This window comes from Procambarus clarkii, chromosome 18 (assembly GCF_040958095.1).
Source record: "Procambarus clarkii isolate CNS0578487 chromosome 18, FALCON_Pclarkii_2.0, whole genome shotgun sequence".
Taxonomy (NCBI): domain Eukaryota; kingdom Metazoa; phylum Arthropoda; class Malacostraca; order Decapoda; family Cambaridae; genus Procambarus; species Procambarus clarkii.
The window spans coordinates 28,530,076-28,661,430 of NC_091167.1; the positions used below are offsets into that span (position 1 = coordinate 28,530,076).

Sequence of the window (131,355 nt, forward strand, 5' to 3'; positions counted from 1 at the left end):
TTTTAATATAAAATTCATCAGTAGAATGATTGCGTGCCCACTTCCCTATATACCCTGTCAGGGTATACAGGGAAGTGGGCTAGGAGCGCACTTGTAACTACCAGACAATTGTACTAGTTGAATTCTAACTAGCAGACATTATAATAAGGTGTGCAGGATAGACGTAACTGACAATGTAACATCTCCGTTGAGGTCTGATACATTGTGAACACATTGTGACCTTTGAGCCCATTGTAATCCTTTTTTGCGCTATATGGGGTGCACAATTAGTCATGCAAATCTATACAAAATCTAAATAAAATTGTAAACGCGATCGAGATAGCACAAATGGCAGCATTTCAGGTGATATACATTTTTACACTTTTACACTTAAATATGTGTAATTTAAAAATACACACGATATACACTTTTAAATATACATACCAATGGAATCAGAAATCCTAAGATAATTAGCCAATCGCACTAAATTGTCCAGCAGAATTTACACGAATGCAATTTTTATACTTGTTTGTGGTCAAGAAACTGGATTTGTCATGAGTGAGTGCTAGCCCGAGATTGAGTGAATTACTGAGAGAATCAAATCAAATGTTTATTCAGGTAAAGTACATACATACAATGTGATATACAAACTGATGGATTTATAGATAGAGCTAGTACATACAAAGCTTAAAGCCACTATAACGTCTATAATGATAATGAATGAATTATAGAATGTCTATATGAAAACGGGGATTTCGAATTGGTCCTACTCCCTTTGTTCTCTACATCAATGGGTGTTGGCCACCTACATCACCGTTCAGGAAGGGCCCCACATTGATCAGGTTAGCTACACAGTATAAACCACAAGCCCACGCAATGTAGCGCTCCAGCTTGTATGTGTACGGCTTCCTAGTGACATTACATAAGCACGCTGCGTTAACGCTTGCAAATTGTAAATACTGTATAGTTTTTAATATACTGTTTTTGTATCATATTTAGTCACATACGTCACCTCACATATACGTATACTAATGTCAAGACTTTAAATAGTAGTTTGATAATCTCAATGTACATTTGTCCTTACACTAAACTCAGAACGTATGCTAAACCGTGTGCTATTCTAGGGGGTTAGAAATAACTCTTGAAGATGGTTTTTGAGAAACATTAAGTCAAGTTGTGTAGACATCAGAAGGCGAAGCGCAAAAACTGTCTTGAAGCGCCGGGAACTTCAACGCTTGGGTTCTATAAACTGCAACATACACATGTTGTTATAGATTTAGCTACTCGGAACAAAAAGTTGCAAGTAGCACGGGCTATGGTGAGCCCGTAGTGAACTTACCTGGTACAAGAGCGGGGCTGTGAAAAACACTCACACAAATCGGGTCGCTTCTTATACCACACGTTAAATGCCCTCGCCACCTTTACGTCTCTTAACCCGGGTAGCCAGTAACAAATGTTGAAATAATATGATTATGGTGGTATACAAAGACTCACCAGGTCACGACTAGTTGCCAATCCTTATCTGTTTGCCTCTGTAAACCAATGAAATGGCTGAACGCCTCGCCAATGAAAACAAGTGGATAATGCTATGGGAAGGGGCAGGCTCCGAGCCTGCGAACAGGATTCAGAAGTCGCTGCCTGTTCCTGTACCCACTTTATGTAAAAAAAAATAGTGTCGCTTGCGAAGCTTTGTCTTTGACTGGATCTAGTCACCCGTCTCCGAACCCGTCTTATACCAGCCCTTCCCAAGGTACTGGTTCTTGCCACCACCTCCGACATGCCGCCAACCACCAGCCTCGACCCGCTTCCCTTGCACAACTACACCTGCCATACCGACTGCCACCATTTCTTTACGTTAAAACCCTTGCCTCTTCCATCTTCCTTTCCCACCCGTATAATTAATACCCCAAGCAACCCTCCTTCCCTGCCTCTAGCCACCATTTTCAATACCACCGCCTCTCTTACCACATAAGAGAGGGCTCTACTACCTGCCTCAACATGTTCTTCCCCTCTACAAGAGAAATGCACCTGAAATATCAGACCTCATTTAATGTTTGCATCCCTAGGATCGACCTATTACATACCTGCCCAACACGAGCACAGGCGTATGCATCTACATTTTACAGTAGTGTATGTATGTAGCAATTATGCATTATATTACACACAAAAGTGCAGTGAGTACACATTATGTTTGTAGAAATTGAGTTTCAGTTCTTGGTGTCCCGCCTTTTTCAACCGATTGATTAACCATGTGCGCATTTTCCGTACTATCTAGGGATGGCGAGATTTAGCTCTGGAGCTCCGCCTCGTTGCTTTTTAACCTGTTTACTCCTAACTCCGGACATTCCAGTACTGTCACTGTTGTCTTTGTAGGTGTGAAGTATTAGCGTGGCCGAGATAAGGCAGGGAAAGACAGTCCGCAGGTGTTTTATGGAAATGAAGTCCACGAAGACGGGGAAGTCTGCTAGTATTTATAGACCTGGGGATGGCAGGTGGTGCGTGTCTCCCCTCTCACCTTACCGCACCACCCACGCCTCCCGACCCACACCTACCAACCGACCCACACCCACGCCTCCCGACCCACCCACACCCCACGCCTCCCGACCGACCCACGCCCACGCCTCCCGACCCACGCCCACGCCTCCCGACCCACGCCCACGCCTCCCGACCCACGCCCACGCCTCCCGACCCACGCCCACGCCTCCCAATCCACACCTACCAACCGACCCACGCCTCCCGATCCACACCTACCAACCTACCCACACCCATGCCTCCCGACCACCATCTTCATACCTTTGACTCGCGGTATTAAGCCCAACATTCCACGCTATTGTCTTCCGAGAACAGAACAAGAAGCGTACCTGTGTAATGTTTAACCCTTGTATTCTTACTGCATAGCAAAAAACGGTAGCCTTGGCCTACAGATATTCTTTAAATAGAGCCAACACCTCTTGCACGGCAGCTTGCTTATCTAAGACTTCATTCATCAACAGCCTATTGGCTAACTAAATCGTAGCTCTTATTATGTGCCAAAACCTTTCAGATAAGTGGGCCAGTATGTGAGGCCATGACTGGGTGGTAGAGCGACAACCCCGGGGCTCTACACACAGCTTGGCACTCCGGCTCCTGGCACGCCCTCTCCGTTGCCAGTCACCCAAAATATCTGTGACACAATGTTCTGTCGCATTCTGCCCCGTACGTCACCACCACCGTCAAATCAGTACAATAACGTAGCCTAAGATATGAATGCTATATCTCAAGCTGACAGCTTTATGAAACTCTTGTACTGTAGATTGCTCACCGACTCATCACAATCGTTATCAATTAAACAATTAAATGGTGTACTACGGCTGATATGAGAGCAAGGCCAACTACCTCGTGTCAGTAACTAATTTAATGAGAAGGACGGGGAGGGGGTGGTTGTCGGTGGTATCGATTACAATTATCGTAGGGGTCTGCTAGCACAAATTAACCCAGCGACAAGACAAGTGATGCGGTGTGTCAGCCCGGCGGCCTCCACGCACCAGGATACATAATGCTGGCCACGATGACACCCACCCCACACGCTCCCAGCCCCTCACACACTTAACCCCGTCCATCAACAGCATAGACACCCCGATATGCACAAATAGAGATTCGCCTCCATTCCCTCTCTGTGATGTCACACCAACTGCCCTTCTTCAAACCTTACTAGAGCAGGCAAACTCCATGTCACATGGCGTAGTGTCAATCTTCGGTAACCTCCCACACAAAAATTTCTTCTTTGCACTGTAAAGAATATACAATTTGTGCGTTTTCAGAGCTGCTATTACGGATTCTACTTGGCCGATCAGTTAGCAACCTGCCAACCTACATGAATGTAAACATGTATCGAGCGGTAGACCGCCGCAGACACTGACCACATAAAACACATTCCGTTCTACTCGTGTTTTTATAGTGGATGGGAACGATAAACTGGAGAAGCGTTCCCCACACACCCACGCCACCAAACACTGGAGGCTCTGTGTGCGGCCACCTCACACTACACAACTTTGCTTTAAATGCACCTTTAGGTTCTAAGAATCTGTACAGTTCAGCTGATAATCCTGATCTGTATGCTGAAATTACACAGGAGGGTGTCTGTGGAGCACGTTGCCTCGTGTTGACAATTACCCCGACCGTTGCCAGCACCTGGGACACACTGCCACACCTAAAACAAAAGCCAACATTCAATTTCTTTTCTTTCTTTATTATGCACCCCATACCCATCCCGTGGGCCACCGGTGGTGTAAAGGGTTACAGAGGCACAACAGGTCAACAGAAACGAACAAGTCCACAAGGGCCGTGATGAGGGTTCGAACCTACGTGTAAAAGTCAACAGTTTAAACAAATATTGATGCCATTTGGTTGGTAACGTTACAAAAACAAACAAGGTTCTATATATTTACAAAAACAAACAAGATTCTATATAGTTACTAAAAAATATATTAATATACGTTTCGTAATAAAATACAAATCATAATTCTGGTATTTTTATACTTTAAAAGATTTCGCATAAAAAAATTTGTTCGGCATTTTAATTAGTAACTTTGTAAACCCTGTTGATTTGTGTTGTGTGAAGTAATCAAAATCAGGTAAAACGTAAAATGTTCTAGAAAAAATTGCAAAATTATGTTTGGAGATTTGAATATTACCGCCAAAAATAGCCTTTATTCATATAGCTAACTTGATATATACTTCCCACATTACTTTTATTTAATCTGTGTTTTACTCTTAAAAGTTACTACTTAAACACTTGCCAGAATTGACTTTTTTTGTGGGATGTGGTAGTCGACGGCGACTTGGGGGACAAAATATTAAAATACTTACGAGTTGTCTGATTGCTTCCAAATCAAACTCAAAATGTAACTACAAATCTAGACTTTGTTGTGGTTTTAGAAAACATTGACAAATGTAAAAAAACATGGTTTGGTCGCTTAAAAACTAAGGACAATAGAGACGCTATTAACATATTTGAATTCAAACACCAAAACAAACTGCAGAAATCGCAGTACATATAGGTAAACTTTATTCAGTGACGTCATTAGTCTACTTTAAAACGCTGACACAAAGGCGGGAGTAGAAGTGTATGCGAACACAAAGTAAGGAAGAGGTTGGCGTGTTCATAACATACTTCCAACTGTGGTCAGCATGACCACGTAAGGTTGCCATAGAGGGCAGAACCATCAGTCACTAAAACAGCTCATGATCACACAGCCTAGGCTATGGGTTAAACAAGGCATGTCGTGGCTATTTCAAACTATAATCACACAAATCCACTTAGAGGAAAACTCGAAAGTTACAAATTATTTAATAAACCGTTTTTAAAACTCTTGAAAGATTACAACAGATTGAAGGACTTGGCTTGCACTGCAGTCAAAATGTAGTTATTATGAGCATAATTATAGCATATAGTGGCATTCTTATTAGTTATTGTAAAGATACTACTGGGTGTTGGCATGAGGGATCCCAAAGTTTTAATGCTGCAGCAACTGTTGCCGCCCACACAGGGAGGAACTGCGACAGCATGCTGGCTCATGCTTATTTACAGACTCCCAGCACTTTGCCTCTACTTACTGCTACTACTCTCTTCTAACACACACATCACACCTTCACTTATTATACCCGCAGGCAAAACTATATAAACAAGTTGATGCTACAACCGCCTCGCTGGCTTACCTAAGCCTGGAGAGGGTTGCCTGGAGAGGGTTACCTAGTGAAGGTTACATATAAAGGGTTACCCAGAGTTGGTCTACTGCCAATCAACTTGGTTATTTTGTAATTTACGGTTATTTTAATTTGGAGTACAAATCCGTAAGTGTTCATCACATCAATGGAGTGGCGAGATTCTTCCTGTCTTTACCCTAGCAAGACACACGGGGGCATGATGGGGGGTCGATGATACTTTTGCTGATGACGGAGCCTTACAGCCACACAAGGTGGTAAGAGATGGCTCGTGTCAGCTCCCGCACGGACCTTACCATCACGCCACATTTGCCAAAATATCACACTTAACACTTTATATCTTGACGCCTCATGCAATATCTGGAGTGGCATTTAAGTGCCAAGATGATCAACCCAATGGGGGTTTCTTTCTGTTGGTGTTGCACATGCTGCTTGGCGGTATTTTCACTCACAGATGAGTGACTGCCCAATAAACTAGTCCTCTGGGCCAAAATTAAAAAATATACACCAAGAGTGGGTTGTGGCTGTTGCTTGACCCAGGATAACGTAGCACAAACACGACTACATGACTAAAGTAAAGATACACTGGGGAAAAAAATGCAAAATGAAGCTCTCCCAGATTTGGTTGTCCAATAACCACCAAAGTTCTCAGAATGCGGGAAGAACTAAATATACTTATTACCATTCCTGATAGAATATTTGAAATCAATCTTATGATGGGACTAAAGCTTCTGCGTGATAAAGAAAATAACATTGCAGCAGTTGAACTGTCAGAACACATGCGCTGTGGAACTGGTGATTCTAGATGAATTCAAAGAACAGCATTTCCTGTTACCCCACGAGATTTCATTAGACTGCTTCCTTAGATTCTCTTTAAAACAAAACCCGTCATAAAACATCAAATCAACGCATTATAAATTTATAAATAGCCTTGAAACGTTAGGATTTTATCAAAAAAGACAGATAATAGTTTGATTTAGCAAGTGAAGATAGACAATAAAGAGGGCCACGCTCTATTAATTTTAAAAATAACATTTCCATAACCTATATGCGTGGCCTGGGGGAAAGATAGTGTGTATGGGGGAGGGGAGTAGTGTATGTGGGGGTGGATAGAGTAGCGTGGGGGTGGAGAGAGTAGTGTGGGGGGATATAGTGGGGGGGGGGATGGGTAGAATGTAGTGTTGGGGGTGGATAGAGTAGTGTGGGGGGGGGGAGGGAGGGCTTCAGCAAGTGAGGTTTCATCATAACACCAGTTGACACTAGGTTTATTTCTAGAGCACGTAGTGTGGTGAAGGCGTGGTGGTGGTGGCGCCGCACTGCAACATTAGCGTGTATCAACTCTCCGACCTCAGTTATCTTCACAAACTGCCACCCTCGAGGACCTTTCACTCCTCGCCACACGCTCACCCCTCTCCGTGGGCTGTGTTGTTCCGAGGGGGGGGGGGATAGGCTACCAGGATAGCCAAGTGTTCAACTTGCAAGGGGGTTACTGGCTCCTATATTCTTTATAATTGTGCTTCTATCCGGCTCATGAACACTTGACAGCACTTCGGTGTGTATGAGTTGTGTGATTTTTTTTTAGTTCAGTGACTTAAGAGTTGTGCCTCTAACCCTTTCCACTACCGCCCACAAGATGGGTATGGGGTGCATAATAAATGAACTAAACTAAAACTAAGGGAAGAGTTGTCACGAGCTCACATTACAGAGGCCAATATCCAGTTGGTCGTCGACAAGGTCAACCTTCACAATCAAATTGCAATGTTTCAAGCCAAGAGGATAAACGGCTAGAACCACTGTAGGAATAAGCCCAAACGTGTACTGGCCGGCGAGCATGACGTGATAGTGGGCCACTTGAACGGACGCGACCCCTACCGCACTGACCGAGCTGCCGCTTATCCTCGCCGTGAAGGATCAATACGTATCGACTTTACCATTTGCAGTAACATAATCTGGGCTATTTACCTGAGCTCCGCAAACGTCGCAGTGCTCTTGCCATTCCACACCCACCATTACCTGTTTCTTGTCTAAGCTTCGTCAAAACTCTGAACAATTCTTAAAATTCAAATTCAAATGTTTATTCAGGTAAAGTGTGATACACATACAAGGTATGATACAAATATTGATGAATTTATAGATAGAGCTAGTACATACAATGCCTAAAGCCACTATTAGGCATCTTCACTTGTAAGGATTGATAGTTTTTCAAAACTAAGCGGGTCAAAACCATCAGAGTGCGTCCCATAGTGAAGAGTTAAATGTAAAATTCGTGGGCGCGTGAGCCGGGGTGGGTTGTGAGAGGCGCCAGGCAGGCAATGGTGGTGACTCACAGGAAGGGAAAATGACCGCCTCCCCGCCAAACCACTACCTCCACCCTCACCACCCCCTCCCTGGTCTCACCCACCCATCATTTCCACCATCTTTAATTGCATTAACACAACCTGATTCAGTAACGGCATCAGTAATAACCATTTATAAGCTTGGCGACATTTACACTTCTATTGTTGATGTATACGATTAATTAATAGCTTATTTTACATAACTGTATTTGTAATAAAGCCTCATTATCGCATTGCACAAGTAAAAATGTACATCTACCTCAATTTCAGAATAAAATCCAAACTCTTCTAACAGAGGAAAACATCAAGAAGCGCTGTACATAATTAGGGAGTGAAAGTTGTGACCTTCACACTATTTAGTCATCAAGTCTCATATGCTCTTACCGGGTAAGTCTTACATACCGGGTTTATGCAGTATCTGCACACAATAGTACCATCCTTCTAAATATTACGCACACACTTATGGCCATGAAGATGTCTTCAGAAAAAAGTTAAGCAATATTTCCTCTTCTATAAGTTCGTTTCCATGACGCCTCCACATTGTAATGGCCAAATTCACATTTATTCTGATGTACCCCCATAAATTGTACATTTTATCAGTGTCTTAGTTTGTGTAACTACACCTTACAAATGTAGCGCTTCACCTAGTCCTTAAACCATAAAAAATCAGTAAATCCTTCACTCCACATTCGCCTTCCGCTGATTTTCTCTGCTCTTGACAGTAGCAGAGAATCTCATAGTTTTGTTGCCCATCCGGGACAAGTCTCTACCACCATGCCGAACTCTCAGCACACCACCTCTAAACGCCATCCTCCTCAAGCCCAATAAGTTAATATAAAATACCTGGAACACCACCACTGAGGAAGCAGGAGGACAAGGACGAGGGGGAATTGCGGAGGAACAGACACTAACAATTAGACCAGAGTTCCGCCTTCCTTGCAAACTGACAGACATCCTCTCTTGCTGGCCCTTCTTCAAATGCCTACTACACACCATCCTTAACCTAAAATAATCGATCATGGAAAGTTTCAGTTACTCATGAGCCCCATGCCTATGCTGTGGACGATGGTTTAAAACTTGAGGCACACAGCCACCCAACCAAAACGTCTGAAAAGAAAGGAAGTGACACTTTGGCACGTTCTGGAAAGGTGAAAAGATAAGTAAACGGTTAACATAAGAATAATGGACACTGCCGAAGACCTAATGACGAAGAGGTGGTGAAATAAAGAGCAAGGAATAGAACAGAAAGAGCCTAACGGGACAAAGAGCTGTCAGATCACGTTTGCCAAGTTAGACCATTTAACCGTCTCCAGAAAAGCAAGAGTCAACTGCAAGTAAGCCAAGATGAAGGATCATGTTGGGCATGTGTATGAAAGCCGATTCTACAAGATGGTGTTTGTGAAGAAGAGGAAGGAACGATTAATTTGGACAGACTAATCTATAGGATGATTAGTCCCTAACATGACAGAAGAGAGCACTGTTCTTGTCTGCAGATTTTCAGTCAGTTTTGTGACTTACTATCTGCTTAAGTCACAATGGGGGTTCAGCAATTAGAGCCAAATATTCTTATTTTTTAGCAATTTACATTTATGGTGGAACTAGTTATCAATTTTCATCTGTCACCAGCCCTCAAGTAAAGACGGGCCCCGTAAACATTTTCTTCCTGTGTTGGATTTACAATGGACCATGGTGCAGTGTTGCGGCTCAACCAGAGCCCATAAATAGCCCCCTCATACTAAATAAAAAATATTAATATAATTATAGTATGCTATGTATCTTCAAGGCAAGAAAGCAATGGAATAATAGTTTTCTTTCATTATAAAGTTTAATGAAGCACATGTACAGTATTTGATGGTTGACCGTTGTTGTTTTGAATTACATACACGATATGTAGGGATACCATAATCTTTTCAGTACTTAGGGTCTCTAAAGGGTCTTAATCCGGCCGTGTCCATCGTGCATGTCACACCATCTATGGCGGTGGGAAGGTTAGTCACCTGCATGCACCATCTACGGCAGGCAAACTTGGTATATTTAGCTATGATTTCTGGTAGTGAAGGGGAACCGTAAGTGTACATGTACACTGCAGGGCTCTTGTAGTTGGTGATTTTGGAGCTTAGCGTCCCCGCGGTCCGGTCCTCGACCAGGCCACCTTTTTGTTACACATCACCAGGAAGCAGTCCGTAGCAGCTGTCTAACTCCCAGGTACCTATTTACTGCTAGGTGAACAGAGGCATCAGGGTGAAAAACTTTGCCCATTTGTTTCCACCTCCACCGGGGATAGAACTCGAAACCTCAGGACTACGAATCCGAAGTGCTGTCCACTCAGCTGTCAGGTCCCATCAAGTCAGGGGCCTGGGTGTCGGGGTTTCCCAAACTCTAGTCATTACCCCTTTCTCGTATAGCGTGCTTATTACTGGCCCCTACACTCGGTAATGGCCCCCGTCTGGTGTCATAACATGCACACTGCATCAACTTATGGCCCCCCAAATAGCCCTCTCAGTTTGGTAACCAGTGAATTGAACAGTATATTATTTGAGTGTGTGTACTGTGAGCAGAGTATCCATCTGGTTTAAGGACGCGTAGAATTCGGAATGGGTAATCTCTCACGGAGCACGAAAATGCCCTTCTTGTCCCTTTTGATAATGACAGTGAATCTGATTAATAAAACTATAATAATCATTTTTAGGGTCACTAGAACTTTTGTACAATAGTTGGGGTATACTAGCCTAAGCATATTGATACTACTGTAATGTAGCATGAATTATCCTAATGGATTTGAGGCACTAGACTAAGCAGAGGTGCAGTGCAGTCAACTCGAGTCATTACATGCGAGCTATTGTATGTAATTTTAGCAATTCTGGCATTGATGCCATACTACCATAGTTTGTATGACTGCCCAGCCGTTATCAAACTCAGCCTCTATATGGTTACAAGGCTCCACAGTGGGTGGCACCTGTACTGTATTTAAAACAGCGACTATCAAAATATAACACTTGTAAACAAGTAAAATCTAATGACTGTATATATATTATTTTATTGTCGAACACATGGACCATTCTGTCTACTTTAAGAGGGTCAAGTGCGATTGATTTTTTCCATGGTTGCAGCAAGGTCCCCAATTGAAGACTGGCCAACGTACGACCACGCGGGCGGCCTTCCCAACCCTGTGTCCAACACCTAACGATTACTTCGCGGTTAGTAACAAGTCAAACCCACGAATAATTAAATACTAATCAAGACGAGCCACGCACTCAATATTCATATTTACATAGTACAATAGCAACAGTGAAACTGACAGGCGTTCACGTTGCCTGCCGGCTTGGCCACGCCCAGTTTTGGCCAAAGGGCAAGCCTTCACCTTAGGATGGAGGAACGGATATATATGATATATTTATTTTACATCCTTACACAAATGCAAATGTAATAATTTTTGATGATCATCTAACGTTAAGGGCTTTATGGCCCAATATTCGACACTATCAACGGGGTATACTTCTGAACAGGCCAATATCTTTCTTAAACAAGTCTGCATAAACGTTTTCCAACAAACAAATAACTGACGAGAACACAAGAACACAACACTTTTGTAGGCATCATTGCCTATAAATACAAAATTCTCAAGGAAACAATACATGTAGCACCTGCTTGCCTCTCCTGCTCCCTCTTGGTCCTCTGGCTCCCTCTCCCTGGCCCTCCCTCTCAGGCTCTCTCCTTCCCAAATGTTTATCCTGAACCCTTCCAAGTGCTATATAGTGGTAATGGCTTGGCACTTTCTCCCGAGTTCCCTTCCCTTCGCTCTCTCCCGTCCCTCCCTCTTGGCCCTGTGCGTCTCTGCCTCTTGGCTCTCCCCGTCCCACCCTATTGACCCTTCCACTCCCTCTTGGAGCCCTCTCGCTCACCAATTCCATCTGCACCCCTGGCGTGCTCTTCCCGCTATAATATACCCTCAGCCAAACGTGCAGATCACCCCTCATAAAATACTATCACCAAAATTGGGGCCAAAATTGTTCTAACGTTGCCATGGGTCAAGAAGACCCATGGCAACGTTAGGTAGGGGATGTTGGGGGTTTGTGTTCCGCTGTTACCTTGTGTAGTGACAAACGTTGCAGGGGCTGGTATGCAGGCCGTGGTGGGCGGCCGCTGGGGTGGCAAATGTGGTGGTGATTCAACACCGACCCGCCACCTCTCACACCCCACCCTAAACTCCACACAAAATAAAACTACACCTAAATGCCTCGCACCACGCGCGGGACGCCGGTCACGCTAAATATCCTCATAAATGAGAAAATTGGCAGTGGAAGTGTGGCGCTCACGCCACCGAGAGAGAAGGACGGTATCAACACACACCTTCCACAACGACTGACTCAACACTGGCCCCGACCCAGGCCGGCCCTCACAAGGAACGCCGCCGCCGCCGCCACGGTCGCCATACCGCCACCAACCTCACATTCAAACTACTCCTCTCCTCTCATCATGCAACTCATTGGTCCTCTTTATGCCACGGCCAACACTCTTCCTACAATTCCCCATGTATACATAGTACATAAGCACCAAGCAAACATTCGAAATAATTCTATTCAAATGGAGTTTGGAGGTATTTGGCAATAAGCCTTGATCTTGGCAAAGGGACTGAACTGCCCCGCCCTAAAGTACGTCAACTTACCACAATCAAACAACACAGTACGCTATATTTATTTTAATATACATATTAAATAACATCAATTACTATGTAATCGCAGACGCTCTATTCTGTTTTTGATAATATATTATGATTACATATAGAGTATATATAAATATATACTCAAAATACCTACGTCTGGCACGCTGGGACTCGACGGGTGGGTCGAGTCCAACTTATCTTACCCACCAGCACGCAGACGCACAAAACCCAGACAATAAGGTATGGTTAAACTAGTTCACTTAATAAAATCCCCTACAGATAAAATGATAAAAAATTAGCATGGTATTGTATTTTCCCTTTACGTTAATTGCTTGTATTAGACTGTAGTAGCATAGTACGGCACTGCATTTGTTGGTGAGAACATGCGCCAAAATTTGCTTTCCCAAGGCGAATGATAAAAATATATGTTTATGTCATGTACTATTTGGAGTCGTTATTTAAGTAACAATATACAATGTAACCTCCTGAAATGGCGAAACTTCAAACAACAATCACATAACAAGCACCTTAAACTCTCCAAGGATGCTTACACACTTGCAACACACTTAGAAACGGCAACTGAATTTAATAGCTTCTTTTCTGTTATTGTGTGCCTGTTGCATGAATGATCAAATCCTTGTTCAATCTTGTGTATTTCCCCATCTCCTCCCGTACTTTTGCTGTTTGTGCTCTCTCTATTTTGTTCCGCTCTGCTTCTGTCTGCGCATAAAAAAGTTCAGAACTTTGAGTTGTCGTCTATCCATCGACAACATTCACTACTGGCATGGAATTCTGAGCAGTTGAGGTCCTATTTCTTGCCAATCGTCAATTAAGAACTTACATTATGGTGAAAATACCTGTACCCTCTCTATGTTCCAAAATTACATTTTATCTTTCTAAGCAAATTCATGCATTTAAAGGTGATATGATATCTACATTTTGCACCTTCGTTTTCATTTCTGCATATTACCTTTGAATAATATTGAACCCTTGAAATGCGCATAAGATAAATCAAATTCTCTCTCTCTTTAGAAACAATATTTTAATAAGTGTCTTCCTATACTGTATTGCAAAAAAAAAAAAAAAACATGCCTTGACTTTGATTTTGCTTATTATAAACCTCACACCCAGTCTGTGGTGGTGGTGGGATATATTAACATACAATGGGGTCAGCATCTTAATCCCAAAATTAATTTAACTAAGCAAGTTACAATCTTGATAAGCTAGTTACACATCTAAATATACAGTAGCAATACTCTTTCATAGCACAATTGGTTCAAGAAATGGACCACACCACTCTCTAAGCTGAGCAATTTACACCTTCGTGAGCCATTTGCATATGGTGTAATTGACTAATCATGCACACCACACCCATCCTGTGGGTGGTAGTGAAAAACATTTCCACTGGTGCATGCACAACCAAGTACTATAGGAAAATGTACAAAATATTAATCTAGTCACTTTTCAAGAGGCCTCTTATATAAATTAGGAACTCTGCATACTGTACCTGTGGGAGTTTTAAAAGTTTCAAGGTGCTTAAAAAGTCTTGGGATGATATGTGCACCATGGGTTGATCTTGTGATAATACAGTATGCATATTTCAAGTGGTTTGAAGTTTTATCCTTTGGGGTAAATTTGCCAGACACTAACTACATCTGCATTCATTTGTCAAGTTCTGTTTACTGATTTTTCTAATGTAATTTGTATTTTATCCACCTGTGTAGTTTCCTTTGGAAATATGAAAACTATTATTGGGTGTCTTGACAATATTGTTATTACTGCATTTCATGAACATACCCATAACACCCCTCTCCCTCCTCCCATATTTTTATATAATACACACTGTATATTAAGGGGTCATCTTGTCTCTCCCAACATATCTCGCAACTATTTTCCCAAACCTGCTTCATCTGGACGAGTCACTAATTCCCCAAGTTTAGGACTTTGCAATTAGCAATGTTAAATTTCATCTGCCACTTTTGTGCAACATAATGAGGTATTTCTGGGTTTCAAGAGTCCTTTTTCGAGTTTATCATCCCATTTTCGTGTCATATAAACTTGGTATTACAAGCAGTTTCCAATTTTTTAATACTTATAGCAACAATTGGGGGAGTGTACAAAAAAAGGGTAGTTGCACCCCAAGCAAGTCCCTTTGTACTTTTAATTTTGAACAAACATGAGGAAAAGTGACTTTACCATTCAACATCTAGGTCACTGACATGAAACAAGGCCCCAGTACAGACCCCCTTTGGGCACACCACTAAGTCTTTCTCCACTTGACTTCACCCCTGTTAATGCTAACACTGCTTCTGTCCTTCAACCTAGCTCAGATCCAATAGAGAACTTTCCCTCCACTATCAAATACTTCAACCTTGCTGATCAGCCTCTGATGGGGTAGTGTCAAAGGCCTTATTAATATCAAGATAGACAACGTAACAAGTTATTACTGTTGACGGCTTCAAATATGCTTCTAAAGAAATACTGTATACTGTAACGTATGGGAGATAAGATCACCTTTGCAAGAAATCGTGCAGTATTTGTGTGTGTCAAGGCATTTTCTTATTGAATTTTATATTATAGCCTCAAGGATCATTCCCACTATCAACATCAGGCTAATCAGATGGTAGTTCAAAGCTAGGGTTCTGTCCAGTTTTTTAACATCGGGACCACAGTGCTTTCACTCCTGGCAGTAGGGACTATTCTGAGTAAAGTGATTCACTGAATATTCTTATTTGTCGGTCAGAGTTTCTCTCTGCACTCCCCCCTCTAATACTCTGCTAAACATCTCATTTAAGCCTCAGTTATAATTTTTCAATTTAATTTTAACAGCTTTATGAACCTATTTTAACAGCTTTATGAATCTAAATATTACCTAGTTTATTTTCATTGCCTTCCCATGTACAGTATTGCTTCTATACGTGCAAAGGTTAACAAGGTCTTAGCTGCCAAACAACGAAGCAAATTAGCTATTCAGTATACAGTATTTCTCACTTCTGTCTCATCAGTTACCAGCAGAGGGAACATTTTGTTTTTAATGGCCATCTTCTCCACCACTTTGTTCTGTTGAAGCTGGAAAATCTTTAGAATTTCATTTTTGCATTTTGGTTACCCTGGCTTCATAAGCATTTAATATCCTCTTAATTTTTCTAACTGGTTTAAAAGCTGGGACTTCTCTTTTGCATCTATGTACAATTAAGTGCTACAACTTCCTTAAAGGGGCCTGAATCACATTTATTTTTATTTTTAAGGGTAACATTAAAAACATCCAGTTCTTATGAAACTTTATTTACAAAATCTAACTTATAAAATGAACCTCCAGCTCAAATTTCAGGATTGCAACCTGAAACAGCCCATCCTCATAAACAAAGTCCATTCCATACACCTGCCAAACCCCATTTATGAATGAAAAACGGTTTACATACAACTCAACTGATAACATTCGAACACTCCTCGAACAAGTGCTTCACTGATGACTTTTGTTTGAACTACAACGTAGTAAATGCTTCACCCATGTACTACAAATACAAAAATAATCGCCAATTGGTTATACACCTAACCAATTTCTAAATACTGTATGTACAGTATATAATAATATTAATTTATATTTGAGAAAATTCCTATTTTGATTGAACAGCATGATAAAATTGATGAATGCATCTTTGGGGTCAACCATTGGATGAAATGGACTTGGTCTGAGGATGGGTTGCCCGAATTTATTCCAAATTATTCCAGTTAAGAAATGAAGAACCAATAACAGGAAACTTTAGAATTCTTAAGGCAAGCTTGACCTCTGCCCCAGGTCTCAATGTTATCACAGTTCATACCCCATATGTATGGGAGTGGTCACAGTTCAAGGCTATACTGGTCAGGGAGTGTATAATGCTGTCCAAAATGTGGCAGAATGTTTGCTACGTCACTTTTCTATTCGCGAGTTTTTGGTTAGGTTCAGAAAATTTAGTAAATCCTTTTTTTGCACTAACTCTAGAGAACAGGTTGCACCAAATACTGGTACTGTATCTGAAACTCATTTCAACACTTGCAACTGAACTCCCCCAAACTTTACCAAACCAAGTAGAAAGCTATAATAGTAACATATGCTTTATACCATATCAACACCATTGGGGGTGCTATATTAAGTTGGATTAGGGCATGGCTATACCAAAGGAAACAGAGTTAGTATAAATGGGGTTAAGTCAAAGTCAGTCCTACTTATACCATAATATATAACATTGTGACTTGTTGAGTTTGAAACCGTTGCTTCTTGTTTGTGTTACATCTGTTGAGGCAGTTGATAGTGGTAAGGATTGTGATGTGTACCTTCACTTTAGCAAAGCTTTTGATAGTGCCACATGAAAAACTGAATAAAAAGATAGAGGTTCATGGTATTGAGGGTGCTATATTAAGTTGGATTAGGGCACGGCAATACCAAAGGAAACATAGTATAAATGAGGTTAAGTCAAAGTGGGAAAATATTGTAAGTGGAGTGCCTCAAGGCTCTGACCTGGGACCTCTGTTGTTTATAATATATATAATTGATTTAGATTCTGGTTTGAGTAACAACATTTGCAAATTTGCCGATGATACAAGAATCGGTTGGGAAATTAACACAGAAATCTTAACAATCTAAAAAGAAAATTAACAATCTTTCATTTGAGGAAAGATTAACAAAGCTTAAATTGCATTTACTGGAAAGGCGAAGAGTTATAGGTAACATGATAAAGGTTTACAAGTGGATGAATGGACATAACCTTGTTCTTATTTTCTTATGTAATACTGTAATTAAAATTATTATATACAGTATTGTGAAAACAATTACAAGCCTCGGTAAACAACTAATGTTACAAAAAAATATAGAACAGTAATAAATATTCCCATTGCCAAAGAAGGGACGACTGTGCATGTGTATACAGAACAGTACTTTAAACTTGTATTTTGGTGTCCCAAGGTCATGCTGCTGACCTTCTCTAGGATGTAACCCCAGAACAGTTGCCCAACTCCTTTTCCTGCTAGGTGAACACCGGCATTAGGTGAAAGGAAACGGTGTCCAACCATTTCTGTCCCACCCGGGTATCTAACCCAGGATTCCCGAGCAAGTACAGTATGAATGGAAGGTCGTAAACCGTGACGACTATGTAGCACCGCCATCCCTGTGTGACTCGAGAAGGAAGCCACCTTAGTTCCAACCGTAGCCATGATTGACTGCACATGTGATGCCCTGGTGCCCTAAGACAGCCCCACAAGACACGTGTAGACACGGGCGAGCTTAGGTACAGCTTGGGCACTGTGGTGACGACGGCGCCAAGTGTGGGGGAGAGGAGCCAGGGGCCCGCCTCACCCCAGGCCTCCTGGCTCACATGGCCCTCACACCACCCACACCTACACACGCACCTCACCCCCCACCAATATTCTCAGACAACTCCCACCAGACATTGTGGAGCAGAGCAGGTGATGAGAGACGACGGTGAGAAGCGGTAGTGAGGGTCGACACGCCCAGGACCCAGCCCACCACCCGCCGTCTTGCCCATCCCACCTCACCGGGTTATCCTCCCTCCTTACCCACACGCTCACCCACTCTCTCCTTCCCACTTACCTTTTACTAGCTGCACCAAGGTAATAGCTGCCACGAAAAAGGGGGCGTGTTGACGGTGTTCACTATATTGACATAAACATTAGGCTAGCACTAGGCGAGCAGCTCCCCAACCTGCGAGTCAGCTATGAAACGCACCCACCTCAAAACACACTTGACACTTGCACTCACCTCTGACTCTACCCGCTCCTCACTACCTCTACTCTACTCCTACTTACCAAATACTATTACCATTAACAATGCCTTCCTCTTAGTTTAAACACACCTAATTATATCACTTGTTAAATCAGTTTTTGATATATTAAATTTTAAATAATTATGATTAATGTATTATATATAGCGATATTAAGGCCTATATCACTATGTTATATATAAGATTTTATTAGAAAGTTTATTCATCTTTCAATCTTCAAATTTTAAATGGAATTAAAGGGAATAAAAACATATATTGCAAATTATATCGACAAATCAAATTTGCACGGCTGCATTTTCATATCGTGGTCCAACGAATGTTGAACTATTACTACAGTTGACAGTTGTCTTTCTGGGTATACCTGAGTTTACCTCAGCCACCCTACCTACTCCCTTAGTTATGCTTGCAGAGGTTGAGCTCTGGTTCTTTGGTCCTGTATCTCAACTGTACAGAATCAATAACCTATATACTGCGCTCTATCATATCTACATTTGAAACTAAGCCTTGACGGGCCTGTCAAAGGTCCCTTCATTTATATATTATACTCCTCATGACTTTTTCAGATGGATTTTGAATTGGAGTTCTGTTTAGATAGACCTTTAATAGTTAGTTTAGTTCATTTATTATGCACCCCATACCCATCTTGTGGGTGGTAGTGGAAAGGGTTACAGAGGCACATAATGGGCTCAGGGACTGAACCCCACAATTCATCTAACTAAGCAAGTTACAATCTTGATGAGCTAGTTACAAAATTCAATACACATCGTCACATCATCAATGGGCTCGAGATCGACCACAAGTACAGTTTCTTAATTAAGCAACTGACATATGAGGAGAGCTAGTGTAATAAAAGCAAAAAGATAGACCTTTATAGATAATAATAATTTCTTTGGAAGAAGGTACAATGGGTTGGTTAGATTATATAAGATTGGTATTTTTACATTCATGTAAATCGACTAACACGCATAGCGTTTTGGGCAGGTCCTAACTGCCCGAAACGCTTTACGTAATATAGTGGTTTTAGGCATTGTATGTACTAGCTCTATTTATAAATCCATCAGTGTTTTGTATCTCACCCTGTATGTATGTACTTTACCTGAATAAATATTTGATTTGATTGATTTGATCAGGTAAGATGAAAAGGTACATTGTAGCAAGGTTTTATATCAACAAATGACTACAATATAAGTTGATGGGTGATTATACTGATAAGGATATATGTCTTAAGTACTAATATTGGGGAAGTGGGTAGTTCAATATAAATGTTTTAGATTCAGCTACTGGGAACAAGAGTTGCAAGTAGCACGGGCTATGGTGAGCCCGAAGCCGACTTACCTGGCACAGGAGCGGGGCTGTAACTGGGGGACAAGATAGTGTGAGTTTGAAGTACAAGGTAGGAAACTATGAGGATTAAATTAGGTACTTTTTGGTTTTACTCTTGAATAGGGCATAGGTTGGACAATTTTTTAATTCATCAGGGAGCGAGTTCCAAAGACTAGGCTCTTTTATTTGCATGGAGTGTGTGTGCACAGTGTTCGCATATTTGACTGCATTATACCTTGAAATACTGCTACCAAAATATACTAATATATATATATATATATATATATATATATATATATATATATATATATATATATATATATATATATATATATGTATGTATGTATGTATGTATGTATGTATGTATGTATGTATGTATGTATATATATGTATGTATGTATGTATGTATGTATGTATGTATGTATGTATGTATGTATGTATGTATGTATGTATGTATGTATGTATGTGTATATATATATATATATATATATATATATATATATATAATATATATATATATATATATATATATATATATATATATATATATATATTGTATATATAAATAAATCAATAAACTAAATGTCTGTACACCACCACTACCAGTGCACCTCCACCCAGCCCGAGAGCCCCAGGCAGGTGTTCAGCCCCCCCTCCCCCAGACTCGTGGGGCCCTCGTTACGCCAATAAACTGCCAGTTACGCCGCCGGTTCCTAGTTCCAAGCCTCGGTGACAAAGGATGTGACGTCACCATCATGGGGTATAAATACCCATGACCTCGGTCAGTTCGTCACGTCACTCATCGTCTGACTCTCGCAAGATGGTTTACTCTTGAAGGTCAGCCCCACTTCTGGACGTAGTGGGTGTATTGGTGACACCGGAAGGTCTTCTTCGGTAATGTGAATTGGCGATCGGAGCACTACCCAGATAGAAAGCGTTCTTCCATTGGCACTGCGACCCGTTGAGGCGGTGTCAGCTGAACGACTCGGGCTCTGTCTTCGCTCCTGGTGCTGGCCAAACAGCACCATGCTCTACCGGATCAAGGTTCCGTTCCGAGAACATGACACCAACTATAACGCAAAGTCCGAGATTCTGGTTCTTTTGACGTCGAACTCAGAGGTAGCTCCCGTCGACGTCATCATGGAAGAAAAGGGACCGCAGATTCTCTTCAGTAGTGCAGTGGCGCTCCAAGGTCTGTTCTACCCAACCACACTGGCAGCATTAGAGGCAGGAAACCTGATTCCTCGTACCACCCTATCAATATCAAGATGTGAGAAGCATATTCGTCCGCCGAGTAAGTAGTTCACTCGGCGTGAACTACTTACTCGGCTTCCGTGATAAGTGCTACTTATCAGGGAATAACCGATCTCCGAGATCAAGAGTATTAACCTACGGAACCAGTCACTAACCGCGGTCTCGGCCACACTCATCCAGCAGGAGGAAAACCACAGGCCCATCCCTGAAGGTCACCCTTAAGTTTCTAGCAGAGGCCACCCCGGCCTCGCTGCCGACAACGGCCTCAAATGCTTTGGAATGGTCTGCACACCCCATCAGATCTCCAAGGCAAGATACTTTCCTCTACACCAGTGCTTCAGTTGTTACCAATACACCCACTACGTCCAGAAGTGCACCAGACAAGAGATCAGCTGTAGCATTTGTGTAGGAAATCACTACAGGACCTGCACAGCAGGGTACCAGCGCTGTCTACTATGTGAAGAAGCCCACACCGCCGTTTCACGGCACTGCCCAGCAAGAAAGGCAGAAATACAGAGCATAGTCGACCCAAGACAAGCCTCCGCCACTCAGATCGACCAAGCCATTCAACATCCAGGGCTGAAACCTTCCCAGCCCTAAAAATGTTGCCCCCACACAACAGCGCAGTTACTGGACATAAGAACAAAGGTAACTGCAGAAGGCCTACTGGCCCATACGAGGCAGCTCCTATTTATAACCACCCAATCCCACTCATACTGAGGTCACGACCTCTCCGTAGGGTGCGGTCGCACCTCTACATATCTCCAGTATCGGCTAATGATACTGGTAATGGCTCAAAAGGGCCACCACTTACGGGCTATTCATGCCCGTGCCACCTTTTGGGTGGCTTAATCTTTATCAATCAATCAATTTATTTATTTATTTATTTATTTATTTATATATATACAAGAAGGTACATTGGGATTGTGAGGATACATAATATAGTAATTACAATCTTGTAAAGCCACTAGTACGCGCAGCGTTTCGGGCAGGTCCTTAATCTAAAATTTTTTAAGTAGGTAAATACTTGCAAAATTTATAAAAAATGATAACAGTTACAAGGCAAGAAAAAAATTAAGGATGAGAGAAAATTGTAGGTATATTAAAGCACATAGGTAGCTCAGATTGATTGCAATGACAATCTGGGTTTGTACAAGTAAGTGGAACAAGAGAATGTGTGGAATGAGTTTGTTTAGGGATTTAAATAGGGAGCTGAGTGTTGTCTGAAAACAGTTTGTTATTGTTATGATAGGAAAAGGGAAGCAGATTTGTGCTCTGTATATCTAAGCATGTTAAAATAAAATACAAAATGCATATTAATAACATTTTAGCTATCCAATCATTATTCCATTACAAATTTATTATATTCTCACATGTTCTCCTCAAAGCTTACAAAAGCCAATATAATTTCTTGTAAATTATTATAATAGTGTATACAGTATAATAAAGTAATTAATAAAATAGTGTATCAATATATTTTAGGCTCGCATGTGAGTGCTGAGAAGGTAAACAAGAGGCGGGACACGTGCTCCGCTACAATGCCTGTCACACAACACCCGACAACGTATACAATTTAAGTAAACTGCAATTATCCTCGGTCCAAATATCCACAGGTAAGGCATCAGGTGAGGCTGAAATTTCGTGAACTCAAATATATCCCACTAATTGTGTTTACCCTCGTAAACTACTTAAACCTCTGCTAGTCACATGGAAATACCTCCCTTACAGCGGAGGTCTACCATCATTCACTTTCCCCAAACCAGGAAAAGACCCAACCCAACCTGCCTCATACAGACCATTACTATCTTGCCTCAGTAAAGTCACTGAAAGACTCGTGCACCACCGCCACCAATGGTACCTCGAACACAACATCTTCATATCGCCATTCCAAGCCAGGTTAAAAATGGAATGTTCAGTCCTTAACCAGATACTCTGCCTTGAGCATGAAATAAGCGCTTCACTTCAGAACAGTAAATTCTGTATTATCCTCTACATAAACCTCAAAGGGGCCTTCAACAGCATTCCTTACACCAGTCTACTAGCTAACCTCACACAGCTCGGTATACAAGTAAAATTACCCTCGTGGCTAAAAATCCTCTCACACAAATAGAACCTTTTAAAGTCTACATACAAGGTGGCGTCTCGAATAATTTTCCAATCCGAATAGGTATACCACAAGGCTCCATTTTAAGTCCAACCTCCTTTGTTGACTTCCTGGCTGTTATACCAAATACGAACTATTTATACCTCTAAGCAGATGGTCTAATGTTGTATTACTCTTGACAATAGTCTACCTAGCACAGCATCCACAATGAAAACCACTCAATCTCCTCAGTACCCCACACAACAGTGGGGGGTTACCTTGAGATGATTTTGGGGCTTGGTGACCCCGCGGCCTGGTCATTGAACAGGCCTCCTCGTTGCTGGACTGGTCAACCAGGTTGTTGGACACAGCCTATTCGCAGTACTAGAAACTAGTACAAATAAAGCTAGTTTCTAGATTAAAAAAAAAGTTCTTCAAATGCCATCCCTAATGATAAATAATATCATATGAGAACACATAGTTAAATACTATGACATGCACTTTGACTCCCAAATTTTTGCCTAGTAAACCCTCATAAAACATAAAAAACAAAAAATCTAACCAAGATTCTTCATCCTAAAAGCTCTCACTGGCAGCACCTGGGGAGCATACCACAAAATGTTGCTCCACTTCTATACAACTTGCATCTTGTATACTTTTTAGAGTCCTGGTAGTACAGTTGGGTTCATTCTCGACTCACAATCGAATTCCGGGTTTGAATCCTGGGTGGCACAGAAATGTAAATTCTTACATTCTTGTAAAGCCACTAACTTTCATAGTGTTTTGAGCAGGTCCTTAATCTTAATTTTATCTGAAATATGATGTGCTAAATCATTTAACAGTCAGGTATCCGTTGACTGCTGGGTAAACAGTGGTGTACAGTTAAGGATTGGCACCTGGTCAATCCTTCCCAGATAGGACACGAACCCTGGCCAAATTGCTCGCGAAGTGTGAGGTGAGTGTGTTACCACTATGCCATGGGGACTGCGTGGCCCAGCCCTTCTTTTGCAATATCATTTTACTCTCAACATAGTACACGGTAAGATCATCTACATACAAACATGTCAATAACTACAATATATCGTTATCACAGTCCATTTCTACATGTGCTGCAGGTGTTCTTGGCAATTAATAGGCGACTGATTGTTTTACTAATAGTCACCCTATATATTACTCTGCAACATATTTATATTATCTCTGTTCTCTCTAAACTGTTAGGCATTTTATCTATTTTTTGCAGATACAGCACTCTATAAGAATTATACATGAAAAGACCATTCCATCATGGGCATTACAACTCAGTACCTTCGTTACGTACCTGGCTCACTGTTTGGGTTGATTGGCACTGGCAGATGTATTCGCTTTGTTACAAGGTTCAGCCAAACAGCAAAATATGTGGCTGTGCCTGCTTGTGAACATGTTTTTGTTTGGGATATTAGAAGAGCTGTCAAGGTACAGTATTTCATATTATAGTTCTGTATATTATGTGTGATGAAGAATTTTGTTGCTAATATTGTAATAAGATTCTGCCTGTAAATGCAGATTAAGCTGTTCATTTGTATACACAATTTAAGATGTAATTATGTATCTAAAGATACTTTACTATGCAATACTCTTGAATTTTCACAGCATTAGGTATTATTAACTGAAACATTCATTGCTAGTTTTGTTGTTGACAAAGAGCATCAAATGAGTATAGTGTTTTACACACATGTTTAAATCCTGATTGGTGCAAAATGGTCCAACTGCAATTCATAGATGTCAGTGTGCTACTTAGCAGCTGCTGGAAGCTACATTTTCACTGGCTTAGTACCTTGACATTCATGATTTAAGGTAGAAATGACATGACCCATGATTTATACAATCTTCTTATAACCTATGTATGTACCTGTATATATTTTTCCTTAAATAACACAATTATTATTGTATTATTATTATTATTATTATAGAATATTGATCAGCAGTTAACACTTATAGGGATTGGTTCAGTACAGTACAGTATATGTTATTTTGTGGGGAGCCCCGGCAGCCCACCACTCCCGTTCTTTAACTGATGTGGTGACTATGGATGCATCTTCCGAGCCCGTTCTCACCTAGTGTGATGCTAATGGTTGTTCATTGCCCCTGCCTCCGTCGTGCTGCCTGTTTGGTCGGTGACACCTATGCAAAATCAAGATCAAAAACCACATCTAGTATCGGGCCCCTGCGAAAGGGAGATGGAACTTTCACCGATGACAACAAAGAAATGAGCGAGCTACTGAGGACGCAGTACGACTCTGTTTTCAGCGAGCCATTAAACACACGAAAGATTGATAACCCAAATGAATTTTTCATGGATACGATACCAACATCAAATCATATATCAGACGTCACCCTATCCCCACTGGATTTTGAAGAAGCCATAAACAGTATGCCTATGCACTCTGCACCAGGCCCTGATTCTTGGAACTCCATATTCATAAAGAACTGTAAAAAACCACTATTGCAGGCCCTCCACATTCTGTGGAGACAAAGCCTAGATACTGGCGTTATTCCTGATATACTAAAAACAGCAGAGATAGCACCACTTCATAAAGGAGGAAATAAGGCAGAGGCAAAAAACTACAGACCGATAGCACTAACATCGCACATCATAAAATTTTTTGAGAGAGTGCTAAGAAGTAAAATCACAAAATACATGGAATCACAGCAACTCCATAACCCCGGACAACATGGTTTCAGAACAGGGCGCTCTTGCCTGTCGCAGTTGCTGGACCACTATGATATGGCATTAGATGCTATGGAAGACAAACATAACGCGGATGTAATTTACACAGATTTCGCAAAAGCTTTTGATAAATGTGACCATGGTGTTATTGCACATAAAATGCGTTCAAAAGGAATTACCGGAAAAATAGGCAGATGGATCTACAATTTCCTGACCAACAGAACCCAATGTGTAATAGTCAACAAAATAAAATCCAGCCCATCAACCGTGAAGAGCTCAGTCCCCCAGGGTACTGTGCTTGCTCCAGTACTTTTTCTCATCCTCATTTCGGACATAGACAAGAACACAACCTATAGCACTGTATCGTCCTTTGCAGATGACACTAGGATCTTCATGAGAGTAGGCAACATAGAGGACACGGCGAACCTCCAGTCAGATGTAGATCAGGTCTTTCTATGGGCTACAGAAAATAATATGGTGTTTAACGAAGATAAGTTCCAGCTCATGCGCTATGGAAAAAATGAAAATATAAAAACGGAAACCACGTACAAAACTCAGGCAAATCATAACATAGAACGAAAAGGCAATGTAAAGGATCTGGGTGTACTCATGTCGGAAGACCTTACCTTTAAAGAACACAATAAAGTAGCCGTCACAACTGTAAGAAAAATGACAGGTTGGATAACAAGAACTTTTCACACTAGAGATGCTATACCGATGATGATACTTTTCAAAACGCTTGTGCTCTCTAGAGTGGAGTACTGCTGCACAATGACAGCACCTTTCAAAGCTGGAGAAATTACTGACCTGGAGAGCGTGCAGAGATCCTTTACTGCTAGAATCCACTCAGTAAAACATCTAAACTATTGGGACCGACTAAAGAGCCTAAAACTGTACTCCCTTGAGCGCAGGCGGGAGAGGTACATAATAATTTACACGTGGAAAATACTAGAGGGGCTGGTCCCAAACCTGCACACAGAAATAACATCACATGAGACCAGAAGACATGGCAGGATGTGCAGAATACCCCCGTTGAAAAACAGAGGTGCAACTGGTACTCTGAGAGAGAACTCTATCAACATTAGAGGTCCGAGACTGTTCAACACGCTTCCACTACACATAAGGGGCATAACTGGCCGACCCCTCACAGTGTTCAAGAGAGAACTGGATAAGCACCTCCAAAGGATACCTGATCAACCAGGCTGTGACTCGTACGTCAGGCTGCGAGCAGCCGCGTCCAACAGCCTGGTTGATCAGTCCGGCAACCAGGAGGCCTGGTCGACGACCGGGCCGCGGGGACGCTAAGCCCCGGAAGCACCTCAAGGTAACCTCAAGGTAAGGTACGACCTTGAGTCTTGTGGGATTTGTTCTCCGCTTGTCATTCAGTGTACCCATTCTTTGTCTGAGGATGTTAGTGGTCAGGTAGCGGCTTTGTTGCATGCTAGGTATTCTTTATTGCAACAAGCCAGGTTGGTTGCCCGGTTGGAAGCCCCAGAGATGCCCTGCTTGGGTTTTAGGGACCAGGATTTAGAGTTGTTGGTTATTTCAACTGTGGTTCAGTCCACTGAAGCCCTGCTCCTTTCCCCCTGCCCCCTTTCCCCTCCCCCTCCTGATTCCGGCTCCCAAACGACTGAGGGTTCGCGCGCGGCAGCGGTGATGTGACATTTGCTTGTATCGTGTTTCCTTGAGAGTTGGGAGTTTTGCCTCCCTGTTCGGTTTTCGGTTGTACTTTTTTTACCAAGTGTGGTTTTTGTTATGCCTTTCTTTCTGGGTGCCTAACCCCGGTCGATGGCAGACAATGAATACCCTCAACCACAGGGGGGGTTTTCCAGAGGCCATTGCTTCCTTGCCTCTCTGAGGGTGCCAGGTTCTGGCTCGTGGTCCCCTTGTAGGCTAAACTCCATTGACTAATGCTCTAGTCTAATATATTGCGTATTAGCCAGATAGCTCCAGGGAGCCTCTGGGGCTCACCCAGAAAATGGCGTTTCATTACATTCAATGCTTGTTTTTTATCGCCCGACTTTTGCACCCTTCTCTACAATTCTACTCTTGATTCTGTGACTGCTTTCTGTGTTGCCACACTGCAATGTTAATAAAATATATGACTAGTGGTGAGCGATGTACTTTTTGACTTCGGTGCAGGTTGTATCTTTACAGTACAGTACTGTATTTACTTATGATAATTGTGTCATGAAATCGTGAAACTTTTATAGATACTGTATGCTTCAAGTGACTGTTCATGTTGGATTTATAGAAAATTTATAATTTGTAGAAATGTTTTCATGCCATTTAATGATGCTCTACAGGTTTTAACTTTGGATGCAGAAGTGCGAGGAAGTGTGACAGTGGTGGAGCCTCGGCCTCCTGCCCCCGGCTCTCTTGATAACACTCACCTGGCTGTAGGATACACTGATGGGTCTCTTGCTGTCTTTGACCTAAGAGTTGGTCTGCCATTAAAGTTTACTGGTAATACAATATTAATAAATGTTTATTGGTAATTTTGTTCTTTTACAAATTATTATTTTTTAAAAACTATAACAGATTTGGAATATAAAAGATTCTCTCAAACATCTAATCATAAACTTCATCATGCATCTATACAGTATATGAGTCATAGTTTTTGTTTAAGATGCATGTTTACATGAGCTAAATATTACATGCTGCACTTGTTGTAGCTGACACACTTAAGGAAGAAAGAAAGAAATAATATTAAATAAGTAAATGCATACAAAACCACAGGATATTCATACCATCACACTATTAAACTTCCATCATCAGCTTCTCAGCTGATTAACCCTTAAAGTGCAGTTATTGTCATCTGTTGATTCACAGCGTAATGCAGTTATCATCATATGTAGATTTAAACTATTATTGTCTGGGTTTTATACCAATGATGCTATATGGGTATAATAGCTCTATATGGATGAAGGTGTAGTGGAGTTTACCATGACCAGTGAAAAAATCCTGATATCGTTTCATCGTTATCTTACTATTCAAATGAAGTTATCATTGACAATTTTACTATGCCAATGTGGTAATTGTCATGGTATAAAATTCCATTACAATTACATATGTACACCAGTTATGTTCATATGGTTTTCACAACTCTGTATGGCTATAATGAAGTATTTCAGAAGTATTCGGTTTAATTCTGCTATTCCATACATTTTGCATCCAAATTAATTAAGAACAAAAGTTGTTCTGTATTTTTTTTTTTTTTGTGCAAAGGTGGACAATCATTCAAATCCATAGTCAAACTTTAGGGGTAAATAAACTAGGTGTAAGATTTCCACTGATAGCTTTTAGTGTTAAATCATTTGGCATTAATGAGGTGCTTCCACGCAATCTTGTTTATTACCATTGCTTGTTCATACTCACCCTTATGTTTTGTAAATGTACAGCTCTGGTTGATTATTCCTTTTATTCATTTGATTCAATATGTTCCTACAGGTCACCGTGGAGCAGTGTCAGCCTTAGCATGGGATCCACAGGGCATGAGAGTTGCATCTGGTAGTGACGATGGTGAAATAGTAATATGGGATGTGGTAAGTTATGATAAATTTTCTCAAAACATTTTCTGTTATCTGACATTAGGGTCTAGTAGAGTCTTGTACTATAGCTGGCATTTCCCACTCCTCTCAGTATAGATATTTATTGGAGAAATCAGCATGTGTAATTACTTCAGCTTTTCTGTGGGGAGCCCTTCCGGCTTCCTGGAGCTATCACTGATATGTGCTATATTAGTCTGGGGCATCAGTCAGTGGAGTTCTGCCTACCAGGGACCATGAGCCAGAACCTGGCCCCCTCAGAGAGGCACAGGTAGCAATGGCCTACGGAAACCCTCATGTGTTTGCGAGCATTCCATGTCTGCCATCAACCAGGGTTAGGCACCCAGAAAGGCAGGCATAACAAAACAAACCCCACCTGGTAAGAAATTGCAACTGAAGACCAAACAGAGAGACAAATCTCTGCCAAAAACATAAGCAAACGAGCAAACGTCGTTCATTGCCACTGTGCCATTTGTCTGCGCAGCCCTCCCCTCCCCAGGAGGGGTAGGGGGAAGCCCCAGAACCCCCACGCCAGCTACTCACACCTCGGTTTATAGGCTAATGCACTCTTGGGTGCGGTCATCAACTCTGGATTCGATTTCTTGGTGGAATTAGTGCCTTTGTAGTGTTTTCTGTGCTTTGTGGTGCAGTGGCCAGGAGTAACAATCAGTGTACTGTGGCTGCATGTGCTTAGGGCTGCCTTCCTTAAGCACCCTGTAAGTACTACCCTTGGGTTTTAGGGTTGCCTTCCCTAGTCTTCGGGACTCCTTCATTAGGGGGTTCTTGCTGTGACGGTATGTAATATCTAAACGGGAGTATGGGTTGAATTATCATATTGTAGGTTGATTTAAAATGAATGAAAAAGAAGTGAGCTCAAAAATTATAGGATAGAAATACTTAGAAAATTTGTCAATTTACTTTTTAGTTGTTAGCATTTTTGGCTTACTAGCAGTAAGTTTAATATACAGTATTGTATTACATTCCCTGGTTGTTCAAATAAACTGCTAGAGGATGCAGTCACCTTCCAAAAATTATATTGCCTTAGTATTTCCTGTTGTATTTAGTATGATCTATCATGAGAATAGATAAAATTGACCATGTATTGGTGTATTGGACCATGTAACGTGTGTTCAGTATATATTGAACATTTCAAGTTATATTTTTTAATTTTCATATTTTGTAAAAATTTCAGGTTTCTGAACGTGGAATGGTTCGTCTGAAAGGACACAAAGGAAAGATAACCAGAATTCGCTTTCTACAGAATCGTAATGTAATTGTGTCGTCTTGTAGGGACTCGTTCATCAAATTCTGGGATATAGATGTGAATCATTGTTTTAGAACTTTGACTGGACATCGTGCTGAGGTGAGTGAATCTGCTATATTAGCGTCCTATATACGAAAATTACCTGTCTGAGCAGACTTACTTGGTTGTTTCCTTGTGGTAAGATTCCACTCTCATGTGCAGGGAAATAATGTAGATAGGCAGGTTCTAGGTACCAGAGCCACAGTGAACATTTGAAATGTTCCTACAGGGTTATACTGATGCTGGAGACCACTTTAGGAGATCTTTGAACCAAAGTGAGTAGTAAATGGCTCAAAATTGTCTGCCCTGAAAGACTTCATAAAGTTTTTTTTGGCAATCCTGAGTGCCAAGGAGTGCCATAACTACTTGTGTATTTATTTGGCTTCTTACCTCTAGAGATAACAGTATATCAACAACAACATTGTCACAATATATCCTGAGCAAGAGATAGAGCTCTTTGTACACGAAGGGACTGGAAACCTCCAGGTGTGTCATACCAGGTAAAGTAAGAAGATTAAGAATAACCAAAGATACACCGTAAGATGGGTGCCAGTGGTATGCTAAATGAGTTATGAAGACAGGCTAAGAGAGAACTAAATCTAACATTGTTAGAAGTGAAAAGGATAAAAGGCAATGCAGTATGATCAAAATGTGAAAAATACTAAGGGAATAGACTGGATAGAGACAGCCTTCTCCTCATAATGAAAACAGAATGAGGGGAACAGATAGGAGTTGAAAACACAAGTTAACCAGAGAAATGTAAGTAAATATGTGCAGAATGGTAGACAAGTGGACTAACTTGGGCCAGAGATGGTGTAAGCAGCCACCATTCACAGCTTCAGGAGCAAGTACTGCATAACAGAGTACAGTATTGGGATGTTGAAAAATACACTCAAGTACAGTAGTTATGAAGTGGAGCTCTAGAGCGAGATCTTGCTCTCCTTAGACACAACTAGAGGAGCAAGCACATAGACTTTGGGTAGACTGCTTCATCACACTGTATGAATACTCAGTCTTTATGTAGTGGGTCTTAGCCATAGATTTGACTAGAATCCTGTCAATTGGGAGTGAGCTCCTTGACTTCCAAAGCTCTTGGTACCTGGTGAGTTAAAATTCCATATTATATTATATTTCATTGTCATATTTGCTATTGAAATTGTGGATGGATGTAGCTATAATTACAGTACTTTTTCTTTCATTGCATTCAACTTGTTTGCTGTCCTGTCTACAAGTGCTTTCTTTCTTTGGCTCACTTGCATTTAATGCATTCATCACTATTGAAAGAAAAGTAACATAAGATTTGGGAGTAATGTCAGAAGACCTTACTTTAGGGAATATACTGAAGTTTGTCACAATTGGAAGAAAATGACAGGTTGGACAATGAGAACGTAACAAGAAGAGTGGCAAACAGGAAAATAGCTTTGGAAGAAAGTCAAATAATTTTTTTGAGACAGAAGAAAGAGGTTTCAAAAGGTGAAACAGAGAGAATGTATGGTGCTGGAACTGGCTGAATGAACCACTTGCATACCAGAATCACGAATATAATTATACCCCACAAAAGTGCTACAACTGCGACACGCAACAACTAACATTGGTCAGAATAAATCCGAAATGCCCATGCATAATGGACCTGCCAGAAAAATCTCCCAGTCAAATTACACCAAATAGATTAACTTCATTTATCCTTGCCAATATACAAGGACTAAAACGAGCAAAAAAGTGCCGTTTTAGGCTCAAAAATGGCCTCATCGCCAAGTCAAATGCAGTATTTGGAGCTTTCACAGGAACCTATATAGGGAAATTCATGGACAGTGAGATCTGGATGCCAGAATATAATCTATATAGATGTGATAGGGTAAACAGGTCACATGGAGGAATAGGTTTGTATTTTAGAGAGGACCTTGTATGCTCTGAGTGCCTTAACTCTCCAAATAAGGTGGTAGAAGTACTGGGAGTAAGAACTATGAAAATAAACTAATTATTATTCTAATATATAAACCACCAGATGCAACAGCTGAGGAATTCACAGAACAGATAAACAAAATAGAGAATAGCCTCGATAATCTGGCAAAGCCAATACCTGGTATTATTTTCCTAGGAGAATTCAACCTGCCCAGTCTACGATGGAGAATAGCAAATAATATTATAACCATGTATTATAATAACCAGCACCACCCAAGGCCTTGAGAAACAACCTGAAAATCCCACATTTTGGTGGACAAGGAGTCTGTAAACTGGTGAGCCATCATCCCATCAAAGAGGTAACCCGTGAAAGGTCCTGTTTGAACATGAACACCAGTGTTTCATGAAGAAACACTGTATGAACACTGCTCATGAAGCACAAGAGCAGTGCTGGCAAGTGGAAGAAGAACCCATAACAAGAGGTGCATACAACCCAGAAGTTGACTGCACCAAAGTTCAAATCTGATCGGCAGCAGGCAATACCCCAGCCCTACGTAAATGAGGAAGGGAACCTGAGTACATAATAACTAAGAAATGGGTCAGCATGATGGGGCTGCAGAAGGCAAGAACTAATGTGACACTCCTCTGAAAAAGGTAGAAGCAAATACTGTAGGTGGAGGCAAACAAAAGGACCAAGTACAGTACCTAGCTGAATCTAAGGACTGGGCCAACACAACCTGCCAACATGTGACATGGGCAGAGTAGGACACAGCAACTGCCAAGCAGCTTTGGCAAAGCAGCTGAAGGCACCCATATCCAACCCTAAACTGAGTGAATCAACATCCTCACAGAGCCTAAAAAAAAAAAAAAATCCAAAAGGCCAAGAAAGCTCATGACCTTGGCCAAGTGCGAGTGAACCTGCAAGTCATCTATCTGCCACAAGGCCTGCAGAAAGCAAATGGTATCGAGCATGACGATGCGTCATTCCTTCCTCCCAGGAATGAGTGGGAGCAAACAGGCAGTCACTGAGTGGCTCTAAAGTGGTACGATAGAGTGGTAGAGTGTTCCTCTAAAGAGGAACTGCCGAAAAACACCTGCAAAACGTTCAAAACTTAATGCCACTCGAGCAAGCAGAAATGCAAAAGGTGTGCCAAACCTCAAGGGTAAAAAGAGAGGAATGTCTGATAGCCAGGAAGACTCCATAACCTCGAGTCACAAAGTGTTATTGGTATGATAATGTTCAGTAAAAATGAGTTCTTCCAGGCTCCTGCATAATTCTGTATTCCCAACCCCGAAATTTTATGTTCTGCTTATTAGGAGATATTAGGACTAAATGCTTTTCATTTTGCAATTTCTTCTGTGCTAAGTTTTTAAATATAAACAAATGACATTTTGAATCCATTTTGAAATCATAAATAATACTGCTGTTATTTTAAAATTTTGATTTTTCAATTAAAGGTGTGGGACTTTGTGTTGCTGAGAAATGATACACGGTTGGTATCAGGAAGCAGTGATGCAGAACTAAGAGTGTGGGCACTGCGCTTTACTGATGCAGGTAGATACTCTACTGTACTTGAAACTGAATTCTTTTAACATGAATGAACCTATTTTGTTCAGCATCCTTATTCTCATGTTTTTCTGCTTTTCTCTTGGTTCTTTGCATTTCTTGCTAGAGAAGCCCCTTGTGGCTCCTTGAAGCTACTATGCTGACATGGTACAGTCTACCAGGTCACATCATCCGTGGAGATCTTTAGACCTACCGATGACAAGTGCCAGAACCTGGCCCCAACCTCAGAGGCGCAGGGCTTGGTGTCATTTATTTTTGCCACCTCACCAGGAAAGATGCCCAGAAAGTAAAGTCAAAACAAATAACTGCTGGCTTAAAACCATCGTCAGCTTATTCGCCCCATCTTTTCCCACTTATTTGGGTGGGGGGGCGGCAAGGTACCTAGCTGTCAGCCGGCATCTTGGCCTTGGTGTATTGCTGATGTAATGGGTACCAGGTCCCCTCTCTGCTGTGCTGGCTCTGGTGTTTGTTTATTCAGCTAAGTGTACATTTCCTGTACACTGTGGTGTAGTGTGAGCCAAGTTTTGAGAGTGCATTTGAGAGTTTTTGGAATGATACACAAGCAAGGGTTTAATTTTCAAATCGCCACTCAGATTACCACACAGCACAAGAGTTAGCCTATCTTTCATAGGCTTGTGTTCGGGCAATGACTTGTACTGTTGGGCATATTCATGTAAGGCGACTGTTACGAGTGGAAGTTGTTGGAAAAATGAAGAATATGGAAATAAGAATAAAGGGAACCCCAGAAGGTCTATTGACCCATATAGGGCAGCTCCTATTTATTTTCACCAATCTCATTCATGCTCATGTCTAACCAATGTTTGAAATAATCCAATGATCTAACCTTTATTATGTTACCCAGTAATTTGTTCTGTAAATCAACCACCTTATAATCAACAAATTCTGTTGTCTTTTATGCTGTAGATTGGTTACCATTGTAATAAAATTACAGCACTGTATTAGGATATTTTTATACAGTATATTTAAAGCTAACGATTAATTATGTTTGTTATTTTTTCATCAATTTCATTTACTGCATTATTAATTTAATAGGATGTAATTACTGTAATGACAAAATTAATGGTGCAAATTTGTTGGTATAACAAATTCATTTTATATGGTATTTTTATTGTATAAAAAAGAATTTAAGCCATAATTCTTCTAATATTACATTTTCTTCAGATTCTAAAACTGTAAAGGACAAAGATGAAGTGTCAGATGAGCCTCCAAATAAGATATTTCATATTGACACGGAAGGAACACATTCTTCCTCGGGCGTGGACCACCAAGACAAAATAGAAGATGACGCGGTTAGTAATGACTTGAAAAGAAGTTTACTACTGTGAAATTTAAACATTGATTATATTTGTATATAAATTAGAGTACCTATATATAATGTATATATATTTACTTATATAAAATATAATGCTTATTGGTATACTATATTCTTTTTCAGAGTGTTTTGGAAATTGTAAGATTAGGAAGTGTACTTCGCTCTCGTGGTGACCGAGTGTGTGGCTTGCACACCGATGGTCGTGTGGTTGTTTGTCATGGAAAGTCTCCAGTCATGGACCTCTTCATCATTCTGACGGATGAAGAGGTACAAGCAAAAGTTTCAAAGAGACTTAAAAAAGCACGTAAACGTGCACGGTATGTTTCAATTTGTTCACCATTTGTTCCACACCATGACATCATGAATTACTCATGCGGCTAATCGGTGTTATGACATATTTGTGTTGCTCTAAAATGTGATATTGTTCCCCAAATTTTGATATGAGCATTTATTGAAATGGTTCTAAAAATGCAGCAAATAAGTTTAATTGTGATAAAGTGGGAATAAGCGTAGTTTATAGTTTGCCTAATGATGTGAATATTTTATTACATATTTTTTGTTCAGTTAGAGTATGTGTATTTGTATGTTACGTGTAATTTTCTGCACTTTCATCTGACATTGTTTTTGTATGTTTAATTATTATTTAATTAAATTATTTAAATTATTTGTAGACATGGTTGAAGCTGATTATGTTGCTGACTTTTGAATTATGGTTGCCAAGACTTGAGAAACATTTTTAACACAATGTTAAATACTTGATACAGTACTGAAATATTGGAGCCTGTTTTCATTTTTGTTATAGATGTATTACAGGGAGCCGGTCGGCCGAGTGGACAGCACACTGGACTTGTGATCCTGTGGTCCTGGGTTCGATCCCAGGCGCCGGTGAGAAACAATGGGCAGTTTCTTTCACCCTATGCCTCTGTTACCTAGCAGTAAAAATAGGTACCTGGGTGTTAGTCAGCTGTCACGGGCTACTTCCTGGGGGTGGAGGCCTGGTCGAGGACTGGGCTGCGGGGACACTAAAAAGCCCCGAAATCATCTCAAGATAACCACATGTCTGCTATTGTTGCTGAAGAAACTGTTAAGAAATTTAACTTGAAAGCAATTTGGCATGGGGCCTTCTAACCCCATGAAGGTCAAAGGTTACATCCACCCTTCCCTCCATTATCATTACTGTACTGTATCTCATTCCCCACATTTATTACTTTATTTTCTACTATCATTACCTCATTTCCCACTTTTGTCGCCTGATTTCCCACATTTGTCTCCTGATTCCCACTTTTGTCGCCTCATTTCCAACTTATCTGGGGGAAACCTCTGATGGCTTCCTGAAAGTATCTTGCTGTGTACTAAAAGTCACATCAGTCATGGAAGGTTTGTTTGGCTTACTGGGGACCAGAGCCAGAACCTAGCCCCCTCACAGAGGTGCAGGGATTGAGAGAATTTACCACCTTACTGGGAAAAGCACCCAGAATGTCGGTGAAGCTTTTTCAGACAATGAAGCTTATTAACCACCAAACAGCTCTGCAAACAACTCGCACAGAAAAAGGAATTCACTCAAACTAGCGCGAAACTCGCTACTACTCATCACTACCACCACCACTAGGTGGCCTAGCCCTCGCAGCTGGCTCCCCTTAACAACCAACTGGCTCCCCTTACCTGTTACTGATGTTAAAGTGGAAAGTTTCACATGTAGGGCTCCAATCTGCCAGTTATGGGCAAGCCCTGCTGCTTCAAGTTTTGTGCTGGCCATTCGTAGGACTTTGTTCATCTATCAGGGGCTGTGTGCTTGTTGTCGAGTTCCTCATTTTTGTGTTTGCTTCACATGTGTGTTTTGTATCCTGCTTATTATGTGGGCATGGCTTTGATTGCATTTTGGGCTGCATGCACTCAGGGGTTTTCTTTCCTGGGTGCCTGCTAGTGCTGCTACTGCACAGCCAGAGGTATCTTCTCTAGTGTGTTCAGGAATTTGCCCCTGAGAGGCCAGGCCACTGGACTGGAGCCTTGGACTAATCACTGGGGTGTACAGCTTGTGAAATGAAGCCAATGTTACACTAGCAGAGGCCAAAAAACCTGCAAGAGAAGCTCCTCCGAGCACATCAGCATCCTGTGTGAGCCAATCACTATGTAGCTTGAGGAGACCAAACGAGTGCATGACTTAACCCAAGTACTGATGGGAGTGAAGTTCATCCACCATCAGTGCCGCCCATAACGGGAACCTGGGCATGGAGCTGCACGAGACTCACAACCCAAGGAAGTGCGGGAGCAAACAGGCAATCATTGAGGGGGTGCAAAGGGTAAACACCATAAACATGGACAATACCTCACGTCGGTGCAGTGTGTGGGTGTGACAAAAGCCATACCAAGCTCCAAGTGAAAAGAAAGGATTGTTCTCAAGCCAAGAAGATTCCAAAACCTCATAATGCATCCAGTACTGGGAGTAGGAACCCAAACTCAAAAGAGGCAGGCTCTATCTTACTCTGGGTCTCGCAGGGGTTCATTAACAAGGCCTTCCACACTGCTGCTGAAGGGAACCCTCCAAAAGGACAATCTCAACAGGCTCAAAGGCTCACAGAACCAAACACTAGGGGGAGAGCTGCACCCAAATCTTATTTGTACAGGGAGTGGGGATATGAAAACCCTTTTCCTGCAAAAGGAGACCCTCATTGGAGGGTCTCCAGAGACCACTTAGAGACCACCAGAGACCACTTAGGGTCGAAAGGGATGATCCAAGTCAGTGGATCATCATGAGTCAGGCATGATCCAAGGGTTCATGCCTGACTCACCCCAAGCCTTGGAAGCAGCCGTGAAGAGCCCCTGGGGAGATAAGCATCCTTGCCCACTGCCTGTGATAAATAAGCAGAGTCTAGGAGAAATGCTTCAAAAGCAGAAGGTACTGGCCGAGAAGACCCAGAAGCCTCGGTGGGGTCGGTAGATGAACTGCCTCTGTGCATGATTTGGAAGGGGTCAATCCAAGAAGCTGACCAAGCCACATCCTGAACTAAACCTTCTCCCAATCCCGAAACCCTCAGAAGCTTTGGGGTTGGAAGAACAGGGTGAGGATCAAAAGAGGGACAAATCAAGCCTGGGGAAAGAGGTGGTGTGGACAGAACAAAGGTCTAACACCTCCAATTCTGGGGTCCCTAAACACCATCCAGGCACATAAATTAGACCGCTGTTACTTAGCAAACCTAACATGTAAAGTGGTTGCTGCCTGAAAAGCTCTAGTCTCATCAGGAGGGGCCGAAAGAAGATCCACATGATAACAAACTTCATGTGACTGGGTTGAAGGCATCACTCACCAAACAGGTAGAAGTAATGGACATCGCCATGTGGCACGGACTACATACACCTCAGAAACTCAGACGAGGCGAGAGCAGGTTCGGGGAAATATATATGGGGACCACCAAACCTGCAGGTAATTTCCAGGGGCCCAAAGGAGTTGATCACATGGAACACCCAGGTACTGGATCCATACTTTGGATCTTTAATTGAAGGCTGTCTCTTATTCTGTATAGATATGTCTAATGCATAGAAATGGTGTAGTAAGCCAACACGGTCTGGCTCTGATGGCTGTGAAGGCCAACCTCGACATACTAACGTGTAGCATGCAAATACCCAGTGCAACCCATGCCATCAAGTGTTGCTCCCAACCTGTGTCAATGTCAGGAAACCCAAGGAGCCTGACTCAACGTGGATGAAAGCCACACAAGCGAGGAAGTCCTCTGAGGAAGCAACCCCCCGAACATCCCAGGGATGATAACCCTGAAGCGCTAGGGCACCACTTGGGAGCCCATAGGAAAGAGAATCCAGTGCATATCCAGCTCCAAGCGCACTTATGTCCAGGCTCACACTACACTAGAAAGTGTAAGAGATGCCAAGGATGGCAACAAACACCACTTAGCTGAAGCAGAAAACCTGAACCTAAATGGTGACCCGGTACACATTAACATCAGCGTAGAACTGAGGAGGGTGTGGCCAGCTGACTGGAAGCTATTTACCCCTTTCCCTGAACGAGTGGTGAGGGTGAGGCGAATGAGCTGGCACTAGTTTTCAGAATTTTTGTGAATTTATTTACATTGTCAGGTGAATTCTTTTGGCGGTTCTTGAGTCTGAGGTCTCTATTAAGGCCAGCAGTTATACATTTTATTTTGCTGACTTTCTAGTGCTTTCCCTAGTAGTGGCATAAATAAATAATTATCACTGCTCCCTGCACGTTTGTGAGGGGGAAGTGGGGAGCCAGGTTCTCGCTTATGGTCCCCAGTAGGCCAACAGAACTCTGTAACTGATGGGACCTGGTAGATGCTACACTGTCAGTGGCAGCAGCTTCAAGTAGCTACAAGGGATTTCCCCTGAAAATATATTTTGTTTCTCGCTATAAACCATTTCCACCTAAGTTGACCAGACCACACACTAGAAATTGAAGGGACGACGACGTTTCGGTCCGTCCTGGACCATTCTCAAGTAGATTGTGATGAGGAGGTAGGGACAGGCAATAAATAGGCAAGAGAGAGCTGAGGAGGAAAGTCAGGTGTAGGGGATAGTAGTAATGGAAACTGCAGCAGGCCTAACCTATTTCCACCTAACCTTGTCTATTCACATACCCTGTGAACTGTTTGCAAGAAATTTCCACTTCTTTACATTCTTACTCATCATGTCACTTTACCATATCTTCCTTTCTATCCCCCCTTCCCAGCCTTCCTCTCCTCATACCTTATTCATTTGGAGACACTTCACCAATCTTCCTTCACTAGTTTGGTATTGTCAGACTACCTTGGTATGCTCTTCTCGGTCTTGTGTTCTATTGAATTTTGCACTCTGCTTCTCTTCATAACATTCATGCCTTTGTTGACCAAACCACACACTAGCATGTGAAGGGACGACGACGTTTTGGTCTGTCTTGGACCATTCTCACGTCGATTGTGAGAATGAAGGGACGACGACGTTTTGGTCTGTCTTGGACCATTCTCACGTCGATTGTGAGAATGGTCCAGGATGGAAACGTCGTCGTCCCTTCACTTTCTAGTGTGTGGTTTGGTCAACATATTTCAGGCCACGTTATTGTGACTCCTCGTCTTCATGCCTTTCTCTCTCCTAAAATCACATACTGCTCAGATTGTCAGTTAGGTTAGTTGACACTACTATATCTTTATGGTGCCCTCTACTTAAAATATTCCTGTTTTGTTTTATTCTAACTGGAGCTTTCATAGCAGTAGCCACTTTCTTTCTCTGATTTACCCTACTCGCAAGTTTTGTTGCACAAATTCCTCTTATCGATCATACATCCCAAGTTTTTAAATTGAACCTGGCCAAATTGTTCTCGAGGTTAAATCTTTAGCAAGAGTCATTTTTCATCCATGTCTCCTTCTCCCTGTTCAATTCATTCTTTCATTTCTCTGAACAGAGAATCGGGCAATGATGTTGAAGTAGGTGAAACACCACAACTTGCTGATGAACTAAGAAAACTGCCAACATTACGAGCAGCTAATAAGTTGTTAGGGTTGGATATAGTATCCGAAAACCTGGGCACTGTGAAAGTAGTTGGACTTCATGTTGATAACAGCCTGGCAGTGTATGGATCCAGTCTTGATGCTAAAGAAGATAAAGGCCAATTTCAAGATAAGAAAAAAGGAACTTCAAATGCTGTAAGATAACAAATTTCCAGCTGTATATGGTGTTGTTTGCAAGCATTGTTATTTGATTGAATATTGCATACCTTTATGTGAAGTCTTTTTTTGAAGCATTTGAACATTGTATAACTTGGTATAATAACAGAGAAATTTGTTCCTACATCATTCTATATGTTTTCTTCTTTTCTAGAAAGGATCCCTCAGTAGCTCCCTGAGCTTAACTCTGGTACCATCAAGCCTTAGCACTAACACACATGCTTGAATGGAAGGTGTCTCCTATGTTGCAGGTGTTTCAGGGGGTTCTTTAGAGCCTCTCAATGCATGACTCTGCTCCTGCTCTCTGCTGTGATGTTGGTCTCTTGCAGCTGCATGCTCAGTTTTCCCTGTTGTTGACTTATGTTGGTTGTGGATAACCTTCATGCCCACTTGCACTTGGGTTCTGTCATGCACTTCTTGAGTCTCCTGAAACTTCATTGTGATTGGCTCACGGGGAAAGTTTAGGCACTCGGTAGGGTTCGTCGTGCAGGGGTCCTGGTCTTGTCTACTTCTATGTCGACAACCCTGCTCACACTGTATGCTTCGATCTTCCGGGAGGCAGTGGCTGTATTTTTTACCTCCTGTCTTGTGTCAACAGGCCATGCTAGCCCAGTCCTTGAACTCAGCATTGGCCCTTGCTCTCATCTTCCCTTCTTCCTTTTCCTCGCTCCTGTTTCCCGAGGACATTGTTTCTCAGTGTCTGTCTTCTGTGGCCACTGGTTGTTGGCCTATGTCTGACTTGTGTGTTTGTGGGGGGGTTGTCTTTGCCTCCCATGGTGGTTTGAGCCAGGGCATTGCATGCGGCTGGATGGGGTAGGTCATGCCTTTGGAGCCAGATGCTGGGTCAGCATGCACTTCTTGTGGCCACTTCTTCTTCGTCTGGTTGGCGCCGTGCTTGGTTCTGAAGGCTGGTATGCGGGGTTTATCCCAGATCTTTCGTGGGTTACCCCTTTGATGAGGCAGTTGAGGGGAGGCTTACTTAGTTTGCCAATGTTTGGTCTCACAATTTGTGGGCTCTTTTGGGTCGTTTCTGGAGGCCTGTGGCGGCATTGGCTGGTCCCACTTCCTTCCGTAAAAACCTGGCTTTCAATTCAGGTTTTTCAGAAATTTCAATGCCAATTTCTGTGAGAGTCCTGGTGGATTCCCGACATCCTCTCTCCCACAAGGTGTCGGGTGAATTCAGTCATTATAAGAACTGTTGGTGGAGTAGCTGGCTGACCTTGTCTGCCTTCCCCATCTCCCAAACAAGGGGGGGGGGGGGGAGAGATGGGAGAAATTAGCTCACACTATTTTTCATGCATTTTCAATCGTTTATTTATATTGTTGGAGGATTTCTTTTGGCTGTTTTCATGCTGCAGTCTTGTTCCTATGCAAGCAGTGGTCTGTTTTGTTTCCCCTGACTTTCTGGGTGTCTCCCCTTAATGGTGGCAGACTTTAATAAATTTACATAAAATTTTCATAGTGCCACTGCTCCCTGTGCCTCACTGAAGGAACCAGGTTCTGGATCTTTGTCTCTGGTAGGCCAATAAGAAATCTGTGACCGAGGGCACCTTGTAATCTGGCACTATATCAGTATAGTAGCTTCAGGAAACCATCAAGGGACTCCTTCAGAAATTGGCATTTCATTACATTCAATGTAATTGAAATGCAATATTTTTTACTGCTAATAAGAAAGTTAATAATCATATTTTGATTCCCTTTATTTTTTACTTTAACATTTTTGTTATTAACAGATCAGTGAATTATATAATCCAGGCCATAGAACAGAAGTGAGGGCAATAGCATTCAACTCTCTTAGTGACCAAGTCATCACTGCTAGTGCTGACTCTCTCAAAGTCTGGCATAGGTGAGTCATTGCTCTGTAATGTTCGTAAGTTTTGCTCATTAACCCTTAAAGTGCGCATCACGTCATATGACGTGCTGGACGTTGTCCCAGTCAACTGCACATCACGTCATATGATGTGTTGGAGTACTACGCAAGATTTAAACAGCCTGCGGATACACGGGGTTTACCACACCTTCATCAGGGCTCTTGTAAACAGACGCCATTTTAAAAAAAAATCGTGGGCCAAACTCCCGGGTGTTATTGGCCTCAGTATTGAGTGAGCAACCAAGCCTGACACACGCAGCATGAGCTAACAGCACTGCTGTTCAGCTTGTGACCACAGCATCGCCTAAAAATGCCAAATTATACTTGTTCATGCTATTATGTAGCGATGATATTATTAGAGAAGACCCCTGACTGTGATAAAACTGACCAGGGTTCTGATAATAGCAGGATTGTGGTGATATTTAGTGCTGTGCGCCATGGAGGGAGGAGTAATGCTGTGGGAGGGAGGGTGGTGGCGATGTCTTTTGACTGTGTGTGGCCACCTTTTATTGACTGCACTCAGCATACCAGCTTAGTGGTTCGCTATGGTGAACACAAATGTAGATACTTATATATAACGTGTGTATAGAGGGTATAAACAGCAAGAGAAGGTTTGGAGCCGCCATTTTGGTGAGGGCGGTGGCGTCGTGCAAACTGACGCCACCGTGCAGACGACGGTGTTGTTTACTGGTTACCACGATGGTCTTTGGGCATCATACCAGTTTATTTGTACAAGTATGGTGAATAAAACAGGTAGATATTTATATATAATGTGTGTATATAGCGTAATAACACCACACAGTATTGTTGGAGGAGAAATATTAGTGCGTCTGGCCTTGAGGGCGGCCGACGATCAGCTGACTGTGTGAGTGTCCACATCTTTGTGCCTTTACTCACCATACAAGCTTAGATGTACAGTTATGGTGAACAAAACATGTAGATACTTATATATAACGCCTGTATATTGTGAATTATTGCAAAAACATTATTGTGGGAGGAGAATGTGGGTGAGTCAGATGACTGGAGGGAGGGCGGGAGTGGCTGGCTGGTACACGGCGGTCACTCCTCGTTACTTTTTGACTCATAATAGCTACTTAGTGGTTTGTTATAGTGAACAAAACATGCAGATACTTATATATAACCTGTGCTTATAATGTAATAACCGACAAAGTATTTGTTCACTGATTGATGAACATAATTGAATCAACAATATGCACACCATATTTTTGAGTACAGCAATGATTCACTCATTTTATTATATAAATATATCAAACTACACACTATTCAATAATATTACAGCAAAAAAAGTATGAAAAATCAATCAGAGACATTGAAATAATTCGGTAATTATCTCTTTGTGGCAACTCTGGCCTGACAGCTTGCGAGCAACAGACCACCTGGGACACACGCTGAGTCAGCGCCTATAATTTGCCAGACTTGCCCGCCCTATAGCGGGCAATATATGCCACTTACGATTTTTTTATTATTTTTCCCGTGATCAGTGAACACAAATTAACAGGTTAGGAAGAAAAAATAATTTTTTTTCAAAATGACATGTGCCTGTGGGGATGACAGGATATTAAACCCCGAGCAAGTTAAGGGTTAATAAAATCTTTTAATGGCTGAATATGTTTTGGGGATGACAGGATATTAAACCCCGAGCAAGTTAAGGGTTAATAAAATCTTTTAATGGCTGAATATGTTTTTTATACAGTAGTGCACTTGAAAGTATAATTTAAAATGAACTTGAGTTGGTTCCAAGGACAATATTTCATCCTGTCTTAACTCTGGCCAGGTTTGATTAACCAGACTGTTGGATGCTGCTGTATGTAGTCTGACTTAGGAATCTCAGCCCTGTTGATCAGTGTACAGTATATTAAGTTGCAGATGAGTTAACGAGAGCTAGAACGATGAGCCAGAGCCTGGCTCCCTCAGAGAGGCGCAGGGAGCAATGGCATGTGAAAACTTGTCTGCTATCAATGGGGGTTAGGCATCCAGAAAGTTAGGTGCCCCAAAACAGATCCCAACTGGTAGAAAATTGCAACCCAAGACCGAACAGAGCCCAAGAACTCCCCCGCCCCTCAAGAAAAACAAGGCAACAAGCAAATAGTCATCAAACTGACATGAGACTGACCCCTTCCCCCATCCTTCTTCCACCCCTGATAGGGCCCCGTTGCCTTGATTTTCATGGGGAGTTCTTTGGGTCTGTTCGGTCTGGGGTTGCAATTTTCTATCAGTTGGAGTCTGTTTTGGGGCACCTACCAGTTCTGGGTACCTAACCCCCGTCTATGGCAGACATGAATATATTTTCAAAGAGTGGAATTTTCAGAGGCCATTGCTCCCTGCGCCTTACTGAGGGAACGAGGTTCTGGCTCGTGGTTCCCGGTAGGCAGAACTCCATGTGACTGAAGCCCCAGACTATTATATCTAATATCAGTCCGATGGCTCCAGGGAGCCTCCGGGGCTCACCCAGAAAATGGCGTTCCATTACATTCAACACTGGTTTTTTATGATACTGTACTGCACTATATGCAACAAAATCAAAATGTTTAATCTTTTTCATTATAGTTAAATGTGAAGTGAAGGGTGTAACTTATATAGAAATTAAAAAAGTATTTTTGGAAGATTTCAACTTGCAGTACATTTATTAATTATTGTTTATTTTTTTCATCAGAGGTGACAGACAAGCTATAACTACAGTTCCTTGTGACTATGCTGTGTGTGTTGTTGTTGTGCCCGGTGACCGCCATGCCCTGATTGGCACACGATCTGGCTGTCTTCAGCTGGTTGACTTTGGATCATCCATATTACTAGAGAATATCATGGCTCATGAACCTGACGAGATGGCCACAGACACAGGTGTATGGTCAATTGCACTTACACATGATGGGGTGAGATTTATTCTTTATATAATTTTCCTGAGAAAACTTGTTTATAAGTAGGTAGGTAAAATAGATATAATAATGAAAAATGACATGATGTTTAATTAACGGTGATAAGTTCCAGGTACTTAGTTAATTACCTAAGTGTAGTTACGGGATGAGAGCTACACTTGTGGTGTCCTGTCTTCCCGGTACTCTTTGTTGTATAACGCTTTGAAACTACTGACGGTTTCTGCCTCGACCACCTTCTCACTTATCTTGTTCCAACTGTTTATCACTGACCACTGTTTGCAAAAGAATACTTTCTAATAGTTTTTCGGCACCTTTGTTTCCTTAGCTTGAATCTGTGTCCTCTTGTTCGTGAAATTGCCGATTTCAGGAATTCCTCTTTGTCAAGTTGGTCAATTCTTGTTAGTATTTTGTAAGTGGTGATCATATCACCTCTCTTTCTTCTATCTTCGGCATGTTTAACACCTCTAGTCCCTCCTCGTAACTCTTGTTTTTCAGTTCCGGAAGCCATATTGTAGCATTTGTATGCTACAATAGCCGCTAAACCATTTGTATGCACATTGTATGTTTCTAAGTTTAAGTAATAACAATATTCTGCAATAAATTTCATTAAATGACTTCAATTAGTTGTCGTGTGTGGCCTACATGACAACACAAATGTGGCCCATAGTCTTCGGGGGACCCTCAGTTTGACATGCTTAGGGTACAGGACACGATCAGATTTACTCATAGACAGGAAACCAACATGTAAGAGATCTGGAAATTGTGATGTCTGAGGACCTGACATTTAGGTTACATAGCCGAGGTTGTATCACCGGCTGACTGTGATCTACCATCCCCCTATTCCCAAATGAGTGACGGAGGTGGGATGAATGAGCTGGCACCTGTTTTGAAACTTTTTGATTGTTTGTTTACAGTGTTGGGGAGTTCTGGCAGTTCACACAGGCTATGGTCTCTTCTTAGCTAGCTGAGGTTTTTGTCTCATTGGTGGCATAAATAAATAAATGCCACTGCTTTTTATGCCTCTGCGAGTGGGGGCCGGGTTCAGGCTCTTGGTCCCCGGTAAGCTAGATAGAACTCCGCTGCTGAAGTGACCCAGTAGATGGTACATTGTCAGTGATAATATCTTCAGGAAGCCACAAGGGGCTTTCCCTAGAAATGACAGGTTGGATAAAAAGAACCTTTCAAACAAGGAATAGCATACCAGTGATGATACTTTTCGAGACACTAGTGCTCTCTAGAGTGGAATACTGTTGCACAATAACAGCCCCATTCAAAACTGCAGAAATTGCTGACCTGGAGAATGTGCAAAGATTCTTACTGCTAGAATCCACTTTACTAAACTTAAATTATTGGGACCAATTAAAATTTGTAAATCATTATTCTCTAGAGTGTAGGCAAGAGATATACATCGTAATTAATATGTGGAAAATTTTAAAGCGACTGGTTCCATATCTGCATATGAAAATAACAACACATGAGACCTGAAGCATGGCAGAGTGTAAGTAAACAGTGGCCCAAATACAAGGGTAAATGAATCAAACATCAGCAAAGTAGCACCTTTCCTTGTATTTACTTAACGGTATGTGCACTCGCTATCCCCAGAGAAGAGATTGCTTGTGGCTGACAGCCTTCAACTTGATGCTAGGGAAGAGTATCTTGAAATTGTCACTTAGTGCAAAGACCAGAGAGACACTATGAATCTGGTATACACCCTATGAAACAACCATAAGCATGGGCTCCAAACATAGGCAATATGCTGTATTGCTCTGCCCAAATGATTGCCTAGGTTTCTTAGCTTTGAGAAAGATTGGTCTTGAAGCTACACCAGGCAAAGAGTAAGGTGACCTTTCCAGACCCTTTACTTGGTAGAGAAAGCATCTGGAAGGGCCTTGAGTTTTTGTTTTGCTTTTGTGTGTTATATTGTGTGATTTGCCTCGAATAAATGACTAAGTTATGAACACCATGCGCTCCCCACCATTTTGAACAGAAATGACAGAAATTTGAAAACTCCTTGTTCTAAGTGGGAAGGTACTGAGGTATTTACCCAGAAAATATAGTTAGCAACATGTAAATGAATGAATCTAATTCTTTTAAATATGGCTTGTTTGGTATCTGAACATTAAATAATATAAAGGGTTTAGTTAAAAAGGATTTGGAGTATAGATACAGAAGCAAGTATTGTGAGTCTGGGTGTGGAATACTGACTGAGGGAAGTAATCGTGTTTGAGAGCAAGATTCAATATTTAATATTCAGTATTTGATTCCAAAAGTGAGTTGTAAATTTATTTAGCTTCCCTAGAAAGTTAATTATAAACATTGTATGTTTGTTATTTTTCTTCAGCGTGGCTTCATAACAGGTGGAAGTGACAAGATGGTCAAGTTCTGGAAATTTGAACTGATTCGTGATGAAGATGAAGGTCGAGGAAAGAGACTGAGTTTTGTACAAGACAGTAGGGCTCTCAAGGTGAGTAATCATTTAACAGTTCTTATAAATTTTAGGATTACAAATATAAAAATGTTTGGAAATTAGAGTATTTATCATATACCATATGTGCATGCCCCATTAAATGTAACCCAGCATAGCACATTTGTTATAATACTATTTCTACAAGGGTCTCCCCTCTCATAGCTCATTTACCATATATACTGGATAATTGAGCCTTAGAAACCCTTCACCCACACATAGTCTACTACCCATTTGTTGCCTACTGAAAACTGGAACCAGAATCTGGTTTGCTTTATGTGAAGAAGGGAAGACTGGGGATCAGAGATCGGCCCAAAATCAGGGTAAACTCCACCAGAAAGCATAAACACAATAAAACAAGTAACTGTTGGAATGAAAATATTATTTCCAAGTAAACAAGACCTAACAATTGTTGCTGTTGGGTAACCTCTAAAACTGTGATGCACCTGACTGCCACCAGGTGGCAGCTCAGGTCACCCATGGTACCTGGATTGTACCTGAATGGGGTTCTGGTAGCTTTTCTACTCTGCCCGGGGGCAAAGTAGAAATTTACCCTGTTGTACTAGCAAGTGCTTCTTACACTATATGGCAGTTGGCGTAGTCAGTACTTAGTTAATATTTTCTAGACACTAATTAGCTAGCCTTTCTGTTCCAACGAATGTTTGAAGGGGCATTGAGTTGTTTGATCTATTCTTTGGTGTCATAGTGAGCAGTTTCTCTCAGTAGGTGGACTGAGGTATTCTCTCCACTGTCCCCCTGCCCCCGGAGTACAGGACATGACCATTTGAATAGTAACCTGTTCTGGTTGGGACTGAAAGTGAACCCAGTGCTTGGTGTGCTAGGAGTGACCTGGGTGGACCCACAGCCTTAGCTATGGCCACAATCAAAATTCTGCCTAAAAGAAGTGTTTCATTCCATTTAATATCCTATTTTGTTTTTCTAGGTTGCTGACCAAGTTACGTGTGTACGATGCTCCGCCGATGGAAAATTTGTAGCTGTGGCAACACTGGACCTAAAAGAAACGCTCTATTTCTCAGATAGTTTAAAGGTAATTATTATTTTGTTTTTAGTGAATTAAGAAATGTATACATTGCACTCTCGTCAAATTTGCCAACTGGATTTTCCCTCCAAAACTTGGATTAAAAATAATCAAGATCCTGGAGAATGTAATGAATGCAATTTCATGCAATGAAATCCGGATTATTGCTTCACCATGTACGGTAATTACCATGAAATAATTTAAAATAACCAGCTGATTATTTGTTTTATTCTGTTTCATAGACCTGCTACCCCATTCATAAGTTACATTTCCTAACAATCAAGTTGATATTTCCAGAAAAGTTTTGAGTGGCCAGTGATAAGTAAATGCATGGGAAAAAAACAGTGTTGAAAGGAATGAAATGCCAATTTCTGGGTGACCCCCGGAGGCTCCCTGAAGTTATCTTACTGATCAAGTGCCTTCTATTTGAGTGACATCAGTCACAGAGATCTTTGTAAGCCTACTGGGGACCATGAGCCAGAACCTGGCCCCCCTTAGAGAGGCAAAGGGAGCAATGGCCATGAACACTTTACATTTAATGGTCATCTTGCCATTGACCGGGTTAAAAATTGCAAGCTATGTCCGCACAAGTGCAAAAGAACTCCCCCAAGAAGCAAACAAACAAGCAAAGCATCATCCAACTAACCCCTCGCTTGTTAGCTCCCCACCCCCACAAGGGGAAGGAGAAGCCAGCCTGGGTAGGTCCGGACGCCAACCTCTAGTTCTTTGACCGGAGGGTGGGAGGGTGTCAGGGAGTCTCCAGAACTTGCCCAGAAACTGCCGTTTTATTACATTAAATGCTGGTTTTCTGGAGGGAGCCTGTTGGCTTCCTGAAGCTAACTACCCACAGAGAATGAAAATGGAAGAACCCAGGCGGCGGCAGCCCCGCAGAGCACAACGCAACAAACACAGCCAGTTGCTACAAAGGCCCCAAAGCAACATAAAACCGCAGAGGGCTCAGGACAGGTCATGGGAGACCCGGAGGTCAGGACCTTTGACCGACCCCTAAAACCCCTGAGCCCGAAAACCATCCAAAGACAGCTGAAAGAGCGGCACACTTCGAACATCAGGGGACACAGCGGACAACCTGAGACACATGAGCCTTGGAACTGAGAACCAAGGAAACCAGATCAACCTAGAGTGCGGCAACCAACACAGAACTGGTGACCCGCAGGAAGCTGTATAAAGCCGCCACTGGACACACACACACACACATAATTTGCCCCCGGCCTATCCAACCAAGCATCCACAACCAACAGAACCCACCGGAAGCCATTCGCATCATTCTTCTCCAGAAAAAGGACCTGACAGCAAACTAACAAAACGACCTACCAAAAACAAGCACGAACTGTAGGGACCACCACAAACCAAGGTGAAGAAGAAATGAAAAATCCCGGACCAAAGACCAAGAAGGCTCAGGCGGCACAAGAGCAGGCCGGAGGTGAAAGTGCACGTGAAAGCTAGCGGAAGGGACAACCACCCCGAGCGCAGGCTGCAGCAGCTCTGACAACACTGCACGACCCTCACATGTTGACCATCTTGGCTCAGCTTTTCTTGCCTTGTCTCTGGTTGGTCTCACTCGTCATCTTGTTAGGTGGGCACCTGGCTGGCCTGTGTCTGCTTGCCAGGTTCCTGTTTTTTTCTGGTTCACCGGGTGTTTTTCTTGGAGTGCAGGTGGAAGTTCCTGGTGGTTCTGTTCCTGATTCGGACTTGGCTGGCCCTCATATGGGACTCTCCTATCAGTATTCCAAGCCCCTGGTGGCCTTGACCCAGATGCAGTGCTTCTGTCTATTGGGTTATCCCTGGTTACATGATGGTTGCTTGGTGTTTTTCAGTAGATCTTCAGTAGGCCATATAGAACTCTGCAGCTGATGTGACCTGTTAGTTGCCACACTATCAGTGATAGTAGCTTCAGGGAGCTAATGGGGCTCACCCAGAAACTGGTCTTTCATTACATTCAACGTGGATTTTTGTTCCTGAATAAAGTGTTCGAGTGCTGAATAGTTCAAGTGTACTAACCTAACTGTACTCGCCTAATTGTGCTTGCGGGGGTAGATCTCTGGCTCTTTGGTCCCGCCTCTCAACTGTCGGAGCTGTTTGAGCAGCTCCGGAACAGTGTGGAGCTGTTTGAGAGCCGAGATGTTAGTGTGTATGTATTGGACCATAAGATTGTGGCTTGAGAGGCAAGTAAGGAATTGGGTCAGAGGAACATTTCACTTAACTAAGTTTTTTTTTTTTTTTTTTTTTTTTTAACCAGCTGTGTCATGAGCTATATGGAAAGTCTCTTCCTACCACATGCATGGACTTCTCCACTGATGGGACCTTGATAGTAACTGGTAGTAAGGACACAAGTCCTTCGTATTTATGGAACAGATTTTGGGGATCAAAAAAGGTAAATTATATGGATTTTTTTAATCCATTTTCTGTTTATTTAATTTCTTAGTGAATATATGACATTTACCAGATATTATGTAGTGTGTTGTACTGTATTATTATTATATTTCAATTTTATTAATGTATTGTATATCATGTCAATTGCCACTAACAACTTTATGTGAAGCTGAATTGTTTATGAATTTATCAGATTACTGAAGAATGCACATCAAGGAGGGGTGACAGATTTACGTTTCATCCCCAAAACCCATATGTTCTTCTCTTGTGGTCAAGATGGCACAGTAAAGCAATGGGATGCTGACAATTTTCAGAGGATCATTACTCTTGAAGGACATGCTGGAATTGTCAGGTTAGTTATAAGATGTGAATGAAAATTGATTATCAGAGTGTAAGTGTTTCACTGTTTCATTTATTGTGTTTTTAGGGGGAGCCACTTGTGGCCCTCCCTGAAACAACTATGCTGTACCATCTGCTAGGTCACATAGGCTATGGAGTTCTATAGGCCTACTGGGGATCAGCCCCAGAGCCTGGCCCCCCTTGCAGAGGCATAAGGAGGAAAGAAATTGTATTTTCATCCCCACCAGGGAATGTGGTGGCAAAAATATAATGTCATCGCTCCTTGCACCTCGGTGAGGGGGGGCAGGTTCTGGCACTGGTCCCCGGTAGGCCTATGGCACTTCATAGCTGATGTGTTTTAGTAGATGGTACCATCTCCGCATGTAGCTCCAGGAAGCCACCGGGACTCGCCCACAAATTGACATTTAATTACATTCAGTGCTGGATTTTTGCTCTTGCATTGATCAAGTAGTATCATTGACCTAAAAGGAATTGTCTTGTTTTTATGTCTCAGGTGTCTAGCAGTCTGTCCTAAAGGTGCTTGGGTTGCAAGTGGTGGACAAGATCGTTCAGTACGGCTTTGGGAACGCACTCATGAGCCCTTGATATTAGAAGAAGAGCGTGAGGAAGAACGCAAAAAGGAGGAAGAGGAAAGTGGAATGTCTGCTACACAACGGCCTGTAGTTCCAGGAGAAGAAGGGGCTCAGGCAGTCAGATCAACTATTACAAGTCATCACACAGAAAAAGCTGTAAGTTTATTAAAACATATATAAATAATTAGTGTCTTCAGTTGGGATACCTTACAATTTAGTATATAAAATTAAAATGGAGCATTGAGTGAATGAAATGCTCATTTCTGGTCTGGTGCCTTGGTTGCTCCTGTAGTAATATTCCATATGGTCCACTCAGGAACACCATTCACTAAACACGAGGTACCTGGTGGTCTATAATCTAGAATGAGATTAGTGTCCAAGCAGGGGTGACAACAGATGACCAGAAACAACACTAGACAGAATTTAAGTTAATGTAGAAAGGGTAAAAAGACACCTGGAGGAACTGGTTGTAGCAAAAGCAGTAAGATAAGACCAGATACCACGATGGTTACTGAAGGAATATTCAAGATAGTGGACAAACTTTAAACACTGAACTATAGATCAGTGTCGTTAACATGCATTTCATGGAAAATTCTGGAAAAAGTAAGCAGAAAAAGGATCGTAGGACATTTGGGGAGTCAGTTTTATAACAGAGGCAGAACATGGCTTTGGAGAGGAAAAATCATGCTTAACAAACTTGATTGAATTCTATGACATGGCACCAGAATAAGACAAGACAAGGAAGGATGTGTAGGCTGTACTTTCTAGACTGCTAAAACGTTTTTGATTCAATTCCTTAATAAAGACTAACACACAAGATGGAGATCCAAGCATGAATGACAGGTAGGACACTAAACTGGGTATGAGAGTGCTTCATGGACATTGAAACAAAGGGTCATATTCAGAGAGAATGTCAAGCTGGAGAGGATTGAAAAGTAGTGTTTCATAAGGCTCTGCCAGAGTACTATTGCCCTTTTTAAATTTATGTAAATGACCTTGTAGAGGGAGAGAGCTCACACATGTCAGTGTTTGCAGATGATACAAAGTTAATGGCAGAAGAACTGAAGAGTACTGTAAGATGCTGTAAGGAGACCTTAAACATCAGGAGTAGTCAGATAAATGTCTGCTGGAATTCAATCCAAATAAGTGTAAAGTAATGAAAATGGTTGAGGTATGAGACTTTTATTCAATTACACCATAAGGGGAAGGGTATTACAAGAAACGATAAGAAAAATGAGCTGAGAGTAGACATAATGCAAAAAAAAAAAAAAAAAAAAAAAAAAAGAGGAAGAAATGCAGATTGGAGTGGGCACGGCGTTCCCACTATAGGCGAGGAAAACGAATTACAGAACAATTTGAGTCGCACCCTATCTCCAGAACGATGAAGAAGGCTAAGTAGAGATATAGAAAAGATTGAACTAAAGCTACAAGAATCATACAAAATCTGAGAAAGAACTCTGTCAACATCAGAGACCCGAGACTGTTCAACACGCTTCCACTACACATAAGGGGCATAACTAGCCGACCCCTCTCAGTGTTCAAGAGAGAACTTGATAAACACCGCCAAAGGATACCTGATCAACTAGGCTGTGATTCATACGTCAGGCTGCGAGCAGCTGAGTCCAACAACCTACTCGACAAGTCCAGCAAACAGGAGGCCTGGTTGGGGACCGGGCTGCACAGACGTTGAGCCACAAAATCATTGCAAGGTAACTGCAAGGTAATGAAAGGGATGCCAGTAGGGGGTTCTACTTTTTGTGTTCATTTTTATATTGGCTGCTGAGGGGGACTGGTAAAGAATAGTGTCCAGAATAGCAACTCCTTTTGGATGCCTAGTCTCTTGTTGCTGTTCAGCAGAAGCGGCAGTAAGATTCATCGTTACCTCTGAGTTTAGTGAGTGAGTGAGTGAGTAAAGAGAGCTCCCTTAATATACAGTATATGATAGGCATGAGGTGAAGGCCAATAAGCTAGATTTCTGAGAGGGATATACTGCTTATACTCTGAGGTATCTGTGTTGCCAGCACCATACTATACCAGTCTGTTACAATACTGTTTTTCCTGTCATAGGCTGATATGATATTGGAAGCGCTTGTGATTTATCGCCAGCAAGTTGAAGCAGGACCGTTGGCTGTACCCCACCACTTGATGACATATGTGTATCACACCTCTGACCCACTCAAGTTTGTCCTAGAGGTACTTAGGAAAGTGAAATCAAGGTAAGAAATATACTATATGTTTGTTATAATTGTGGGTAATGCTTATAGCTTCAAAGGAATGAAAGTGAGATCCACTACGCCAATTAGCATTTAATATTACAAAAAATATAATGCATGTCTTGTACTATCCTGTCCAGTCAAGTGGAATTCATTCTTTTGAAATATTAGTTAAACTGAAGCTTCCTGTTAGGGCTCAAAGGTGGCTCTCTTATCATTAGCCGCCTAGTTAATCCACCCAATTCAAGTAACACCAGACCCTCCCAAATTATTATAAGCCGACTGGGAATGAGAGCCTAACACCTGGTCTCCTCAAAGAAGCACAAGGAGCAGGAAGTGTTAGATCGCCCTAGCTGAGAAATATGCCGCCAGAAAGGTAGAGTGAAACGAAACAATCAACAGCAAGGCAAGTCTTAACAACTCAGAAAATGTGCCACCTAGTAGTTAGGTCAGTCACCCTCTAGTAGCAGCTGCTCACTATCAGGTGGTAGCACCAGGCACTCTTGTATTAGCTGGTATAGCTTCTCATTCATTTGCCTGGTGTTTCAATGAAAGGTCGCTCCTGCTCCCTGAGTCACTTTGTTCTCTTTGGATCCCAGATATTTTTCTACACAAGTTTTGGTCATCTATTTGACTCTATGGGGGCAGTTTGCTTGTATGTTTCTTTTTGAGGGGGAGCCCATTGTGGCTCCCTGAAGCTACAATGTTGATCTAGTACCAAACTATTACGTGCCATCTCGAAGGTTTTAGTCCTACTGGGGACCTTGGGCCAGAACCTGGCCCCCCTCTAATGAGGCACAGTGAACAATGGCACGGATGAAATTGTACCAAATTTTAATCATGTGTGCCACTACCTGGTAAGCTCCCACAAAGTCAGCGAAACAAAGGACACCACTGTTGGTTATAACAATTATCAAGACCTTAAAATTACTAAAAGAACTCCCACAAAATGTAAACAAACTATTGAAACAACTAGCACTTTATGCTAGTTTGCATGAAGTGTTGCGTGTTGGGTTTCTTTCTAGGGGAGTTATTTTGATCTTTTGGGATGTAGATTGCACAAGTTAACCAGACAGTGGTCTGTTTTGATTTGCCAATCTTTCTAGGTACTTTCCTGGTCAATGGCAATTATGACATACTTTAAATGTAATGTGCTCATAGGCAATTACTCCCTGCACCTCTCTAAGGGTGCCAGGTTCTGGCTCGGGTCTACGGTAGGCATAAAGACTTGACTGATGACCCCAAACTAATATAGCACTAATATTTCTCACATAATTTATAGGTTGTGTGGGGTCTATGTTCTGCAATTCCACATTCCATAATATGGCCTTTATTCACATTAAATTCCATTTGCCAAGTGGTGCTCCTATTTACTGTTCTTATTTTGTCCAGGTCTTCTTGAAGGGCATGAAAATCATCTAGGTTTCTTATCTTCCCTATTATCTTAGCACTTATCAGCAAACATGTTCATATAATTTTGTATTCCATCTGGTAGATCATTTATGTAGACAATGAACATTACTGGTGCAAGAACTGAACCCTATGGTACTCCACTTGTGACATTCCTCCAGTCCGATACATTGCCTCTGATTACGGCCCCCATTTTTCTAATCAGTTAGGAAATTTTTCATCCATGTTAGAAGCTTACCTGACAGCCCTCTAGAATGTTCGTTTCCAGAACAACCTCTTATGTGGAACTCTGTCAAAAACCTTTTTTTAGGTCCAGATAGATGCAGTCAACCCAACCATCTCTTTCCTGTAAAATCTGTCTAGGTGCTACACTATCACTCACCCAGAAATTGGCATTTCATTATATTCAATCCTGGTTTTATTTCCTTTTGACTGATACACTGTTTATTTTGCAGTGAACTTGAAGAAGCAATAATTGTGCTTCCTTTGGATCGTATTCTTGAGTTATTGATCGTCATTAAAGGACTTTTGGAACATGACTGGGATGTGGAATTAGCAAGTAGAATATTGATATTGGCAGCAAGGATTAACCTTCCGCAGTTACTGTCATCTACTAAAGCTGCTCCCATTATCCATGCTCTAGCACAGCTGCTACCTCAGAAGACACTTCAGCTGCAGGTTAGTCAATATCTTGTTAGAAACCTGAATGAAATATATGAGATGCAAAATGATGACTACTTGTAATTTAGTAATACTGTACAGGAAAAGTTTGCTTTTTATTTGCCCGGGCTAAGTGTAACAAGTTTCATACATACTAAAACAGACTGGATTGAGAATGGGCTTCGTTGTTACTGCCTGATTAAACACTGTACTGCCTACACTGTGATACTGTATCATGGGGAAAGGTGGGGCACATGCCAGCTTATCACGGTTGTTAGTAAATTGTAAAACTCCAAACTCCCTCGGGGTACACCAGGGCTCACAGCCTGTTCCTCACGACTCCAGTAAACAGATGCCATGAAAAAAAATCATCTGTATACCTCTTGGCTGTGAGAGCCTCAGTACTTTGGTGTGAATTATTATTGATCAGCCCACCAAGCTGCACTCTCTTCGTGAAAGTTTAAGGGAGGTTTGTCAGTTGTGCTACAAGCCGATGGTATTTGTACTGTCCCCACCATGCCACCCGTTGAATGGGTGTTACCCTCTTCCTCCGAGGTGTATAACATTTAGGTTTGCTGGTTTTCTATTTTTTTGTAGTGATCAGGCTTCACAGGTGACAGCCACAATGGGTTCCTTTACCCATTTTTGTTTTCATGGCTTGATGCTCAAAATCGTGGCGCGCCGTACCCGCAGCCAAGCCGAAAACGGGCCACATTTTTTAATTTTGACACAATACTGCATCATTCCCACAAATGTGTGTAATAAATTTTTGAAGCAATACTGCGTCATCACCGAGCAAAAGTGTTAATTAACATTATCAGTGAGAAAAGTAGTTGGAGCCATGAGGAGGATTCAAACCCGCACACTTTGTACTCCCAAGCCCTAGACCACGACTTGGTCAAAAGTAATATAACCTGGGATTGAACTGAATCCTCTAGGGGTTCTGAGGCTTTCACTGAACCCCAGTCAGGAGTTTCATGCATTGCCCCAAGCACTCTGGCTATGGTCCAGAAGCTCCACCTCCAACACTTTTTTAAAGAGAAGCATTGGAGGTAGAACAAACACTTGGACCACAGCCAGATTTCATATGGGCCAATGCATGGAATCCCTGATTGGGTTTCAGTGGAAGCATCAGTATACCTAGAGGATTCTGTTCAATCCCAGGTTGCATTGCTTTTGACCATATCATAGTGTGGTGGTCTAGGGCTTGGGAGTACCAAGTATGCGGGTTCAAATCCTCCTCATGGCTCCTACAGAGTTTCTTGTCATGAACACTGTGGAGTCATCAGTGTGGCTAACAATAGGGAGCTACAGAGATCTCTCCCACAGAAAGAGCTGTTTCATTATGTTGTGTTGTGTTTTTTTACATTTATTTGCGTGTACAGTACTACATGACATGTAGTTTATTAATTTTAAAGTTAACTGAATAAGGGAATTGTAAGAAAATTTATAGTTAAAATTTGCTTGCAGAATATAGTAGGATTTAATCTTGCTGGGCTACACCACATGAAGAATAGACTAGAACTGCGGTCTGAGACTCAGTTGTTTGCCGAAGCCTCACAGAAAGTTAAAGAAGCCCGCAGGAAGAGGAAGAAGAAGGACCAAGCTGTCAAGAGAGTGTTGATGACTATATAATGATACATAATTATGGTCGTGTGATTATACTATAATTTATATTTACATATTAGTGTATTTTAATAAAATTACATAAATGTCTTTGCATATGATTCATGATTGTATTTTTCTGGCATTTAAAACAGCATGTCTTGTTACTGTTACCTTTGCTATTTATCTTTTATTTCTTGTTTCTTGGACGAATGGTTACATGTAGGAACTAACCCAGACTTCTCAAACATCTTCAAGTAGGTAATTACCAAAAGTAGTAGTCAAGCTGGGAAGACTATGGCCAGCATCATGGTTGGGTTTTACATGGGTAAAACCCTGGTTTGTGTCTCGGAGAGGCTGCAGGATCCAGTAAGTTCAGAAGAACTTCGGTTTCAACTTTTTTTTTTTTTTTTTTACCATGTCGCAGCTCAGTCGATTAAGGCAGCGTCTGGGATGCTCTCGGACGCAGGTTTGAATCCTCGTCACGGCTCTTGTGGATTTGTTCATAGAATACTGTACTGTATAAACATCAGAGGTGCTCGGTTGTTAACCATACTCTCAGCAAGTATAAGAAATATTGCCGGAACAATTGTGGACATCTTCAAGAGAAAACTAAATAATTTTCTTCAAGAAGTGCCAGACCAACCAAGCTGTGGTGGATATGTGGGCCTGCAGGCAGCTCCAAGCAACAGCCTGATGGACCAAGCTCCACAAGTCAAGCCTGGCCTCGGGCCGGACTTGGGGGAGTAGAAGAACTTCCAGAACCCCATCAAGCAGGTAGTGAGAGGGAACAAGGCCCATCCAAGTGGCCATGGTCAAAGAATGACATAAGCAGGAGTGGGGATGTTGCAGGGACTACAAGAGGTAGCGAAGGTAGTAACCATCATGATCCTGTAGACAGGGCACCAGTCTAAATGAACGAGAGGCACCAGAGCTAAGTCATAACCCAGTACAGTATAATGCAGAGGAATAGGTGGAGCAGCCATAATCAAGTTTAGACAGCACAAGAGAGGAGTGGAAATAGAGGAGTGTGTGTGTATCACAGTGGTTCCCAGCCTGGGAGCCACAAACCCCTGGGGGTCTACAGAGATAGTACTGGGGTCCACAAGCCAAGTTCAAATTTTCATCTCCTTGATGCCAATAATATATGAATTAAGGTTCAGCTTCGTGTACAGTAGATTTAAAAATGCAAAGAATTTAACTGCAAATAAAGGAAACCGATGTTAAATGTAATGAAATGCCTCATTCTGCATGAATCAAGGTGGCTCTCTGAAACTATCTCGGTGAGATTGCTCCAAACGATACCTGATCAACCAGGCTGTTACTCGTATGTCAGGCTGTGAGCATCTGCATTCAACAGCTTGGTTGATCAGACCACTATCTAGGAGGCCTGGCCAGAGACCAGGTCACGGAGACATTGATTCCCAGAACCAACAAGCGGTAGACAATAGGTATGTAAATTAATAGGTCACATCAGTTGGAGAGGTTTAGGTTCTTTAAAGTTTTACTACTGGAAACCAGATCCAAAAACTGGTCCTTAAGGAGGCACAGAGAGCGTGTGATATACCCAACCCCATTGGAAAGCATCCAGAAACTCGACAAAACATTACAGACCATTCACTACCTGGTTCAAAAGAACCTGAAGCTGCTTCTCAAAAACTGCTAAACAAACTTCCCAAACTATAAACAATAGACAGCTCATCCTCCAAAGACCCAAAAGTGATTCTGTGCACCCACCAAACCCCGAGTTTATGAATGAAAAAGCTTACACGACTTGCAACTGATTTTGTTCGAACACTTCTGGAACAAGTGCTTCACTGACGAATTTTATTCGAACCACAACGCTATAAATGCTTCACCCACGTGCTACAAATACAAATAATCGCCAACAGAATCTAAACGCCTAACCTAACCTATATGTGCACAATATGCTAATATATTATAATACAGTATTTATATTTGAGAAAATTTCCGTTTTGAATGAACAGCATGTAAAAATTTATGAATGCATCTGTGGGGTCGACTGCTGGATGTAATGGACTTGAGTCGAGGATGGGTTGACAATAGAATCTCTCAAAACTAGCTGAAACTTTGTGAAACCGAGTCTGTGTGGTACCAGAGCCCAGTACACTGGAATGTTACTGTCAGGCTGCTGCCACCCCTCCCTCCGTCCGCAAGAAAAAATATTCTGGTGAAAATTACATGTAAAAATAATTTTAAATTTTTAATTTGAACATAAATAGAGGTTATTGGATGGACACAGAGATATAGTCCAACTTAAGAACAAGAGGGAAATATTGGTGGCAAGTATGTTACACTTTTCTTTGTGCCCAACCAATTATTTGGACTAATTTGAGATTGTATAATAAGGGCTTAATAACTGAAATACAACATTGTATAAATCACAGACATACCCAAGGGTGGTGGGTCCAATAAATTGTCATTTCATAAGGCAACATGCAATGTAATTTTTTTTTTTTTATAAATAAATCATACATATCCTTGTTCAGTAATTAATGTCCCCTCCATCTTTTTGCCTTGGGTATGCCCCATGATTCTTCCCTCCAAATTTACATGACAATCTAAGAAAGCATAGAAGCCCTCTTATTACATTTCAAATTTTTTGGTAACCTACCGAGATGTTCACCTTGTCCCAAATAGTACTTGCACTAATGATCTTGGAATTTTTCGCATTAAAGAAATTCAGCTATGTTAGGAACATACGTAAGCTGCTGTATCACAAATGGCAACATACTAAAGTAATACGTGCTAAACCTAACACCGGTGAATTTGTTTTTTTTCCAGTGATCATTATGTACAAAAATTATTTGAGTTGGATAATCTGTTCAAACTGGATTAGATTTACCAGCAATTCCTTGTCCACATGTAAGACCCAAACACACGGCACAATCAGCAAAATTCTGTGGTAATATGCCAGTTGTTTGGAGTGATACACATACATGACAAAAAATGAATAGCCCCATGTGTTCTCCATCAGTTAAGCTTAAAGAAGTCTCATCTACATAATACAATTCTCTGATGTGCAGTAGTGTAAGTTAATAGAATGTAACAACTGAAATAGTAATATATTTGGCATTAAATGTAAGATATTTACCATTAATCTTCAGCAGCACATAAATGACTTGTACAACAAAGTAACACTGTTTTGTAATATAAGAAACAAATCATAATGACCTGATGAGGATTCATAGTAAAACTTACATTCAAGGCCTCAACAAATTTAAAAATACATAATAACAATGCCCAGTTACTATAATATGACAACTATCCAATCAAAACTAATGTATTTTCAAAATACCAAAACACTGTGTGTGTTTTATCATCATTTCAACATAAAATGCATCTTGGTGACAGGCTAAAACAAAATATAAATTCAAAACAAATGTATTCAGGAAATGACTCCCAAATACAATAAAATAACTGAAAAGTAATTATTAAAAATACCTAGATTTAGTTCAATATTTTCATTCAAATGGACAAAGTTTTAATTAAATAACTCATCACATGATATTGAAAACAATGCTTATTTCAAAAGTCTATCACATAACCTTCTAACATTACCTAAATAATGTTGACACTAATGATCAAACAGCCCCAGGGGTTGTCTCCAAGCTAAGCTCCAGAATTGATCTTTCAACTCTTATAACAAGTATGAAACTTTCAGACTCAACAAATCTGCTTTAAGCAGTCATCCAGTAATCAATATCTTAATAATTTCTATAGATATCTGAAATGACTAGTTTTAGTGAACTTAATTATTACAATTAAAAAATAATGTGAGTTAAAAGTCATAACTTTACATACAATATATTCATAAAATGAGCTATCTTAATGTACAAATGTTAATTTAAATTTACATCCACAAGAAGTAGAGAAAGTAAAATGGTTTCCACTTCACATTTATCAATACACTATTTAGACTATTACCTCTAGTATGATTTACATTTCCAGCTAAGAATTTTATGCACAGCAGTAGACAGTAAATTGGACTTCTTTAAGCAATATTTGGACAACTGAAGAATTTCCTCATTCGTAAAATTACTACAGTAATTTAGAAAACATTTGTTCAATATTGTATGGTGTAAGTATGTGTGGCACAGCTGCTACACTGAGGATCACAGTCATCCTCCTGGTGGAGATCACATGGGCTGGAGTGTAAACAAAAACTGACAGCACACAACACGATGACGCCTAACACTGCCTCGTCATGTACACGTACCATCACCAACAAGATACAATTAAAACCTAAAGTGCATTTCATTTAAGTTCTGTCTTATTGGGCAACTTTGCATGACATAAGTGTGCTGCAGCTCATCCCCTTATGTGCTGTCTAATACAAACAATGGGCTTCAATCCATGGACCACACCCTGTCAATGCCAGCAAGTGCAGCAATAAAGCACCAACATAGCTGACAGACACCATGTTCTGTGTGGGCCCTCAGCCACCCTTTGGGCATTGTTTTAGCTTGTCATCGGAAGACATCACTTGCCCATAATTCATGTGTAGTTGAAGATTTCAACAATGTAATTGTAGGAAGTGTGATCAACCATTCTTTCAAACATGATGAGGAAACCTGAAATAGTTCTTCTGAGTTTCCTGAAACAATGAGCAATGTGACAAGTGAATATGAGCTTTCAATGTGTTTCATTTTGATCACTATAAATTTTAAGATAAACCATAATCGATTAATGAAACACACACTTGACCAATTCACCAAATTACACTCAAATACCCAGAGTGGCCCATCTCTAACAACCAACAATCATCCAATGTCTATACTTTGCATTTAATTAATGAATGCCCATTAGATAAAAAGAATTAATGTACGTAACAGCTTATCAGATAAAGCATTATTAAGTTGCAGTATGGAGTAATTTGCAAGGGTTGGAGGGATTTTTACAATGCAGAAAACTATGGAACTTCACAACTAAGCTAAAACATATGCATACTTGTGTGTTCCAAGAATTAAATGAGTAAATCTCTATCCTACTATGAATTCACTATAATGCAATGCTGAATTATCAAGCTGTGAACAGGCAGTACAAAATGTTGCCACTTATATCCACCCTGGCAACGTACTCCATTACTGACACCTACACCTGGCCAAGACTACGGTACATTCAAGGTAAGGAGGCCACGCACTGGTTCACTTTTACTCCATTTTTGCATTGATGGTGTGGTGTCCGTCGATACTCAAACCTAATTTTTAGAAACGACAAACGGCCTACAATAATTGTACTAAAAAGAGTGTCAGGTACTATATTGACTACCTTTACACCATTCACTTGATGTGCAAAATGGAGGCCAAGTCAGCCAGCGTGTGCTCTACCATAACACTTCACTAGTTCTATGCAAAGTATAGCAGATGCACACAACGAGAGTAAACTCAGACCAGGATATCTGTGGGGTCAAAATGATATTTATATTTTTAGGCAGAGGCACATAACAAATGTGCTTAAACGTACTGCATACAAGCTATCTTGAAAAAGCTTCTTCATAGCTCATGATAGCTACTGTACTTTCAAATCTTTCCTATGCAGTCTAGGATTTATTTAACATTTAAAGATAAAACTGAACTGCTTAAAAGCTTCATATAAAATATTAGCATCTTATCAAATTCCTATTACTTTCACCATCATTGTTGTGAAAGAATATTTTCTATAATTCTGTTTGTATGAAAAAAGTATGTGCTAGTATTCTATTCTGCACATTGACCACAGGTACCACAGAAATCTTGCTCAATTCTGGTCTGAGTTCCTAATTTTTTTGATACAACTCATGAAAAGAGTACATTTTTATCATTCTTAAAGAATGATTTTTTCATTTTTTTGGTATGTAGGCGCATACTGTAGTACAGTATCCACTACAATTTTTATATTCCTTTTACAAAGATTTTACAAGCAAATAACTGGATTAGTGAGGTTACACCCTATACCAGGTGTCACTATCTTGATATAAAATTCCTCCTCACTCTTAAGCTTCTTTCTCCAGCTTTCAAACTACTTATTGGTCATGATCTTCAGGTACTCGAGACCATTGTGAGCAGCGGCAGACTGAGCTTCCTTAACCGATGCACCAGTGCCATAACACACAGCTACAGGAAGTGTCGACAATTGGACTAAACACTGGTGCTGACCTGCAAAAAATAAATCAAAGTTTATCAATGTAAAACATGCAAGTACTTTGGCTGCACTCACTATATCACCACAGTACAAAGTGGTCTGTTGCATTACCTCAGTACTAGATGGTAGCTGTACTACCACAGTATTCTGTAATCTGCTGCATCACCACAGTACTAGGTGGTCAGCTGCACCACCACAGTACTAGGTGGTCTGCTGCACCACCACAGTACCAGGTGGTCAGCTGCACCACCACAGTACTAGGTGGTCTGCTGCACCACCACAGTACCAGGTGGTCAGCTGCACCACCACAGTACTAGGTGGTCTGCTGCACCACCACAGTACCAGGTGGTCAGCTGCACCACCACAGTACCAGGTGGTCTGCTGCACCACCACAGTACTAGGTGGTCTGCTGCACCACCACAGTACTAGGTGGTCTGCTGCACCACCACAGTACTAGGTGGTCTGCTGCACCACCACAGTACTAGGTGGTCTGCTGCACCACCACAGTACTAGGTGGTCAGCTGCACCACCACAGTACTAGGTGGTCTGCTGCACCACCACAGTACTAGGTGGTCTGCTGCACCACCACAGTACTAGGTGGTCTGCTGCACCACCACAGTACTAGGTGGTCTGCTGCACCACCACAGTACTAGGTGGTCTGCTGCACCACCACAGTACTAGGTGGTCTGCTGCACCACCACAGTACTAGGATGGTCAGCTGCACCACCACAGTACCAGGTGGTCTGCTGCACCACCACAGTACTCTGTAGTCTGCTGCACCATCACAATACTCAGTACTACTGGTGTAGCAGACTACAGAGTACTGTGGAAGTATAGCCACAGAAAATAATATGGTATTTAACGAAGTTTCAACTCGTGCGCTATGGAAAAAACTCAGCGTTGATTGTAATGAAACGCCAGATTCTGGGTATGCCTCAGAGGTTCATCGAAGACTCCAAACTAATATAGCCCTATATAAGTTTGGATAGCTTCAGGGAACCGACAGGGCTCCCCACAGAAATAAAGATAGAAAAATGTGTGAAAATTTACACTGTTAAAAAATTATCATGAATTTAGGACAAATTTATATAATTTCAAACAGTAGGTCTGTATATTTGGGTTCAAATGTTTATCTATCTTACTGTTGCCTGCCCTACAGTTGTTATGTTCAATGCTTATAGTTAAACACCATGTAATAGCGAGCACTACACATCTATTGCTGGGTGCTACTTCATCATTATTAAAATGGGTAGAAAAGACACACTGCAAGCCATGCTATCTTTATATTTCCTCATTTCCAAACAATAAACACATGCATCATGTGCCTGTCTGTTTACATGGTGAGAAATGTGTTTCACAAACAGCAATGTTAAAATGTTTGAAATAAGGTAAATAAGATTCTGGTATTTATTGGGTCCTGGTAGTACAAATGGGGACACTCTCGACTTATAATCAGGCATTGCGAGTTCGAATCACAGGCGGGATATAAATAGTTGGGCACATTTCCTATCACCTAATGCTCCAGTTAGTTCACTTAGCAGTTAGTCAGCTTGTTGTGAGACAGCCATGCAAAATGTCATCATGAAGAAACAACAAATATACAGCACACGTTAAACTAAAAGTGTTTACCATATATTATTAACAGTTTTACATTTTTTTTAATAAAATATCAGGTTTTTTTTTACTGCTCCTCTGTTTTAGTTCATGTATTGTATGATGTTATACAAATACAACAGATGGCATTGGTCAGGCTGAGCTGGATTGTACCTGGATAGTACATATTGCATTTGTTTGCAATATGAAGGCACTATGATCAAAACTGTATTTTGCCTGGATACTACATGAATGTAAGGTATAGTATAAGGCCTGGTCAGAGACTGGGCCAGACACTGATTCCCAAAACCAACAACAGGTAGTCATAAGGTAGTTATCTCAAAATTGCATTACTGTACAGGTAAAAAAACTGAACTTCAAGTGCTAGTATTTACTAACAAGATACAGAACTAAGCTGTATTTATGTTAAGAGAGTTAATATGATGTAGGACGCTACAGTTAATGTGTATTCTCCAGGTAAGTTGGTAGGCTTTTGATGATCATGCTTCTGAACACCAATAGGCTACCAGTAAATTGCAACACTAATTTATGTGACATTTTAATCTAAATATTTTATTTTTATTTTTTCCATCTTTTGACTTATATCAAACATGAATGTCATCCCACCAAACACAGTACTGTACTGTACTGTACTGTCTAAGCTTGCTGATCTGGACTATACAGGAAGGACCCCCCCCCCTCACCGGATAAGCCAGACATCGGGATAAGCAGAATTCTTACCAGGAAATAAAAAAAAAACAGCGTTGACTATAATGAAACGCCAGTTTCTGATTGAGCCCTATCGGCTCCCTGAAGCTATCTGAACTAATATACTGCACTACAGTTGGATTATGCACTACTAATATAGCACTACAGTTGGATTATGTGTTGCTTGCTTGTTTTCTTTCTGGGGGAGATATTTTGCCCTTTTGAGAACACAGCTTGCATAGTGTAACAGTGGTCTTTCTTGCTTCGCCTACCTTTCCTTGGTCGATGGCAATTATAACATACTTTAAATGTAAAGTACTCATAGGCCATTGTCCCCTTGTGCCTGTCTGAGGGGGCGAGGCTCTAGCTCATGGTCCCCAGTAGGCAAAGGACTCTGTGACTGATGACCACAAACTAATATAGCACTATATAAGTTCGAATAGCTTCAGGGAGCCGACGGGGCTGACCCAAAAAATGACCATTATTGCAATTTTTGTACCACAACCAAATTTGAATTTCCACACACTATAACTAAAAAATATAATTTAGAACAGAATCTTCAGCTTACCTTGTTGAAGTTTGTTGTCTTGTTTGATACTTTAGATCTTAAAATGTATAGTTCTCAAAAATGTTCGTAACCTAATCTTCTGTTATTTAGATATTTGTCTGGATATATCAAAGTTTTTTCAGAAAATTATCTGGACTTGACTTAAACTATAGAAGTCTGTGTTACTGGGCCAAATCTGTGAATTATACGGATGTGAATGTGGAGAAGATCTGGCAGAATATTACCCGGATACAATTTTGGCCAGATAACCCAAATATTCAGTTCGGAGGGCTTCAGACATCCAAGCTCATGCAGTACTGAACTTGTGTAATAATCGACCCACTAATTTCAGCTTTAAAAACCTAAAAAGTTTGACTTTAACATGAGAACATATGGTAATTTGCATGTACTCTAGTACTGAAATATGTATAGTTTAAGTGGCCTTAAATATATTTGTGCTTAAACTACAACAAATATATATTGTAGTCCTTACCTGTAACTGATAACTCTTCAATATCAACAAAGGTGACGACAAAGTTAGCTTCCTGACCAATATCTTGAAGCATTTGGACAAAGTTGAGTGAGAGAGAGCTCAGTGAAATTGTCTGGGAAGCAACAAAATTATCATTAAGTATAATGTCAGTAACATTGAGTTAAATGATATAATCACTCGTTACGTAATATAACTCATGCACGAAGATTAATAAAGATACAAAAGTACTGTAAAGCTTTCCTAATTCTTACTTACTAACTTGAGCATTAAGCACAGCCACATCTGTGGTAGAAAATAATAATAATAAAAAAATGGCATTCAGTATAGTACTGTACTGGTTTAGCATAAACTATTTTCCTTTTTAAGTACTGTACTGTATTCCTCCACTATATCACATTCACACACATATCCTCACATTTATCAATTGTTAACCTAAATACTTCTGGCCTGGTCAAGTAGTCTTCCGTCTCACTGCTGTTGTTGCCTGTCATCAAAACTGTCATTCCTTCTATAACCAATTACAGCACTTCATAAATTTTCCATACTGTACCTCCCTTCATATATATACAGAATATCGTTTTAAGACTGTCTTCATTTTTACTCCACACAGAGAGAAATAAAGAGCAAACTTCAGTACTGTATATGTGGTTCGATGACAAATGATTGAGAGAGGAGTCTCTCTGAGTTGATATATGACTGAAAATGAACAGTACTGTACAGTACAACTGAGTACAAGGACTATTAGAAGGTGGAGAAATTAGTACAAGAAGTTCAATTGATTGATAGTTCTGGCATCATAACAAATAATAAAATATTTAAAATAGAACCAAAGTAGGAAATAAATGTCAAATAAAACAGTGGATAATATCAAATGGTCCAAGCTGTTTGTGTTCAGTGCACATTAGTGGAGATTGGTAGTGAAAACTGCACAGAATAATGTAACAACAGGAAACAGCAAAACATCAACCCCAGAAACCAGCATGAGAGGCTCCACTAACTGTGGCTGAACAATATGGATGCAAAAACTATTCATTAAGCGGTGGTCAATGAAAAGTATTAACAAAAGGGATAGAACCACAGAAAAATGCATTGAAGAAAAATGGTAAAGGGAAAGAAATAGGAGAAAAGATCTCAAGCCTCATACTGTTGCTGAGAGACACCATGAAAGGCAGAAGAAAATAGAGATAAAGCAATCTCTGACACTGAAAAAGCTTTCTAATGTCGCTGTAGGCTTATTTGGGTACTCATTTTCCACCTGTGTTCCCTTGTGTGAGTACCACTCGTGTTAAATAATCCGTCCTTATCTACCCTATCAATTCTCCTGAGAATTTTGTATGTGATCATGTCTTCCCGAGTTCTTCTGTCTTACCAGTGATATGAGGTGCAATTCCTGCAGCATTTCTTTGTAACTCGTGCCTCTTAGTACTGGGACTAGTCTAGTGGCATACCCCTCAACTTTCTCCAGCTTTGTCTTGTACTTGACTAAGTATGGACTCTATGCTGAGGTTATATACTCCAGGATTGGTCTTACGTATGTGGTGTACAAGATTCTGAATGATTCCTTAAACAAGTTTCTAAAGGCAGGTCTGATGTTAGCCAGCCTTGCATATGACGCTGTCTATAATTTAGTTCCTCCTGTCTATCCCCCCTTTTTTTAAATATTGGGACCTGTTTGCTTTTTACCAGATTTCTGTGAGATTGTCTTTATTGAGTGTTTTATTACAAATTTTAGTTAATATATGACAATGTACAGTACCTAAGCATCCAGATTGACAGTGTCTGATCCAATTGCTTTTTATTGCATTTTCCCCCCCCTCTTTAGTGATTTTCTGTACCATCTAATGTTGTTCTGGTATCCTATTATCTCCACCCTCAGTCACCACACTGATTCATTTTCTTGTCGACTTTTAGCCCCTGGACAGGAGCTATGGAAAAATAGTTATACTGCACATGCACAAAAAATAAACAAATTCCCCCAAATAATTTTTCATCATAGAATTATTAACTTACATTAAAAAATGTAAGAAAACCATAAGAAAGTGAATATATACTTTTTTACTGGGTGAAGGTGCTCTGAAAGGTTGTGCAGGTGGCTATGTGGTCTGGCGTGTGTCAACACAATGCCTACTTTACTGATACTGGTGTGCGAGACATAACTTCTGTGTTCTACCTGGATGTTTCATTGATTGTTTATCACTTTATTTAACACATACAAAGGTTTGCAACACATTCAGTGCCAGAGCTAATAGGGCTAAGCTATGAACATAGGATAATGGAACTAGATCACACAACCCTAAAGGATAGAAATAGCATAGGGGATATGATCACAACTTACAGGATACTGAGGGGAATAGATCAGGTTGACAGCTGGAAATGCAAATAAGCCAAAGGGCTGTAAGAAAATACTTCAACCCTGAACAGGTAGTTAACACTTTCTGCGGATGAGGACTCCTCCCGGAGTCCTGTTTCGCCTACCCGCTCCCGCATGGTGGACATAAATTTATGTCCTCTTTTAAAATATTTGTATAAAATTCAATTTTAATCCAATTTACTTTGGGTTTGTTTCAAACTGCGCACCATGAGGCTCTCTTTCTCACCACTAGGCTGCATGGTACAATAAGTTCATGAAAGGTGTGGACCACTTCGATCAAAGCATGAGTGTCCCAAACGGGTTGCAGGTGGGTGACTTTAGCCGTTTATACTCGTAATGCTTCCCCCATATCATGTATTATATGCATATGTCTGTTTAGGGAATTTTATTCCGATCAATGTACAACCAAAAATAACTGTGTGCAACAAGAATAAACTTGACAAATATAACAAAAGTAAAAACATTTCGTGTGTGTTTGACGCTCACTGATATGTTCCAGCGTTATTTTATATTTGGCGCTATTCTATCTTACGCTTTGTTGATCTTTTTTACCTACGGGCTCATAGAACATTCTATTGCGAACACATTGACACAAAAATGAATGACGTACATAGAATAATAATGTCATGAGAGTGAAATAAGTATAAACTTTCAAAGCGCCGTATCGCACATGTGTCGTCCCGTCACCGATACCGGGTAACAATTTCACCACTTCCCACACTCTTGCGGGTGGGCCGCAATCATTATTCTACGCTTATATTCATATCACCGTGTTGGGAATTTCATTGCGAGTCCATTGATACCAAAATTAACGCTGTAGGACAAGTGTGGAGGTGATAACAATCCCAAGAGTAAAAACATTTTGTTGCTGTTGGGCGCTCACGGCGAGTCATCTTCGTAGTTATTTATTTGGTGCTGGTATCCCTATACGTTTCGTGACTTTTTTTACTGATGTTCTTCTAGAGAATTTTATTGCAAACACGTTGGTACCAAAATGAAATACGCTAGCTCGAGAACTAAGGTCAGGAGAGTAAAAAGAGTACTGTACACACATTTTTGTTTTTACGCTTACGCGGCAAAAACGCTGCGCGCACATACCGCTTTTTTTTTACCATCCAAGGGGGAGCGAAAGTGTTAACAAGTGGAATGCTCCACCAGAGGAAGTTATGGATGACACCTCCATCTACAACTTTAAGGTCCAATTCAACACAGAATTTGAGTAGTTAGGTTGAAACACAACAGGTACAAGGCTAGTAGGAGGAGCATAAAGAACTAGACTTTACTCCCCTGTAGACACTAATAGGGAAGTACTAATAGATGAGTACTAATAGGTAAGTACTGTTATGCACCCCATGTAGCCTCGTGATGTAGGTCTGCACCCCCCCCCCCACACTGAGTTATCCCCACCTGGCCATAGTGAGGATTCAGTGAAATTAAATAGTGCAAGAAACCGTCATTAAATGTGACCAAGAGCATAAGTCACGGATGAGCACTTAGATAGTCACTTGGAGGCGAGATGTCTCCTCTGCGAAGTGCCTTGTGCATAAATGATGTCATCGCGGAAGCATGTCGTGTGCAAAGGTCTGAAGACGTCACTTGTCATGAGAAAGCCTGAAGAGAATGATGCATGTCGTCGCTCCAGAAGAAGGAAGATATTTGTGACTTGTGGAGAAGAATTTGTAAGGAGCTTCAAGAGTGAAGAGTGAGGAAGTTGTGGGAAGGCAATTATGAGGAAGTTGTGGGAAGGCAATTAGTGACGTATTTCTTAAATAGTCGCAACAAGTAGGGGCGCCCCGAGTTGAAGCCAGCTGGGTGGTCGTGCCCTGAGGAACCACATTGGCGAAATCTACAAGAGGATTGTTGGGCAGGTGTACCTATTGGTACCTGTGCCGTGACCCTTCTCATGCACGTCAAGACTGAGAGGAGCCGATTAGTGGCAGCCAAAAAGTGTGTTGTGTAGGAAACTTAGCAGAGCGTCATATTTGGACGCCATGCGATGAGCGTCGCTGTTTCCATATTTTGTGATAAGAGCTTATGTTGATTGTTGTAGTGAGACTGTGCCAAGTAATCTTGTATAAAGTTTATGGATGTAGACTAGAAAGTTTGTGGAAATAATGAAATTATATAACGAGTTTAAAGTGAATTGGCAGTATGAAGGCCGGGGTCAGTGGCTGACTGAGGGGAAGAGTCCCCCGGCGGATGGAGATTTTCGGTGCGGACTCGTCCAGGTAGGGGATTATCACCACAGTAGAGGAATAGAATATGCGAGGAATAGGTATGGAATATGGGATTGCGACGATAATTTTATTTAATGTTATTTGTGTTTCGATGGGAGCATATACTGTAGTTTATTATTTTGTGGTAATGGAATTATAGGTTCATGTATGATGGACATGGTTCATCCAAAGTTGATGTAGCAGTGGTACAAGGTGGACATGGTTTGTTATTGGTTGAGGTAGCAGCAATACAGGAGAAGTTGTAAGAGGATATACTTAATTTGAGAACCAACTGATGGATGGTCCCAGTAATAATTTCCAGGAAGATCAATCATCATAGCGGAGACTTGTTGTGTAGCAAGAGTAGTTGATCTTGAGATATAGAGGGTTGTGAGGGCACTGAATATGTTTGAAAGGGGGATGGATTCATGTAGTATGTCTGACCATTGCAGGGTGAGAGCGTTGATGTATTTTTGATGGTGTTAAATTTCATGTAAAAAGCCAAGCCCAGATGGAGAGGTGACCGAGGCAAAGTGGGTTGCTGCAGAGGAGCAGAAAGCAGCCTGGCAGAGACAATTAATGGTGCATTGTTCATAGGTAAGGGTGATGCTAATTTTGTAAAACCGTTATCAGATATTACCATGTCATTCTTTGTTATTTATTGTTTGTAATAAATGTTTGTTTGTTAGACAACCGAGTTTGACCTTGTCCTGATGAGGATTTCTAAGAGGAAAGAGAGAGAAATAATTGCAGGACAGATAACAGCATACAGAAAACAAAAAGGGGAACCCAGGAGGTCGTCACCCTAAGACTAGGAGAGAGAGGGTAAGTGGCTCAGTTAGGGTATTGGTGTGTACTCATGATGATGGGCCAGTTCTGAGCCGAATCCCCAATTGTATGACTTGAGCTCCTTTTCCATATTTAAGTTCATTACTGGGTGACTTTTCAGTGTGTGCTCCGCTGGTGTTAGTGCAGTGGTGGTGAAAGAAGGATTTTTTTTTTTTTTTTTTTTTTTTTAGTGGTGGCTCCCTGATAAGATGACAGCCGAGGGTAAAATTGGGTGACACCTGAGAAAGTTCAGGGGGCCATGACAGTACATATACAAGAGTATGAGTGTTGAATAACTTTATAAATCATATAATTCCCAAAATGCATGATAATGTTTCAATTGATGATTGATTTACCTGGTATACTTCACTACACAACCTGTCCTCTTAAAAATAACGTCGCTTTTGGCCGTTTCCCCGTATAGACGAAAATGGACATAATTTGAAAATTAAAAATAAAGGAAAATAAATTTGGGATTTTTTTTTTCAACAACAGTAAGTTAAGGGTCCTCTGATAGGTTAGTTAGGCAGGAAATTCTCATAAAGTTTCAAAACGTTATGAAAAACGTTAATGGAAAGCTTCCTCTTTTAACCTTACCGCGTAAGCCGGAGGACTCAAACAGAAAACGGAACAGTACGTCACTTTTGTGAGTCGATTTCATTTCAAATTATGTCCAAATTTGGCCATAGCGTGCATACGAGCCAAAAGTGACGTTATTTTTAAGAGGATGGTTTGCACTACAACCATATAGAAAGATGAAAATTATATAAACCCCTTTGGTATACAGTATATATTGTTGGGCTCTAGGTGATGACATAGAGCCTAATTGACACCATATGGACGACAGTATAGATTAACACACAGGTGTCAATCAATAAGCCACCACGGCGCCACCTATAGATGACGACAGGTTCCTAGTACACAAAACGCATAATAATTGTTCAACTAATGATTGGTTTACCTGGTATACCTCATTACAACCATATGGAGTTTGAAAACCATATGAATATAAATATCATATAATTAAGACTGAATTTTATAAAATGACCGCATTCACCTAGTAACATTTATGATAACCTCATTCACATAGTAAAGTAACTTTGAAATGATAGCAGGATTTTTCATGGGTCTCCATTACATCTGCATAGAGCTATTACATTCTTATTTACATCATGTAAAACCCAGACAATAATTGTTTAAATCGTCACATGACGATAACCACAATTCCCCATATATCATATATCAACATACGACAATAACTGCTATCTAAGGGTTAAAGTCTCATGTCAAATTCTTCATATATCACCTTGTCTCCCGAATCTAATCACATGGCCTTACTGTTGTTTTCCTCCTTATGTACCAATGCAACACCTTTGCTTCATACTTAGCTTTTGCTGGTATTGGGTTTTCTATTTTTCTATCAGGTACTCTCCTAACTTTAATGTACATACTGTACTTAAGTCTGGCTCTCCATAGTGTCCCTCTACTGTATTGTCCTCTGTACCAAGTTCTCTATCTTTCCATTTTTATTAAGCTGCTTCCTTTTCATCCATGCATTATCTACCGAACAAGGATTTACTGTACTTGGCTTCTTTCGTTCATTTATGTCTTGAGCTTAAGAATGCTCTGTAGCATCAGCACATTCCTGGGCTATGAATTTTTATTTCATTTGTTAAAACCCCTCTAATCCTGCCTTCTACTACACTGCTACTGTAGTAAATATGCCTTCATCCTGCTATAGTCCTCACATCTAGTCTCTTGCCTTCCTCAACTTTTATCTTTTTTTGACATCTTCCTCAGTTCCAGTATGTATTGTACTCAAACAATAATGCTGTTGATGCTGGTTCTTAGAGGTATCATATGAACTATCTTCTCAATATGAGGCTCATTTTGAGCATGCCATGCATGCATGCTTAAATTTAAATAAATTTCTTTAATTTCTTTATGGAATTTGACTGGAAAGACTTGCTGTTAGACAAGAAAGTAAATGAGATGTATGTCAAGTTTTGTGAAATATATGATAAAGGCACAACACAATTTATACCAAAGCAAAGATGCAGAACTAGGAAACAGAATTGGTTCAACAGAAACTATAAGAGGGCCAGAGACCAAAATACAAAAAATAGAATTAATATAGGAAGAGGCCATACCCCCAAACATACAATACAAAGATGGGAGAAACAACTACACAGCAGCGAGGAGAGGCAGAAAGAAATTTTGAGAAAGGGATTCCTCAGCATTTCCCTTCAACTGATTTTTCAGGCATCTCAAAATCAGTACATTGTACAGGCAGCATGGCAGAAGCAGAAAGAATGAATGTTGTCTGGTGGCACAGACAACAACTGACCCTCAAATTTGCACAAAGCGAGAGTGGGCCCTGCAGGTATGCCCAGGCACTGGGAACACCATGTCAGTAACCCTTATATAGTTGTATATGCACCCTCAAATTCCAATGCCAGTCAAATGGGAATGACCCACTACCAGAATAGGTAAAATATAATAGAGGCAGAAATGGATAGAATAAAACCATGAAGTGGAATGTGGCACAAATAAAACTTAAAGCCACCAAAATGACCGAATAATGAAAACAAGGACTGCAAAATCTCAGGGCACCAGACAGTGGAGAACGAGCAAACAAGAGAGAATTGTAGACCCAACTATGTATATAGTGTTGGAAGGACTACCTTGGTGCACCAGCAAAGTTGTGCAAACTTGAGTGCACCCCACCAGCCAAAAACAATCCCAACCCGAGGAAAGACAGACAGTCCAAGACAACTGGCTTACCTGAATGGCGAGGGGTCACTACAAGTGAGCAGACCCCTAACAGACTGAAATCCTGAACACTCCAGGGAAGATAACCCTGACAGTACAAGGGTAGCATTTAAGGAGAGCACATGGAAGGTAACCCTGGGAATATGCAGCTCCAAGTACACTAAACTCCTAGCTCACACTGCACAACTGTGCACGGGAAAAGCCACAAAGGCAAAACACCACTTAGCCTAAGACAGGAGACATGATTAAATTTACAGAAATCTTTGTATAAGTGCTACTGCTCCCTGCACCTCTCTGAGAGGGACCAGGTTCTGGCTTGTGGTCCCCGGTTGGCCAATAAGAACTCAGCGACTGATGGCACCTTGTAGTCTGGCATGATATCAGTATAATAGCTTCAGGGATCCATAAGGGGCTGACCCCATATAATGCCTATGACACAGAGACCCCCACATGAGACTTTTTGGAACTGAAAGAGCTACTGAACTGGATGAAAGATTTTCTAATGGACAGACAAATGGGATCAGTGATTAGAGGCAAATGCATTTGACTGGAGAAATATCACTAGCAAAGTGTCTCAAGGTTCAGTTGTTGCACTGGTAATGTTCATTATCAATATAAATGATCTACCAGAGGGGATAGAGTTACAATTCACAACTATAATTACAATATTCCCTCTACCAGAGGGGATATATATATAAAGTTACAAACAAATATGTTTGCAGATGATACTAAATTGCAACTATGTGTCAAGGACTTGAATGACTGACTGTATTGCCCTCCAAAATAATTTCATCAAAAGTGAATAGAGCAACATATGGCAGATTTAATTCAGTTTAAATTAATTGTCAGATAATGAAATCTAGAATAGGGAAATAAAAAGTCACACAACCTACAAATTATGTGAAAAACAGCTAAAAACCCTCTGACAAGTGAAGAAATATCAATTGGTTTGTGGTTCTGGACAGTAAGCTGTCACCAGAGGACCACAACAAGGGCACTGAAAGGAGCCTATGCAACACTAGCAAATTTTAGAAGTATTTAAATATATGGATGGAGACATTTAAGAAACTTCACAACATTAGGGAGAAAAACTGGAATATGCAGCAGTGGTGTGGTGTCCTTATCTTAAGAAGCACAAACTATCTAGAAAGGGTGCAGACATGCTACTAAATGGCTTCTGGTACTTAAGAACTTAAGTTATAAGGAGAGGCTTGAGGCATTAAACATGCCAAGGCTAAAAGATAGGAAGAAAAATGGCAATATGATCACTACATACAAAATAGTAATAAACATTGACAAAATAGATGAGGCAATTTTTTTTTTTAAATCTGCAACGTCAAGAACAAGAGGCCACAGTTAGGCTAGGGAAACAAAGATGGCAAAAAACATAAGAACATAGTGGTGCCAAAACCATCAGTGGTTTCAAAGTGTCATATGACAAAGATTTTTGGGAAGGGCGGGACATTATGAGCATAGCTCTCATCCTGGGAAATCATCAAGTTATTGTCGAGTATCACTTTATCTGCACTGTATTTGCCATTTTATGAACATGTTAACAGCAGCAATCATGGCACAGAAAGTGGTAAAAAAAAGAAGAAATATATTTCCACTGAGCAGAACATTTATGTTATAAAGGTATAAGTGCAGAGAGAACAGTCTCAGCACCATGACTTCCAGCCTACCAGCTGAGTTAAGATGGGAGGCAGCTTCCACCCCACACATCAGAGCCCTCCCCCGGTACTTGCCTCACCACCCCCTTAGTGAGAACAAAATTCTTGTCGTATTTCTGGGCATAATAAAGATGGGCCATGTATTCTTTTGGCAGTAAAATGTTTGCTAGTGATATCTCTATACAGATCAAAATACTGAATGCATTATAAACATATAAAAACTGACTAACATATTCAAACATAGAGTATATATTCAAACTAAGTAAACAAGGCTGCCAAAAAAACTTAGTAAGTTCACTTTTGCACACAGAGCTGTAGACTGTTGAAACAAGTTCAGAAGGTGATAGAGGGTAAAACCATCAGCAATTGAAAACTGAAAAGAGTATACACATTTTAGTGTGGTTGGGCACTCACAGGTAACGCTCGGCCGATGTTCGGGTGGCACACCAGGCTTTTTGACCTTATATGCATATATCCCTTTAGAGAATTCTATTGCAAACAATTTGATACCAAAATAAACGATGTAACACGAAAATTGACGTGAGAAAACTGAAAAGAGTATACACATTTGAGTGCGGATGTTGTGGATGTGCGGATGGGTGCTTGCTCATGGGTAACGCTCGGCCGATTTTCGGGTTTGCCGCGGGCGGTATGCCGGGCTTTTTGACCTTATATACATGTATTTCTTTAGAGAATTCTATTGTGAACAATTTGATACCAAAATGAACGATGTAACACGAAAATTGATGTAAGAACACTGAAAAGAGTATAGATATTTTAGTGTGGGTTCATGCTCACGGAAAATGCCAGGCCCACCGTGGGGAGGGCTGGGGTGTGCATGTCAGGCTGCTCAAAGTATTAATAAGTATGCAAAATGTAAGAAAGACGCGAAAATAAGCGAGTATTTATCGTTTCACTGAGTGGAGGTGCTCTGTGAGGCTGTTTCTGCTACTTGTCAATGCCTGGTGTTATCCTCAGATGTTTCACTGATTGTTTTATCACTTTTTTTTTATTTACATCCTCATAGAGCTACGGTATTATATCCATATTTACATCATACAAGTAAAACCCAAACAATTATTGTTTAAACTGTTTTAAAATGACGACCGCATTTCCCTAGTAACATTGATGACAACAACCTCGTTCGTACCATGAAATGGTAGCAGGATTTTTTCATGGGTCAAGGTAAACTCCATTACATCTATATTTGCATCATAATTGTAAAACCCAAACAATAATTTGTTTAAATCTTCATATGATAATGACCGCATTAACGTTTTATATCACTACATACAAAATAATACATAACAGGAATCAACAAAATTATCAAAGTAGCATTCTTGACACCTTAAATTTCAAGAACAAGAGGTAATAGATTCAAGCCTAGGAAACGAAGCTGCCAAAAAAATATTAGAAAGTTCACTTATGCAGAGTGGTAGATGATTAGAACAAGTTAAGTGAGAAGGCTGTGTGGTTGCCAAAACTATCAGTAGTTTCAGTCATATGACAAAGAGTAATGGGAAGATGGGGACTCCACAAGCATAGTTCTCATCTGTAATTTTACCTAGGTAATTACAGAGTTTGCTGATTATGCCAAGCATTTAGGAAAATAAGAAACTTAGATGATTGGCATGCCCTTCAAGACCTGAACAAAGTGTATGGGATCAACAGTTGGCAAATGGAATTTAATGTGAATACATTCCACATTATGGAATGTGGAATATGAGAAAATAGACCACACACACACAACCTACAAATTATGTGAAAAATCTTTAAAGACTTCTGATAAAGAAACAGATCTAGGTGTGGTTCTGAATAGAAAACTGTTACCAGAGGACAGCATAAAGAACACTGTGCAAGGTGTCTATGCTATGCTTTCCAACTTCAGAACTACTTTTAAATACAGTATAGTACATAGAAAGCATAATATTAAAGAAATCTTCATGACCTCTGCGAGACCAAAATTGGAATGCTCAGAAATTGTATGGTGGCCGAATCTCAAGCAGCACATCAACAAACTGGAAAATGTGTAAGATATGCAACCAAATGGCTTCCGGAACTGAAAAGCAAGAGCTACAAGAAGAGGCGACAGGTGCTAAACATACCAAAGTTAAATGATAGAAGAAAAGAGGTGACATGATTACTACATATAAAATTGCAACAGGAATCAACAAACTGACAAAGAAGAATTCTTGATAACTGCAACTTCAACATGAGGTCATAGATTTAAACTAGGGGGGAACAAAGCTGTCAAAAAACATTAGAAAGTTCAGTTTTGCAGTGATAGATCGTTGGAACACTTTCAGTGCAGTGGTAGTTTCAGTACCATCAGTAGTTTCAAAGCATCTTATGACAAAGAGTGTAGGGAAGATGGTACACCACTAGTGTAGTGCTCATCCTGTAACTACACATTGGTAATTACACTTAAGTTAATTACTCAGCTACAATTACTGTAACTACACTTAGTTAATTACACACACATGATACCTACTCCTTTGTAACAAGCATACATTTAGCTCTCAAACTGGCCACACATGCAGTCATGGTAAAATGATAATGCCCATTTCATTAATATAATTTGAGAAATAAAAAAAAAATGTTCACATTCAAACACATTGAGGTAATTTGTTATAGTGTAACTACATCTGGTTGTAAATAGACTACACAAATCATATCACTACAGTACAGTACTGTGTGCGTACATTTAGCCATAATATTCCTTAACTGAATACAGTATTCCACTAACATTCTCTTGGCATTATATTTTTCTTCATTATCTAACACTGCTTCTTTTTCTGTAATTATATTTATTTTCTCATTTATTAGCTTTATACCCACACAATATCACCTAATTTCCTCTTTCACTCTTTGATCCCAAACATTCTCATTTTATAAGCCCCTACCAGTACACTACAATTATCACCCATTTTTCAAATGCCTGTTTTCAACTAATCTACAACATATCCAAATACAATAAGGTTTCAGTTTCCATAATCAATACAATCATCAGTTAATACTTTCTCCTTTATCACTACTGTAGTTACTTTTCCCATCATTCAAATTAAGCAGGAACTTACTTTATTTTGAATGTTATTATTCATCTATATTCAATGTTAAGCTATGTAAATAACTAAAGATTTAAATTTAAGTAATTTCTAGATCAAATGCAATATTGAGTTTTATATATAAAAATCTTTCAATACAGTATACTAAAACAATATACATTTCCATTCCAAAATACAGCTGCTGTGCAGCAATTATTTTAATTTTATTTAATTAAGGGCACGTTTGCTCTCATAAATAACCCACCACAGGTACTATCAGGGCCAGCCTTACCATCCTGCGGGGGAGACCCAGACCCAAAAATGGCACAAGACCCTACAAGTTATGATATTTCTTTTGGAATTTTGGTTAAAACCCTTATTGTTTCCCTCAGCTCTGACATCTGCATAAGAGCCTCTTCAGTTCTGATGTTTTAATTTTCATCTTTCATATTTTGCACAATCTTAACAAATAATATAGAATGTGGATGTCTTTTATCTTAAAGAACACAATTTAGCAATTCTATGCCATTGATGCAAGCATCTACACCATGATATCCAGTCAGAAACTGACCACAAAGGCAGTGTTTTCCAAAATCAATTCAAGATTATTAGCTATGTAAAACTGGTCAGAATACCAAATGATGTTTTACCAGTATTATTCTCTATATTTTTTATGCCATTTGTGATCACTATGGATTCCCCTTTAAATGCTAGTGTGTTCAACACTGATAAAATTCTATAACAAATGCTCTCGTTGCCCCACTAATGTTTGGTTTTGTGGTATTTCAAGTTTTGAAAAATGTAAATTAACCTTTCTCATTTTACATGGTCTAGAAGGCCAATGACAAGAAATTATTTTCCACTTTGTAAGTGGCAGGAAATTTTAAAATAAATATAAAAAAAACCAGCGTTGAATGTAATGAAACGCCATTTTCTGGGTGAGTCCCGGAGGCTCCCCGGAGCTATCCCAGGCTGATATGCTAATGTCAGACTTTGGCATCAGTCATGTGTATGGAGTTCTTAGGCCTACCGGGGACCACGGCCAGAACCGGGCCCCCTCAGAGAGGCAAGGGGAGCAATGGCCTATAGAAGCCCCCGTGTAGTTGGAAGCATTCTATGTCTGCCATCGACCGGAACAGGCACCCAGAAAGGTAAGCGCCCCAAAACAAACCCCTATTCTGGTTAAAATTGCTACCTAATACCGAACTAGTGGATAGAACTCCCCAACCGAAAACAAGCAAATTAGTGTGACGTCACACACTGCCGCGCCGCTGTCTGCGCAGCTCCCCCCTCCCCGGGAGGGGGAAGGGGGAGCCCCAGACCCCCCGCGCCGGCTACCCACACCTCGGTTCTTGAGGCTGGATGTCAAAAACGCGAAAAACCGCCGACCGGAGGGAGGGAGGGATGCCGGGGAGCCTCCGGGACTCACCCAGAAAATGGCGTTTCATTACATTCAACGCTGGTTTTCTGGGGGAAGCCCCGTCGGCTCCCCGGAGCTAACTACCCACAGACAGAAAAAGAGGGACTTACCCGGGAGGCGGTCGTCGCTCACCCCTCAACTCGAAGCCGAGACAACTGGCTGCAACCGCCGACCCAAAGCAACACAGGCCCGACGAGGGCCAGGGACATTCACAAGGTAACGAGCAGCCAGGACCCTGTTCGACCGCCAAAATCCCCGCGCCCGAATATCAGACCAAGACATATTCCCAAAGACGGCAGCAAGAGCCGCGAACTTACGAACGTCATGGGCACGGGGATAGACCGCAGGCTGACTAGACCTAATAACCCTGCGGACGACCTGAGAGACCCGAACCCGCGAACAGGGAAGAAGGGAAACCGGATCAACCCACAGTGCGTCCCCGGACACAGAAGCTGTGGCGCGCAAATAACGGCGAAGCGCCGCAACCGGACACAAAACATGATGCACCCCCGGCCTGACCAACCAAGCATCAACCACCCATGGACCCCTCCGGAACGCAGCAGTCTCATTCTTCGCCAGAAAAGAAGGAGACGGCTGCAAACGAACAAAACTATCACCACGACCAAAAGAGCAGAAACCCCTGCGCCGGAGGAGAGCATGAAGCTCCCCTACCCGACCCCCAGAGGCCAAAGCCAACAAGAAAAGTGCCTTGGAAAAACAATCCTGGACCGAAGGGGCCACAACGAAACGAGGATATGAAAGGAAAGCGAGCACTCTGTCCAAAGACCAGGACGGCTCAGGCGACGCATGAGCAGGCCGGAGGTGAAACAATGCACGAGACAGCTTGCGAAACGGCGCAGACGTAACATCGATACTGAAAGCAAGCGGAAGCGGCTCCGCCAGCGCCGCACGATACGAAGCGACAGTGTTAGGCATAAGATGACGGTCCTGAAACAACCACGAGAGGAAGGACAAGACCACCCGAACAGACAAGGAGCTAACACGACGAAGACGCAAAAAGAAACGGAAGGACCGCCAGGAAACTTCATACTGCCGCCGAGAAGAAGCCCTCAGGTGGGACACCAACAAGGAGGCCACCTGATCACCATAGAGATGATGATAGACTCGAGTCAAAAAAACCATACGCGAAGACTCGAGGAGAAGATCGAACCAGCCACGTGACGTACCGGCCCGATCTGCTGAAAGAGGCGGAGCCGCGGGAAAACCCTCGGGTTCGGACACCGAGCAACCAGCGCCTGAAACCAAGGCTGGGCCGGCCACCAAGGGGCCAGAAGGACAACTCTCCCCCGGTAAGTCTCTAAGCGAGTCAGGACCTGGAGTAACAGCCGAACCGGGGGAAAGAGGTACAGGAACCCCCACCTCGACCAGTCGAGCCGAAAGGCATCGACCCCGACGGCCTCGCAATCGGGGAAGGGCGCCGCATAAACGGGAAGACGCCGCGACCACGCCGACGCGAAGAGGTCCACCTCGGGGCGCCCGAACGTCTGGCAAAGCCAACGGAAGGACTCGTCGTCGACCGTCCACTCCGTGGAGAGGGGAACGAAGCGAGACAGGGCGTCGGCCAAGACGTTGGACACGCCCCATACGTGAACCGCCAGGAGAGCCAAACCCCGAGAACTCAGCAGACGAGTCACCCGAAGCGACCAACCCCAAAGAGACAAGGACCGCATCGAACCCCCGCGGTTCAGGCAATGAACCACCGGAGAGCAGTCCGAATGGAGCCGAATCGTCGATCCGCGGGCCACCCGAATCCTCCCCAGAGCAAACCACACTGCCGCGAACTCCCGCACCGTACTGTGAGCTCGACGGAAGGACGGATCCCAACGCCCCTGGCCGGCCTGGTGAGCACTGGTCACAAAACCCCAGCCGAGAGACGACGCATCCGTGTACACATCGAGCGAGGGCTCGGGTAGGCGCCAAGGCACTGAACCCCGAAAAACCCGAAGAGGAAGCCGGTGACGCAGCAACCGACGCAAGTCCCCCGGGGGTCGAACTCTGCGATCGCGAGAGAGGCGGAAGGGGGAACCCCGAAGGAACCAGAACAGCCGTCGAAGCCAAACCCGACCCGGCGGGTAGACCACCATCGCGAAGTTCAGGCTCCCGCACAGCCCCTCGAGCAACCGCCGGGTGACCCGAGGGCCCTCCAGAAACAGACGAAGGCGGGACCGCAGCCGCAGGAGAGACTCCGGAGGGAGAGACAAGGAGGCGGTCCGAGAGTCCCACACGAGACCCAGCCAAGTCCGAACCTGAGAGGGAACCAGATGGGACTTCCTCCAGTTCACCAAGAACCCGGCGAGCTGGGAAAGAACCAAATCCCTGGCTAGCAAGCAAGCTGACTGGCTGGGAGCCCAAACCAGCCAGTCGTCGAGGTAGGCCAACACCCGAACACCTAGGAGACGCAAACGAGCCACCACAACCCGTGTAAGGCGTGTGAACACGTGAGGTGCCAGGTTCAACCCGAACGGGAGACAACGAAAACGGTAACTCAAGATGCCCCACTACAAAACCGAGCCAGTCCCTGAACCGCGGATGAATCGGGACATGCCAATAAGCGTCCCGGAGGTCCAGGGACACCATCCAAGCACCCGGCTCCAAGAGGAGCCGAACCTGAGACAGCGTAGTCATCCGAAAGGAGGGGCAATGAACCCAGGGGTTCAGACGGGACAAGTCCAGAATGAACCGCAGGTCCGCACAGTCCCGTTTCGGAACCGGAAACAGACGGGAAACCCATCTGAGGGACGACGTCGTTTCGACGACGCCCAAGCGTACCCACTCCAAGACGACTCGACAGAGCGCAGGGGAAGAAGCCTGCCCCGCCAGCCCCGACCCCCCAAAGGGGGGAGGGGCCACCCAACGCCACCGCAGGCCGCAAGACACGACCCGAAAGGCCCACGAATCGTGGGACCAGGCGCGGGCGAACAGCGCAAGCCGCCCCCCCATCGCCCCATCAAAGGGGCAAACCGCGAAAGGGCCGGCGACCCTTACGAGACCCAGAACCCCGCACAGCGCGAACACCGCGCCGACCAGACGAGGGAGGGTCCGCAGGAGGAGCCAACCCCAAACCTGACACCAGAGGCCTACCACGACGAGAGGAACCCCGAGCCCTGGCACGACCTTTCCGGGAAGACCCACCCCGGGACCCCCGGAAAACCAACAAGTCCGACATCGGACGACAAGCCGCCGACGCAGCCTGAATAAACTGCGCCACGGCCGACTCCCCAAACAGGAGAGGACAAAAAGGTGAAGAACGCCTAAGAGCCAGAGCCCAAGCAGATACCACGGAGGAACCCAGCACCGCCTGCCGACACGCGAGACGGGAAGCATAGAACAGGGAAACCGCATCCCGCAAAATCGGCGTGAACAGCTTCAACAAGGCAGCCGACGAACGCGCAGCCGAGGACAAGGTGCCGGACCCCGGGACGGACCCAAGCGTCCCCACATCCTCCACGAGCCAATCCGAAGACAGCTCCAGGAGGGAAAAGAACCGCAAGGCCGAACACAAAAGGCCCCGAGCGCGCAAGTCCTCCGCCACGAGCGCCGCCGAAAGGGAGGGAACCTGCACATGGAGCTGAATAACGCCCACATCGCGGGGAAGGGCAGGGGCAAACAAGCACTCATTCAGGTACTCAAGTTCACCCCCCAGGAAAACCTGAAGCACCGTGGAAGCTTCCCGCCACTCCAGCGTGCGGGAACGACAGAAGGAATGCCAGGAATCCAGACCAAACAAGGGGCAGTCTGCTAGCCAGGACGACTCCGGAACCTCGTAACGGAGCCAGAAAGGGAACGAAGTCCCAAACCTGAACGTGGACGGATCCATTTCCGAGGCATAATCCGGGTCACGCAGGAGGTAAGCTGCAAAGGCCGCTCGCACCACACCAGGTGGGATGCGATAAGCCGAAAACCTCCGGAAGGACGGAACCGACGTACCCGGGGGAACACGGAACCGTACCCGGGGAGGGGCCGACACCAAATCCAACTCGTACGCAGAGGGGGGGAAAGAAAACCCCACTCCTTGTAACAATAAGCCCCGCTCAGTGGGAAGAAAAGCCCAGGCGGGGTCCAGCGGGGCCCAAGGCCCCCAAGTCAGCCCCTCCCCAGCCCCGAGGTCCGTCACCACAGGACCCGAGGCCGAGTCCTCTCCCCAAGCCCCGACCCCACAAGACAAGGACGGAGCAGCCGGAAAAGCTGGAGGAAGGGGGGCCCACTGGTCAGACCCTGAAGCTTCGGCCGGGAGACAAGACTCGAATGCCTCTGCCGCCCCCCCGGAAGGGGCAACCCCCGAAGCTGCCCGAGTCTCGAGATCAAGTAACCCCTGCTCCGACCCCGAAACCCTCAGACGCTTCGGGGCCGGAAGCTGGGGCGGGGGACCAGAACGAACAGAAGGGGAAGGACGAGGAGGTGCGGACTGAACCAGGATCGAAGCGACCCCCACCCCCAAGTCCGGGTCTCGAAAAGCAAAGCGGGGCAGCCCCGGGGCATCCGGGGAAGCAACCAACCGAGCGCGTTGCAACAGACGAAACCTAGACTGCAACGCACGTGCCGCCTGTACCCGAATAGAATCATCAGAGGATTGGGTAAATTGAGTCACAAGCAAGCAGCATCACTCACAGGACTCAGGGTCGAAAGTATCACCGACCCAACAGGCAGCGTGGCAGAGGCAAAAACAATGAGGGTCACCCTGAGACAAGGGGACCGAGCAACCCTCAAACTCGCACACAGCGAGTGGGGACTCCGGGGTCACATCCATCGGACCCACGCGCCCCCTAGGGGATTCCCAGGGTCCTGAGCGTTTACTTTAAGAGGACTCGCGCTCAGGTAGTCCCAGGCAGGGTGCTGCAAACCGACGCCCAAAACTACCAAGCAAACTTCTAAAGCTGAACCCCAGGGACGTGTACACTCACGGGGACCTAGCAGGGGGCGCCACCGAGGAGAACAGTGGAAGGGCAAAAACAAACTGAATAAAATGATAGAACCCCCCACCAGGCAAAAACAAATAGAAAAACAAAACCCCGCAAGAGGACAGCGAACCCCAAGGAACAGAGCCGGCCGCGATGTCGGGAAATACAAGCTGAGCAGCACCCTGCGCCCCTACCAGTGCAAACTGCCTCTTACCTGCCGGTAACAAGGGAGAACAGAACACCCAAGAGCCCAACAGGCGGCCGAAAAACCGAAAGGTAAAACGGACCAGCAGAGGCAGACCCCGAGGAGCCTGTGGAAGGCGACCCCAAGCCCCAAGGGCAGTACTTACAGGGCACCTAGGGAAGGCAGCCCTAGGCGCATGCAGCCCGAGTACTGAAGATAACTCCTGGCTCTCGCACCCACAAAACTAACACCACACTCAAAGCACAGTGCAGTAGCGACACCGGAGCCAGAGCACACGACCATCGCCTATAGCATCAGCCTCAAGAACTGAGGTGTGGGTAGCCGGCGCGGGGGGTCTGGGGCTCCCCCTTCCCCCTCCCGGGGAGGGGGGAGCTGCGCAGACAGCGGCGCGGCAGTGTGTGACGTCACACTAATTTGCTTGTTTTCGGTTGGGGAGTTCTATCCACTAGTTCGGTATTAGGTAGCAATTTTAACCAGAATAGGGGTTTGTTTTGGGGCGCTTACCTTTCTGGGTGCCTGTTCCGGTCGATGGCAGACATAGAATGCTTCCAACTACACGGGGGCTTCTATAGGCCATTGCTCCCCTTGCCTCTCTGAGGGGGCCCGGTTCTGGCCGTGGTCCCCGGTAGGCCTAAGAACTCCATACACATGACTGATGCCAAAGTCTGACATTAGCATATCAGCCTGGGATAGCTCCGGGGAGCCGACGGGGCTTCCCCCAGAAAACAGCATCAAATGTAATGAATTGCCATCTTGTGGGTAGAGCCCCGGAGGCTCCCTGGAGCTATTGGACTGATATTAGCTAATATTAGTATGGGGCTTCAATCGTGTGGAGTTGTACTGCCTACCGGGAACCACTAGCCAGAATGTGGTCCCCCTCAGAGAGGCGTGGGGAGCAATGGCCTATGAAACTATCATGTATGAAATTATTCATGTCTGCCATCGACTGGGGTTGAGCACCCACAAAGGTAGACACTCCAAAACAGACCACTCCTGGTAGAAAAATTGCAACCCGAGACAGAAACTCCCAACAAGGAAAACAAGCTAACAAGCAACATGTCATCACACAGTGTGTTGCTCGATCGCACCACCCACCCCCCCTCAAAGGGGAAGAGGGGGGGGTCCCGACCCACAGAGCCTGCAGCCGGACCTTTATTTAGGAGACTGAAAACAGAAACAAAAAAACGCCGACCGGGGGAAGGGAGGGTGCCAGGGAGCCTCCGGGGCTCTACACAGAAAATAGAGTTTCAATATGAAACCAAAAACAACCTACACAGGGAAAGGAAGTGGCGAAAAGACCGTGAAGAGACTTCATACTGACGCCAAGAAGAAGACCACAGGTGGGACACCATAAGAGAAGCCACCTGGTCACCATACAGATGGTGATACACACGTGTCAGAAACTCCAGACACAAAGCGCAGAAGAGTAGAGCAAAACAGCAAGGTACCTCACTAGCCCAATCTGCTGAAAAAGGGCAGAGCCGTGGAAAATGCCCCTGGTTCGGACACCGAGTAAGCAGCACCTGAAACCAAGGCTGGGCCGGCAACCATGGGGCCAAAAGGAGAATGCTTCTCCAATAGGACTCGAGCTGAGCTAAACCCCAAAGCAACAGCTGAACCAGGGAAAAGTGGTACAGGTAACCCCATCTCGAGCAGTCCTGCCGAAAAGCATCTACCGCGACGGCCTTACAATCGGGGAAGGGTGCCACATAGATGGGGAGATGCCTCGACCACGTCGACACGAAGAAGTCCACCTCCGGCAGAGCCAACTGAACGGGTAAGTGTTGAAGTTCATTTCATGGACAGGAATGAACTGTGACAGGCCGTCCACCAGGATGTTGGACACGCCCCAGATATGAATCGCATGGACAGGTAAACCCCGGGAACTCAGCAGAAGAGCCATTCAAAGCGACCAGCCCCAAAGAGCCACGGACTGCAGAGACCCTCCGCGGGTCAGGGAATGAACCACTAGAGTGCAGTTTGAATGGAGCCGGGTCATAGAGCCTCGACGAAGCCGAATCCAAAGTAGCAAAAGCCAAACCACCCCGAACTCCTGCACCTTCCAGTGAGCCCGACAGAGCCCACTGCCCCTGGATGGCTAGGGGAGCACTGGACACAAAACCCCAGCCAGAAGAGGCACCCTCGAACACACCAAGCGAGGGTTACAGGAGGCACCAAGGCGCCGAACACTGAAACCCAAAGAGGAAGCCAGAGACACAGCAACCAACGCAAGGTATCTGAAGGACACTCGCACTCATGAGACCAGTGGAAGGGACGGCCCCAAAGGAACCAAAACAAACGCCAAAGCCAAACCCAACCCTGCGGGTAAAAGAGCCAGGCGAAATTCAACTCCCATACGACCGCTCAAGCAAACACCGAGTAACCCAAGACCCCCTCAAAAACAGCCAAAGGCAGGACCGCAGCCAAAGCAACGCCGCAGGGGGTAAGAGACATGAACATCATCCGAGAATCCCAACCAAGGCACAGCCAAGTCCGAACCCAGGACAAAACTACTGTAACCAGGACTTTCACCGACCGACCAGGAGCTTGAACCCGGCCAAGCAGAACTGCGGACCGGCAGGGAGCCCACACCCACCAGCCAGGAAAACACAGGAACAGAAGATCGCAACCAATTAGTGTAAGAGAAACCAAACTCAAACAAAAACCAGAGCCAACACAGAACCGGGTTACAAGGAGGCACGAGGCACAAAACCCACCAGAGGAAAATCAGATAAGAGGGAGTGACAGAGACATCTTGAGGGCCCCAGAGCACAAAAACACATTAAAAATGCACCCAAGTGAACCCAAACACCCAGGCCACAAAAGTAAACACAACATGGAGTGCCACCTTGGCACGCAAACAGGATAGGAACATGGCCGCCAACATAAACAGCGCTACTGCAGACCAATTGAGATCGAAAATACATACCCCAGCAAATATGGCAAAACTAAAGCTGAAGGAAAGGAGGGAATCAAAATACCCTCCCACGCAGCAAGCCCCCTGCTCAGAAGCACAAAGGTCCAAGTGGGAGCAAGTGAAGCCCAAGCACACCAAGCGGGCTCCTGCCCCCAAGCCCTGAAATCCCCCAGAAGAGCTCCAGGGCAGAGCCTACCTCCACCCCCCCCCCACCCTTGAAGAAAAGGCAGAGTCCAAGGAAAAAGCCTCAAAGAAGGGGGCCCTGCTGGGAAGACCCAGAAGCCTTGGCGGAAGGGACATACTCAAAAGCCTCCGTTCCCACATTGAATGGGGCAGCCCCTGAGGCTGCCCGAGTCTCATCCCACAACTAAACCTGGCCCCGACTCTGAACCCTTCAGACATTTGAGAGCCGGGAGCAGGGAGGGAAAGGAGCAAGGCGAACCATGCCAACAAGGGAAGGACTCAAGGGCGGTAACTGAACCCCAGCCAAAGCACCCAACGCCCCCAAGTCCAGCCTAACCAAACGGGGCATTCGAACGGCTGACCAACCTAGCATGTTGCAACTACCCAAGCCTACTATGCAACGCGACAACCGCTGACCCCTAAGATCTCTCAAAGAAGAATGGGGGAAACTGTAGAGGGAGCGGGGAACAAGACCTGCACAACTCCGGGCCGAAGGTGTCGGTTGACCCAACAAGCAGTATGACATGAGGCAGAACAGGTGATTGTCACCCTGAGACAGGGGCAATGAACAAACTTCAAACTCGCACAAGGCAAGATGGAACTCGGAGGACATGTCCATCGGTCAACCAAACCCTGACGAGGCTTTCCAGGGCCTGCAGGGAAATGTATCCCAACGGAAAGCCCAGACACTGGTGTTGCCAAGCCAGTTGTAACCCCATATGTTATCTGGGCAAACTGGTCCCTGTGAGGTTAGCAACCCCGGAGGCCCAGAGGAGGTCTACCCTACTGAACCTAGGTATCACCTAATATGGACCATGGTGGCCTCCCAACGGGCAATAAAGCAAACTAAAGAATGAAAGAGAACTCCAAGGAAGCACCACAACCCATGGGACCAGAAAGAATCACGGCCACTGCGATTATGCAAGCTGGGCAGCCCAGTGCTCCCCAACCAGCAAACCACCACTCTCTACCCAGGGCCAAACGAAAGCACTGTACCAGGACCTAAGCTGACCCCAAGAGCGAGGAGAAGCTAAGCAGTCACTACCCATATGGGAATGGGGACGCAAAGGACCTAGAGAAGGGAACTCTGAACCCCAAGGGGTGAATTCACAGGGCACCTAGCGAAGGGAGCCCTAAGTGCATGCAGCCCTTGGTACAAACTCCTGGCCACTGTCAACACACAGAAGGAACACCAGCAGGGTGAAGCCAATCAGGTAACCCGAGGCCAGAGGTGAGACGCATGCAGCCCTTGGTACCAAACTCCTGGCCACCGCACCAACAAACAGCAGGAACTACCACCAGGGTGAAAAGCCTGTTAGGCAACTGAGACCAGAGTTCACATCTGCCCTGTTTAGCTTCAGTTGACAAACTAATGGTCCGGCTGCTGGCTAGGGATGGCAGGACCCCTCCTCTTCCCCTCCAGGGGCGGGGACGGGGAGGGGGGGTCGGCACGCAGTGTGATGAAATGTTGCTTGTTAGCTTGTTTTCCATGGGGGAGTTTCTATCTTCTGTTCGTTTTTTTTTTTTTATCAGGAAGAATTTTTCTATCAGGAGGGGTCTGTTTTAGAGAGCCTACCTTTCTGGGTGCTCAACAGGCCGAAGGCAGACATGAATACTGTCATACATGAGTTTCATAGGCCACTGCTCCCTGCACCTCTCTGAGGGGACCATGTTCTGGCTTGTGGGGTCCTGGTAGGCATGACAACTCCATATGACTGAAGCCCCATACTAATATTAGCTAATATCAGTCCAATAGCTCCAGGGAGCCGACAGGATTCTCCCACAGAAACTATATATAAAATCCTAGATCAAGCACATGGCATTAGTGAAATGATTTTTTTTTTGTACAAACTTTGCATATTTATGTTATCACAAGAACATAACTGCTGCCTGGAAAGTTCTTGAGAATCAAGAGAGAGCAAACAATATATCCATGACTTAGGACTGGGATCCCCTCATAAATCTCTCAACGAGACACCTTATGGTTTAAGGCCGACCCTGGTAATTATAACACACTACAGTTATTAGAATGGTTTGTTTATTAAAACAATCTTTCAGCTTTAGGTTAAAATACTTTTTCTTTTTACAAAAGTTCAACTGTGTTATAATAAGTAAAATACAAATGTACAAGTGTGTTATTATGTGAACCAACTTCTGCTCCCTTTACCAGCACCATCACACCATAATGAGTTGCACCACTCTCACCTGCAACTCCTGCAGCTTCTTGCCGGGGGACTGCTTTAGGTTCTTGTGGAAGTGACTCACCTTCCGTGAGTCACTGGTAGTCAGGGATAGCACCTTTGAGTCCTTGAGCCCCGAATATCTTGCTGCCAGCTTCTGGGCAATCTGCCAGGGACCAGGGGAGAAGTCGTCTTCGTATTTATTGGTTGACTCGTTGTTGTACATAAATCTCACTATGCTACAGCAAGTAATATTGACATAAAATCTAACAGACTGATAATAATTATATAATGTTTACTAAAGTGTATGATGGTCTGAAAAGATACTCTGATATTCTTTTTGCGTAGATCTAATTAAAATTATTTTAAAAAGAAACATAAAAACTCAAAATTCATCACAATAAACTATATTACAACGTTCTGCACAATCTTTATAACAAAACATTTGCTAATGTAAAAACAAATAACAATAAATTTCCATACTTAAATCCATACCAGAATATAATGCATGTGTAGAGTTGTATTATAATTTGCTAGTTGTTGAGCTTTTCACATAAGTGGAAGATGTGCCAAACTGTAGCTACTGTATTTTACTCCCTTGCAAATCAAAAGTCTATCTCTATAGAATTTAGACATATACTTTGCAGGGCCACCTTGTGATAATTGCCACTTCCTTCATATTATCATTTCCCTTGCCAATCATTATATATGTTCTCCATTCCTCTGACTTTATTTCTCTTTCTTGTGCATTAATTGGATTTAAAAACATGCATTCTACATTTTGTACTTGTGTATGCTTACCATGGCAGTCCTCATTTTTGCCAATATTGGTTTCAATGTAAGAAAGTGGCCACTGTTTCACTTATGAGTAGAACCAAACAAATATGGAATTTGCTGACAAATGTTTTATAAATTCCGACAAGACATAAATATGCAATATGTTTTAGGATCACCATGATAACTCAAGAATGGAAGTTCATCGGGTTCATTAACTCATCAAAAAACATCTTGGAGCAATTACTATATGAAAATTACATGAAGAAGCCACTTTGCACATTTAAAAATGTTAGTGTGTAATCCTTGACTTTATAGAATTTAAACTCTAGGAAAACCCTTATCTTATGTAATGCAACCACCAGTCACATTCTATGTATAGTACAAAACTATGATGGAAGAAGACAATATTTATGATAATCACAGCAATGAATAGCAGTTGGGTCAGTGCCCTACAAATAGTCTAAGCCCCATGCAAATAAAAGAAATGATGGGCTCAGAAATGAATAGAGATTATTTTTGTACCATTAATATTACAAGGTGCTGCATTAAAAAGTGTAACTTTTTTAAACAAGTCCTGTGAGGAAGTCAAAGCAATCACACTCTCATTTGCTATTACGGTATATCCTTCAACAACTTCTGACTCATACAATGCCCTTTCAATATTATTCTCTCTTCATAATCAGTTTATGAGAGGTGAAGGTGGGAGTAAGGCCAGACACAAGGAGCATTGAACTATTTTTTATTTTCTAATAACAGTTTAGCAAGAAGAAATGTAATGCTGAAATTTCCCTTATTCTTTCTGTGTTATTGTGTTTGATGGCTACAGATACTATACACTTTCCTTTAATGTTTTCTTTGAACATGAGTGTGGCATCATTCAATTTTCTGAGGTGTTACTATTGGTTTACAATTTTTAGAAGTTGTACAATTCTATGCTTTTAATACATTATTAAGATATTAAATACTATAGGGCATTGTGTACATCACTGCCATTGTTGAATTATTACTAGTAAGTTTTGCATTTGACAAGGTAAATAATGGTTTTATGATGTTACACAACTCCTCTACAGTATTGGCTTTACTGAAGGTACTGAATGATATTTGCAATTTGGCCTGTGGGAGGGACCGTATTTTGGTTTGGCCCTGATTTGTTCATTCGATTGTTTACTATGTACTCTGGCCGATGTCAGTTCTGTGTCTGTTACTTTCTTGTCTCTTGACATTTTCAGTATGAACCTTTATTTTGCAATCCCAGTACCATGGTGGTGCACTAGTCTTCCAGTTGCTATACAGTATGTTCAAGCCAAGTCAACCACAGGCGTATCCTCGTGTCCATAACCTTCGGAACTTTGCCAATTACAGGTGTCTGGTGGGTACGTGGTGCGTAATTATATGAACAAAGGCATCATGCCAACAAAGGCATGTCTGGGTGTTGGCATTGCAGCTTCAATGACAAAGCCTGGGTCGCTGGAGGCTTTCTGCCATATACTTCCAGCAAAACTCTTCAGATTTGGTGAATTTTAACATGCTTTATTGATTTAACTTCCCCTATGATACTTGAGGTAGAAAGAAACTGAATTCCTCTGTAATTTCTGAATTTTATCCTTTGCATATAGTTTACTCTAAATATATTTCTAGATTAGACTGGGGTCTGTTTAATATTTGTAACTAGCCGTTTTTTCAAAGATCCTTTCATACCCATTTCAATAATGGTTTCTTCTTTTCATTCTTGGCTCTTTTGTAATTCCTGTTGAATTAATTATTTCATCCTTGTGTGTCTTTCTGCAGTTGTAAAAAGATGCCTCTGTTCTAACTCAATTTAATAGTTCACATACATCACATCTATAACACTGATCAATAATTCTTCAAAATTGTCTACATCTGAGATAAAATGAACTGTTTATCATGCAATAGTGGCACACTCTCACAAGACTATTCCACTCACAAAAAAGTAGCAGAACTTAAGAGTATCCACCCTACAGACCCCTCACAAAAGCAACAACCTTCAAATTGCCATAGAGCTGCCACTGAGGTTGGTCGTAGTTTATGCACCTCAAAAGCTGCTTCAGGTTGCAAGTTTCCTCATATGGGCTGGACAAGCAAATGGAATTGATGACAAAACATAGAATTAGTCAAGATTGATTTCATTTGTTTCAGAAGCATTTTAGCTATAGACCAATGCAACCTTTAAATTCAGGAATCCATCCAAGTGAATACAAAGAATTCATGCAAGTTCCCATGGAGTCCTTTTTGTTTAAAGTCTGGTTTCTCTATGATCCTCCATTCTGTAGGTAATTTAATGTCATGCTGAATGTCATATTTAATAATCAGCAAAACATATTTATTGTTTTTATCAAAGACAGGTTTCCTATTTCCTGGTGAATGCATGGCCCAACATTTCTGGAATACTCCATGATCTCTTGGCCTGAGTCATATGTTAATGCTTAAATACCTCCCCAAATAAAGTTTAACAAATCCTTTGTCCTTGCCTCATAAGCTTCCCAGTCTATACGGTAAATGCAAAATTAGTCATCAACTCCCAACAATCCAGTCTGATCTTGATCAGCATTCTGTATTGCATTCCATCAAGTTTCTGTTATGTTCTAGAATTGCTAACCTGGTGGGCTAAATACATTAATGATCAGCAGTTAGCCTGTCTAGATCCAGACTTCCAATTTTGGTTGAAAAATATCCATGTCTAGTGGGCTGTACATCGCACACACAGATCCCAGATAAACATTGGCCCTTTACCAACATTGTCACTTCACCTCTTGATTTCTATACCTTCAATTCCTTCCACAAATTTAACTGCTCCTTGAATACCGCCACTGCATTTAACCCCTGTGCTTAGCACCTTTCATAATGATATTTCTGTGGTGTGTTGAAAATATATTTTTCCCATAACAGTATTTTTTCTTTTGATATTGTTAATTAGCACCCAGGAAGCACAAAAATCCAAGTAAAAAGTCTCTATCTCTTGTAGTTTAGCTGTAGTGGCCTAAAGAATTCTTTTTGTTTTTGTTTTTTGAATAATGAGGAGAGTTGTCTCATGGGAATAACTCTGCAGATTTATTTTTCAATGTTTCTCACTTTATTATTTAGTTTTTCCCTCTAACAAGTTGTATCTTTGTGTCATAGATAGTGTTCATTATGTGTAACTTAAAATATACATATGTACAGATATATGTGTATAAATATATGCACACCATGTATTTATTCATACTAAAATATATATATTATATATATAATCTTAGTATAAATAAATAGATGGTGTGCATATATTTATACATATATTTATAAACATATATCTGTACATATGTATATATATAAAACCTAAAAGGGAGTACCACCTCTGGTGCAAGTGTAGGGACCCAGTCCCAGTGTAAGTGCAAGTGTAGGGACCCAGTCCCAGTGTAAGTGCAAGTGTAGGGACCCAGTCCCAGTGTAAGTGCAAGTGTAGAGACCCAGGGAGCCGGTCGGCCAGCACACTGGACTTGTGATCCTGTGGTCCCGGGTTCGATCCCGGGCACCGGCGAGAAACAATGGGCAGAGTTTCTTTCACCCTATGCCCCTGTCACCTAGCAGTAATATAGGTACCTGGGTGTTAGTCAGCTGTCACGGGATGCTTCCTGGGGGTGGAGGCCTGGTCGAGGACCAGGCCGCGGGGACACTAAAGCCCCGAAATCATCTCAAGATAACCCATAATGTGCTTCCAATAAGTGTAATGTACCCAGGTTACTAGTGCCCAGACACACAAACTAGATGCCTCCACTGTAAGATAACTAGGGGGAAATGCAAGCAATGTATTCTAACAGGTGAACAAAACAAAAATTAAGAGTGCGACACGAGGTAGCAGCACTGCTCAATCATACTGTCTCCTCCCACCGGTTCCCACCCCCACCTTGGCAGCACCACCACCATTGAACAGATATATTCAGCAAAAATGTCTTTGATAAAAACATGCATAGAATGCCACATGAAGGTAGATTACCAACAGAGCTTTCAGTGCCAACTCTGTTCAGCAGCCACACACAGAAAATGTGCCAACATGACTAATAATACAAGGAAAAAATGGTCTCAGTCTCTGTGTACTGGCTCTGCAAAAAGGATGAAATAAATTTCTTCATATCTGAGGCCTGAGTGGGTAGGCCTCAGCTTGTATACAGAAACCATGAGTGGCACACATGGGTTTGGCTCACAGCAGTGTCATGTGACTCGCCCAACGCCGTCACTTGCATTGGAGGAAATAGACAAGTAACTAATGGAAAACGACGTCAATAATCCAGATAGTGATGAGGATTATCCTGATAGTAATACAGACTATACATAAAAATCAGATATCACTGATACAGAGTGAAAATGATGAACCATTGAGCATCTCCAAGGTGAGGCCTAGTCCACTGCCATGGCATCCCCTGTCTATTTCACCATTGCTCCACTATACCATTTCAGCAGCTGTTCCACTTGCTGGCCCTTTATTCCACTCTCCTGATAGTGATAAGTATATGCAAAAATCCGATACAAGTGAGAAAGAATGTGTAATTGATAACCCAATGTCTCAAAGGCTAGGCCTACTCCACCACTGCATCCGTGGTCCACTTTACTACTGCCACAGCATTCCATTAAAGCAACTGTGCTACCTGCAGTTTCTCTTCCCCATGGTCACATAGTGAACATGACCCATGTTGACTAGACCACACACTAGAAGGTGAAGGGACGACGTTGTTTCGGTCCGTCCTGGACCATTCTCAAGTCGATTGTCAGAATGGCACAATCGACTTGAGAATGGTCCAGGACGGACCAAATGTCGTCGTCCCTTCACCTTCTAGTGTGTGATCTGGTCAACATTCTTCAGCCACGTTATTGTGACTCATCGCCTGCAACACGACCCATTTTCTGGCTTTAGTGACCAGGACTCTGATACCATTGGCTATGTTGTGGCTAGTGGGTTTTGTGGTGGTACTAGACGGAGGAGTGCTGGCTCAGTACCAAAACCTGCCAAATGATGCCGTGCAATGTCGCATGGAGAAAATGAGGGAAGATAGGCCTCTACTTCAGGTGTATGTGCCCGACCTGTGCAGATTATTAGAAAAGCTTCATCTCCTACCCAAAGTAGTTTTGTTGGAGGTAGGATTCGTGCCAGTGGTGGTTGTGGAGGTGACACTTCAAGCATCTTGGGTGTACTGTACAGCAGGTGGCATAGCTGATGTGATGGAATGCTGTGGCAGTGGAGTAGAAGACTAGGAATGTAGTGGCAGAATAGGCCTAGCTTTGGAGATTCTCACTGGGTTATTAATTTCACTCTGTCTCACTTATAACAGATTTTTGCATATATTTATCACTATCAGAAGTGTGGGATAACGGCATGGCAAGTGGAATAGCTGCTGTAATTGTATGCTGGAGCAATGGAGGAGTAGATTGGGGATGCCATGGTGGAGTAAGACTTGCTGGAGTAAGATTTGGAGATGCTAATTAGTTCATCATTTTGACTCACTGTATCACTAATATCTGATTTTTGTGTAGTCTTTATCACTATCATGATCAACATCATACTGTATTTCATAAGTTTGTCGTTTATTTCCTTTAATGCGAGTGTCTGCATTGAGCGAGCCACACGATGCTGCCATGAGCCAGATTTATGTGAGCCACTCATGGTTGTCGTACACAAACTGAGGACTACCTGCTCAAATACAGGAGCCCACGATTTTTTTCAAGATGGCGATTTTTTACTGGAGGTCTGAGGCATCGAATGGGTGCCCCGTTAACCACATACGAGTTTCAAATGTTACCCTACACATTAAAACAACACTAGTTGTAATGTGCAGTTGAAGGGTTAGCTATCAAATTTTATGCATCTTATCTATTTGTTCCTATAAATTATTTGTCCCCCCCTCCTATTTTTATTTCACTTAACATCAGTAAATTGTACAAAATTATACTTCAATTTATTCCACTAACTCGGCATCAGGACCAATGACACCTTGCCATTTGTTTATTATACATCTTAATTTATAATTATAATTCTCAGTGTCAGCTAATGATTTTATTATTTTCTTTTATAAATGAATAATGTATTAGAAATATTTGTGAACTAAATCAGCTATATATGCACAACCATACATGTATTATGAATTAAACTTTCTTGAATTTGCATCAAAGTAAATATAAACATCTATGAACAGTTTTAAATTGATATTTTAAATTTGAATCTCAATTAATTCTGCAACTACTGCTGTTATCAGTACAACACTATTGTTATTATGAGTACAGCACTACTTTTACTATTACTACTAAAGTTAACTACTACAGTACTCTTCTCATTACTAGGTTAACTACTGTTACTATTACAGTATTATTATTATTTTATAGTACAGTACTGTACATTCTTCTAAAATGATAGTAGAGAGGAACCTCGGGTGACAAGCAGCCCCATCTATGAGCATTTCAGGTAATGAGCGAGCCACTCGCAGAAAATTTACCTCGATTGACGAGTTTCCACTCAGTTAACGAGAAAACCATATAGTGCTTCCCAGCGTTCCCGCTGGTTCTCAAAATTCTTGGATGCCTCCGACGACAGTGTTGTTGTTTTATCACAGAGGATAAGCATCCCTCTGCTTATCCTTATCAGATGGATGGATAAAGCATTTAGTCAGTCAGGCATTTATAGTCATTCAGACATTTACAGTCAATCAGGCTTTCACAGTCAATAAACAACAAGAGTTTAATGTCAGGCAATCTGCCTCCTGATCGACTAGCTGGTAGCAAGGCCAACATAACATGTGTAATTGCCTAAGTGTAGTTACAGGATGAGAGCTATGCTCGTGGTGTCCCATCTCCCCAGCACTAAACTAACTAAACTAAACTAATTTCCACTATGTGTGGAAGCATCGGAGTGTTTATACAAGAATGCCCGCCTGATTTGGGGGGTGGATTCTCCTTCCACACCGTAACCCCTCTCCTCCTCCCCCCCCCTCCCCATCGTCTCCCTCAAGCCAGCAACGACTCTTCATAAGCTAGAGTACAATTGAAAACAGTAAAACAAAACATTTATAATAATTACATTATAAAATTTCATATTGATGTTTTACGGGGGTGGAACGGATTAATTGTATTTCCATTATTTTAAATGGAGAAATTCATTTCGCAAGACGAGCGTTTCACACGATGAGCTCGGTGCCAGAACGAATAAAATTCCTTAACCGAGGTTCCTCTGTACTTATAGCAACAAACACTCCAGAGAAGACAACTTTGGCAATACAAGGGCAGCAACAAAGGAAGAACATAGGGAAATATGAAAAGCCACCAAGGGCTAAAACCCCAAACGACCCAACTGAACAGAGGAGCTCTTATGGAAGAAGTGTGACCCAGGAACCACTAGAGCAGTCAGGTGACCCTAAACATACCAGGATAAGGACCAACTGCTCAGACCCCTGAAGATGGGGAGCCCCTTTCCCCTTCTCCCCTCCAAAAAGTGGGGGAGTGGGACAAACGACCTCATGTTAGTTTCAAGATATTATGTAGTGTATTTATATAGTTGGGGAAATTCATTAGGAGGGTTGTGAAGCTTCAGCCTCTTTTGAACCCATAAGTGGTTTGTTTTGACTCCCTGACTTTTTAGATGCCCTTCCCTGTGAGATAGCACAATGTCACCACTTCCTGGGCACCTGTGAGAGGAACCCCTAAATTTCTATTTCCCAGAGTCTTTACCATCTGTTCACATAATTTGTACATTGACTGTAAAAGGCACCAAACCAGGAAGGCTATGTAGCACCATCAAATATGCAGAATAATCAGTGGGCTCTAAATATCTCCAAGAATGCCAATATGAGAACAGAAACACATAAGGCGAACGATATCAAAAGCGTCCGATTCTCCAAGAATTTCATCGAGTGACAAGCGACTGCGAGGGACTGTTGGAAAACAAGACACACGCTCGTCCTGGAAGTCAGGACATTCAACAAGGATGTGCACGACCGTAAGAGGGACAATGAAATTTGGACAATTAGGAGCAGGGCGGCGCTCCATTAACACTTTGTGCGGATCAGGACATCGCCTGGAGTCCTGTTTCGCCTACCCGCTTCCGCGATGTGGACACAAAATGATGTCCTGAAAAAAATATTTGTATAAAATTCAATTTTAATCCGATTTACTTTGGGTTTGTTTCAAACTGCGCGCCATGAGGCTCTCTTTCTCACCACTAGGCTGCATGGTACAATAAGTTCATGAAAGGTGTGGACCACTTCGATCAAATGGTACAGTATTACCATTTTACCAGGAAAACTCACAAGTGGACATAAAAGATAACGTTTTATTTCCTGCAAATGGCTTTGCATAATGCCTTTGTTTTGTACAAATACAACACAACTGATCAAAAAAAGCTAACATTGCTACAGTTCCACGAGGTGGCAATTTGGGCCCTATTGTGCTGGGACCCGGAAGATTGGCCTCAAACAGCAACAGTATCTCAACACTTGCGGCACGCTCCAAACATAAATGATGACACAGGTCCTGCCTATGCTGACGCCATGCAAACTCCTGGACCATCTGGTGTGAGGCAGCCCTTGTTCACTTCAACACCTCAAGCTGAAGCAGCAACCGAATCAGAACCCGAGATGTCTGGCACACTGCCATTTGACGAGACGGTTTTGTCAGATGACTCTGACTCTGACTCAAATGTTGAACCTCCAGCGATTCAGTTGATTCTGAAAATCACATGAACTACAAACTGAAACGAGTATTTTGATACCAGAATGAACACTGTATCACATAAACTGCCATAAGTAGACTCGAACCTTCATAGATTTTTTTTGGGTGTAGCGTGTGTCTGCATGAGTGTCCCAAACAGGTTGCAGATGGGTGACTTTAGCCGTTTATACTGGTAATGCAGTGTCCCAAACAGGTTGCAGATGGGTGACTTTAGCCGTTTATACTGGTAATGCAGTGTCCCAAACAGGTTGCAGATGGGTGACTTTAGCCGTTTATACTGGTAATGCTTCCCCCATATCATGTATTATATGCATATGTCTGTTTAGGGAATTTTATTCCGATCAATGTACAACCAAAAATAACTGTGTGCAACAAGTATAAACTTGTCAAACATAACAACAGTAAAAACATTTCGTGTGTTTGACGCTCACTGATATGTTCCAGCGTTGTTTTATATTTGGCGCTATGCTATCTTACGCTTTGTTGATCTTTTTACCTACGGGCTCATAGAACATTCTATTGCGAACACATTGACACAAAAATGAATGACGTACATAGAATAATAATGTCAGGACAGTGAAATAAGTATAAGCTTTCAAAGTGCTGTATCGCACGTGTCGTCCCGTCACCGATACCGGGTAACAGTTTCACCACTTCCCACACTCTTGCGGGTGGGCCGCGACCATTATTCTACGTTTATATTCATATCACCGTGTTGGGAATTTCATTGCGAGTCCATTGATACCAAAATTAACGCTGTAGGACAAGTGTGAAGGTGATAACAATCCCAAGAGTAAAAACATTTTGTTGCTGTTGGGCGCTCACGGCGAGTCATCTTCGTAGTTATTTATTTGGTGCTGGTATCCCTATACGTTTCGTGACTTTTTTTTACTGATGTTCTTCTAGAGAATTTTATTGCGAACACGTTGGTACCAAAATGAAATACGTAGCTCGAGAACTAAGGTCAGGAGAGTAAAAAGAGTATACACATTTTTGTTTTTACGCTTAAGCGACAAGAACGCCGCGCGCACATACCGCTTTTTTTTTACCTTTGCCGGGCGCGCAAAAGTGTTAAGTGACCATGAGTTAAGCATGTATGGCCAATACACAACTTCGCCAGAGCCGCATCCCATCGCCGGTTACGGTGGTAGGAGGGTCATGAGGACACACTACTTTTAAGAGTACACAGTTTACCAGTAACAGAAGACCAACAATCCTGCCAACAGGTAAGGATGGAGGAATGAATAACTGGAGAAAAGTCGGAATAAGGAATACTTTTACTGGAGATGGGATAAGAGCGGACAGCTTCCTTAGCGGCAGAGTCCGCACGCTCATTTAAAGAGAGACCAATATGGCTGGGAACCCAGCAAAACTCAACCTACTTAACACTTTTCTGAGAACTTCACTTGGATTTACGGGCGGTTTAGTTAACACTTTCGCTAATTGGTGACAACAGTGTCGTCACCAATATTCTTACTTATTACGCTGGCGTGCGGCGCTCGGGAGTCACGAGAAAAAATATTTGTATAAAATCCATTTATTATCCGATCAACTTGGGAATAGTTTACAAATGTTTGCCATGAAAATTACGTTTTCTCTAATAGCCGAGCAGCTTATTAAAGAGAACGTTGTGGCAGTGAATTATCGTGGTAAAACAATTGTATAATTGACACGACGAGTATAATCGACGTAGTTTTTATATATGTTGCCGGTCGAACGCATCCTTATGTGACCTTTAATACTTATGTTCTTATAGAACATTCTATTGCGAACACATTGGAACAAAAATGAAATACAGTACATACATCGACAAATAATGTCAGAACAGTGAATTGAATATACACTTTTCAAAGCGAGTTTCGCCGATATGCCGCCGCGGGTAACACTTCGGCCACTTCCCACACTGTTTTGGGTGGGCTACGACATTGAATCTATATTTATATGCATATGTCTGTGTAGAGAATTTTATTGTGATTCCAATGATACCACAATTAGCGATGTAGGACAACTGTAGGCTTTGCAACCATTAAGAGAGTGGAAACATTTTGTTGCTGTTTGGCGCTCTCGGCGAGTGATCTGAATAGTTTTTTTATTTGGTGTTGATAGTCCTTATGCTTTGGCGGCATTTTATAGGGATGTTCTTATAGACAATTTTATTGCGAACACAGTGATACCAAATTTAAATACGTGCGCCTTCAATTATTGTCAGGACAGTCAAAAGAGTGTACACTTTTTCGGACGTACCGCGTAGGCGCGCGAACCGCCGAAAGCATCTAGGGTATGATTTTTTTCTGAACGCGGAGAGCGCGAAAGTGTTAAGCGCTTGTCAGATCACGACATAAATTTACGGTCCGTGTTATAGTGGGTATATACTACTCGATCGACTTGGGGTTTGTATGAATATGTTTGCCATTAAATTTTCGTTTTCTCTAATAGGCACAGTGCCTATTTGAGAAAACGGCAATGTATTGTAACTTAGAGGAGAGACTATTGAGTTGGTGACACAACGAGGGTAATCGCCCACTCCACACACTCTTGTGTTGGCCGCGATCATGATTCTACATTTATATGCATATGTCTGTGTAGAGAATTTTATTCCGAACACTATACAAACAAAAAAACGGTGTGAAACAAGTATAAACTTGAAAAACATGAGCAAAGTAAAAACTTTTTACGCTCACTGGTACAAACACGCGTAAGATTTTATTCGCCGCAAATTTATTTGACGCTCTGTTGGCCAATTCTACCCATGTTCTTATAGAACTTTCTATTGCGAACACATTGCTATAAAAATGAAATACGTAGCTCGAGAAATAATGTCAGGACAGTGAAATAAGTATAAACTTTCAAAGCGCTGCATCACAAGTGTCGTCGCTGTTGAAATCATGGCTAACGCTTCGCCCAGTTCCCACACTCGTGCGGAACATAATTAGACATTGATAGGCATATGTCTGGGTGGGGAATTTTATTGCGAGTTCAGTGATATCAAAATAAGCGCTGTAGGACGACTGAGGCTGGCAACAAATGAAAGAGTATGAACATTTACTTCCTGTTTGGGTGTCACGGCAAGTCATCTTCGTGTTTATTTACTTCGTGGTGGGATAGCAAATGCTTTGGTGACATTTTATGCATATGATCTTGTAGAGAATTTTATTGCCAACGCATTGATACCAAAATGAAAAACGTAGCTCGAGAATTGATGTTAGGAGCGTGAAACGATTATACACTTTTTTGTGTTTACGCTTGAGCGCCAAGAACGGCGCGCGCACAAGGCGCTTTTTTTTTCACGAGTGCCGCGCGCACTAAAGTGTTAAATTTACTGGGAAATAAAAAACAGCCAATGCCGAATCTCGACAACCACTGGATCGAGCAGATTAAAGGACCCGAGAGCCATGAGGGCACTACGAGAGTCAACGACAACTACAAAGGAAGATTGACGAGATTGATGGTGGATGAGCATTAATGATATACAGTATTGGTTTCATTGAGGTTGAATATGTATTTTTTTGGCAATAACTTTTGAGTTATCAAATCCAATGTGCTGTCCAATTTTATTTGTAATGATACCTGCTTTATGGGGTTCTGGGAGTTCTTCTACTCCAAGCCAATATAACATATAATGATAACGCTGCCGCTAAATGTTAAAAAGTGGACTATTAATGCTTATATTTCCTTTACTTATCAGTTTATATGAGGATCTGGCACAAGTTGGCAAGATTTTTGCTTGTTAACATTGTTATGTCTTCACAACATTGAGCCTCTGGGTAGTCAACAGAGCATTATTTGCAAGTGAGCAGTACTGAGGTGGTGAATAGGTATCTATAAAGCCCATGATGGTTTCAGTGTGGTTGTAGCCAACGAGTTTTACAGCTACTGTACTAGTACTTGTGAATTGTCAAATCTCACGAGTATGACCTTTCTCCACAATAATTTATCTTTTCTTGCACATTCCATGCACCTGGGTATCCAAGGCCTTATGTGCACATGTATCTTTTTTCTTGTACTTTGAGCATTCAACAAAACTACTCATAACCAGTTGATGCATTGTATTACCTTGCAGATCCTGACATGGAATCTGTTGCATTATGGTCACAAGTCTACTCTAGGCCTTTTCTCCACTTGTAGCTTCTAGTTACCTCCTCCCGAGTCCATTCTTTCAAATGCCTTTCATGCATTATTATTCTCTATTTTTCTTAGCATTCTAGTAGTTATTTGTCTAACCATTTTTTTAAGCTTATTTACGTCAACCCATCGTGTGCTTACCTAATAGTGTTGTCGGGTAATCTTTACTACCACAGGGAGTGTGTGCTTCCAGGCAGAGAGGAAAAGCTCTTGAACATGCCTCTAACCAACCAGGTATCTGGTGCAACTTGCGAGTACAATTGTGTGCGAAGTATATAAAAGCATATGTTAACTAGATAATTGGGGAATTGTGTACTTTGTATGCACATGGAAATATCAGAACAAATCTTGATAATTAAGTATTTTATGTAACCAGACTATTTATTTTATTTATATATATTTATTTATTTTTGCTGTCATTTATATTTGAATTGTTACACAATTTATTGTATCAAATCTATTTTTTCCACGTATAATTTAATCTGATTAGGAACCAGCAAGACTTGGCCTTATATTCTGAGTTAGTCGGGCATGACCCCACATTTATGAACCAATTAGAAAAGCAACATAAAACTAGGATACATTCAGCCACGTGCTATCTGAACACCTTGGGACTGACTAAATTATTCAATTCTGACTAAATGGATAACATGTGTTTGGATAAGTGGTTAGTCATCCTGAAAAATTAGGGGAAAAAAATTGACAATTTTGTTGAAGTAGTTCAACAGTGTTTTGTTTGTACTTGACAATATATGTTTTAATCTGCTTGTTAACACTGCTCCATCAACTATAATCTTGGTTATTTAGACTGAAAAGGTGGTGGTGGATGATAATGTTAACAGTCCCCGTGGAGTAGTGGCAAGACACTTGCCTGGCGTTTCGCGAGCGCTTTGTCCTGGGTTTGTATCCTGGCCGTATTAGTATTTTCATATTAGGGGCCCGACAGCTAAGTGGACAGTGCTCAAGATTCGTAGTCCTGAGGTTCTGAGTTCGATTCCCGGTGGAGGCGGAAACAAATGGGCAGTTTCTTTCACCCTGATGCCCTGTTCACCTAGCAGTAAATAGGTACCTGGGAGTTAGACAGCTGCTATAGGCTGCTTCCTGAGGATGAGTAACAAAAAGGAGGCCTAGTCAAGGACCCGCCGCTGGGACGCTAAGCCCCGAAATCGAGATAACCTGGCCGGGGAGGATTTACTGGACACAGATCCTTAACTGTAGCCTCTAACCCAACAGTAAAATGGGTACCTGGTTGTTAAACGATTTGGTGAGGTCGTATTCTGGGGAATATTAGGATTAAGGACTTGCCCAAAATGCTATGCAAGCTAGTGGGTGTACAAGAATGCAAGAACTCTTGTATATACAAATGCAAAATATTGCGTTGACTGAAGTGGAGCTTAAATGGTGATTAGGTTACCACAGCAGAATGCATTTCACCATGTACTCTAATGTACCTAATGCCATGGCAGAGTTGAAAACTTCTGAGCCATCCACTAGTGCATGAACACTAAGTGATGCTGTGTACCATCACTGGGCAAACTTGTTCCATCTTTCATGCACATTTTTACTCACACTGCCTGTCCCACCAGTTACCTGAACTTTTTTTTTATCAGAACAAACCCTAATTGGATAACGGGCAATTTTGGATAATAGGCATTCGTAAAGCACGTGGCCGACTATAAATGAAGCACAAAGCTATTGAAATTCAAGATGCAGATCCATGCAAAATTAAAGTGTGTTAAAGGAAAATGAAAATATCTTTGATGGCAGTGTGACAAATCAATTCTAATTTACAAATGAGTAGAATGGGGTGAGGAGGAAATGTGTGTTGTTACTGAATCAGAACATACAGTACTGTACTTAAACAAAAAATTTCACAATCTGTAAAACAGTATATGTTATGTGGGTTAATCTAATTTGTCTATTGTTGAGAATTCTTCAAAATGTATAGATGATTTATCATGTGAATAATGGCACAATACAATTTAAATTTATATATATATTTTTTGTACTGAATAATTGATTTCCTGCTAAGCATCAACATTAGAAAAATACAGTAGTCTAACTTATATAAAAGCAGCTTCAGTTACTGAACATATTTTATCTTCTACAGAATGTAGAATAAAAACAGAATTACTCATAATTGTGCTACTATCCTTTACTGTGAAGACTTTAAAAATTCAAGAAAAACCAACTTGCCAATTTACAGCCAACTGTTAAAGAGTGTATTTGTGTTACTATGTAATACACTGAACAAGACCAAACCTACAGTACGCATTCACCAAACCCTAGACAGAAGAACCAAATTTGCAGTAACTAAACCAGATTCTAGTAGATTACTACTCTTACCACCAACTGCATGCAGGTATTTAAATTCTAACAAATAAATATAATTAATTTATCTCTTATCCTGCTGTATAGCAAGATAACAAATTATTAAATTATACAGTATACTGTACTGTGTGCAGTATACAACTTCATATACTTCACTGGAAGTATTTCTTACAGTGAAGCCTAATAAACCAATATTTTCAAATGTGATTCTATAGCAACCTATTTAATTTAGGTACTGTATATCATACTGAATATAGTGTTTCTCCAAGTCTTAAAATATTATTTTATCAAGATTCATAGAGTAGATTACAATTATATAAATTAATACATCTTTCAAGGATTACCACCAAAATGACAAAGATGAAGCCTCTATTTATTATATGAAATTCTTAAAAAAAAAAAAAATATATTTTTTTTGTACAAGCACAATATTAATATATGTAACAGTTTTAGTAAAGTACTATAAAAATATCATGGAGAAAGCCATACATATGACATTCATAATATAAGGGATTTGTCGAGCAATGAAGAAATCTGCAAAAAAATAGAAAATCAAAATTCTTTTAGACCTTATATATGATGGGCAATATAGTTTCAGATTCCCCATTTTCCAAACAATCTATTACACTATTGTATACATGGTTTATTTATTACTGAACTTTTGAATAAAAAAATTTAAGACTTATGGGTAAAGAAGTTTCCTAATTTGTTCTATAACCATAATAAAATAAACAGTACATGATTTTAATTTAAATCTGAAATGGGTTGTGAGCAAATTGCAAAAATATACAAGATCTACGCAAATAAAATTCAATAAATCTTACAGTGTATGTCAAATATAGACATAACTTCCTATTGTCAGTGACAAGCATTCACAAGCAGTAACAAAGTAAAGCACAAGTACAATATAAGCGAGTCAAAGCCATGCAAAGCACCCAAACATCATGCACCAAGAGCTTCCTCTACTTTAATTTTCTCAAAAGTTTTAACTTCATACACGACTACAATTATTTGAAATATGAGGGAGCCTACGCACAAAGATTTAAATATTTAATTAAGAATACTGTACATGTTCTGATACAACTAGTGATGTCCAGGACAGATAATAATCTAGAATCTTTATACATCTCCTTGGGATACTAGACGAGAATTTCTCCATGATGCCAATGCTACCACACTGTACAGTATGTACAGGTAAATGTTGCCTGTGAAATTTTCCAAAAAATATGAATAAAAACAGAAGCATCAATGGCTGAATGCTGAAAATTACTTCTTAAAACTTTATATTTAAGCCCAATCCATGCAAAGTAGCATGCAAAGCTAGAGATGAATATTTGTATCCCAAGTGTTTGTCAAGAACGATGGAATCCTCAATGATGTCCTCAACTTCAATATCTTCGACACAGCTATTATCACTATCAGATAAAACTTGTCTGTTTAGTTTAGTATTTTCAACATGTCTAATACTTACTTTCTCTTCTACGTCTTCTTCCATCAAGTCTTCTACTATCTCATCTTCAGCATTTTCCAGGGTAAAATTATCCGAGACACTATCAAGAATATGATACTCTAAATCAGACTCGGTGCTCAAAGTCCCGTGTGCACCAGCAACACGTGAGCTCTTAGATATGGAGGAGCCAATAGATACACTTTCTTTGTAAAGATTGTTTGGAAACGTTATTTCATAGGTGAACGTACCACAATTATTGCTGAAACTAGGTAGAGTCTTATTCTTATGCAAATAAGCGTCATGCAAGCCAGCCAAAGCAGATGTTATTTCACCCTTTACCTCATCGTCGTCATCTGCTAGTACATTGACTTGGGTCTGCTCTACAGGTTGGTCCTTCAACCGCTGAGTCATTTTGTATGCTGCCTGTCGTTTTGCGAGCTTCTTACTTTTACCGGTACCTGTTGAAATAATAATTAAATACCATAATGTAATCATATTATTTATAGCTAGAGCACAAAATACAAGACTATACTATTAGACCAAATAATTTGCACACCTACCAATTTCTTTTGTATTGCCGATGGTGCAAGCAATGGAGAAAGTTCGCTCATGAGGGAAACCCTCCTCCGAGGTAAGATCATAAGTGGGAGGGGGCCACCGACGCGCCATGCACAGCTCCTGTAATTTAACATTTAATTATAAAACTGAAGTGCAGGATTTAATTATTCATTGCAATGTTGAAAAAGCTTTCCTTAAACAAAAATTATCTTAAAAGGAAGTCTTGTCTAGCCTAACATTAGCTAGGTAATAATAATGTAAATACAATGTTATTTGTTAGTGAGGCCCATACTTTACATTTTTCTAGCCATATCATTCATAAATATTGTTCTATCCCACACACTCCAGAAATTAAACAGGGCTTTATAGAATATATGGAAATGCTTATTAATATAAAGACAATTTCTGTAAAATGCAAATTTTGCTAACCTGCAAGGATCCAACTGGGTTCCCTGGGATACCATCATCATATGGTGAAACAATCTGAGTGGATCTGAAACGGTAAAAAAAAAAAAATATTATGCTACTATGTATAATGTATAATTTCAGCAAAATTTCCTTCCTAAACATTTTATGGTATAAACAGCGATACTTTTGATTAGTGCCATCACGTGAGAAGTCTTAAATTATCTATATACAGTATTTCATCTCTTCTGCACTGACCAACTCTGTAAAACTCAAAGTAATGCATCACCTCAGCAGCAGCCCATCTTTTCATCCCCTTCACTACCGATCGTTTCACACATAGCAATACTAAAAATCAAAACACTGTTTCCTATGAAGTTTTTCCTTGCAAGTTGAGTACTGTATTACCTAATGTATTAGGCAACAGTATTAGGCATGAAGCACCAATCAACATAGAAAAAAAAGCAAGGAACCACAACCACGAAGAGAAATAATGAAGTGAAAGAAGCAACAGGACACTTCACACCGTTGGCGTCTCGCCTGCATCTTTCGTCGGGCAACAAATCGGCCACCTGCGCATCATACAAATAATGGTAGACCTGCATCAGATCTAAGTATCAAACTCCAGACACAGATCGGAGGACGAGGTTGAACATGCAAGGTACAGTATGTCACCGGGCCAGATCTGCTGAAAGAGGTGGAGTCAAACAAGTGTCCTGGTTCAGATAACAAGCCAGAAGAGCCAGAAACCAAGATTGAGTGAGCCACATATGGGAGAGAAGGGCTACCTGGTCCTAATATGCTTCCAACATGAACAGCACCCAGAGCATCAACTAAACTGAGGCAAAGAGGTAAATGAACCCCAATAAGAGCCTCATGATCAAGAAACGGCTAGATAGGAGGGAAGCTGCTAGTTCCACGTCAACACAAAGAGGATCACCTCTGGGTGACCAAACGTTTTGCAGAACCAACACAAGGCAAGCCAAACCCTGAGAAGCCAGAAGCCAAGCTCCCCAAAGCGTGCAGTCACAAAGATGGACTGACTGAAGCGACCCCCGCATTTCAGTGAATGAACCACAGGAAAGCAGTTGGAATGGAGCCAGAGGATGGAGCCTGGAATATGAACCCTCTGTAAAGCCTGCCACACTGACCCTGGGAAGCCTGGTGTGCACTGGTCAAATCTCCATCCCAGAGCTAAAGCATTAGAAAACACGTCAAGTAGCGTGGGAGGATGGTGCCATGAAACCCAAACCTGAACAGAGGAAGCCGGCAGAGCAAGAGTTGGTGAGGTGCGTGCAGAACCTGAACCCAACAGTAATGATGGTGAAAGGGGCACAACTAGAGGAAGAAATACAACACCTAGAGAAAAAAAACATGCCCAGGAAAATACTATGCAGGCAAAGTTTGCCACAAGAAAAAAAAAAATACAAATTTTCCCATAAGAAATAAGGGAATTGAATTCATTCATTCCCCACCCTCCAAAATATTAACATACAAATACATTTTATACTGAATACAATGTTTTTTTCTAACTACAATGCAGTACCTAAGTTTATCTTACCTTTATGGAGGGCTCTTGACGGTGTATAGAAGATGGTGATGAGGGGGGAGGAGGAGAGTTGTTACTGTTTAAAAGGGGAGTCCCCATCCAAACAGGTTCACATCAGGCAGTGCTATTTTCTCTGGAGTACTCTCTCTCCTACAGTTTTGCCTGAATACCACTAGGACCTGGTTGTAGGTTCAGTGCTTGTTTGTCTCACTACAAATTTGTCAAGAGACATTTGTTTTTCCCTTCATTTTAACATTTGTCTGTAATGATGCATCACTTTAGCACCCATAATGTCCTTCTTAGCCAGTATGGTGGATATCATTGACAGATTTGTTGTACTGCCTAGCCAGTTCAACAACCCGCACACCATCTTCATATTTACAAATGATCTCTTGTTTCTGCTCTATGGTCATTCTTACATGGGATCTCATATGTTGAGCCTTACCACTGACTTTCCTGGGACTCATGGTGTGATATATAATAATTACTTTAATGTTCAAAATGCAAAAAATCACCACAAACGCAGAATTTCTTATAGGCGCTATCATCACTAAGCGGGCAGCTGTAGAAAACTGAGGCAGGTCGGACCCCGTGACCGGGAATCACGCACTCGGTCAACCCGAACGTGTACCAACAAATATCGGAAGTCGACGACACCATCAGATGTCGAGTCGCATTTTTCGATGAAATTTACATCGTAACTCGAAATTTTCGTAAGTAGGGGCAATCGTAAGTGGAGGTGCCACTGTACATACATTCTCCCAACTCGATCATATTTACCAGAGAAAACTCGAGCCCATATATGCCACAAACTTACAAGAACACGCAAGCTATATTTAACAACAAAAACTCTTCCCCTATGAAAGAATTGAACCATGGCTAGTCATGGCTAGCTAGCCTAGGGTAACCAATACCCTAACCGATACACCATAGTAGATCGTGTAATTACCTAAGTGCAGTTACAGGATGAGTTATGCTTGGGGTGTCCTGTCTTCCCAGCACACTGTCATAGAATGCTTCGAAACTACTGACGGTTTTGACCTCTACCACCTTCTCACCCAACTTGTTCCAACCGCCCACCACTCTGTTTGCGAACGTGAATGTTCTTATATTTCTTTGGCATTTTTATTTAGTTAGTTTAAATCTATGACGTCTTGTTCAAAAGTTCCAGGTCTCAAGAAATCTTCCTTATCAATTTTATGAATTCCTGTTACTATTTTGTACGTAGTGATTATACAGTATTGCCTCTTTCTTCTAGCTTCTAGTTTTGGTGGGGGGGGGGGGGGGGGGGGGATGGGGGGGGGGGGGTTGTACTGTGAATTTGCAGAACATGTAGTTTGTGAGTAAAGTACTTACAGCTCAGGTGGTGCTCCAGGTGATCCACCAGCTGTAGGGCCTCCAGCTCCAGCTGCACCACCCTGGATGATGATGTCCAGTACTGCTTTGGCTGCAGCATGTTTTGCTTTCTTCTTGCTCTGTCCGGATCCATTAGCTAAAAGCCAACATAAACTGATCAGTAAGCAACATCACATTTGAATATAAGTCTGAATATACAATAAATATACAGTACTACAGTAAACTATGAATAAGAAACCAGCATTGAATGTAATTAAGTGCCAATTTGTACGCGAGCCCTTATGGCTCCCTGAAGCTACTATCGCTAATAGTGTACCACTACTTAAGTCACATCAGTTGCAGAGTTCTGTCGGCCTACTGGGAACCAGAGCCAGAATGGAGCCCCCTTCTAAAGAGCCACAGGGAACGGCGACATTTATGTAGTTATTTACGTCACCACAGGGAAAAAAATTAAAATCAGACAAAACAGACCACTGCTGGCTTCAAAAGAGACCAGTCTCTAAAACCACAGAAAGAACTTCCCTCAGTAAACCACTGCAAGAATTCCCCTACCTATGCAAACAAGCAATTGAAATCTTTCCAAACTAATGCAAGCTCATTTGCCCAACCTCCTGAATTCGTTTGGGGGGGGGGAGGGGAGGGCAGCTCCCACACCACCCTTAGTTCTATGGTAGATGTAACTGACGACCTGGAGGGAGGGAGGGTGTTGGGAAGCCACCGGGCCTCACCCAGAAACTGGAGTTTCTTTGAATGTAAAGAAATGCCCTCAGCTTCAGTAAAGGGCATGTGTACAGCCCTTTATTTGTACATCCTCCCTTCCAAGCTAGTGGGGGAATGGCACAAACAATTTTGCACTGGTTTGGAGAGATTTTGATAGTTTGTTTAAACGAGAGAGCTCTTTTGGTGGTTTTAGAGGCTGTGGTCTCTACTGAAGCCAGCAGTGGTCTGTTTTACCTCGCTGACTTTCTGGTCATTTCTTCCCCCCCCCCTCCCCCCACCGTGTTGACAAACACAAAATGTCACCGCTCCCTGCGCCTCTTTAGAGGGGTCCAGGTTCTGGCTCTGGTCCCTGGTACTCTGATAGAACTCCGCACCTGATGCGACTTCGGTAGTGGTACACCTATCAGAAAGAGTAGCCACACAGGGCTCCCACCAAAAAAATTATAAATTGAGAAATCAAAATTCAAAATGAGCCTAACTTTAATAATGACGCAGCAACTTTCAAAACTTGATTATCGTAAGTATAGGCATTTGTATACATACCAGCAAACTCTCCAACCGTGACTCTGTAAACAAAAGTTGGTTCATGTACAGCACCCTCTATCTGCAACAAGTCGTATTTTGGAGAGATTCCACGTCTCATACACAATTCTTGAAGAAGTGACACAGGTGTTTTGGATGGAAGAGCTCCTGGCATTCCCTAAATATAACAAATAATTTAGTTTTACATTCACACTCAGTATGTTTATTATATATATATATATAATAAATTCAATTTAACCAATAAGACATACAGAGTGGTTCATGCAACAAAAATATTCCAAAAATACTTCACTAATATCGTACCTCAATTGAGGTGGATGAGTCAACATTCGGTGGTGGTTGATGATACATTTTTGCTTAAATTTGAAAAAAAAAGTCTAAGATGATGGTGGAGCTGTGCGTGGAATAATAACTATGGCGCGTGTCACCGCAGGGAGGTCCTCACAAGAGACGGGGGAACATGCCACACTTCGACACTCTTCTTGGACTTTATGCAGCCCTCCAGCCCACCTAACTTTTAAAGAAAGAAAACAAAAATAGGAGTTGATATACTATTCACATTCATACAATTCCAGTCCTTCCCACTAGATGAACTAGCAATATATTTAGCATCTTTACAGAAAATACTGTATATGATTATACTTTTTTTTTTAGCTTCAACTCTTTGCCCTTCACTACAATTATACCCGAAAATTAGCAGGAATGAGGAAAAGATCATTGACCTCAAGTACTTGCTTCCACTAGGTAAGTGGCAATATACTACTTGTAAAAAATAGGCAATACATTATAGCATGGAATAAAATGGAGAAAATAATGCATCAGAGAAAGTCCCCTTCATGAGATAACTATGGCTAATGGATTTGAATGGAATGGTTCGTTAGGCAAGGAAACAAATTAGATGTACACTATGTTAATTTTTGCTAGAAGGTACAAATATTTATACAGAAGCCATGATGTAAATACTGTATAGAAAACAGGACTGGTGATACTGGCAAGAGGGCCAAAGAGCAAAAAATAAAATACCAGCGTTGAATGTAATGAAACGCCAATTTCTGGCGAGCTCTGGAAGCTCCATGGAAGCTATCGCCAATACAATACTAGGGGGCATCAGCCATGGAATGCTTATTGACCTTCTGGGGACCACGAGTCATAACCTGCCCCCTCCCCATCCACCCAGAGAGGGGGAAGAGAGCAATGGCCTATCAACATTTAAAGTTAATCATGTCTGCCACCACCAGGGAAGCATCCAGAAAATCAGTGAAACAAAACGACTACTGCATGGTTAGTACGAGACTGCAACCTCAAAAAATACCAAAATGATACCTCCCCCATTAATGAGATCAACCAAAATTGTGAAACTAGTGTGAGCTAGTTTGCCCTACCTCACCCTTGTTTGGGGGGAAAGGAGGCAGACTGGGTCAGCTGGCTTGCTCCACCCTCACTTCTTATGATGATGAAAGATGCCAATGCCCTGAGGAAGGGAGGGTGTCAGGAGGCCTCCGGGGTCCATCCAGAAATTGGAATTTCATTATATTCAATGCTGGTTTTCTGGGGAAGCCCCTTAATGCTTCCTAAACCTAACTACCCACAGACGAGGACAAAAAGGCACTCACCAGGGAGGAGGCAGCACAGCAAAGAGGAGACTCCCCATCCCCCGGTTGAGACAATGAACCAAAGGGGTAGCAGTCTCCATGGAGCCAGACCAGTGAGCCCTGAGGAACCCAAATACCCCGCAGGACCACAACATGGCACAAAACGTTGTTTGGGTAATGTTGTGGTGCAAGCTCCTGCAACGTGCTGTGTGCCCGACGCATACTGATGCTAACGCACCCAGGGAAAGGCTTCAAAAGGAGGGAGTCTGCTGGGGCGACTCAGCGGAAGACGGACTCAACCACCTCTGTACCTGTTTCAGAAGGGGCAGCCCCTGAATCCACCCGAGCTTCACCCCGGGTGAAACCCCACCCGGACTCCGAAACCTGATGGGTAGGAGCCGGAGGCAGGTGGGGAGGAGTAGGGCTAACCATGTCCACCTGGAAAGGAAGGAGGAGGTGCCGACTGATCCCAGGCTGAAATGACCTACGCCACCAAAATGAGACCCCAAAAACAAAGCGGGGCAGCTCCGGGGGTTCTAAACGGGCAACCAACCTGACCCATTGCAAGAGAAACTGTGCATGCAACAGGGCCGCTGCCTGATCCCTCTGTACAATAGAGAAGGGAGTACGAAGTGGAGCAAAGCTGGGAACAAGACCCACAGGACACCGGGACAAAGGTGCCACACAATCTCAACTGGGCAGCAAGGCGGATTTAGAATGAATGATCAACTCCCCGAGGAAGGAGCAATGAACTGACAAAATCGCACAAAGCGCAAGTGAGCTTTGAAGAAGTAACCATGGTGTGACCAAGTGAGCCAGCCAAATCAGTAAAACCCGTCTGTAGCAGGCAAACTGACAGCCGGTAGCAGTCGTGAAACCTCCGGGGCAACCGAGAATGACCACAACCTAGGCTAATCCTAATACGGAGCTAGCTAAGCAGACCACCTCAGCAACAACAGGCAAAAATGCCAAAATGAAAACATATGAAAAAAAAAAAACTCACAACAAGCAAACAAGCAGCAAGAAACATCAGCTGCTGTGTAATAGTAATGCAGGCTGCACCAGGCTGCAGTACGGCCCCCTCAGTAACAAACGCCCCCAACCTGGAGCAAGACAGAATTCCCAAACTCCCCAGGAAAGATAACACTGACCACGCAAGGGCAGTACAGTACTCATGGAGCATCTAGGGAAGGGTACCCTAGACGCATGCAGTTCCCGGTAGGCAACAGGAATTCTGCAACTGATGACCCCAACATTGTATCTAAGCATGAAGAACTATCTTCAGAAGGATATAGTTAGGTCTGGAGAAAGTGCAACACTGGGCAACAAATATCATTCCAGAGCCAAGTCACTCACATATGAGGAACAGACGAGGGCCACAGGGCTAACAACACTGCAAACCAGGCATGACAGGGCAGATCACATTTAAACTTATAAAATACTGAACAAGTTGGAGGATGTTGATCCAGAAAATTTCTTCAAAAGGTCAGATAAGAACACAAGAACAAGGGTAACTGCAGAATGCCTATTGGCCCATACGAGGCAGCTCCTATTTATAACCACCCAATCCCACTCATATACATGTCCAACCAACACTTGAACCAATTGAGGGACCCCACCTCCACTACATTTCACGGTAATTGGTTCCACAAATCAACAACCCTGTTGCCGAACCAGTATTTACCCAAGTATTTCCTAAATCTAAACTTATCCAATTTATACCCATTGTTTCGTGTTCTGTCTCGTGTTGATACTTTTAATACCCTATTAATATCCCCTTTGTTATGTCCATTCATCCACTTGTAAATCTCTATCATGTCACTCCTAACTCTTCATCTTTCCAGTGAAAGCAATTTAAGCTTTGTTAATCTTTCTTCATATGAAAGATTTCTAATTTGGGGAATTAAGTTTGTCATCCTACGCTGGTCACGTTCAAGTGAATTTATATGCATTCTATAATACGGCAACCAGAACTGAACTGCATAATCTAAATGGGGCCTAACCAGAGCAAGATATAGCTGAAGAACAACACCAGGTGTCTTGTTACTAACGCTTCGATTAATAGATCCCAGTGTCCTATTTGCCTTATTACGAACATTCATGCATTGATTCTTTGGTTTTAAATTCTTACTAATCATAACTCCCATTTTGCAAGTCCGACTTCGCAATCTCAACACCATCTAGCTCGTATCTTGTAACTATCATCATTACTTAGCCTCAAAACTTTACATTTATCAGCATTAAACTGCATCTGCCAATCTTTTGACCACTTCAAAACCTCTATTTAGATCAACTTGAAGTGATAGCGAGTCTTACACGTGTTAATTTCCCTAACAATTTTTGTATCATCGGCAAATTTGCAAATGTTGCTACTCGAACCTGAATCTAAATCATTTATATATATTATAAACAACAGAGGTCCCAGAACAGAGCCTTGAGGCACTCCACTAACATTATCCCACTCTGACTTAACCCCATTTATACTAACTCTTTGTTTCCTTTGGTATAGTCATGCCCTAATCAAACAATATAGCACCCCCAATACTATGTGCCTCTAATTTTTGATTCAGTCTTTCATGTGGCACTGTATCAAAAGCTTTGCTAAAGTGAAGGTACACACATCACAATCCTTACCACTATCAACTGCCTCAACAGATGTAACACAAACAAGAAGCAACGGTTTCAAGCTCAACAAGCCCCAATGTTATATATTATGGTATATGTAGGACTGAGAACAGGAGATGCTTCTCCTGTTCAGAACAGGCTGGATGCCTTGTTTCTGCTAAGTATTGAGGCAGTGTTACATCACATTACTTTTGATGATATGATCAAAGATTTTGCAATTAAAAAATGGAGAAAACTTTTAGTAGTACAAGTAAAGTTATAAGAATGCAACAGTAAATATTATTGTGCTTCTTTGATTCATGTAGGTTAAAATGCTATACAGTATATCTTCAGAGCATAAAAGCAATGGCATAAGTGTTTTGTTTCATACCAATAATGATGCAGTATTTATCCATTAGAATGCGGGTCGCTCCAAGCAACAGCCTGTTGGACCAAGTTATCACAAGTCGAGCCAGGCCTCAGGTCAGGCTCGGGAAATAGAAGAACTCCCAGAAACCTCTCCAAGTAAACTTCAGGTATGCTCCAGGTATTTTACAGTTTACTATTATTTTTCGTCTTGAATTGACTGATAAAGATCAAGCCATTCAAAAGGTGGCACGGGCATGAATAGCTTGTAATGTTTCAAATTACATACATACAGTATATGGGAGTACTGTACCATAATGTGTTCTGTGTTTGGGGCCTCAAGTTTTAATCAGGCCCTAAGAGTAGCAATAAGTGACAAACTAGAAATATAGATTATACAATTTTGTACAAACATTTCAAGATAATGCTAACCATATATACGAGTTTTACTACCGATTCGTGTGTGATAGAGGCGAGGAGCACAGCACCCAATCACCTGAGTATACATGACCGAGCCTCTCGCACACACACAGTCAACCATGTACAAGTTCTTCAAGACGTGGAGGCTGGTCGAGGCTGACTTGTCTGTCACTCCGTCAAGGAGGAGGTGTCACCCGGAGCTGTCACACACCCCGGCTCCCCTTCCCACACTACTGTCACGCCCAGTCCACCTGCCTCCCAGGGACACGTGACAGTAAGGTATATGGGAGAGGAAGGTAGGGGCGGGAGGACGCCGGCCGGCATGGGAGGCGGGCCAGCTGATGTGTGGCCCCACGCAAACATGCATCTTGCCAGCCATTGATTGCCAGCCATTGATCCACACCACACCAACACTACACTCTTCACCTCATTTTACACACCGTTCCACTACTTTCTTTGCATTTCATCTCCTTCGTGGGTAGTGCAGACATTCCTGCTTAAACTAAAGCACTTTTTAATTCACAGAGCTGCTTCTTTTATATTAATTTACCTCCTAAATGAGCGGCCTTGTGAAGTTCGCTCCCTTCGCTTGTGTGCTCCTGCCTCAGTGCGCAGGCGCAGGGCGGGCTCTCATGGCGCCACCTTCAACGGTGGCCTCCTGCTCCTGCTGCTCTCCTGTGTCTACACCTTCACCTGCACCGGCGGCTGCTGCTCACCTGTCTCCACACCTTGATCTACACCCGCCGCCAGGGCTATACTGCCCCTTACACCCTGCAACCACCCAACACCCATTATATCTAGGGGGTAGAAATAGTCTAAGCTATTCCTTTGAGATGTATTTTTTCTTGTCTCAGTAAACATACTTCAACTTTAACTTGAACCCATTATACCATTTCTTCATTCCGTCTCGGAGGAAATTATAACTGACGATAAAAATAGCAGCCAACACTGAATGAATAGTTTTTACCTGAGAGTACCTGAGTGCCACTGAGCGTTTACCTGAGAGCCACTAACACTAGTGGTCTCGTCGAGGACACGAAGCCGGTGGCTTGTCGAAGGTCCCCCACATTTGCCTTGATCTTTTCCAGCTGTACTTGCCCGTAACCTGCCCAAACGCTATGTTAGTGGCTTTGCATGACTGTGTTGCGAGTAAATTATGCAAACAAGTTACTCACTCCAAACTCATTAGCTAAATGAGAGAAGCAAACCTCTCATTAGCACTAATGGCATCAATTAAATCTTTTCCATAATTACAGGTAAGATTCCTTCCATCCTATTGAAGGAAGTTGAGGTGTAGTCCAATAATATAAGCAATCAAGAAGGCAGTAATCATCTTACGGGTGTAGCAAGTAAACCTTATACTCGCTTAAATCTCTCATTACCTTAATGACAAACTAATTAGCACTAATTATGTCTACTCAAACCCCTTCCCTAATTACAGGTAACATTCTTTCCATCCTGTTGGAGGAAGCTGAGGTGTATTCACCAAATATAAGTGGGAAGTGAATAGCCACAGGACATAGACGGGAGACATCTCCTGTCCACGAGGCTAACCATAGCCCGTGCTTCTTGCCCCGCTCCTGTGCCAGGTAAGTTACGGGCTCACCATAGCCCGTGCTACTTGGAACTTAAATTTTTTTTAAATTTTGCCCCGAGGGGCGAGTTTATTGGGCAGCGGCACTCATCTTGTGAGTGGACACACCGCCATAGCAGCATGTACAACACTCCCCAATAGGAAGAAAACCTGCTGGGTTGTTCATCCTGTCACTTGTACCCAGACACAGCTGGGACTTGCTTAACTGTCTCAAGTGAACAGCTCCTCAAACAAGAAGATTAACATCTAGCAACCCTTAAAAGCTTACGTTATCTTGCGGGTGCAAAATGGGGAAATCTTTTAAGAACAGCATCAATATTTGACAAATAGTGTTTTCCTAACTCAAACAATGTGGGGGTTTATTATTCTACACATATTTCTGATATCTCTCAGGTGTTCACATTCACGTAGATAGTGGTCAAGGCGGTGTCCGTCACTCTCCCCACAGATTCTGCAACTTCGCTGATCAACTGTTGTTTCCATTCCATACCTCCAAGGATATTTGTATCCAAGACGGATTCTTGTTATTACTGATTCCCTCCCTCGTCCTCCTCCTCTTCGGCCATAACGATTGGGATTGCCAGCTGCAACCATGTTGTACCATCGTATAGATTCACTAGTTTGTGCTTCTATCCTCCTTTCCTCAGTTACCTTGTCACGGTGATGTTGCCTGACAATACCTCTAATTTGTAGTAGAGTCTTGGGTATGAAGTATTCAATATGGTCTCCTTCAGCGCCTTCAGCAGCCAGCACATCTGCTCGTTCATTTCCACATATTCCAACATGGGAGGGGATCCACAGAAACTTGATGACTCTTCCCTGATTGGTAAGTACTCTCACAGCTCTCTTAATTTCAGCGACTATTGCAAGATTTTCTGCCCGATTTTTACTTAGGCTTTGCAGTGCTGCTTTTGAATCGGTGCAAATCACTGCACCATTAGTGTTCCGTTCAAGAAACCTTAACGCGATAACAATGGCAGTTAGCTCTGCTTGCGTTGAAGAGGCATAGTTCTCAATACGTGCTTTTTCTTCATTTCTGCGTTGGAAAGTATTATCCTTGATTACCGTGTATGCTGCACCAGCCCTGCCATTGACAGGATTAGATGACCCGTCAGTGTAGATTTGATCTAGTTCATCTCCGGCTTCTTTATAAATTTCCTCGAGATACTTGTGCCTCATTTCTTGTGGTATCATGTTGGATTTTTTCGTTGCCATTTCATTGAAAAAATCCAACATGATACCACAAGAAATGAGGCATAAGCTTGGAACTTGTTCCGAGTAACTGAATCTATAACAACAACAACAGCCACAAGGACTACGGGCTCACCATAGCCCGTGCTACTTGGAACTTGTTCCGAGTAGCTGAATCTATAACAACAACAACAGCCACAGGACTACGGGCTCACCATAGCCCGTGCTACATGGACACTTCGTCCTGAGTAGCTAAATCTTTAACAACAACAACAACAGCCACAGGACGGGAGACATCTCCCGTCACACAAGGTGCAGTCGCACCTCCACAGATCTCCAGTATCAGCTCCTGATACTGGTAATGGCTCAAAAGGGCCACCACTTACGGGCTATTCATCCCCGTGCCACCTTTTGGGTGGCTTAATCTTCATCAATCAATCAATCGAATAGCCACAACTTACGTGCTATTCAATCCCCCCATGCCACCTCTTGGGTGGCTTAATCTTTATCAATCAATCATCGAATAGCCACAGTTACAGCCCCACTCCTGTGTCAGGTGAGTCCACTACGGGCTCACCATAGCTCGTGCTACTTGGATTTTTTTTGTTTCCAGTAACTGAATCTTAAACAACAACAATGAATAGCCAACAGTAAAATTTCCACAGTGATTCGGATAACTTCAGTACAGACGCATTTTGGATTTATCACATCTCTTCAACCTCAAGAATGTAGCACTGTGTACAGTTCTAAACGACCCCAAGACACTACAGCTTCAACACAGAGCAGACAGTAGACTACGACCGCATTGAGCTACAACACTCTCGCTCTCCATCGAGTTTAGACCCTCACGATTCCCCGTCGAGCCACCACGCTCTCCTGCATCCGCATCTCTCCGCGACCTTCAGTTGCAAGAATCCCACATTGTGGAATGACTTGCTAAATGTAATTAAAAGCTGTACGTCTCACAACCAGTTTAAAAGTGAGACTAAAAAATATTTACTTAAAATCGTGTAATTAATATCTTATAATCAATACCATGTAACTAATTTAACTCACATTTCCCCCCGTATTAAGCTATTTTTGTGTTACTCTTTATCTTAAATTTTTTTACTAAGAATTATGTCCTTTCTTCATCGTGTCTTCTAATTCTTGCATTTCTTTGATAAAGTCCCTTATGATCCTTGTCTGTTTTCGAGTGTTGGCCTCATTAAACTTAAATTATACTATATTACTCTAAAAAATGTAAAAAAAACTCTGTTATGTTATGTAAATTAATCTAAGTAGTACAGTCGGGTTTGTTCTCGACTCACAACTAGGAATCCCAGGTTAAAATCCCCGGGCGGGATAGAAATGGTTTGGGTCGTTTCGTGTCACTTAATGCCGCTGTTCACCTAGCAGTAAATAGGTACCCAGGAGTTAATCAGCTTTTTGTGGGGTTTCATCCTGTGGAGGGTCAGTAGTTCAACGCTGGGGCAATGGGAACTTGATGTAAGCCTAAAATTTATATATACACTGGCTGCTTGTCCCTCTAAACTATAAATTACTATCGAGTTAAGTTTTTGCTATCACAGAAAACGTACATCCAAAATTAGGTTAGTAAACGCTGTATTTTATAAACAAACTTCAGCCAGGTGACGCATCATCATGAACAACGACGTAGAAATAAACGACGGTGACGCAGAAAATATACCAAGTGATGCCCAAAAGCCAGAAAAGATGTTTACTTTGAAGAAATGGAATGCCGTGGCCATGTGGAGTTGGGACGTTGAGTGCGATACCTGTGCAATCTGCAGAGTGCAAGTTATGGGTAGGTGCCATTTGTTGTAGACGGATTTTTCACGGGAACTTTGGACGCTTTATTTATTTTATGCACATGGCATCAGATGTGAATAATTAGCTGAATTAGTGGTTCAAGTGTTAAGAGAAGCCAACGTGAGCAGAGTTTAGTTTTTTATTGTTGTGATAATTGCCATTGTCATCACTAAAACCCTCACAGTACAAGTCATTATTTACATTTGAGGTTCTAAATATCATGTGAATACAATGTAAACAAAGGTACCTTTGACAAGCCGCCGGTTTCCTTGTTCTCATCAAGGCCAATTGAGGTGATGACTCTCAGGTAAATTGAAACAAGATTAGCTATTTGCATATGGGTGGTTGTGTCAGTGTTGAATGGTTTTTGTTTTTGTATTGAATTGTTTTGTATTTTTTTTTTGTATTTGCTCCCTTGACTCCATGTATGATTAATCATCCTGTGAGATGGGAATACTAGATGAACTTACAGCTAGTTTTTGACCTACGCTGTGTAATCTTTCATATAGAATAGGGTAGCAGCACATTGATGTGTATACCTAAGCTTATTTAAAAAAAAAGTTGTGTAACACTGTTTTTATTTTATTTTACTTACAAGAAGATACATTTGGTTGTGAGAGTATATAACATTTGTGTTTAAGCATTATATTCTTCCAAAGCCACTAACACACAAAGCATTTTGGGCAGGGTCTGAATTTAACTAATAAAAGTAAAAGTGACAATAGGCACATTGTGGCAGAATTTGAGTTCAGCAGCATAACTACAATATATATTGATAGCATTGATTATACTGGTGAAATTGCATGTCTGAAGTGCTAAAATTAGATGAGCTGGTAGCACAAGATACAGTGTGAGCTCGGAGCATGAGGTATTAAACTATGAAGATGGACCAGGAGGTTGGAGGTAGCTGATAGGTGACCATGGCATGATAGCATCATGGTCAAATTTCAAGGTCATTACTGTGCTTGTTAAAAAATATGTGCCAAAAGAGGAGAAAGAAAAGAAAGGGAACTAGCTGGATGACACAGGTAGTAAAAATAGCATTGATAACTAAGCGAACCCTCTGGAGAAGGTATAAATCCACGATGAACATCATTGATTATGAGATATATAAAATAGCACTCAACTCAGCCACCCAGGAAATCAGATCAACAAAAAGAAACTATACGTGAAAACTTGCTCAAAACATAAAGAAAGATCTAAAGTTGTTCTATGCCTATTAAGAAGTAAAACCAAAACAAAGGACTCAGTAAGACTCTTAAAAGATAAGACTAACCAAATTATAATAGATGATAAAAGGGCAACAAACACAATGAATACTTTACATGAGTGTTCACACTTGAAAGATTAATTGACATCTCATCGCTCACATAAATGTTTGAAGGAGGTGAATAGAATGAATTAAGGGATATTCCCATAAAGTGCAATATTATCAAGAAAAGCATTGACAAACTAAAAGACTCAAAAGCCCCAAGTTGGGATGGAATTCAATCCAAAGTAAAAAGGGAACTAGCAGAGGAACTATGCCTACTGCTGAAACTTCTTTTCAGAAAATCTCTGAACCAAAGGGATAATACCCATAGATTGGATATATATAAATGTGACCCCTATTTAAAAAAAAAGCAGAAAACTACTGTCTGATCAGCTTGACATCACACATCTGCAAGCTCATGAAGAGAATCATAAGGGAAGGAATCACTCATCATCTCACAGTAAATAATCTTGTAAAATCAACATAACAATGGTTTGTTAAAAATAGATCCTGCCTTACAAACCTGCTCACATTTTTGGAAATGGTAACCAGGTACTCAGACAAAGGACTTCCGGTGGATGTAGTATACAGTAATGCCACTGATCCCTGCCCCTCTCTAAGGGGGGCCAAATTCTGGCTTGTGGTCCCTGATAGGCCAATAAGAATTCTGCGACTGATGGCACCTAGTAGTTTGGCACTACAGTATATCAGTATAGTAGCTTCAGGAAGCCACCTGGGCTCAACCAGAAACTAGTGTTTTCAATTCGTTCAATGCTGTTTTTTTTTTGTTTTCTTACTTTTGAATAAAGTATTGGTTGGACAATTTTTTAATTCATTAGGGGAGTGAATTTCATACACTGGGTCCTTTTATTTGCATGAAATGTTTGTACAGATTTAGTGTGACTCTAGGAATATCAGATATTTATTTTTGGTGTGGTGCTCATGAGTTCTATTACATCTATGAAAGAAGTTTAAAATCAGGATTAGAATCAAGGAATAAGATTTTTAAGTGTAAATAGCACAAGAGAATGTGGAGCGAGTGTATGTTTAGTATGTTTAGGGATTTAAATAGAGGGAATGTGTGTTATCTGAAGACAGAATTTGTTATTGAGGAAATGTACATTCACAGTATTCATTTCGATCACTGATAACACTAGTGCAAGTGAAGTTATCTTGATAATAGATAGCTGTACCCCCTCCCACCCTCTCCTTTTAGTCTGGCTTGCAGTTGTTAATGGCTTATAATGCCATTCACAACTGAAGGCCTGGCAATTGCTTATAATACTTAAGAATTAACCAAAAAGGGAAAATGGATTCTTTAATTTTCTACACTATTAAGGTCTTGTTTTCTCAGATGCTTGCCTACGGTGCCAAGGAGAAAACAAACAAGACGACTGTGTGGTGATCTGGGGAGAGTGCAACCACTCTTTCCACAACTGTTGTATGAGTTTGTGGGTAAAACAGAATAACCGCTGCCCTCTGTGTCAACAAGAGTGGTCTGTACAGCGAGTTGGTAAATAGTCCCTTCATAATATGAAATATTCTACTGTAAATCTTTTTTATTAATCATAATTTTAATAAATCTAAGCTGGATTTCATTACTGCAAGTAAAAATATACCTGTACTTGTACTGTATATCTATATTCTCACTAGTATTTCAATACCTGTACAGAATATTAAACTATATTTGAACTATTAATTTTATTAATAGTTTATTGTGCAAAGAATTGTGTTAATGACATGCTGTTTTGTAAGCATACAAGATGATGCCAAATCATTTTTGTGTGTGTAAAACTTACCCATGGTTGAAAATTAATGATGAACATTGTGTCATCACCATATAGGTCATTATTGTCACTATATAGGTCATTATTGTCACTTATCTAAAAGAAAATGCTAAAGTATTTATTAGTTCAGTAATAAATTGTTACGTCTTGCACTTATGATATTATATCCACTCTATTGAAGTTAAATGTAAACAAAATTAAGTGCATCTACAGGAGAATGACAAACTTGTATTTCAAAAAATAAAGCTATATAAAAAGTCAACAGTTTGAATAGTTTTACCCTGCACAGCATTATGCTTAGTATAAGGATACTAGACAATTCAAATGATAAGTAAATTAATGGTAGTAAAACCAGGGTAATATAGTGTAAAAGGTCAACTCAACCCTTTGTGTAATTACCTAAGTGTAGTTACAGGATTAGTCTACCACTGTTTGCGAAAGTGAACTTTTTAATGAACATAAGAACATAAGAATGAAGATAGCTGCAGAAGGCCTAGTGGCCCATACGAGGCAGCTCCTATTTATAGCCACCCAATATATATACATCCATATCATTCATAGATAACTGGAAACACTTATATGGAAGAAATGGCATGTATGCTCGGGATGGGGTACATCTATCTAGAGCTGGGGTTGCTGTTGCGAACTCGTTGGAACCTGTGGTGGGAGGGGTTTGTTTGGGTTTAAACTGTTAGTAGATAGTGGTATGGGAATTGATATGGAAAAAGGAGGTAATAAAATTACTGTATGTGTCTGTGAGAGAAACAAATTGGCAAAATGATCAGAGAAGGGGTGGGGTCTCAAAATAACAATACACTTCGGGTATACTGTACTGTATTACATAAACAGTAGGAGTCTAAGAAGCAAAATAAATGATTTAAATGCTCTTGTATGCTCAAACAAAACAGTTATTATTGCACTTACCAAAATGTGGATGAATGTAGAAATTAAGAGAACTATTAGCTGAATATCAAATAAATAGATTCAAACTATTTCACACAGATAGATATATTAGACGAGGAGGGGGAGTAGCCATAAATGTTAAGGAAAATTTTAAATGTAGTCTCAAAGAGGAAATCAAAACTGCCACACACAGAAACTATTTGGCTAGAATTAAACGAAAAAGCAAATAATCTTATACTGTACAGTATTAGTAGTTATATATAGGCCACAAATTTAGACAGAATGGAAGCAAAGAATCTATAGGATGAAATATCTAGAGCATCTAGGTCTAACAGTATTTGTATCATTGGGTGACTTTAATTTTAGTGGAATAAACTGGATTACCAGAACAGGGAATAACGAAACAGAAGATTTTCTAGAATAAATCGACTATTGCTTTCTTACTCAATACATTAAGGGACCAGCATGGGAAAATAATATTTTAGATTTAGTGTTAACTAACAGGGAAACACAAATTAATGACATTGAAATAGGGATTGAACTAGGGAACAGTGATCACAAAGAAATCAGATTTAGCATAAAATGGAATAGATCTGTAGGAGAAAATTCTGTTAAAGTGCCAAATTTTCGAAAAGCTGATTTTAATATCTTAAGAAACTTTTTGGGTCAAATAGATTGGAAAGTCGGTGATCCAAGCACCAATGTTGTGGAACGACTTATCAAAGATATATTGTTGTCTGGAGAGTGCTGGCATATCTGTCTCCTGTACAGCCATCCAGTTGTCGCAAATTTAAGCACCGGACTTACTGAGGGGGGTCATCAAATAAAGAGCAACCAAACTCAGTTTAATGCATCATGGTAGCTTTGTTGGATTGAGGTTCCAAAATCTTGGTGCTACACTTGGTAGAATTCAAATTCATATAAAAATTGGGTACTCAAAGTGACACAGGTGGGTCCATCCCTGGCCCATGCCCAGGGTGGAAAGTTGGCTTTAGAATGTGTAAAATTGTTGGGTAATAAACAAAATATTTTAGACAGATTTTATTATTAAATGAAAGCAGCATTGTACAAAGCACTTATAAGACAGATATATATGAGGTTATCTGACAGTACAAAACACAAACTTAAAAATCAATATTTCAAATGCAGCAATGATACAAGTTAACAAGATCATACTTATATATAGGATAATTACAATATAATGTGATACATTGAGAATCATGCATCTGAAATAGTACACAACTTTCTGCATTACAGTCTCGGAAAAAAGTGACTAGTTTGAATGTGCTAAAATTTAGGCCAAATGAAACAATATGTGTAGCTTCAACTCTGACATACTGGCCACACATACAGCATGTGTTAGATCCATGATCTGCCAGCTGATTACTGGGGTTTGGGCAACTGTACTAGATCATGATCTGTTATTAAATGCAAGCAAGTGAGAATGTGTCTGAACTCATTAACTCAAAACTGTTTATTTCATCCATCATTACTTTTAAGGTACAGTAGTTTGTTTATTTTACTTTTCTAATTTAATGTAATTTAAGTAAGATTGCTTGAAATACTGTGTTAATTTTGAATAGTCAATATTTTGTATGACTGAAAACCAACCTCTGTACTGTACTAGTGATCATACATGGATTCAATCCTTTTAACCATTTATAATTCATTACTGTACAGTACTCACCACTTTCCAGTCACAAAATATTGCTTCTTAGTGATTTACAAACTTTTTTTTTTTTTTTTTTTATAGCTTTAAGTAGCCGAGGTTCACCAAGGACCTGAAGCAACGGGTGACCTGGCATAGGGTTACACTGTACTGTAGTGTGCTCTATGTACAGTACATGAATTCACTTGACATCATTATTTGGAAAAGTAATAATGAGTACTGTCCAGTATTTTTTAATTAATGTACTGTATTATTGGTGTACGAGGGCTGGATTTTCCTTCCATGTCCAGTGCCTCTCTGTTAGTAATAAGGCCTCAGACAATTTACGTAGCCTAGATTAGTTTACAAATGTCTATTTCTGAAGTTTATCAACATGGACCTTTAAACATCATTGAACAAACTAGCCACACTATGTAGCTATATTATGCCACAATTCACAGAAGTCTGTCAGCAATGCCTGATTTTACACAAATATTACAAACAAAAAATACTGTAATTCATACTGTACTACCAAATTTGAGGGCAATTTTTTTTACAATGGTGATTTATGCAATTTTTTCAAATATTATGTAATTGCAAAAGAACACTTGCAGCACACACACATGATTTAATTTGACTTCAGATAAAATTTAGTAGTATACAGTACAGTGAATGATAATTCTTGTTAAGCAAGAGCTTCTTTATGTACATCAAATATGACTACAGGCTTGATAAGATATATTTATTATCTTTCACAGAATAATAAATATATTTTTTCTATTGTCTTCAATCAAACCCAAAATTATGATAGTAAGACAAGTAGTACAAGAT

At 41.7% G+C, this 131,355-nt stretch overlaps 4 protein-coding genes and 1 long non-coding RNA gene across 6 annotated transcripts in view; 2 read left to right on the forward strand and 3 right to left on the reverse strand.

Moving 5' to 3' along the window:
- LOC123754349 (adducin 1-like protein hts) overlaps window positions 1-18,428 on the reverse strand; it is a 153,107-nt gene extending 134,679 nt beyond the window's left edge. Inside the window, 1 exon segment of the mRNA XM_045736662.2 lies at window positions 18,272-18,428. The gene's annotated coding sequence lies outside the window, so the exon portion shown is untranslated.
- Window positions 18,429-22,518: 4,090 nt separating this feature from the next.
- Window positions 22,519-58,738, forward strand: LOC123754351 (WD repeat-containing protein 3). Its single transcript, XM_045736684.2, is given in 20 exon segments — window positions 22,519-22,651; window positions 24,362-24,573; window positions 28,135-28,294; window positions 29,279-29,373; window positions 30,569-30,739; window positions 34,040-34,136; window positions 35,331-35,458; window positions 35,605-35,798; window positions 40,889-41,129; window positions 42,884-42,996; window positions 45,695-45,911; window positions 48,256-48,378; window positions 49,322-49,426; window positions 51,675-51,770; window positions 51,772-51,809; window positions 52,002-52,160; window positions 52,662-52,896; window positions 54,808-54,956; window positions 56,819-57,041; window positions 58,494-58,738. Coding segments are annotated over 19 exon segments (2,877 nt in total). The 5' UTR covers window positions 22,519-22,651; window positions 24,362-24,405; the 3' UTR covers window positions 58,659-58,738.
- A 2,101-nt stretch (window positions 58,739-60,839) lies between these two features.
- LOC123754352 (protein Loquacious) lies at window positions 60,840-121,027 on the reverse strand. 2 transcript variants are annotated; one of them, XM_045736685.2, is made up of 10 exons: window positions 120,888-121,027; window positions 115,659-115,869; window positions 115,356-115,512; window positions 114,093-114,228; window positions 111,212-111,275; window positions 110,785-110,902; window positions 110,564-110,682; window positions 92,864-93,004; window positions 68,114-68,225; window positions 60,840-64,786 (listed from the first exon to the last, which is right to left on the reverse strand). In XM_045736685.2, exons 2-10 carry the CDS (start codon window positions 115,704-115,706, stop codon window positions 64,650-64,652), a joined length of 1,032 nt encoding a protein of 343 aa, XP_045592641.1. In that variant the 5' UTR covers window positions 115,707-115,869; window positions 120,888-121,027; the 3' UTR covers window positions 60,840-64,649. The 2 variants fall into 2 exon arrangements, with proteins under 2 accessions (XP_045592641.1, XP_045592643.1); XM_045736687.2 differs by lacking the exon at window positions 92,864-93,004.
- On the reverse strand, window positions 109,135-110,384 carry LOC138365852 (uncharacterized). The gene is made up of 2 exons (XR_011229051.1): window positions 110,246-110,384; window positions 109,135-109,308 (listed from the first exon to the last, which is right to left on the reverse strand). It is a non-coding gene; the product is annotated as an uncharacterized lncRNA (long non-coding RNA).
- Window positions 121,028-124,715: 3,688 nt separating the features above from the next.
- Roc2 (Regulator of cullins 2) lies at window positions 124,716-127,773 on the forward strand. Its single transcript, XM_045736688.2, has 2 exons — window positions 124,716-124,929; window positions 127,541-127,773. Exons 1-2 carry the CDS (start codon window positions 124,767-124,769, stop codon window positions 127,705-127,707), a joined length of 330 nt encoding a protein of 109 aa, XP_045592644.1. The 5' UTR covers window positions 124,716-124,766; the 3' UTR covers window positions 127,708-127,773.
- The last annotated feature ends 3,582 nt before the right edge of the window (window positions 127,774-131,355 follow it).

Excerpts from the sequence above, each read along its gene's own strand:
- Roc2 (XM_045736688.2), top strand. The coding sequence starts at position 124,767 with ATGAACAACGACGTAGAAATAAACGACGGTGACGCAGAAAATATACCA. Across the intron at positions 124,930-127,540 it reads CTGCAGAGTGCAAGTTATGG|ATGCTTGCCTACGGTGCCAA; the intron begins GTAGGTGCCATT and ends TTGTTTTCTCAG.
- LOC123754352 (XM_045736685.2), bottom strand. The coding sequence starts at position 115,706 with ATGTATCATCAACCACCACCGAATGTTGACTCATCCACCTCAATTGAG. Across the intron at positions 114,229-115,355 it reads CACGGTTGGAGAGTTTGCTG|CTAATGGATCCGGACAGAGC; the intron begins GTATGTATACAA and ends GTTGGCTTTTAG. Across the intron at positions 110,903-111,211 it reads ACCCAGTTGGATCCTTGCAG|GAGCTGTGCATGGCGCGTCG; the intron begins GTTAGCAAAATT and ends GTTAAATTACAG.